The sequence below is a fragment of the Somniosus microcephalus genome, chromosome 3 (assembly GCF_052327205.1).
Source record: "Somniosus microcephalus isolate GS21.2 chromosome 3, FLI_Smic_1.0, whole genome shotgun sequence".
In the NCBI taxonomy this organism is placed as follows: domain Eukaryota; kingdom Metazoa; phylum Chordata; class Chondrichthyes; order Squaliformes; family Somniosidae; genus Somniosus; species Somniosus microcephalus.
In genome coordinates, this window is record NC_140989.1 from 369558836 (window position 1) to 369703014 (window position 144179).

Sequence of the window (144179 nt, forward strand, 5' to 3'; positions counted from 1 at the left end):
GCAGTACTGAGGGAGAGCTGTACTGTCGGAGGGGCAGTACTGAGGGAACGCTGCACTGTCGGAGGGGCAGTACTGAGGGAGCGCTGCACTGTCGGAGGGGCAGTACTGAGGGAGCGCTGCACAATCGGAGGGGCAGTACTGAGGGAGCGCTGCACAATCGGAGGGGCAGTACTGAGGCAGTGCTGCACTGTCGGAGGGGCAGTACTGAGGGAGCGCTGCACTGGCGGAGGGGCAGTACTGAGGGAGCGCTGCACAATCGGAGGGTCAGTACTGAGGGAGCGCTGCACTGTCGGAGGGGCGGTACTGAGGGAGTGCGGCACTGTCGGAGGTGCCGTCTTTCGGATGAGACGTTAAACCGAGGCCCCGTCTGCTCTCTCGGGGATGTAAAAGATCCCAGGACACTATTTGGAAGAAGAGCAAGGGAGTTCTCCCCGGAGTCCTGGACAATATTTATTCCTCCACCAACATCAGTAAAACAGATTGTCTGCTGATCCTCACATTGCTGTTTGCTGTAAAGTTCTTCATTGTCTGTGAAGCGCTTTGGGACGTCCTGAGGGGGTGAAAGGCTCTGTAGAAATCCAAGTCCTTTCTTTCTTTCTTTGTCCCAAAGCTGGACATGGGCCGAGCGGCTGGCGATTGCAGAATGAATATTAGCAGCTGCCTCGGGCCCGCGGGGAGTCAGAGAGTCCAGTCCCCACTGACTGCCCATTCCTTCCGGGCTCTCAGATCCAGTCGGGCTGGGTGGGTGGCTGGGCTCCGGCCTCGGCTCCAGTTTGCCTTTCCCGGGGGGTCGGGGGAGGGGAGCGTGTTCTAACGGCGACGCAGTAAAGGCTGGATTCTCCTGCGCTCTTCGCACCTTCCCGTGAGCGGCCATGGCGCTGGAAGCGGGTCAGAGCGGCGGGCGGCCGTTAGCGGAGGTTAGCAGCGCAGTCAGCGCCAGCAGCAGCCGGTGTAAGGTGGGCTTCCGCGGGCATTGGGAGACGCACCCTCCCGCTTCCTCCCCGCACTGGCCTTTCTCACACAGGAGCCCGGTGTAGGGAGCGAGGCACCGACACCTCCCATTGTCCTCACACACTCCTCCGTTCTGACACCGTGTCAGCAAGTTATCGCACACGCCCGCTGCAAGAGGCCAGAGAAAAGAAAGATCAGCTCATTGACCATCTCCCCACCTTACAGATTGGTTCAACTCTCGCCGCTCCCAGGCTCTCACTGTCACAACAACATTTTATTAGAGAAACATCTCGAAACCCAGAATATAATAAAGAATAGTCAGCCCGGATTGTAAAAGGGAACATGAAGAGGTGAGGAAAGAAGTGAAGAAACAATTAGGAAAGAGGAACTCCACATTTTCATGGAATATCAAAGAGTAAAGTATTCTCCAGACACATAAATAACAAAATGAAAATCAGGATTGGGATCGGGCCACTGAGGGATACACACGATAAACTGACAGGTAATGACAGCGAAATGGCCGCAATATTGAATAAAGACTTTGCCTCGGTGTTTCCCAGGGAGATTAACATGGTGGACATGACACTAGAGGAATAGAGCAAAAAAGATAGAAAGACATTGAAGATGGAAAGGGGGAGATTATTGATAAACTGATCAAACTCAGAGAGGATAAAACCCCTGGTCCGGGTGGATTGTATCCGTGAATATTAAAAGAGGTTAGGGAAGAGATAGCAGGGGCACTGTTACATATATATAAAGATTCATTAGAAAAGGGAATAGTGCCAGAGGACTGGCGGACAGCTGATGTGATTCCTAGATTTAAAGCGGGAGATAGAACAAGTCCAGGGAACTATAGACCAATTAGCTTATCGTCGGTGGTGGGAAAGATTCTTACTCAAAGATGTAATTGAAAAATATCTAGAATCTGAAAATATAATGAAGATTAGTCAGCAAGGATTCCAAAAGGGAAGGTCATGCTTGACCAGGCCTATTGAATTATTTGAAGAAGTAACAGAAAGGGTAGACAAGGGTAATGTAGTAGATGCAATATATTTGGATTTTCAAAAGGCCTTGGATAAAGTATCGTGTAGTAGAGTCTTGACTAAGGTCAGAGCATGCGGAGTCAGGGGAGAAGTAGCAGAATGGATAGCAAGCTGGCTACAAAACAAAAAACAGAATTAAAGGTAATTACTCAGACTGGCAAAAGCTGGGAAGTGGTGTTCCAGAAGGATCGGTGATGGGACCACCGTTGTTCACTATTTACAGAAACGATTTGGACTCGGGAATCGGAAGTATATTTTTAGAATTTGTGGATGACACCAGATTGTGGGGGTGTAGTTAATACAGAGAATGACTGCGACAAAATACAGGAACACATGAATAAACTCGTAGAATGGGCAAGTAAATGGCCAATGAATTTCAATATCGATAAGAGTGCTGTAGATTCTATTTAACAACAACTTGCATTTATATAGCGCCTTTAACATAGTAAAACGTCCCAAGGTGCTTCACAGGAGCGTAAATAAGAGAAAAGTTGGCGCAGAGCCACATAAGGAGCCAATGTAGCTCAGCGAGCACAGGGGGGATGTGTGAATGGGAATAAATTAATGATTAAATACCTAATGTGAGACTGAGGATTAAAGTCTGTGTCCAATTATTGTGGCCAATTCTGGGCACCGCACTTTAGGAAGGGTGTCAGGGCCTTGGAGAGGGTGCAGAGGAGATTTACTAGAATGGTGCCAGGGATGAGGGACTTCAGTTATGTGGAGAGACTGGAGAAACTGGGATTGTTCTCCTTAGAGCAGAGAAGATTAAGGAGAGGTTTGATAGAAGTGCTCAAAATTATGTTGAGTTTGATCGAGTAAATAAGGAGAAACTGTTTCCAGTGGCAGGAGGGTCGGTAACCAGAGGACACAGAGTGAAGGGAATTGGCAAAAGAACCAGAGGGGAGATGAGGAGAATGTTTTTACAGCGAGTTGTTGTGATCTGGAACGCGCTGCCTGAAAGAGCGGTGGGAGCAGATTCAATAGTAACTTTCAAAAGGGAATTGGAGAAATCCTTGAAAAGGGAAACAAGGAAAGGTTTACAGGGCTCTGGGGAAAGAGCAGGGAGTGGGACTAATTGGAGAGCTCTTTCAAAGAGCCGGCACAGGCACGATGGGCCGAATGGCCTCCTCCTGTGCTGTGTGATTCTATGAAACGCCCCTCACTGAACTCCAGACCTCCCTTTGCGAGGAGCTGTGCCACTAATTGTGTGGCGGGTGATGGGAGGGTCCAGGAGGGTTCACTCACTAAAAGCCTCTGTGATTCCCCCCACGGTATCTCTGCTATCGGATACTCTGCTGACCCTGACACACAGAAGCCGGGGCGGAGTGAGGGGAGGGGCTGGTGCTGGAACGGTTACTTACCTCGACAGCCCCTGTGCCAGTAATATCCGGGCAGGCACTTGTCACACTTGGGCCCTGTTGCCCCCTCCTTACAGTCACAATATCCCGTGTCATTACAGCGATGGTGGAGCGAGCCATCAGGGTGACACTTACAGTCTGCAGAAACAAGACAACACACACACTGCACACGGCTGTTCCCCATAAAACACATCGACACAACCTCAGCCACAGGAATGAGTGCGAGCCGGGACAAGGGAGGGTCAGACTCTGGGGGTGAAACAAGTCTCCAACACTTTACAAACAGCTTCAATCCCCCACACACTGACTGCACACGGCCCGTGCTCCACTCCCTGGGGCCACGGCACAGAATTAACACAGGTTAACAAGGCCCGAAAAAGCAAACCAAGCACTGGGTTCATCACTAGAGGGTCGAATTCACAAGCACAGAAGTGATGTTAAACTTGTATCGAACCTTGGTTAGACCGCACTTGGAGCACTCTGCACAGTTCTGGTCTCCATATTATAAAAAGGATATAGAGGCACTGGAGAAGGTGCAAAATAAGATTCACACGGATGATACCAGAACTGCGAGGTTATAACTATCAGGAAAGACTGAACAGGCTGGGGCTCTTTTCTCTAGAAAAGAGAAGATTGAGGGGGGACCTGATCGAGGCCTTTAAGATTATGAAGGAGTTTGATTGGGTAGACGTAGAGAAGGTGTTTCCATTTGTGGGGAGTCGAAAACTAGGGGCGATAAATATAAGATCGTCACTAATAAATCCCATCGGTAATTCAGGAGAACCTTCTTTACCCAGAGAGTGGTGAGAATGTGGAACTCGCTCCCACAGGGAGTGGTTGAGGAGAATAGCACAGATGTATTGAAGGGGAAGCTGGATAAACACATGAGGGAGAAGGGAATAGAAGGATATGGTGATAGGGTGAGATGAAGAAGGACGGGAGGAGGCTCGAGTGGAGCAGAAACACCGGCACGGACCAGTTGGGCTAAAAGCTCGAGGACAGGTACAAAAACTAATGAGAAAGGCTGATGGAATGTTGGGCTTTCTCTCAGGGGCTGGAACACAAAGGGGAGGAAGTTATGTTCCAGCTGCACAGAGCTCTGGATAGACTGCATCTGGACACTGCATTCAGTTCAGGGCCCCGACCCTCAGGAAGGATAGACTGGCCTTGGAGGGGGAGCGGCCCAGATTCACCAGACTGACACCGGGGCTAAAAGGGTTAAATTCTGAGGACAGGCTGCACAGACTGGGCTTGTATTCCCCTGAGTTAAAGGGTGATCTAATCGAGGTGTTTAAGATGATTAAAGGAGTTGATCGGGTCGATAGAGAGAAAATATTTCCTCTGGTGGGGGGAGTCCAGAACAAGGGGGCAGAACCTTAAAATTAGAGCCAGGCCGTTCAGGGGTGATGTCAGGAAGCACTTCTTCACACAAAGGGCAGTGGGAATCTGGAACTCTCTCCCTCAGAGAGCTGTTGAGGCTGGGCGTCAATTGAAAATTTCAGAACTGAGATTGATGGATTTTTGTTGGGTAAGGGCATTAAGGGTTACGGAACCAAGGCGGGTTGATTGAGTTACGATACAGATCAGCCCTGATCGAACTGGATGGCGGAACCAGCTCGCAGGGCTGAATGGCCTCCTCCTGTTTCTATGTTCCTATGAATGGCCTGTTTCTGTGCTGTACATTCTGTGTAATTCTGTGTGGAGAATGGGAGGAGATGAGGAAATGGAGAGAGGATTGTTGTTGGACACTGGGGGGAGGGGCAACATTGAGCAGAGGCGAGCGACACTGCTACGAGTCGGGATGGTCGTTTACTGAGATTACAAACAAAATACAAATTCCTGAAAAACAATGGAGACAGGGAGGCAACGATTATATCGGCAAAACACAGGGCTTTCGATTCACCTCAACAAAGCAAGGGCCAGGCCTCATCGCTAGGGAAAGGCTGGACCAGGCCTCATCACTAGGGAAAGGCTGGACCAGGCCTCATCGCTAGGGAAAGCCTGGACCAGGCCTCATCGCTAGGGAAAGGCTGGACCAGGCCTCGTTGCTAGGGAAAGGTTGGACCAGGCCTCATCGCTAGGGAAAGGCTGGACCAGGCCTCATCGCTAGGGAAAGGTTGGACGAGGCCTCATCGCTAGGGAAAGGCTGGACCAGGCCTCATCACTAGGGAAAGGCTGGACCAGGCCTCATCACTAGGGAAAGGTTGGACCAGGCCTCATCGCTAGGGAAAGGTTGGACCAGGCCTCATCGCTAGGGAAAGGTTGGACCAGGCCTCATCGCTAGGGAAAGGCTGGGTTGGGGCCTAGTCACTGGGGAAAGGGGAGCTGATTTCCGACACCCTTTTGCTCAGCCCTATCGAAGGTATTTTCTTTGTTTCTTTATCTTGTTTCGGGCTGAAAGCAGAAGGGTGAAGGAAGGAGGCGAGAGCGGAGATTGTAACAGGAACTGACCGAGGCAAACGTTGTGGTGGTCCAGCTGTGCTGAAGGGTTTCGGTGGAAGCCCAGCCGGCATAACTGGCAGTGTCGCCCTCTAGTGTTGTGCTTACAGCTCACGCAAATGGCGGTGGAGAGCAGCTCGAGGTAACTGCACCGGTTCGAGTGGCCAAAGCATTCGCAGTCTTGCAAGGAAAAGACAGAGTGTAGACGGCACGTAGACAGGACGTAGACGGGTTGCAGACTGCGAGAGGGTCACATGCTGCAGGAATGAGAGGTGGGGAGGAAATGGCTGGAATGGGAGGGAGGGAACACTGAGGCTTTTAGCAGTGAGGGGAGAACATCAGACTCCCGGCTAGTTACGGTTTGTATTGAATCAGACAGATGGCAATGGATGGTTCCAATCCCGGGTTTATAGAGTCCTGTGCCGGGTTTTATACAGTACTGCCAAGTTAGGGGCCTTTCAGCCGTGGCTCAGTGGGCAGCACTCTCGCCTCGGGGTCAGAAGGTCGTGGGTCCAAGTCCCACTCCAGAGACTCGAGCCCATAATCCAGACCAACACTAATGCAGTACTGAGGGAGTGCTGCACTGTCGGAGGGGCAGTACTGAGGGAGTGCTGCACTGTTGGAGGGGCAGTACTGAGGGAGCGCTGCACTGTCGGAGGGGCAGTACTGAGGGAGCGCTGCACTGTCGGAGGGGCAGTACTGGGGGAGTGCTGCACTGTCGGAGGGGCAGTACTGAGGGAGCGCTGCACTGTCGGAGGGGCAGTACTGAGGGAGCGCTGCACTGTCGGAGGGACAGTACTGAGGGAGTGCTGCACTGTCGGAGGTGCAGTACTGAGGGAGTGCTGCACTGTCGGAGGGGCAGTACTGAGGGAGCGCTGCACTGTCGGAGGGGCAGTACTGAGGGAGCGCTGCACTGTCGGAGGGGCAGTACTGAGGGAGCGCTGCACTGTCGGAGGGGCAGTACTGAGGGAGCGCTGCACTGTCAGAGGGGCAGTACTGAGGGAGCGCTGCACTGTCGGAGGGGCAGTACTGAGGGAATGCTGCACTGTCGGAGGGGCAGTACTGAGGGAGCGCTGCACTGTCAGAGGGGCAGTACTGAGGGAACGCTGCACTGTCAGAGGGGCAGTACTGAGGGAGTGCTGCACTGTCAGAGGGGCAGTACTGAGGGAGCGCTGCACTGTCGGAGGGGCAGTACTGAGGGAGTGCTGCACTGTCAGAGGGGCAGTACTGAGGGAGCGCTGCGCTGTCGGAGGGGCAGTACTGAGGGAGCGCTGCACTGTCAGAGGGGCAGTACTGAGGGAGCGCTGCACTGTCGGAGGGGCAGTACTGAGGGAGTGCTGCACTGTCAGAGGGGCAGTACTGAGGGAGTGCTGCGCTGTCAGAGGGGCAGTACTGAGGGAGTGCTGCGCTGTCGGAGGGGCAGTACTGAGGGAGTGCTGCGCTGTCGGAGGGGCAGTACTGAGGGAGTGCTGCGCTGTCGGAGGGGCAGTACTGAGGGAGTGCTGCGCTGTCGGAGGGGCAGTACTGAGGGAGTGCTGCGCTGTCGGAGGGGCAGTACTGAGGGAGCGCTGCACTGTCAGAGGGGCAGTACTGAGGGAGTGCTGCACTGTCGGAGGGGCAGTACTGAGGGAGCGCTGCACTGTCGGAGGGGCAGTACTGAGGGAGTGCTGCACTGTCAGAGGGGCAGTACTGAGGGAGTGCTGCGCTGTCGGAGGGGCAGTACTGAGGGAGCGCTGCACTGTCGGAGGGGCAGTACTGAGGGAGTGCTGCACTGTCGGAGGGGCAGTACTGAGGGAGTGCTGCACTGTCGGAGGGGCAGTACTGAGGGAGCGCTGCACTGTCGGAGGGGCAGTACTGAGGGAATGCTGCACTGTCGGAGGGGCAGTACTGAGGGAGCGCTGCACTGTCGGAGGGGCAGTACTGAGGGAACGCTGCACTGTCAGAGGGGCAGTACTGAGGGAGTGCTGCACTGTCGGAGGGGCAGTACTGAGGGGCAGTACTGAGGGAGTGCTGCACTGTCAGAGGGGCAGTACTGAGGGAGTGCTGCGCTCTCGGAGTGGCAGTACTGAGGGAGCGCTGCACTGTCAGAGGGGCAGTACTGAGGGAGTGCTGCACTGTCGGAGGGGCAGTACTGAGGGAACGCTGCACTGTCAGAGGGGCAGTACTGAGGGAGTGCTGCACTGTCGGAGGGGCAGTACTGAGGGAGCGCTGCACTGTCGGAGGGGCAGTACTGAGGGAGTGCTGCACTGTCAGAGGGGCAGTACTGAGGGAGTGCTGCGCTGTCGGAGGGGCAGTACTGAGGGAGCGCTGCACTGTTGGAGGGGCAGTACTGAGGGAGTGCTGCACTGTCGGAGGGGCAGTACTGAGGGAGTGCTGCACTGTCGGAGGGGCAGTACTGAGGGAGCGCTGCACTGTCGGAGGGGCAGTACTGAGGGAATGCTGCACTGTCGGAGGGGCAGTACTGAGGGAGCGCTGCACTGTCGGAGGGGCAGTACTGAGGGAACGCTGCACTGTCAGAGGGGCAGTACTGAGGGAGTGCTGCACTGTCGGAGGGGCAGTACTGAGGGGCAGTACTGAGGGAGTGCTGCACTGTCAGAGGGGCAGTACTGAGGGAGTGCTGCGCTCTCGGAGTGGCAGTACTGAGGGAGCGCTGCACTGTCAGGGGGCAGTACTGAGGGAGCGCTGCACTGTCGGAGGGGCAGTACTGAGGGAGCGCTGCACTGTCGGAGGGGCAGTACTGAGGGAGCGCTGCACTGTCGGAGGGGCAGTACTGAGGGAGTGCTGCACTGTCTGAGGGGCAGTACTGAGGGAGCGCTGCACTGTCGGAGGCGCAGTACTGAGGGAGTGCTGCACTGTCGGAGGGGCGTTACTGAGGGAGCGCTGCACTGTCGGAGGGGCAGTACTGAGGGAGTGCTGCACTGTCGGAGGGGCAGTACTGAGGGAGCGCTGCACTGTCGGAGAGGCAGTACTGAGGGAGTGCTGCACTGTTGGAGGGGCAGTACTGAGGGAGTGCTGCACTGTCGGAGGGGCAGTACAGAGCGAGTGCTGCACTGTCGGAGGGGCAGTACTGAGGGAGCGCTGCACTGTCGGAGGGGCAGTACTGAGGGAGTGCTGCACTGTCGGAGGGGCGTTACTGAGGGAGCGCTGCACTGTCGGAGGGGCAGTACTGAGGGAGTGCTGCACTGTCGGAGGGGCAGTACTGAGGGAGCGCTGCACTGTCGGAGGGGCAGTACTGAGGGAGCGCTGCACTGTCGGAGGGGCAGTACTGAGGGAGCGCTGCACTGTCGGAGGGGCGTTACTGAGGGAGCGCTGCACTGTCGGAGGGGCAGTACTGAGGGAGTGCTGCATTGTCAGAGGGGCAGTACTGAGGGAGCGCTGCACTGTCGGAGGGGCAGTACTGAGGGAGTGCTGCACTGTCGGAGGGGCAGTACTGAGGGAGCACTGCACTGTCGGAGGGGCAGTACTGAGGGAGCACTGCACTGTCGGAGGGGCAGTACTGAGGGAGCGCTGCACTGTCGGAGGGGCAGTACTGAGGGAGCGCTGCACTGTCGCAGGGGCTGTACTGAGGGAGCGCTGCACTGTCGGAGGGGCAGTACTGAGGGAGTGCTGCACTGTCAGAGGGGCAGTACTGAGGGAGTGCCGCACTGTCGGAGGGGCAGTACTGAGGGAGCGCTGCACTGTCAGAGGGGAAGTGCTGAGGGAGTGCTGCACTGTCGGACGGGCAATACTGAGGGAGCGCTGCACTGTCGGACGGGCAGTACTGAGGGAGCGCCGCACTGTCGGAGGGTCAGTACTGAGGGAGAGCTGCTCTGTCGGAGGGGCAGTACTGAGGGAGTGCTCCGCTGTCGGAGGAGCAGTACGGAGGTAGCGCGGCACTGTCGGAGGGGCAGTACTGAGGGAGAGCTGCTCTGTCGGAGGGGCAGTACTGAGGGAGCGCTGCACTGTCGGAGCGGCAGTACTGAGCGAACACAATATGAGAGCTCCTACCCTGCTCTGGGTTCACGACGTCTCGTGATGAGATTCTTGACCATTGGAAGGTCTTATGGCTGGAGGAGTGAAGAGATCTCGGAGGGTTTTATGGCTGGAGGAGGTTTCAGAGACAGGGAGGAGTGAGACCATGGAGGGATTTGAACGTGAGGATGAGAATTATAAATTGGAGGTGTTGCTGGACCGGGAGCCAATGTCGACTTAATCAATTGCTTCTCCGGGTCTACTCACTGCCTGTGTTGTAGCTCGAAGCGGATCGATCACTAATTAGTGGGAATCTGGTCCGCGGAGCCGATGATTTAATGGGGTGAGGCCGGTGACAGGCTGTTATTATGGGATTTCGGTACATTCGAGTAGGTTGAGGGTTTGAAAGGCAAACTGTGTAATGCAGGATGTGACTGTGTCTCCCTGTTATTATTCAGCGTGATTCAATCCAGCAACAACACGCTCAGTAATTCAGCACAAAATGGAGATTCATCGCCAGACATTAGAACTAGTTTATCTTTAGTTAACTTTGTGTCGGTGAGGAAGGTTTGAGTGTCTGTTTCTTCCTGTAGGTTCTGGCTGTCCCTGGGCAGGAAAGGGGCAGGTTTGGGGTCAAAGTATAAGGTTTCATAGATGCCCAAAGTGCCCCAGTCCCCCAGTCCCGGTCAGTGTGGGGAGTTATGGTCACTCCTGGTCAGTGTGGGGAGTTATGGTCACTCCCGGTCAGTATGGGGAGTTATGGTTACTCCCGGTCAGTATGGGAAGTTACGGTCACTCCCGGTCAGTATGGGGAGTTATGGTCACTCCCGGTCAGTATGAGGAGTTATGGTCACTCCCGGTCAGTGTGGGGAGTTATGGTCACTCCCAGTCAGTATGGTGAGTTATAGTCACTCCCGGTCAGTATGGGGTGTTATGGTCACTCCCGGTCAGTGTGGGGAGTTATGGTCACTCCCGGTCAGTGTAGGGAGTTATGGTCACTCCCAGTCAGTGTGGTGAGTTATGGTCACTCGCGGTCAGTATGGGGAGTTATGGTCACTCACGGTCAGTATGGGGAGTTACAGTCACTCCTGGTCGGGGTGGGGAGTTATGGTCACTCCCAGTCAGTATGGTGAGTTATGGTCACTCGCGGTCAGTATGGGGAGTTACAGTCACTCATGGTCAGTATGGGGAGTTATGGTCACTCCCGGTCAGTATGAGGAGTTATGGTCACTCCCGGTCAGTGTGGGGAGTTATGGTCACTCCCAGTCAGTATGGTGAGTTATGGTCACTCCCGGTCAGTATGGGGTGTTATGGTCACTCCCGGTCAGTATGGGGTGTTATGGTCACTCCCGGTCAGTATGGGGAGTTATGGTCACTCCCGGTCAGTATGGGGAGTTATGGTCACTCGCGGTCAGTATGGGGAGTTACAGTCACTCGCGGTCAGGGTGGGGAGTTATGGTCACTCCCGGTCAGCGTGGGGAGTTATGGTCATTCCTGGTCAGTATGGGGAGTTACGGTCACTCCCGATCAGTATGGGGAGTTACAGTCACTCCCGGTCAGTGTGGGGAGTTACGGTCACTCCCGGTCAGTATGGGGAGTTATGGTCACTCCCGGTCAATATGGGGAATTATGGTCACTCCTGGTCAGTGTGGGGAGTTATGGTCACTCCCGGTCAGTGTGGGGAGTTATGGTCACTCCTGGTCAGTGTGGGGAGTTATGGTCACTCCCGGTCAGTATGGGAAGTTATGGTCACTCCCGGTCAGTGTGGGGAGTTATGGTCACTCCCGGTCAGTGTGGGGAGTTATGGTGACTGCCGGTCAGTATGGGGAGTTATGGTCACTCCCGGTCAGTGTGGGGAGTTATGGTCACTCCCGGTCAGTGTAGGGAGTTATGGTTATTCCCGGTCCGTATGGGGAGTTATGGTCATTCCCGATCAGTATGGGGACTTATGGTCACTCCCGGTCAGTGTGGGGAGTTATGGTCACTCCCGGTCAGTATGGGGAGTTATGGTCACTCACGGTCAGTATGGGGAGTTATGGTCACTCCCAGTCAGTGTGGGGAGTTATGGTCACTCACGGTCAGTGCGGGGAGTTATGGTCACTCTGCTCCCGGTCAGTGTGGTGCTGGTTTGGGGGTTCAATGTGATGGATGGTTTGGAATGACATGGACAGCGTGCGAAGGGTTAAATAAACGGGAATGAGTTGATGCAAAATCCGGGAACAAAGGGGAACAGATTGAGGCCGAGACACTCACCCAGCTCCCATTTCTGTATCTGGGATAACGGGATTACAACAGGTCCCCATTGATCTTGGTCTCAGCAACCAAACGGCTTTCTACAAATATTCCCTCCATTTCCCACTGACTGTTCTCACTGAGACAGAGTTAAGAAGCACTTTCCTCTCAGCTAAGATGTGCATCGTAAATATTACAACTTCCCTGCTTCGTATCTGCTGCACCGCTCGAGGAGATTATACTTTACTCCATAGATACAGGAACAAGCAGACTCCTGATCCCAGCCCCCGCTCACACTCAGACCCTGCTCACACTCAGCCCCTGCTCACACTCAGACCCTGCTCACACCTACACCTACTCACACTCAGACCCTGCTCACACCTACACCCGCTCACACTCAGCCCCTGCTCACACTCAGACCCTGCTCACACCCAGCCCCTGCTCACACTCAGCCCCCGCTCACACTCAGACCCTGCTCACACTCAGCCCCCGCTCACACTCAGACCCTGCTCACACTCAGACCCTGCTCACACTCAGACCCTGCTCACACTCAGACCCTGCTCACACTCAAACCCTGCTCACACCCACAGATGTTTACACTCAGCCCCTGCTCACACTCAGACCCTGCTCACACTCAGACCCTGCTCACACTCAGACCCTGCTCACACTCAGACCCTGCTCACACCTACACCAGCTCACATCTACACCTGCTCACACCTACAACTGCTCACACCTACACATGTTCACACTCAGACCCTGCTCACACCTACACCTGCTCACACTCAGACCCTGCTCACACCTACACATGCTCACACTCAGAACTTGCTCACACCTACACCTGCTCACACCTACACCTGCTCACACTCAGGCCCTGCTCACACCTACACCTGCTCACACCTATATCTGCTCACACTCAGACCCTGCTCACACCTACACCTCTTCACACCTATACCTGCTCACACCTACGCCTGCTCCTGCTCAGACCCTGCTCACACCTACGCCTGCTCCCGCTCAGACCCTGCTCACACCTACACCTGCTCACACTCAGACCCTGCTCACACCTACACCTGCTCACACTCAGACCCTGCTCACACCTACACCTGTTCACACTCAGACCCTGCTCACACCTACACCTGCTCATACTCAGCCACTGTTCACACCTACACCTGTTCACACTCAGCCCGTTCACACCTACATCTGTTCACACTAAATCCCTGTTCATGCCTACACCTGTTCACACTCAGCCCCTGTTCACACTCCGCCCCTGTTCACACCTACACCTGTTCACGCTCAGGCCCTGTTCACAACTGCACCTGCTCACACTCAGCCCCTCTTCACACTCAGCCCCTCTTCACACTCAGCCCCTCTTCACACCTACACCTGTTCACACTCAGCCCCTGCTCACACCTACACCTGTTCCTCGGTCATAAGAACATAAGAAGTAGGAGCAGGAGTAGGCCATACGGCCCCTCGGGCCTGCTCCGCCATTCAATAGGATCATGGCTGATCCGAACCTAGACTCACGTCCACTTCCCTGCCCTCTCCCCGTAACCCCTAATTCCCTTATCAGCTAGGAAACTGCCTATCTCCGTTTTAAATTTATTTAATGTTGCAGCTTCCACAGCTCTCTGAGGTAGCAAATTCCATAGATTTACTACCCTCTGAGTGAAGAAGTTTCTCCTCATCTCAGTTTTGAAACGGCAGCCCCTTATTCTAAGATTATGCCCCCTAGTTCTAGTCTTACCCATCAGTGGAAACATCCTCCCCGCATCCACCCGATCAAGCCCCCTCACAATCTTATATGTTTCGATAAGATCGCCTCTCATTCTTCTGAATTCCAATGAGTAGAGGCCCAACCTACTCAACCTTTCCTCATAAGTCAACCCCCTCATCTCCGGAATCAACCGAGTGAACCTTCTCTGAACTCCCTCGAGAGCAAGTATATCTTTTCTTAAATATAGAAACCAAAACTGCACGCAATATTCCAGGTGTGGCCTCACCAGTACCCTGTATAACTGAAGCAAGACTTCCCTGTTTTTATACTCCATCCCCCTTGCAATAAAAGCCAAGATTCCATTGGCCTTCCTGATCACCTGCTGTACCTGCATACTAACCTTCTGTGTTTCATGCACCAGGACCCCCAGATCCCTTTGTACTGTAGCACTTTGCAGTTTCTCTCCATTTAGATAATAACTTGCTCTTTGATTTTTTCTGCCAAAGTGCATAACCTCACACTTTCCAACATTATATTGCATCTGCCAAATTTCTGCCCACTCACTCAGCCTGTCTATGTCCTTTTGCAGGTTTTTTATGTCCCCTCCCATCTTTGTATCGTCGGCAAACTTGGATAAGTTGCACTCGGTCCCCTCCTCCAAATCGTTAATATAGATTGTAAAGAGTTGGGGTCCCAGCACTGACCCCTGCGGAACACCACTAGTTACTGATTACCAACTCGAGAATGAACCATTTATCCCAACTCTCTGTTTTCTGTTAGATAGCCAATCTTCCACCCATGCCAGTATATTACCCCCAGTCCCGTGATTTTTTATCTTGTGCAGTAATCTTTTGTGTGGCACCTTGTCAAATGCCTTTTGGAAGTCCAAATACACCACATCCACTGGTTCCCCTTTATCCACCGTGTTTGTTACATCCTCAAAGAATTCGAGCAAATTTGTCAAACATGACTTCCCCTTCATAAAACCATGCTGACTCTGTCCGATTAAATTATGCTTATCCAAATGTCCTGTTACTGCTTCCTTAATAATGGACTCCAACATTTTACCAACCACAGATGTTAGGCTAACTGGTCTATAGTTTCCAGCCTTTTGTCTACCTCCCTTTTTAAATAAGGGTGTTACATTAGCAGTTTTCCAATCTGCTGGGACCGTTCCTGAATCCAGGGAGTTTTGGAAAATTACCACCAATGCATCTGCAATCCCTACCGCTACTTCTCTCAAGACTCTAGGATGTAAGCCATCAGGTCCAGGGGATTTATCCGCCTTAAGTCCCATTATCTTACCGAGTACCATCTCCTTAGTGATTTTAATCGTGTTTAGCTCCTCCCCCCCTATAGCCCCCTGTTTGTCCAGTGTTGGGATATTTTTAGTGTCCTCTACTGTAAAGACTGATACAAAATATTTGTTCAGCGTTTTTGCCATCTCTATGTTCCCCACTACTAATTTCCTGGTCTCGCCCTCTAAGGGACCAACATTCACTTTAGCCACTCTTTTTCTTTTTTATATAACTGTAGAAACTCTTGCTATCTGTTTTTATATTTTTTGCTAGTTTACTTTCATAATCTATCTTCCCTTTCTTAATTAATCTTTTAGTTATTCTTTGCTGGCTTTTAAATGCTTCCCAATCTTCTATCCTCCCATTAGATTTGGCTACTTTATATGCCCTTGTTTTCAGTCGGATACTATCCTTTATTACTTTACTTAGCCACGGATGGCTGTCTGTTCTTTTACGCCCCTTTTTCCTCAGTGGAATATATTTTTCTTGAAAGTTGTGAAACATCTCCTTGAATGTACACCACTGCTCATGTACCGTCTTACACCTTAATCTATTTTCCCAGTCCACTTTAGTCAACTCTGCTCTCATACCTTCATAGTCTCCTTTATTTAAGCATAGTACGCTGGTTTGAGATCCAACTCTCTCACCTTCCAACTGAATTTGGAATTCAACCATGTTATGGTCACTCATTCCAAGGGGATCCTTTACTAGGACATTTTTTATTAATCCTGTCTCATTACACAGGACCAGATCCAAGATTGCCTTCCCCCTGGTTGGTCCAGTAACATACTGCTCAAGGAACCCGTCCCTAATGCACACTATGAACTCTTCCTCAAGGCTGCCCTGCCCAATTTGATTTGTCCAGTCAATATGAAAGTTAAAATCCCCCATGATTATAGCTGTTCCCTTATTACAAGCCCCAACTATTTCCTGATTTATACTCCGACCAATAGAGTTGCAACTGTTAGGAGGCCTATAGACAACGCCCACTAGTGACTTTTTCCCCTTATTATTCCTTATCTCCACCCAAACTGTTTCACTATCCTGATCCTTTGACCCAATATCATTTCTCACTATTGCAGTGATTCCATCCTTTATTAACATAGCCACCCCACCTCCCTTTCCTTCCTGTCTGTCCTTCCTAATTGTCAAATACCCCTGGATGTTTAGTTCCCAGTCATGGTCACCTCGCAGCCATGTTTCTGTAATGGCCACCAGATCATACCCATGTGTAGTTATTTGTACCGTCAACTCGTCTATTTTGTTACGAATGCTGTGTGCATTCATATAAAGAACTTTTAAATATGTTTTGTGACAATTTATTCCTGCTTTTACCCCGTTTACTACTTTAACTTTATCTTTATACATTCTGTCCCTTCCTGACACGCTCTGGTTTTTAATTCCCCCACTGCTACCTTGCTCTATTGCCTTCTCCGCTGACATTTTTATTTTTCGCTCTCTTGAAACCTCCCCCCAACTAATTAGTTTAAAGCCCTCTCTACAGCCCTAGTTATTCGATTCGCCAGGATTCTAGTCCCAGCACTGGCCAAGTGAAGTCCGTCCCAACGGAACAGCTCTCTCCTGTCCCAGTACTGGTGCCAGTGTCCCAAGAAGCAAAACCCATTTCTCCCACACCAGTCTTTGAGCCACGCATTTAACTCTCTGATTTTATTTACCCTAGCCAAATTTGCTCGTGGCTCAGGTAGTAACCCAGAGATTATTACCCTTGTGGTTCTGTTTTTTAATTTGGCCCCTAGCTGCTCGTACTCCCTCAGCAGAACCTCTTTCCTTGTCCTATCTATGTCGTTGGTACCAACATGGACCATGACAACTGGATCCTCCCCCTCCCACTCTAAGTTTCTCTCCAGCCCAGAGGAGATGTCCTTAACCCTGGCACCGGGCAGGCAACACAGCCTTTGGGACTCTCGCTCTCAGCTGCATGTCATTGAGAGATGAGGGAGGTTTGAGGGGAAGGGTTTGTTCCAGATACTGAAATGGGCTCTGGGTCAGCAGGTCACAGGTCAGAGAGCGTAGGTCCTACTTACGGCCACTCGCGACGGTGTCAGGGAGGCCTGGAGAGGGAAACAGAAACAAAGAGAGTTAGAGAGACGTCTGATTAACAATCTGTCTCCATAAACACACTAATCCAACCCATCACATGGAGTGTTGATGAGATGGACCTCACTCAAACTCAGGAACAATGAAGTGATGGGGATTGGCGGGCTGCATCCTCTGAGCACTCACACCAGCCCTGGGTCACACCAGCTAGAGTTGCTAAAGAGCTGACGGAAGGTGAGCCTGAGGTTAGTCCGTGGCTCCGTTCCCACTCCGTGTGATTAGTGTGTAAGTCCGCAGGGTTAATAGGTAAGGGTGTCAGTCATCACACAGACCCCTCGCTCACTGCCCAGTCCTGTCATCTGGAATGTGCTGCCTGAAAGGGCGGTGGAAGCAGATTCAATAGGAACTTTCAAAAGGGAATTGGATAAATACTTGGAGGGGAAACATTTGCAGGGCTCTGGGGAAAGAGCAGGGAGTGGGACTAATTGGAGAGCTTGTCTCTCTCTCTCTTTATTTCCTTCTCTTAATTTCTGTCTCTTTCTTACTTACTTTCTCTCTCTCTCCTACCCTCTCTATCTCCGTTTTTTCTCACTTTCTGTTTCTTGACCTTCTCTTTCGCTCTTTCCTTATCTATTTCTCTTTTTCACTCTCCCCCTCACTTTCCCTCTCTCCTTCTGCCCTCACTCTCCTCCCTCTATCTCTCTCCCTCACTCTCTCTCCCTTGCTCTCTCTCCCTCGATCTCTCCCCCTCACTTTCCCTCTCTCCCTCTATCTCTCCCCCTCCCTCTCTCTCCCCTCCCTCTCTCTCTCTCTCCCTCTCTCTCCCCTCCCTCTCTCCCCCCTCTCTCCCCTTCTCTCTCCCTTTCCCTCTCTCTCTCCCCCTCACCCTCCCTCTCCCCCTCTCTCAGTGGGCTGTGGGCTCGGACTCTGTTCCTCTTCCCTGGGTCTGGACAATCTCCCGCTGGGATCGCTCTTTCCACATTAACACAATCACAACCATCCATTGGGTTGTATTTTGGAGTCGATGCGTTGCGGGGAGTTGGGCTGAGAATGAAATCTGAAGCAATCTTGCGCCGGCACTGGGCCGGGCCGGGAAGCTTGGGTTACTCACACACATTGACCGTCCCTTTGGGGATTGGGAGGTACGAGCCCGCTCTCCACGCTCCGCCTTGAAAGCCTTTCTTGCATCTCCCGCAGTCCGGCCCCGTTGTGTTGTGCTCGCACTCGCAACTCAGCTTCCCCTTCTCCAAGATACAGTTGTTGGCGTGAAGATTGCACTTACACCTGGCAAAAAACAAGGGCAGCTGCTTTCAAATGGGCTGAGCAGCTGGGTTAGACTCGGGACTCTCCGCTCCGGGACTCCGCTCTCCCTTTCCCAGCTCAGCTCTCCCGACACCAACACTTTTCTGACACTTATTGCATTTCAAACTGTTCCAGGCCCCTCAGAGCAAGAGCTTGCATTGATAGAGCGCCTCTCACCCTCAGCACATCCCACAAAAGCACCTCATTGGCTGTAAAGCGCTTTGGGATGTCCTGAGGGCGTGAGAGGTGCTATAGAAATACAAGTTCATTCTCCCTTAACAACAACACCTGCAACTACAACAACAACGTGCATTTATATAGTGCCTGTAACTAGTGAAACCTCTCAGGGTGCTTCACAGGAGTGTAAATCAGACAAACTGACCCCGAGCCCCATAAGGAGATATTAGGACAGGTGACCAAAGGCTGGGTCAAAGAGGGAGGTTTTAAGGAGCGTCTTAAAGGAGGAGAGGCGGAGAGGTTTAGGGAGGGAATTCCAGAGCTTAGGGCCCAGGCAGCTGAAGGCACGGCCGCCAATGGTGGAGTGAAGGGAGTGGGGGATGGACAAGAGGCCAGAATTGGAGGAGTGCAGAGGTCTCGGAGGGTTGTGGGGCTGGAGGAGGTTACAGAGATAGGGACTGGTGAGGACATGGAGGGATTTGAAAACAAGGATGAGAATTTTTAAATCGAGGCGTTGCTGGACCGGGAGCCAATGTAGGTCAGTGTCAACAACAACTTGCATTTCTATAGCGCCTTTAACGTAGTAAAATGTCCCAAGGTGCCTCACAGGAGCGTAGCTCGGACAGAATGTGACACCGGGACACAGGAGGAGGAGACACTCGGAGCGGAGACTGAAGATGAAGACTGAAAGACTGATAATCTCCACCTTCCCTCTTCTCCTGGGTCAGTCCCCACTTTCCCCAATTTCACCCAAATACCAAACGGGCCGGATTGTCCCAGGGTTTGCTCAGAAAGGGTTAAACCTGGGAATCTCTTCAAAGGTTTAAACTGAAATCATTCAATTCCCGCCGGGCGAGGAGCTGCCGGAAGTCCAGGAGGTGTAAATGACCAGTAATTGATGATTGAGGAATCATTAAATATTAACTCTGTTACAACTCAACACTAAGCTAATACCAGCCACATCTTTTGCTGCATGTTTATAAACTATCATTAATTCATTCATTTGAAGATTGAATTCCCTGTCGTGGTTACAGTGCTAGTTAACAGAAGAACATAAGAAATAGGAGCAGGAGTCGGCCATTTGGCCCCTCGAACCTATTCCGCCATTCATTAAGATCCGGCTGATCTTCTACCTCATCTCCACTTTCCTGCACTATCCCCATATCCCTCGATTCCCTTAATATTCAACAATCTATCGCTCTCTGTCTTGAATCTACTCAACGACTGAGCCTCCACAGCCCTCTGGGGCAGAGAATTCCAAAGATTCACCACCCTCTGAGTGAAGACATTTCTCCTCCTCTCAGCCCTAAATGGCTGACCCCTTATTCTGAGACTGTGACCCCTGGTTCTAGACTCCCCAGCCAGGGGAAACATCCTCCCTGCATCTATCCTGTCAAGCCCTGTAAGAATTCTCTATGTTTCAATGAAATCACCTCTCATTCTTGTAAACTCTAGAGAATATAGGCCCAGTCTACTCAACCTCTCCTCATAGGACAATCCCCCCATCCCAGGAACCAGTCTGGTGAACCTTCGTTGCACTCCCTCTATGGCAAGTAGATCCTTCCTTAGGTAAATGTAAGAAGTCACACAACACCAGGTTATAGTCCAACAGCTTTATTTGAAATCACAAGCTTTCGGAGCGCTGCTCCTTCGTCAGGTGAAGTGGAGAAATGCATAAAGACACAGCTTATATAGTCAGAGAATCATGTCAGATGTTTACAGGTAACCTTTCCAACTGCCATTAATCACACCTCGGCAGAGAGATAATCACAGCAGTCAAAGGTGTGAATGGTGTCCAAACAGGTCAGTCAGGGCTGACCTGTTTGGACACCATTCACACCTTTGACTGCTGTGATTATCTCTCTGCCGAGGTGTGATTAATGGCAGTTGGAAAGGTTACCTGTAAACATCTGACATGATTCTCTGACTATATAAGCTGTGTCTTTATGCATTTCTCCACTTCACCTGAAGAAGGAGCAGCGCTCCGAAAGCTTGTGATTTCAAATAAAGCTGTTGGACTATAACCTGGTGTTGTGTGACTTCTTACATTTGTCCACCCCAGTCCAACTCCGGCATCTCCACACCATGGCTTCCTTAGGTAAGGAGACCAAAACTGTCCACAATACTCCAGGTGTGGTCTCACCAGGACCCTATATAATTGCAGTAAGATGTCTTTACTCCTATACTCAAATCCTCTTGTAATAAAGACCAACATACCATTTGCTTTCCTAATTGCTTGCTGTACCTGCATGTTAACTTTCGTGTACAAGGGCACCCAGGTCCCTCTGAACACCAACACTTCCCAATCTATCATCATTTAAAAAATACTCTGCTTTTCTATTTTTCCTGCCAAAGTGGATAACTTTACATTTCTCCACTTTGCCATGTTCTTGCCCACTCACTCTAACAGATTTGTCAAACATCATTTCCCTTTCATAAATCCGTGCTGACTTTGCCCAATCCTTTTATTATTTTCTAACTGCCCTGTTGCCACGTCCTTAATAATAGATTCTAGCAATTTCCCTACTACTGATGTCAGGCTAACTGGTCTGTAGTTCCCCATTTTCTCTCTCCCTCCTTTCTTAAATAGTCCAAAGATGTGCGGGTTAGGATGATTGGCTATGATAAATTGACCCTTAGCGTTACGGGGATACAGTGGGATATGTGTTGGTGTAGGGGTTACGGGAATCGGGTGGGATATGTGTCGGTGCAGGCTCGATGGGCCGACATGGCCTCTATCTGCACTGTGGGGTTTCTGTGATTTCTGTGATACATTTGCTACCTTCCAATCCGCGGGAACCGTTCTAGAACCTGGAATTTGGAACATGACAACCAATGCATTCACTATCTCTATAGCCACCACCTTCAAAACCCCAGGATGTATGTAGGCCATCAGGTCCAGCGGATTTATCGGCATTCAGTCCCATTAATTTCTCCAGCACTATTTTTTTACTGATACTAATTTCTTTCAGTTCCTCATTCTCGCTGGACCCTTGGTTCTCCACTATTTCCGGGAAGTTTTTTGTGTCTCCTTCTGTGAAGACAGACACAAAGGGGTCGATTTTCCCAAAGCTGTCGGGAAGAAGGCGGGACTACAACTTTCGGGTTTTAGACCCGCCTACATCGACGTCCGGCCAATCCGCACGAATTTCCCTTGATTAACCTTGTTGAGCCCGCCCAGCCAATTAAGGGCCACCCGGCAACAGGTGACATCACAGACTTGACAGATGAAATATCAGTGTTTCACAGCTGTTTGAAGCTGCCAAACGCTGACAGTCTGAGTTCTAACATGAGTCCTTCTGCACAGACTCAGTTAGAACTCTCAGCAGCACTCAAAGCTGAAGGCTGTCACTTTTCACAGATCGCAGCCGTTCAGCTTTCAGTGCCGGCTGAGTGATGGGCTCCCGATGCCTACAGGAAGAAAGGCTGTTAATGTAAGTACAGGTAAGTAAAAGTTCTTTACACACTTTAGACACACCAAACACACTTACCTTTGCACTCATGCACCCATCACTCACCTGAGCACCGACATCTCGACCCCTCCAGCTCCTTCAACCCGACGGCCCGCCTGCTCTAACCTGGCATGGTTTGGAGCCGTCGGGAAACCCACACGACACCCCTCAAAATAGGGATTAGGCTAAAAAATGCCTGTTAACTACCTGTTAACAGGCAGTTAATTGGCACTAATCCTTTCCCGCCTGGGGTCGACGGGTCCCAGTGCGGGGCGGGTACCCGCTGCCTCTGAAACTTGCGTGGAGCGGGGTTTTGGGCAGGATGGTGTCGGGACCCCCGAATTCAGGATTTCCCCCCCCCCCCCATACGCCTGAAACCCCGCCTGACGGCTCCAGGAAAATCGACCCCAAAGTATTTGTTTAATTTCTCTTCCATTTCCTTATACCCCATTATAATTTCTCCTGTCTCAGCCTGTAAGGGACCCACATTTACTTTCACTAATCTTTTTCTTTTTACATACCTGTAGCTTTTACAGTCTGTTTTTATATCTCTCACTAGTTTACTCTCATATTCTATTTTCACTTTCTTTATCAATTTCTTGGTCCTTCTTTGCTGAATTCTAAAATCCTCCCAATCCTCACACTTACTACTCTTTTTGGCAACATGAAAAGCCTCTTCCTTTGATCTAATCCTAACTTTAACTTCTCTTGTTAGCCACGGTTGGACCACTTTTCCTGTGGGGTTTTTGTGCATTAAAGGAATGTATATTTGTTGTAAATTATGTATTAATTCTGTAAATACTAGCCATTGCTTGTCTACTGTCATGCCTTTTAATGTAGTTTCCCAATTGACCTTAGCCAACTCGCCCCTCATATCGACATACTTCACCGTGAGCTACAGGTTCCGATCAGGTGAATGAGCAACATTCAGTGAGAGAATGAGTGGTTTACACAACAAATTACTCTCCTTTCCCACACTAATCTCCAGGAAACGGGAGAGTAAAACTGACAGAAGCGGATATCAGTGATTCAGGATATAAAGAGGAAGCACAGGGTGAGATTTGGGATCAGTGGGATAGATTCGCTGATCTACTTTACTCCTGGACAATCCTACAATCCAAAAGATGAAAGGGTGGATTTTAACCCCACCCTACACAGCGGGAACTCTGTCCCGGGCTCCTCCACTCTCCCGATCACAAACTCCTCAACCTCGGACCCTGGGAGTGAATCCCACAGCCTCACCACTCTCTGTGTGAAGACGTTTCTCCTGCCCTCTCTCCTCAATCTCTCACATTTAATCTTTCTCTGGCCCCTCATTCTAAGGAAGAATGACCTTACATTTCTACAGAGCATTTCACCACCTCAGGACGTCCCAAAGCGCTTCACAGCCAATGAAGTACTTCTGAAGTGTGCTCACTGTTGTAATGTTGGAAACGCAGCAGCCAATTTGTGCACAGCAAGATCCCACAAACAGCAATGTTTCCGTCCCTAAACCTCTCTACCTCTCTCTCCCCCTTTGAGACGCTGCTAAAAACCTCCCTCTTTGACCCAGCTTTTGGTCACCTGTCCTAATATCTCCTTCTGTGTCTCGGGGTCAAAGTTCGCTCTGATTTACGCTCCTGTGAAGCACCATGGGATGTTTTACTATGTTAAAGGTGCTATATAAATGCAGGTTGCTGTTGTTCAGTAAATGCAGTTTGGAATGGCCCAAAGTGCTGTGACGGTCTCTGTGCCGTGAAGCGTGAGAACGCTGGTCTCGGTGACTCTGTGCTAACAGCATCGAGCCGCTGTTTAACTCACTGTGAAGGTGAAGCTTCACAATCTGCAGATTGTACCTTGCACAGTCAGCAAGTTGGCAGTTCTGGGCACTGTTTGCTAAACTAAGCAGAAACCCAGAGAGTTCCTTGGAGTCACATTAACAGCAGCGTAAACATTTCACTGCTCCTGTTCTCCAATTAGTGTCTGAAGATTCTCCGCGACTAAAAGCTGGAGCGAGTCTCCCAGAAGCTGAGTGTAGAATAATGAGGGAATGGCTCCGAGCCCCGGAGATTGTGTGATGGGTGAATGGGAACTCACTGACCCAGACTGAATATAGATTGAACACGAAGGGAGCGTTCAGTCAGAATAATTCATCAAATCATGAAGGGCTTTGATAGATTAAATAAGGAGAAACTGTTTCCAGTGGCAGGAGGGTCGGTAACCAGAGGACACAGAGTGAAGGGAATTGGCAAAAGAACCAGAGGGGAGATGAGGAGAATGTTTTTACAGCGAGTTGTTGTGATCTGGAATGTGCTGCCTGAAAGGGCGGTGGAAGCAGATTCAATAGGAACTTTCAAAAGGGAATTGGAGAAATACTTGAAAGGAAGAGATGAGCAGGGCTGTGGGGAAAGAGCAGGGAGTGGGACTAATTGGAGAGCTCTTTCAAAGAGCTGGCACAGGCACGATGGGCCGAATGGCCTCCTCCTGTGCTGTCTGATTCTCTGACTCTCTGAATCCTGATGAGACTGGAGGTCGGCAGTGTTGAGAGTAAAGGGACAGATTCTGCTCGCTCCGTGCTGCTCGATTGGCTGAACACTGAGCAGGAAATCGCTGCCTCATCACCAGCCAGCCAGCAGGACTCTGAAAGCTCGCTAACGAGCCCATCCCCAGGGGCAGGGGGAGCTGTCACAGTGCTGGTCTGTGCACACTGTCACTGAGCCATTCAGGGAAGCTTTCACACCCCACACAGGGGCAGCTGACGGTGCCGAGTGGGCCGGGGGAGGGATCCCGATCTATCGCTGGAAAACCTCCCCAGTTACCGAGCGCCCACATCAGCGACTCGGAGCAGAAGTGGTGAGGAGCTCTCACCCTCCGGGAATCTCCGATAGAGTGAGAGCCACTCCAAATGTTACACCGGATAGTGTGTCCCCCAGATCTTGGCCCTGATAGAGTGTCCCCCAGATGTTGGAGCAGATAGAGTGTCCCCCAGATGTTGCCCCTGATAGCATGTCCCCCAGATGTTGGCCCTGTGAGTGCCCCCAGATGTTAGCCCTGATAGAGTGAGAGCGACTCCAGATGTTAGACCCGATAGAGTGCCCTCCAGATGTTGGCCCTGATAGAATGCCCCCCAGATGTTGGCCCTGATAGTGTCCTCCAGATGTTGGCCCTGATAGAGTGGCCCCCAGATGTTGGCCCTGATAGAGTGCCCTCCAGATGTTGGCCCTGTGAGTGTCCCCAGATGTTGGACTGACACGGCGCCCCCTGGGTGTGAAATGTGGGGTCAGCGACTCTGGCCAGAAGGGGCGAGGAGCTCTCACCGCCCGCGAATGTCCAGGTTGGAGATGGCGTAGAAGTATTTGGAGAGGTTGTGCTGGTCAACACTGGTGGCCCCAGTGGCCGGCCGGAGCAGCCTGAGCCGCAGGTTGGTCAGGGTGAAGAAGTCCCTCAGGTCCTTGGTGGTGTCCAGCTGGCCGTACAGCGAGGCCATGTCGTGGAGACGGGGCCCCCCGAACAGGGCGAAACGCTCCTGGATCTCGAAGCGAACCATCTTGTCCATCTTCCACACGTAGCCCCTGGAGTACTCCTCTGTGCAGATGATGTCCAGCACCGAGGCCGGGCTCAGATCCCGGGCCGTTCTCGGCTCCATCCCGAAGGAGGTGAGGCAGTCAGCCGCGTAGAACTGGTAAGGCTGCCACGTCCGGCCGTGGTCCAGAGATTTCTCCAGGACCATCTGCTCCGGCCGACCCGACTCGAAGGTGATGACGATGTCCTCGGTCAGCTCGATGGTCTTGCCCCAGGACAGAGTGATGTTGATCAGGAGGGGCTCGGGGAAACTCCTCCAGGAGACACTTTGCCAAAAGGTGTTGGGAATCCGCCCCTCGTCATCCAGCATCAGCTCGGGCGGGTGTGCGAGCTCGGGCGTGTGAGCGTCACACTCGTTGTTGCACATGTACGGGTTCTCCTGGAAACGGAGACGGGAACAACACGGGTTAGATACAGAGTAAAGTTCCCTCTACACTGTCCCATCAAACAATCCCAGGGCAGGTACAGCACGGGTTAGATACAGAGTAAAGCTCCCTCTACACTGTCCCATCAAACACTCCCAGGGCAGGTACAGCACAGGTTAGATACAGAGTAAAGCTCCCTCTACACTGTCCCATCAAACACTCCCAGGGCAGGTACAGCACGGGTTAAATACAGAGTAAAGCTCCCTCTACACTGTCCCATCAAACACTCCCAGGACAGGTACAGCACGGGTTAAATACAGAGTAAAGCTCCCTCGACTGTCCCATCAAACACTCCCAGGACAGGTACAGCACGGGTTAAATACAGAGTTACGTTCCCTCTACAATATCTTAGAATCCAGGAATATCCACATACTCAGGGATTTCTTAATAAAACTGTATGTTCTCCATTGCACTACACTGTGTGCTCGACAGCTGGGTAATTATATCGTAGTAATGTTGAAGAATGATGTTAGCTGTCTAACTAAAAATAGCTTCACGCCACTGAAATATTTAGAGATCTGAATTATTAAACTGCACAGGATTTGGAAACAACTGCAAGAATCTCACCTCATCTTCCCCAGGAGTGATTCCCTGTCACTGGGAGAGATTCCCCGTGACTGGGAGCGATTCCCCGTGACTGGGAGCGATTCCCCGTCACTGGGAGAGATTCCCCGTCACTGGGAGCGATTCCCCGTCACTGGGAGCGATTCCCCGTCACTGGGAAAGGTTCCCTGTTACTGGGAGAGATTCCTCGTCACTGGGACAGATTCTCCATCACTGGGAGCGATTCCCCATCACTGGGAGAGATTCCCCATCACTGGGAGCGATTCCCCGTCACTGGGAGAGGTTCCCTGTTACTGGGAGAGATTCCTCGTCACTGGGACAGATTCTCCATCACTGGGAGCGATTCCCTATCACTGGGAATGATTTGCCAATCGTTTTAAATCAAGTCCTCTGGTTACCGACCCTCCTGTTCCTGGAAACAATTTTTCCTTATTTACTCAACACTGTTCATGACTTTGAACACCTCTATGAAGACTCCTCTTAACCTTCTCTGCTCAAAGGCAGTATTTGACCGAGTGTGGTATCAAGGAGCCCGAGTATAATTGAAGTCAATGGGAATCGGGGGGAAAATCCTCCACTGGCTGGAGTCATACCTAGCACAAAAGAATGTGGTTGTTGGTGGTCATTCATCTCAACCCCAGGACATTGCTGCAGGAGTTCCTCAGGGCAGTATCCGAGGTCCAACCCCAGGACATCGCTGCAGGAGTTCCTCAGGGCAGTGTCCGAGGTCCAACCCCAGGACATCGCTGCAGGAGTTCCTCGGGGCAGTGTCCGAGGTCCAACCCCAGGACATCGCTGCAGGAGTTCCTCGGGGCAGTGTCCGAGGTCCAACCCCAGGACATCGCTGCAGGAGTTCCTCGGGGCAGTGTCCGAGGTCCAACCCCAGGACATCGCTGCAGGAGTTCCTCAGGGCAGTGTCCGAGGTCCAACCCCAGGACATCACTGCAGGAGTTCCTCAGGGCAGTGTCCGAGGTCCAACCCCAGGACATCGCTGCAGGAGTTCCTCAGGGCAGTGTCCGAGGTCCAACCCCAGGACATCGCTGCAGGAGTTCCTCAGGGCAGTGTCCGAGGTCCAAACCCAGGACATCGCTGCAGGAGTTCCTCAGGACAGTGTCTGAGGTCCACTTCAGCTGCTTCATCCATGACCTTCCCTCCATCATAAGGTCAGAAGTGGGGATGTTCATTGATAATTGCACAGTGTTCAGTGCCATTCACAACTCCTCAGATAATGAAGCAGTCCGTGCCCGCATGCAGCAAGACCTGGACGACATTCAGACTTGGGCTGATAAGTGGCAAGTAACATTCGCTCATGATTTTGATCATCTCTATTAAATCTCCCCTTAACCTTCTCTGCTCTAAGGAGAACAATCTCAGCCTCTCCAGTCTCTCCACGTAACTGAAGTCCCTCATCCCTGGTTCCAGAAACGTGCCACAGCCTGTTCAGCCTTTCCCAATAGTTACAACCACTCTGTTCTGGAATCATCCTCGTGAATATTTTTAAATGAAATAAAATGGACTGTAAAGAGACAAGGGAGCTGACATTTGAAAGGATTTCTGACATGACAACATTTTGGACCTTTTGATTATTTTGATTTTCCAAAGTTCATGTTCAGTGTGTAAGAAGCACCGACCTCTGACCTCTGGAGACCATAGAATGGTTACAGCACAGAAGAAGGCCATTCGGCCCATCGAGCCCGTGCCGGCTCTCTGCAAGATCACCTCAGTTAGTCCCGCTCCCCCGCCCTTTCCCCGGAGCCCTGCAAATTATATTCTTTCCGGTCCTTACCCAATTCCCTTTTGAAAATGTTTCCTTGGGAAATTGAGTCTCACTTCAGCTGTCTGTTTGAGTTAAAGACAGAGCGAGAAAGGACGAGAGTTTTGTGGGTGGAATGATTGAGGGGAACTTGTCTTTTTATAGCCTGTTGTTGAAACAATCCCTTATTTGTGCTCAGGCCATAACCCTGGGCTCTGTGTGTCAGACCCTGGCCCAGCCTGGGGCCTAATGATGCTTCACCTCAGGCTGGTTTGTGAGGGAGCAGTCGGAGGTCACAGGGCTCCCTCGGGGTCACTTCAGGTCATTGACCTTCCGCGGTGAAGCAGCAACAGAGACAGCAGCAGCTCCACATGTTGTGATCGGGAATGTGCTGCCTGACAGGGCGGTGGAAGCAGATTCAATAGGAACTTTCAAAAGGGAATCGGAGAAATACTCCATCAAAACCCGGCATGATTCTCAACACCTCTATTAAATCTCCTCTTAACCTTCTCTGCTTTCAGGAGAACAACCCCAGCATCTCCAGTCTCTCCACGTAACTGAAGTCCATCCCTGGGACCATAAAAGAGCCCCAGGCTGTTCAGCCTCTCCTGATAGTTGGAACCTCTCAGATCTTGAACCATGGTTGTGAATCTTGTGTCAGACGCTGGCCCAGCCTGGGGGCCTGATGATGCTTCACCTCAGGGAGCAGTCGGAGGTGGTGGGTTTGGGAGGTGCTGCCGAAGAAGCCTTGGCGAGTTGCTGCAGTGCATCCTGTGGGTCGGACACACTGCGACTCGACCTGACATCGCAACACAGAATCAGCCCAACATCCTTTCCCAAATGATCAGACAGCTCGCCTGTTAGACCGGAATCTCCAGAAAGTGGCTGTTGCAGCAATCAATAAAACTAATGGGTGATAAAGATGGAGAGCGTGGCAATATACAGAGATAATAGAGATTAAAGAATCGACAATTGTCACAGCATCGACTAAAGGCAGTGACTAAAGCCACATATTGGAATAGGTTATTTTTAATTCTCTATGTAGATCGAATGGAGTGACCATTAGTAACAGAATCCTAAAGCTGTGTAAAGTATGAATGAATCATTGAACGGTACAGATGTTAAGTGCTCCTGAATCGCCGTGTCCCCGGTACATCATTAACAGCACCGTGCCCCAGCACTACAACTGACGGTTCTATGAAAGGACGCTGTGTAAACGGTGAGGAATCTCCAGGACAATCGCTGCTGGGAGTTCAGTGTGAACCCACAGCGGGAGTGAAGTGAGAGACGGAGAGAGTGTCTCACTCCACCATTCGCTCCAGCTCTCTCTGATTCTCAATCCCTAACCGCCACACATTTCTCTACAAGATTTCTGGTTTACTGTTCCACGGCCCCAATCCGTGCCTGTGTCCCCTCCAGACTCGACTATACCAAACTCTCCTGGCCGGCCACCCACCTTCCACCCTCCCTAAACCTCAACTCATCCAAAACTCTGCTGCCCCGTGTCCTAACTCACACCCAGTCCCGTTCACCCCTCACCCCTGTGCTCACTGCCCCGTGTCCTAACTCACACCCAGTCCCGTTCACCCCTCACCCCTGTGCTCACTGCCCCGTGTCCTAACTCACACCCAGTCCCGTTCACCCATCACCCCTGTGCTCACTGCCCCGTGTCCTAACTCACACCCAGTCCCGTTCACCCATCACCCCGTGCTCACTGCCCCGTGTCCTAACTCACACCCAGTCCCGTTCACCCCTCACCCCTGTGCTCACTGCCCCGTGTCCTAACTCACACCCAGTCCCGTTCACCCCTCACCCCCTGTGCTCACTGCCCCGTGTCCTAACTCACACCCAGTCCCGTTAACCCCTCACCCCCTGTGCTCACTGCCCCGTGTCCTAACTCACACCCAGTCCCGTTCACCCCTCACCCACTGTGCTCACTGCCCCGTGTCCTAACTCACACCCAGTCCCGTTCACCCATCACCCCCTGTGCTCACTGCCCCATGTCCTAACTCACACCAAGTCCCGTTCACCCATCACCCCCTGTGCTCACTGCTCCGTGTCCTAACTCACACCCAGTCCCGTTCACCCATCACCCCCTGTGCTCACTGCCCCATGTCCTAACTCACACCCAGTCCCATTCACCCATCACCCCCTGTGCTCACTGCCCCGTGTCCTAACTCACACCCAGTCCCGTTCACCCATCACCCCCTGTGCTCGCTGCCCCGTGTCCTAACTCACACCCAGTCCCGTTCACCCATCACCCCCTGTGCTCACTGCCCCGTGTCCTAACTCGCACCAAGTCCCGTTCACCCCTCACCCCTGTGCTCACTGCCCCATGTCCTAACTCACACCCAGTCCCGTTCACCCCTCACCCCCTGTGCTCACTGCCCCGTGTCCTAACTCACACCAAGTCCCGTTCACCCATCACCCCCTGTGCTCACTGCCCCGTGTCCTAACTCGCACCAAGTCCCGTTCACCCCTCACCCCTGTGCTCACTGCCCCGTGTCCTAACTCACACACAGTCCCGTTCACCCATCACCCCGTGCTCACTGCCCCGTGTCCTAACTCACACCCAGTCCCGTTCACCCCTCACCCCTGTGCTCACTGCCCCGTGTCCTAACTCACACCCAGTCCCGTTCACCCCTCACCCCTGTGCTCACTGCCCCGTGTCCTAACTCACACCCAGTCCCGTTCACCCATCACCCCCTGTGCTCACTGCCCCGTGTCCTAACTCACACCAAGTCCCGTTCACCCATCACCCCCTGTGCTCACTGCCCCGTGTCCTAACTCACACCCAGTCCCGTTCACCCATCACCCCCTGTGCTCACTGCCCCGTGTCCTAACTCACACCCAGTCCCGTTCACCCATCACCCCTGTGCTCACTTCCCCGTGTCCTAACTCACACCCAGTCCCGTTCACCCATCACCCCCTGTGCTCACTGCCCCGTGTCCTAACTCACACCCAGTCCCGTTCACCCATCACCCCCTGTGCTCACTGCCCCGTGTCCTAACTCACACCCAGTCCCGTTCACCCCTCACCCCTGTGCTCACTGCCCCGTGTCCTAACTCACACCCAGTCCAGTTCACCCCTCACCCCCTGTGCTCACTGCCCCGTGTCCTAACTCACACCCAGTCCCGTTCACCCATCACCCCCTGTGCTCACTGCCCCGTGTCCTAACTCACACCCAGTCCCGTTCACCCATCACCCCCTGTGCTCACTGCCCCGTGTCCTAACTCGCACCCAGTCCCGTTCACCCATCACCCCCTGTGCTCACTGCCCCGTGTCCTAACTCACACCCAGTCCCGTTCACCCATCACCCCTGTGCTCACTTCCCCGTGTCCTAACTCGCACCAAGTCCCGTTCACCCATCACCCCCTGTGCTCACTGCCCCGTGTCCTAACTCACACCAAGTCCCGTTCACCCCTCACCCCTGTGCTCACTGCCTCGTGTCCTAACTCGCACCAAGTCCCGTTCACCCCTCACCCCTGTGCTCACTGCCTCGTGTCCTAACTCACACCCGGTCCCGTTCAACCATCACCCCCTGTGCTCACTGCCCCGTGTCCTAACTCGCACCAAGTCCCGTTCACCCCTCACCCCCTGTGCTCACTGCCCCGTGTCCCAACTCACACCCAGTCCCGTTCACCCCTCACCCCCTGTGCTCACTGCCCCGTGTCCTAACTCACACCCAGTCCCGTTCACCCATCACCCCCTGTGCTCACTGCCTCGCGTCCTAACTCACACCGAGTCCTGTTCACCCATCACCCCCTGTGCTCACTGCCCCGTGTCCTAACTCACACCCAGTCCCGTTCACCCATCACCCCCTGTGCTCACTGCCCCGTGTCCTAACTCGCACCCAGTCCCGTTCACCCATCACCCCCTGTGCTCACTGCCCCGTGTCCTAACTCGCACCAAGTCCCGTTCACCCAACACCCCCTGTGCTCACTGCCCCGTGTCCTAACTCACACCCAGTCCCGTTCACCCATCACCCCCTGTGCTCACTGCCTCATGTCCTAACTCACACCCAGTCCCGTTCACCCCTCACCCCCTGTGCTCACTGCCCCGTGTCCTAACTCACACCCAGTCCCGTTCACCCCTCACCCCCTGTGCTCACTGCCCCGTGTCCTAACTCACACCCAGTCCCGTTCACCCCTGTGCTCACTTCCCCGTGTCCTAACTCGCACCAAGTCCCGTTCACCCATCACCCCGTGCTCACTGCCCCGTGTCCTAACTCGCACCAAGTCCCGTTCACCCCTCACCCCCTGTGCTCACTGCCCCGTGTCCCAACTCACACCCAGTCCCGTTCACCCATCACCCCCTGTGCTCACTGCCCCGTGTCCTAACTCACACCAAGTCCCGTTCACCCATCACCCCCTGTGCTCACTGCCCCGTGTCCTAACTCGCACCCAGTCCCGTTCACCCATCACCCCCTGTGCTCACTGCCCCGTGTCCTAACTCACACCAAGTCCCGTTCACCCCTCACCCCTGTGCTCACTGCCCCGTGTCCTAACTCACACCAAGTCCCGTTCACTCATCACCCCCTGTGCTCACTGCCCCGTGTCCTAACTCACACCAAATCCCATTCACCCCTCACCCCTGTGCTCACTGACCTGCATTGGCTGACAGTCCGATAACGCCTCGATTTTAAAATGCTCATCCTTGTGTTCAAATCCCTCCATGGTCTCGCCCCTCCCTCTCTCTGTAACCTCCTCTAGCCCCACAATCCTCCGAGATCTCTGCGCTCCTCCAATTCTGATTTCTTGTCCATCCCCGATTTTAATCGCTCCACCATTGGCGGCCGTGCCTTCAGCTGCCTGGGCCCTGAGCTCTGGAATTCCCTCCCTAAACCTCTCTGATTCTCCACCTCTCTCTCCTCCTTTAAGACGCTCCTTAAAACCTCCCTCTTTGACCAAGCTTTTGGTCACCTGTCCTAATATCTCCTTATGTGACCCGGTGTGTCTGATTCACGCTCCTGTGAAGCGCCTTGGGGGGATTTACTATGTTAAAGGTGCTATATAAATGCAAGTTGTTGTTGAAACAGGAATGAAACATCACCAGACAGCCCAGGGAGAGAGAGACACAACAGGCTCCTGCTGTGTGTGGCTGCATCAACGCGGGAAGGGAAGATATTTCAATAGAAGGATCATATATTACAGAAACTGCTCCTGAGACACTGGAGCATAAACGGAGCATCTTATGAATCATTGTTACTTCTACAAATCCACTCACCCCTTGACATTGATTTGCCGGCTTTAAGTGTTGCTATCTCGGGTTTACACTGTGTCGTGTGACTAAGAGCCTGTCGTTCTCACTAACTAAACCACTCGCTATCAGCACGGTTCAGTCCCCTGGTTAATGATGTTCATTAGTGTATTATTGAGCACAGAAGTTAGTGGCTCCAGAAAGTACAATCCCGCCGATTCCTGTCACTTCCCATCACCGAGTGATCAGGCCCGTTGTTAGAGTTAATTTTCCAGCAGAGTTGCTCAGTTAGGAGGTTAATGATTGGGCCAAGAATAAAATGAGCAGCATTTAGTGGGCCAGTGCTGAGCCGAAAGATTCTCCCGGAATCCCGACAGGACAGAGGCAGCGAGATGGTAAAACGGGTCAGAGATTCACCCCGATACTCGATACTGTCTGAGGGTTAAAGAGACAATAAATCAGCTCCAAACCCCGAGACTTTTACACCAACTCATTGACAAAACCCCAACAGCAAATGGAAATCCTGCTCAGAATTATGACGGATCTCTAACTTTTATCATAAACTCGACTATTTTGGGCGATGGTTTGTTTACATCATTAATACAGCTCGGAAAGTGAATAAAAAGGATAATTTAGAGGGTTTTTCAATCGTTTTTTTTGATCTTCTTTGCCTTATTTTAATGTCCTGCTGCAGTAAGACTATTGGCAATGAATCGTTCCCTCAGACACCAACACCAGGGGAACTGATCTCAATTCAACCTTCACTTATGAACTTATAGAAGGTCCATCTCCCCACGGCCCGCAGTGGGTCAGGGAGAAGGTCCATCTCCCCACGGCCCGCAGTGAGTCAGGGAGAAGGTCCATCTCCCCATGGCCCGCAGTGGATCAGGGAGAAGGTCCATCTCCCCACGGCCCACAGTGGGTCAGGGAGAAGGTCCATCTCCCCACGGCCCACAGTGGGTCAGGGAGAAGGTCCATCTCCCCACGGCCCACAGTGGGTCAGGGTGAAGGCCCATCTCCCCACGGCCCGCAGTGAGTCAGGGAGAAGGCCCACCCCCACCTTCTCAGGGTAACTCGGGATGGGCAATAAATGCCGGCCTTGCCAGCGACGCCCACATCCCCAGAATGAAGTTAATAAAGGAACAGCGGTTTTAAGTCAACATCTTGCCAGGGAGCTCGATGGGATTCTACACGTTGGAATTTAATTATAGAGAATGTGAGCTGGCAGGAATGAATGTTTGTTCGAGTTAATGAAACCCAGAACTCTGCACCTGGTGTTTGTGTGGAAACATTTCAGTAATGAGAAGACCAGAGGGAGGTTTCAGAGAACGGAAACCAGACTGGTGAAAGAATGAGAATCTCCAGCCCATCTTCAACAAGCAGTGGTGTCGGCCCACATTATTGACAGGGCCCTGTGTCGATCGGTCCTTATAGACCACAGTCATCTTTCATTAAACACTGAGCTTCCAATTTTAAACCGTCCGTCCCCAATGGGTGACCTCCTTCTAATGAAAGGTCTCCAATAAAGGGCCTTCGCCCCAAACTAACCTCCCCAGAGCCCCAGCCTCACTGAGACTCAGGGCTGTGAGCAGGTGTTCAGGGAACCCACGGACTGTCTGTGAAACCAGATTTAAACAATCACTTTAATCCCAGGCTCATTTCAGCTCCATCAGTGAGCAGGTTACGGGGGGTGGAAAATAAAATAGGAGCTCACAGCGAGAACTGAACTCCATCAACAAAAGACAAAGGGTGTTTCTGGTGAATGAGCCCAGGCAATGTGGGAGGAGGAGGAGGGAGGGAGAGGGAGAAAGAGAGAGGAGGGAGAGAGAGAGAGAGAGATGGAGGAGAAAGAGAGAGGAGGGAGAGAGAGAGAGAGAGACGGAGGAGAAAGAGAGAGGAGGGAGAGAGAGAGAGAGAGAGGAGGGAGAGAGAGAGAGAGAGAGGGAGGAGAAAGAGAGAGGAGGGAGAGAGAGAGAGAGAGAGGGAGGAGAAAGAGAGAGGAGGGAGAGAGAGAGAGAGGCGGAGGAGAAAGAGAGAGGAGGGAGAGAGGGAGAAAGAGAGAGGAGGGAGAGAGAGAGAGAGACGGAGGAGAAAGAGAGAGGAGGGAGAGAGAGACGGAGGAGAAAGAGAGAGGAGGGAGAGAGAGAGAGAGAGAGAGAGGAGAAAGAGAGAGGAGGGAGAAAGAGAGAGAGAGACTGATTTCTGCAGCACCTATCACCGTCTCAGGACGTCCTAAAGAGCTTCACAGCCAATGAAGTACTTTTTGAAGTGGAGTCACTGTTGTAATGTGGGAAACACGGCAACCAATTAGCGCACAGCAAGCTCCCACAATCAGCAATGTGATAATGAGCAGATCATCTGTTTAGTGATGTTGGTTGAGGAATAAATATTGGCCCCAGGACACCGGGGAGAACACACCTGCTCTTCTTCAAAATAGTGCCATGGGATCTCATACATCCAGCTTAAAGCACAGACAGGGCCTCGGTTTAATGTCTTATCCAAAAAGACAGCACCTCCAACAGTGCAGAATTCACTCAGTACTGCCCCTCCGACAGTGCAGCACTCCCTCAGTACTGCCCCTCCGACAGTGCAGCGCTCCCTCAGTACTGCCCCTCTGAGGGTGCAGCACTCCCTCAGTACTGCCCCTCTGACAGTGCAGCGTTCCCTCAGTACTGACCCTCCAACAGTGCAGCACTCCCTCAGTACTGATATTCTGACAGTGCGGCACTCCCTCAGTACTGCCCTTCCGACAGTACGGCACTCCCTCAGTACTGCCCCTCCGACAGTGCGGCACTCCCTCAGTACTGCCCCTCCGACAGTGCAGCATTACCTCAGTACTGCCCCTCCGACAGTGCAGCGCTCCCTCAGTACTGACCTTCGAACAGTGCAGCGGTCCCTCAGTACTGACCTTCTGACAGTGCAGTGCTCCCTCAGTACTGCCCCTCCGACAGTGCAGTGCTCCCTCAGTACTGCCCCTCCGACAGTGCAGCACTCCCTCAGTACTACCCCTCCGACAGTGCAGCGCTCCCTCAGTACTGCCGCTCTGACAGTGCAGCGCTCCCTCAGTACTGCCCCTCCGACAGTGCAGCGCTCCCTCAGTACTGCCCCTCCGACAGTGCAGCGCTCCCTCAGTACTGCCCCTCCGACAGTGCAGCGCTCCCTCAGTACTACCCCTCCGACAGTGCGGCACTCCCTCAGTACTGATCTTCTGACAGTGCAGCACACCCTCAGTACTGCCCCTCCGACAGTGCAGCACTCCCTCCGTACTGACCCTCCGACAGTGCAGTGCTCCCTCAGTACTGCACTAGGAGTGTCGGCCTGGATTTTGTGCTTGAGTCTCTGGAGTGGGGCTTGAACCCTCGACCTTGCCTGTCTGTCTCTATCTGTGTTTATAATGAAATCTGCGCCTGGGCAATACAGAGAATGGGAAACAGAGAATAACAGGAGGCGGAACCGAGACTCCTCATCATTCAAACTGCTCGATAGTAAAACCCATCCGCTGGTGACAGGGTCAGGGGTCAGTCAGTCATCGCCACAACAACAGTAAATCGTTCTTCAAACATTCTCCTCTCTGAGCTGCTAAAGTGAGCAGAACATTGTCAGAGGGAACAGCGCAGTGAGGGAGCTCTGATCCAGGAATAAAGAGACTGGTGAAGTTTAATGTGCAGCCGGTTTACTGGGGACAGTGGGCAGTGAGTGAGATATTGGTCAGGGAGAGGATTAATGGGGATAAAGTCTATGGCCTCAGGTTTAATCCACTTACTGTCGCCTCTCCCGGGCTCTGGGTTTTCATTCTGAGTATTAAAGGTTTAGTCCCAGACCCAATAGAACGGGCTGCGATATTACACAGCGAATGTTTGGCTCGTTCAGACTGAGATCCCGTCTGCTGTTCGAACCTGCTTAAACTAAACTCCCTTAAAACAGGGAAAAATGTACTTGAAAAGGATAAATTGCAGGGCTCTGGGGAAAGAGCAGGGAGTGGGACTAATTGGAGATCTTTCAAAGAGCCGGCACAGGCACGATGGGCCGAATGGCCTGTTGCTGTGCTGTGAGATTCTGTGAACAGCTGGCGGAGGAACAGATACAGATGTTTACAATCCCCAGAGTATCAGACACAATCCCCAGGCACCAGCTTAGAATCAGTTCAAACTCACAACATCTGTGAGGAGACCCAAGTATATCCTGGAGTCAGATACCTGGGAAATGCCTCAATGTTACTCTGTTACTGGCTATCTGAACAGCACAAGCAACACCTTGTGAAAAGATCAATTTGTAAATGATAACATAGAGACACAGAAGATAGGAGCAGGAGTAGGCCATTCGGCCCCTCGAGCCTGTTCCGCCATTCAATGAGATCATGGCTGATCATCCAAATTCAGTACCCTGTCCCAGCTTTCTCCCCATATCCCTTGATCCCTTTAGCCTTAAGAAATATATCTAACTCCTTCTTGAATATATTTAATGAATTGGCCTCAACTGCCTTGTGTGGTAGAGAATTCTACAGGTTCACCACTCTCTGGGTGAAGAAATTCCTCCTCATCTCAGTCCTAAATGGCCTACCCCTTATCCTTAGACTGTGACCACTGGTTCTGGACTCCCCCACCATCGGGAACATCCTTCCTGCATCTAGTCAGTCTAGTCCTGTTAGAATTTTATAAGTTTCAATGAGATCCCCCCTCAATCTTCTAAACTCTAGCGAATATAAGCCTAATCGGCCCAATCTCTCCTCATACGTCATTCCTGCCATCCCAGGTATCAGTCTGGTGAATCTTTGCTGCACTCTCTCCATGGCAAGAACATCCTTCCTCAGATAAGGTGAACAAAACTGCACACAATACTCAAGGTGTGGTCTCACCAAGGCCCTGTACAACTGCAGCAAGACATCCTTGCTCCTGTACTCGAACCCTCTTGCTACGAAGGCCAACATACCATTTGCCTTCTTAACCGCCTGCTGCACCTGCATGCTTACCTTCAGCGACTGGTGCACAAGGACACCCAGGTCTTGTTGCACGTTTGTAACATGAGAGAGAACATTCCGAAATTCCTGCTGGAAATCCCGGGTGTTGGAGGAACGAGCGAAACATGGTGTTCATCTCAATCCAACACTGCGGCAAAGTCTCAGCTCCATCTCCCAGTGTCCCTCTAATGGAAAACCTGCGACCTCACATCCTTCATCAGCTCTCTGTGTAGGACGGGTCAGCTCAGGAATTAATCCAAGGACACCATTAATGCAAGTCTGGCAGCTCACAGCAAACAACAGCACATCTACACTGTCCCATCAAACACTCCCAGGGCAGGTACAGCACGGGTTAGAAACAGAGTAAAGCTCCCTCTACACTGTTCCATCAAACACTCCGAGGGCAGGTACAGCACGGGTTAGATACAGAGTAAAGCTCCCTCTACACTGTCCCATTAAACGCTCCCAGGGCAGGTACAGCACGGGTTAGATACAGAGTAAAGCTCCCTCTACACTGGCCCATCAAACACTCCCAGAGCAGCTGCAGCATGGGTTAGATACAGAGTAAAGCTCTCTCTACACTGTCCCAGCAAACACTCCCAGGGCAGCTACAGCACGGGTTAGACACAGAGTAATGCTCACTCTACAATGTTTCATCAAACATTCCCAGGGTAGGTACAGCACGGGTTAGATACAGAGCAAAGCTCCCTCTACACTGTCCCATCAAACACTCCCAGGGTAGGTACAGCACGGGTTAGATACAGAGCAAAGCTCCCTCTACACTGTCCTATCAAACACTCCCAGTGCAGGTACAGCACGGGTTAGATACAGAGTAAAGCTCCCTCTACACTGTCCCATCAAACACTCCCAGGGCAGGTACAGCAGGGTTAGATACAGAGTAAAGCTCCCTCTACACGGTCCCATCAAACATTCCCAGGGCAGGTACAGCACAGGTTAGATACAGAGTAAAGCTCCCTCTACACTGTCCCATCAAACACTCCCAGGGCAGGTACAGCACAGGTTAGATACAGAGTAAAGCTCCCTCTACACTGTCCCATCAAACACTCCCAGGGCAGGTACAGCATGGGTTAGATACAGAGTAAAGCTCCCTCTACACTGTCCAATCAAACACTCCCAGGGCAGGTACAGCACGGTTTAGATACAGAACAAAGCTCCCCTCTACACTGTCCCATCAAACACTCCCAGGGCAGGCACAGCACGGATTAGATACAGAGTAAAGCTCCCTCTACACTGTCCCATCAAACACTCCCAGGGCAGGTACAGCACCGGTTAGATACAGAGTAAAGCTCCCTCTACACTGTCCCATCAAACACTCCCAGGGCAGGTACAGCACGGGTTAGATACAGAGTAAAGCTCCCTCTACACTGTCCCATCAAACACTCCCAGGGCAGGTACAGCACGGGTTAGATACAGAGTAAAGCTCCCTCGACACTGTCCCATCAAACACTCCCAGGGCAGGTACAGCATGGGTTAGATACAGAGTAAAGCACCCTCTACACTGCTCCATCAAACACTCCCAGGGCAGGTACAGCACAGGTTAGATACAGAGTAAAGCTCCCTCTACACTGCTCCATCAAACACTCCCAGGGCAGGCACAGCACAGGTTAGATACAGAGTAAAGCTCCCTCTACACTGTCCCATCAAACACTCCACGGGACATCGTGAGGTCATGAAAGGTGCTACAGAAATGCGAGTCTTTATTTTAAAGTTGAGAAGCAGAAACTCCACGTTAACATTCACCAGCTGTCACGACTCACTGGGATTTCATAATTGGTGCTCGGATTCAGAAATAATTGGCTGTCAGACTTTTAGCCGAGCGAGGCCAAGACTGTGTTTCTACAGAAGTAGTGATGATCCTCCCTTTAATTCCATAGTTCGAGCGAAGCTCACAACACATGTCGTGAATTCACTGAGACAAGGATTTCTGGTTAACCACATCCTCCTTCAAACTGATGGACAGTGACTGAATATAAAGGGAGTGAAATAGTGAGGTAATCCTGTCACTTTGTAAATCATTGGGGCAACCACACTCCGAATACGGTTTACGGTTCATAGAATACCGTGTACAGTTCTTCAATACTGTGTACAAAAGCAAGGAAGTGATGCTAAATGTTTATAAATCACTGGTGAGGCCTCAGCTGAAGTATTGTGTCCAATTCTGGTCACCGCACTTTAGGAAGGATGTAAGGCCTTGGAGAGGGTGCGGAGGAGATTTACTAGAATGGTGCCGGGGATGAGGGAGTTCAGTTATGTGGAGAGACTGTGGAAGCTGGGATTGTTCTCCTTAGAGCAGAGAAGATTAAGGGCAGATTTAATCGAGACGTTCAAAATAATGAGGGGTTTTGATAGTGTAAATGAGGAGACTGGTGCACAAGAACTCCTAGGTCTCGTTGCACTTCCCCTTCTCCCAATCTTTTGCCATTCAGATAATAATCTGCCTTCCTGTTTTTGCCACCAAAGTGGATAACCTCGCATTCATCCACATTATACTGCACCTGCTATTCATCTGCCCAATCACCCAACCTGTCCAAATCATACTGGAGTTTCTCTGCATCCTCCTCACAGCACACACGCCCACCCAGCTTTGTGTCATCTGCAAACTTGGAGATATTACAGCTAGTTCCCTCGCCTAGATCATTAATATATATTGCGAATAGCTGGGGTCCTAGGAACGATTCCTGCGGTACCCCACTAGTCACTGCCTGCCACTCGGAAAAAGACCCATTTATTCCAACTCTTTGCTTTCTGTCTGCCAACCAGTTCTCTATCCAAGTCAATAACTTGCCCCCAATCCCATGTGCCTTAACTTTGCACGCTAATCTCTTATGCGGGACCTTATCGAAAGCCTTCTGAAAGTCCAAATACACCACATCCACTGGTTCTCCCTTATCTATTCTTCCAGCTACATCCTCATAAAATTCCAGTAGATTAGTCAAGCATGATTTACCCTTTGTAAATTCATGTTGACTTTCTCCGATCCTGTCACTGTTTTCCAAATGCTCTGCTATTACATCTTTTATAATGGACTCTAGCATTTTCCCCACTACCGATGTCAGGCTTACCGGTCTGTAATTCCCCGTTTTTTCTCTACCACCTTTTTTGAATAGTGGGGTAACATTAGCTACCCTCCAATCCATGGGTACTGTTCCAGATTCCATCGAATGTTGGAAGATGATCAGCAATGCATCTACTATTTCTAGGGCCACTTCCTTACGTTCCCTAGGATGTAGATTATCAGGCCCTGGGGATTTATCGGCCTTCAATCCCATCAATTTCCTTAACACCATTGCCCTACAAATACTGATTTCTTTCAGTTCCTCCCTGTCATCAGACCCTATGTTCCCCGACATCTCTGGGGGGTTATTTGTGTCTTCCGTGAAGACAGAACCAAAATATATATTTAATTGGTCAGCCATTTCTTTGTTCCCCATTATAAATTCCCCTGATTCTGACTGCAAGGGACGTACGCTTGACTTCACCAATCTTTTTCTCTTCACATATCTATAAAAGCTTTTACAGAATTTACTAGAATGGTGCCAGGGATGAGGGACTTCAGTTATGTGGAGAGACTGGAGAAGCTGGGATTGTTCTCCTTAGAGTAGCGAAGATTAAGAGGAGATTTAATCGAGATGTTCAAAATAATGCAGAGTATTGATCGAGTAAATAAGGAGAAACTGTTTCCAGTGGCAGGAGGGTCGGTAACCAGAGGACACAGAGTGAAGGGAATTGGCAAAAGAACCAGAGGGGAGATGAGGAGAATGTTTTTACAGCCAGTTGTTGTGATCTGGAATGCGCTGCCTGAAAGGGCGGTGGAAGCAGATTCAATAGTAACTTTCAAAAGGGAATTGGAGAAATACTGGAATAGGTGAAATTATCAGGGCTGTGGGGAAAGAGCAGGGAGTGGGACTAATTGGAGAGCTGTTTCAAAGAGCCGGCACAGGCACGATGGGCCGAATGGCCTCCTCCTGTGCTGTCTGATTCTCTGATGCTTTGTTCTCTGGAATACAAACTTTACATCAATTATTCAAAGACTGTCCGGGCAGAGATTGCGAGCGATATAATTAGCAACCAAGGCCACGGCATCAGCTGGTCAATAGTCAGTGAGCCTCATGTCCTGGACACCCTGAAATATTGATCATGAGGCTGGGGGTCAATTGGAGTCTTTGGAGACTGAGATCGAGAGATTACATTGGGGAGACCAAATGCAGATTGGGTGACCGCTTTGCGGAACACCTCCGTTCAGTCCGTAAGGGTGACCCCGAGCTTCCGGTCGCCTGTCATTTTAATTCACCGCTCCATTCCCACTCGGACCTCACCGTCCTTGGCCTCTTGCATTGTTCCACGGAAACTCAGCGTAAACTCGAGGAACAGCACCTCATCTTCCGATTCGGCACTTTGCAGCCTTCCGGACTCAATATCGAGTTCAACAATTTCAGACCATAACCTCGGCCCCTATTACATTTTTACTTATATTTTTTTCCACCCCTTTGTTTTGGGTCTTCCCTTCCCCCCCACCTTTTCCTTTTTTTTCTCTCTCCCACATGGCAGCTGTCTCCCATCCTGCCAGTACACTTCACACCTAATCTCAGCCGTCTTTTGTCTCCACTGTCCTATCACCATCTCGTCTGGTTTTGAATACCTCTTAATGTCTCTTTTACTTCTTTTGTTCTATCGCAGCCCTGCCTTCGATCTATTTCATTTCCTTTCCAGTTTTGAAAAAGGGTTTCGACCCAAAACGTCGACTCTAATTTCTCTCCACGGATGTTGCCTGGCCTGCTGAGTTTTTCCAGCATTTTCTGTTGTTATTTAGAGATTATTGTTGGGTAAGGGTATCAATGGATACGGAGACAAGGCGGGTAAATAGAGTGGAGATACAGATCAACCATGATCTGATTAAATAGCAGAACAGGCTGGAGGGGCTGAATGGCCTCCTCCTGTCCCTGTGTCCCTATGAATGGTGGAACAGGCTGGAGGGGCTGAATGGCCTCCTCCTGTCCCTGTGTTCCTATGAATGGTGGAACAGGTTGGAGGGGCTGAATGGCCTCCTCCTGTCCCTGTGTCCCAATGAATGGTGGAACAGGTTGGAGGGGCTGAATGGCCTCCTCCTGTCCCTGTGTTCCTATGAATGGTGGGACAGGCTGGAGGGGCTGAATGGCCTCCTCCTGTCCCTGTGTGAGCTATAACCAGGCTGGTTTCATTCCCCGACATGCTGCTGCTGAGAGACTTTGGTAAAATGAGTGATATTGAGGGAAGTGGAGTAGAGAATCCGAGTCAGACTCTGTGAAGCCGCGGCCTTTTTATATAAATAGAGCGCATTGTCTGAACTCTAACCTCGCTCCCACACTTCAGAGAAACTCGCCCATCACTGGATCTTTGTTCAGTCTGATTTTACAGCTCACAGCTAAAGATAAAACAGCAGAGATTTAAAAACCTGAACCCGTATTAAAGGGCCCTGTCCTCACCGACTGGAGTCACATATCGGCCCAGCCCGGGTAAGGACGGCAGGTTTCCTTCCCTAAAGGACATTGTGAACCAGTTGGGTTTTTACAACAATCCGACAGATTCATGGTCTCTGATCCCAGATTTTATTTCAATTTTTCAAACTGCCCCACGGTGGGATTTGAACTCACGTTCTCAGGATTATTAGTCCGGGAACAGAATCCCTGCACCACCGTATCCCGGCACATCACATCGCCACAACAACAACCTGCATTTATACAGCGCCTTTAACACAGTAAAACCTCCCAAGGTGCTTCACAGGAGCGTAAATCAGACAAACTGACCCCGAGACACATGAGGAGATATTAGGACAGATGACCAAAGGCTGGGTCAAAGAGGGAGGTTTTAAGGAGCATCTTAAAGGAGGAGAGAGAGGCGGAGAGGTTTAGGGAGGGAATTCCAGAGCTTAGGGCCCAGGCAGCTGAAGGCACGGCCGCCAATGGTGAAGCGATTATAATCAGGGATGGACAGGAGGCCAGAATTGGAGGAGCGCAGAGATCTCGGAGGATTGTGGGGCTGGAGGAGGTAACAGGGATAGGGAGGGTTGTAGGGCTGGAGGAGGTTACAGAGAGAGGGAGGGTTGTAGGGCTGGAGGAGGTTACAGAGATAGGGAGGGTTGTAGGGCTGGAGGAGGTTACAGAGATAGGGAGGGTTGTAGGGCTGGAGGAGGTTACAGAGATAGGGAGGGTTGTGGGGCTGGAGCGGTTTGAACAAAGGATGAGAATTTTTAAATCTACAGATTTTGAGCAGGAATTAATGTCTTTGCACCAAGTTTACAGTCACAGTCTGAATATATTCTCACCCTGGAGTCTTTCCGTCTCACTCACCCACTCACAGTGAATACAGAATCAGAGAACAGAAGTTCAGGAGACGGAACAGATTGGGAAAGAAGGAGCGAGTACACGTGGAAAAAACTGTTCCATATTAAAACATGCAAACTACGGGATAAAGGCCGATAAATTCGATCGTGTTTTCCAGGCGCTAACCAGCCTACTAAGCCCCAATATGGCGACAGGCAGCCAATAATGATCCTCAACCAACATCACTAAAAGAGATGATCTGGTCCCGATCACATCGCTGTTTTCTACATTACAACAGTGACACATTTCAAAAGTACTGAATCCTTTGAAGAAAGAAAGAACTTGCATTTCTAGAGCACCCGTCACCACCTCAGGACGTCCCAAAGTGTTTACAGACAATGACGTGTGGTCACTGCTGAAATGTGGGAAATACGGCAGACAATTTGTGCACAGCAAGCTCCCACAAACAGCAATGAGATAATGACCAGATAATCTGTTTTATTGCTTTGGTTGAGAGTTAAATATTGGCCTCAGGACACTGGGGATAACTCCCCTGCTCTTCTTTGAAATAGTTCCATGAGATCTTTCTTATCCACCGTAGAGAGCAGATGGGGCCTCGCTTTAATGTCTCATCCAAGAGACGGCACCTCTGGCAGCGCTCCCTCAGTACTGCACCTCTGACAGTGCAGCACTCCCTCAGTACTGCCCCTCTGACAGTGCAGCACTCCCTCAGTACTGCCCCTCTGACAGTGCAGCACTCCCTCAGTACTGCCCCTCCGACAGTGCAGCACTCCCTCAGTACTGCCCCTCCGACAGTGCAGCTCTCCCTCAGTACTGCCCCTCCGACAGTGCGGCACTCCCTCAGTACTGCCCCTCCGACAGTGCAGCACTCCCTCAGTACTGCCCCTCCGACAGTGCGGCACTCCCTCAGTACTGCCCCTCCGACAGTGCAGCGCTATCTCAGTACTGCCCCTTCGACAGTGCAGCGCTCCCTCAGGACTGCTCCTCTGACAGTGCAGCTCTCCCTCAGTACTGCCCCTCCGACAGTGCAGTGCTCTCTCAGTACTGCCCTTCTGACAGTGCAGTGCTCTCTCAGTACTGCCCTGCTGACAGTGCAGCGCTCCCTCAGTACTGCCCCTCTGACAGTGCAGTGCTCTCTCAGGACTGCCCTGCTGACAGTGCGGCGCTCCCTCAGTACTGCCCCTCCAACAGTGCAGCGCTCCCTCAGTACTGCCCCGCCGACAGTGCAGCGCACCCTCAGTACTGCCCCTCCGACAGTGCAGCACTCCCTCAGTACTGCCCCTCTGACACTGTAGCACTCCCTCAGTACTGCCCCTCCAACAGTGCAGCACTCCCTCAGTACTGCCCTTCTGACAGTGCAGCACTCCCTCAGTACTGCCACTCCGACAATGCAGCACTCCCTCAGTACTGCCCCTCCGACAGTGCAGCGCTCCTTCAGTACTGCCCCTCTGATACTGTGGCACTCCCTCAGTACTGCCCCTCCAACAGTGCAGCACTCCCTCAGTACTGCCCCTCCGACAGTGCAGCACTCCCTCAGTACTGCCCCTCCGACAGTGCAGCGCTCCCTCAGTACTGCCCCTCCGACAGTGCAGCGCTCCCTCAGTACTGTCCGTCCGACGGTGCAGCGCTCCCTCAGTACTGCCCCTCCGACAGTGCGGCGCTCCCTCAGTACTGTCCGTCCGACGGTGCAGCACTCCCTCAGTACTGCCCCTCTGACAGTGCAGCGCTCCCTCAATACTGCACCAATGTGTCAGCCTAGGTTTAGTGCTCCAGTCTCTGGAGGGGAACTTGAACCCACAACATTCTGACTCAGAGGGGAGAGTGCTGCCCACTGAGCCACAGCCGGCGTCCTTAAGAGGTGAAGCTGACACAGTGACACCGAGTCTGGTCTCACTGGGTCCGGGCAGTGTTTCACACACAGCTCCCACAGTGCAATGTGGAACTGCTGCAAGATTCACCTCAAACACTCCTAGTATTTATATAACAGATTACTAATTGAGCTGGAGAATAATTCCCTCTGACAAACTGCATGTTCTGCGATAACACATTTTCAATTATTGGTGAAACATATAGCTGATGGTTAAATCAGGAGTTTTGCCTCCAGCAAGGATGCAGGAACCAGTTATCCTGAGGAGACGATTAACTCAACGAGAGGATAATTAATATTTAGAAACAGTCCTGAATTTACATCTCAATGACTTAATTGCAGGACAGTTTATATCGGACTGAAACTCGCTCAGATCAGATTGTCAGGGACAGTGAGATTACAGCAACACTAATTGGGATCCAGTCTGGTGTCTTTTGGGCGAAATCGGATCCTCAGGAAATGAAAAGTCTCCCAGCAGCCCCAGAGAGACTGAACATTATAAACATCAGTGACCAGAAACACAATTGGACATATTCCCCACTGGAGATATTGGACAGGGTTCAGAGACACAATTGGACATATTCCCCACTGGAGATATTGGACAGGGTTCAGACACAATTGGACATATTCCCCACTGGAGATATTGGACAGGGTTCAGAGACACAATTGGACATATTCCCCACTGGAGATATTGGACGGGTTCAGAGACACAATTGGACATATTCCCCACTGGAGATATTGGGCAGGGTTCAGACACAATTGGACATATTCCCCACTGGAGATATTGGACAGGGTTCAGACACAATTGGACATATTCCCCACTGGAGATATTGGCAGGGTTCAGACACACAATTGGACATATTCCCCACTGGAGATATTGGACAGGGTTCAGAGACACAATTGGGCATATTCCCCACTGGAGATATTGGACAGGGTTCAGAGACACAATTGGACATATTCCCCACTGGAGATATTGGACAGGGTTCAGAGACACAATTGGACATATTCCCCACTGGAGATATTGGACAGGGTTCAGAGACAATTGGACATATTCCCCACTGGAGATATTGGACAGGGTTCAGAGACACAATTGGACATATTCCCCACTGGAGATATTGGACAGGGTTCAGACACAATTGGACATATTCCCCACTGGAGATATTGGACAGGGTTCAGAGACACAATTGGACATATTCCCCACTGGAGATATTGGACAGGGTTCAGAGACACAATTGGACATATTCCCCACTGGAGATATTGGACAGGGTTCAGAGACACAATTGGACATATTCCCCACTGAAGATATTGGACGGGTTCAGAGACACAATTGGACATATTCCCCACTGGAGATATTGGGCAGGGTTCATAGACACAATTGGACATATTCCCCACTGGAGATATTGGACAGGGTTCAGACACAATTGGACATATTCCCCACTGGAGATATTGGACAGGGTTCAGAGACACAATGGGACATATTCCCCACTGGAGATATTGGACAGGGTTCAGACACAATTGGACATATTCCCCACTGGAGATATTGGACAGAGTTCAGAGACACAATTGGACATATTCCCCACTGGAGATATTGGACAGAGTTCAGAGACACAATTGGACATATTCCCCACTGGAGATATTGGACAGGGTTCAGACACAATTGGACATATTCCCCACTGGAGATATTGGACAGGGTTCAGAGACACAATGGGACATATTCCCCACTGGAGATATTGGACAGGGTTCAGACACAATTGGACATATTCCCCACTGGAGATATTGGACAGGGTTCAGACACAATTGGACATATTCCCCACTGGAGATATTGCACAGGGTTCAGAGACACAATTGGGCATATTCCCCACTGGAGATATTGGACAGGGTTCAGAGACACAATTGGACATATTCCCCACTGGAGATATTGGACAGGGTTCAGACACACAATTGGACATATTCCCCACTGGAGATATTGGACAGGGTTCAGACACAATTGGACATATTCCCCACTGGAGATATTGGACAGGGTTCAGACACAATTGGACATATTCCCCACTGGAGATATTGGACAGTGTTACATCTCCTCACAGTCTTACTGACCTCCATTGGCTCCCGGTCTGCAACACCTCGATGTTAAAATTCGCACAATCGTATTCAAATCCCTCCATGGCCTCGACCCTCCCTATCTCTGTAATCTTCTCCAGCCCTGCAACCCTCCGAGATCTCTGCGCTCCTCCAATTCTGGCCTCTTGTCCATCCCCCACTCCCTTCACCCCACCATTGGCGGCCGTGCCTTCAGCTCTGGAATTCCCTCCCTAAACCTCTCTCTTCCTCTAAGACCTTCCTTATACCTACCAGTTTGACTAAGCTTTTGGTCACTTGTCCTAATATCACCTTCGGTTCTCGAAGAAGGACCTCCTCCTCCTCAATGTATAACTAGGGATGGACAATAAATGCCGGCTTTGCCAACGATGCCCACACCCCGAGAATGAATTTTAAAAACTCCCCCAAGGTAATAATCCAGAACAGAGAATAGTCCGACTCCAAACTCTGCTCTGGTTGGGCCCAGATATTTGACGTTTGTTTAAAGATTTATTCAAAAACTTAAATAGAATCAGACAGCACAGGAGGAGGCCATTCGGCCCATCGTGCCTGTGCCGGCTCTTTGAAAGAGCTCTCCAATTAGTCCCACTCCCTGCTCTTTCCCCACAGCCCTGCAAATCTTTCCCTTCCGGTATTTCTCCAATTCCCTTTTGAAAGTTCCTATTGAATCTGCTTCCACCGCCCTTTCAGGCAGCGCATTCCAGATCACAACAACTCGCTGTAAAAACATTCTCCTCATCTCCCTCTGGTTCTTTTGCCAATTCCCTTCACTCTGTGTCCTCTGGTTACCGACCCTCCTGCCACTGGAAACAGTTTCTCCTTATTTACTCGATCAAAACCCTTCATGATTTTAAACACCTCCATTGAATCTCCCCTTAACCTTCTCTGCTCTAAGGTGAACAACCCCAGCTTCTCCAGCCACTAAAATATACGTAACACCCAGTACTGTTAATCCAACTGAAAAGCCCAATTCCCGGCTACTGCGGCTCAGCTGGGTATAAAGAGCTTGATTCACAGACAGGTCTCGGATCAAACCTCTACACATGAGCCTGGGGAGGCTTTTTGAGGATGTAACTGGTAGAATAGATAAGGGAGAACCAGTGGATGTGGTGTATTTGGATTTTCAGAAGGCCTTTGATAAAGTCCCAAATAAGAGGTTAGTGTGCAAAATTAAAGCACATGGGATTGGGGGTAATATACTGGCATGGATTGAAAATTGGTTCACAGGCAGGAAACAGAGAGTAGGAATAAATGGGTCTTTTTCGGGGTGGCAGGCTGTGACTAGTGGGGTACCGCAGGGATCAGTGCTTGGGCCCCAGCTATTCACAATATATATCAATGATTTGGATGAGGGAACCAAATGTAATATTTCCAAGTTTGCTGACGACACAAAACTAGGTGGGATTGTGAGTTGTGAGGAGGATGCAAAGAGGCTTCAAGGCGATTTAGACAAGTTGAGTGAGTGGACAAATACATGGCAGATGCAGTATAACGTGGATAAATGTGAAGTTATCCACTTCGGTAGGAAAAACAGAAAGGCAGAGTATTATTTAAATGGTGATAGATTGGGAAATGTTGATGTACAGAGGGACCTGGATGTCCTTGTACACCAGTCACTGAAAGCAAACATGCGGGTGCAGCAAGCAGTTAGGAAGGCAAATGGTATGTTGGCCTTCATTGCAAGAGGATTTGAGTACAGGAGCAAGGATGTCTTACTACAGTTATACAGGGCCTTGGTGAGACCACACCTGGAGTACTGTGTGCAGTTTTGGTCTCCTTCCCTAAGGAGGGGTATATTTGCCATAGAGGGAGTGCAGCGAAGGTTCACCAGACTGATTCCGGGATGGCAGGACTGTCGTATGAGGAGAGATTGGGTCGACTAGGCCTGTATTCACTAGAGTTTAGAAGAGTGAGAGGGGATCTCATTGAAATGTATAACATTCTGACAGGGCTAGACAGACTGGATGCAGGGAGGATGTTTCCCCTGGCTGGGGGGTCTAGAATGAGGGGTCACAGTCTCAGGATACAGGGTAGGACATTTAGGACTGAGATGTGGAGACATTTCTTCACTCGGGGGTGGTGAACCTGTGGAATTCTCTACCACAGAAGGCTGTGGAGGCCAAGTCACTGAATATATTTAAGAAAGAAATGGATAGATTTCTAGACACAAAAGGCATCAAGGGGTATGGGGAGAGGGCGGGAATATGGTATTGAGATAGAGGATCAGCCATGATCATATTGAATGGCGGAGCAGGCTCGAAGGGCCGAATGGCCTACTCCTGCTCCTGTTTATTTTCCTATTTTTTCTCCACATAACTGCAGTCCCTCATCCCCGGCACCATTCTAGTAAATCTCCTCTGCACCCTCTCCAAGGCCTTGACACCCTTCCTAAAGTGCGGTGCCCAGAATTGGCCACAGTACTCCAGCTGGGGCCTCCCCACTGATTTATAAAGGTTCACCATAACTCACTTGCTTTTGGACTCGATGCCTCTGTTAATAAAGCAAATGTAGGAGTTTGGATGGAATTCCCTCTGATAAAGGCCGTTCAGTGAGCGTCCATTCACAGCGCGACACACAACAGAGGCTGGCTCAGAAAGGCTTCTACTCACCAGCGTGCAGTACATCTCGGGGGTCTCTCCACACGTACTGTCAGAGGGATCCAACCTGACCTTCAGGAACCTGGTGAGCAGGGCGGCCTCGGGCTGGCAGGCCATGTAATCCCAACTCAGCCCCTGGTCCCAGTGAACCTGAGCCTTACACAGGTCGTAGTGACCCCAGGACGGGAAGTGCTGAGCGGTGAGAGACAGGGCCGCCCAAAGGGCCTGAAGGAGCAACAAACCGGACAGACGCATCGCTCCGACTGGACCCCGCACAGAGAGCGGTGATCTCGGACCGTCTGGGGGTGATTCAGGGGGTCTCTGCTCCGACTGGACCCCACACAGAGAGCGGTGATCTCGGTCCGTCTGGGGGTGATTCAGGGGGTCTCTGCTCCGACTGGACCCCACACAGAGAGCGGTGATCTCGGTCCGTCTGGGGGTGATTCAGGGGGTCTCTGCTCCGACTGGACCCCACACAGAGAGCGGTGATCTCGGTCCGTCTGGGGGTGATTCAGGGGGTCTCTGCTCCAACTGGACCCCGCACAGAGAGCGGTGATCTCCGTCCGTCTGGGGGTGATTCAGGGGGTCTCTGCTCCGACTGGACCCCACACAGAGAGCGGTGATCTCGGTCCGTCTGGGGGTGATTCAGGGGGTCTCTGCTCCGACTGGACCTCACACAGGGAGCAGTGATCTCGGTCCGTCTGGGGGTGATTCAGGGGGTCTCTGCTCCGACTGGACCCCACACAGAGAGCGGTGATCTCGGTCCGTCTGGGGGTGATTCAGGGGGTCTCTGCTCCGACTAGACCCCACACAGAGAGCGGCAATCTCAGTGCTTGCAGATGTGCCAGGTGTTAGGATTCCAGTTATTTATCCCTCTTCCTGTTGGTAGGATTCCAGATGTTCTTCCAGTAACATGGAGCAGTGTGCACAGATGTGCTGGGTGTTGGGATTCCAGCTGTTTATCCCAGTGTTGGTGCAGATGTGCCGGGTGTTGGGATTCCAGCTGTTTTCCCAGTGTTGGTGCAGATGTTCCAGGTGTTGGGATTCCAGCTGTTTTCCCAGTGTTGGTGCAGATGTTCCAGGTGTTGGGATTCCAGCTGTTTTCCCAGTGTTGGTACAGATGTGCCAGGTGTTGGGATTCCAGCTGTTTTCCCAGTGTTGGTGCAGATGTGCCGGGTGTTGGGATTCCAGCTGTTTTCCCAGTGTTGGTGCAGATGTGCTGGGTGTTGGGATTCCAGCTGTTTTCCCCCAGCTGTTCGCTGTCAGACAGATGTTCTGATTGGCTGATCAGTCAGTACTGGGACCCAATGTGATGACTGTCTACTGCCCAGAGTCTGTTTCCCATCGATCATCTCTTCCTTCTGGCATCAGTTCCCTGTTAGGAGAGAAATAAAATCAATGAATTTTGGAATAGGTGCTGCTCCTGACCTTTGACCATTGACCTTCGGCCTTTGACCCCACCCTCAGACTCCGCCTCCCATTAGCTGCAGTGTTACAGAAATAATCACCAGTTGTGAATCACAGCAGCCAATAGGAGGCGGCTCAATGTCTCTCGTTAAGATACCAAATCATAAGTGGCCAATTATCCTTTATTTAATGATGTTGGTTGAGGGATAAATATTGGGCAGGACTCCGGGGAGAACTCCCCTGCTCTTCTTCGAATATTGCCGTGGGATCTTTCACATCCACCTGAGAGGATAGATGGGGTTTCAGCTTAACGTCTCATCCAAAGGACAGCACCTCTGACAGCCCAGCGCTCCCTCAGTACTGCCCCTCCGACAGCCCAGCGCTCCCTCAGTACTGCCCCTCCGACAGTGCAGCGCTCCCTCAGTACTGCCCTTCTGACAGTGCAGCGAACTCCCTCAGCACTGCCCCTCCGACAGCCCAGCGCTCCCTCAGTACTGTCCCTCCGACAGTGCGGCGCTCCCTCAGTACTGCCCCTCCGAAAGTGCAGCGCTCCCTCAGTACTGCCTCTCCGACAGCGCAGCACTCCCTCAGCACTGCCCCTCCGACAGTGCAGAACTCCCTCAGTACTGCCTCTCCGACAGCGCAGCGCTCCCTCAGTACTGCCCCTCCGACAGTGCAGCGCTCCCTCAGTACCGCCCCTCCGACAGTGCAGCATTCCCTCCGGAATGCATTGGGAGTGTCAGTCTGGATTCTGGACTCGAGACTCTGGACTGGGATTGTGGCAGCTCCTTCAGGAGAGATGGGGAGGAACAGGAGAATCAAAATCTCTTCTCCTTCCTCCATCATCTCCCCTCAATCTCAGCCGCAGCTCACACTGGAAAAGCAAAATTATTCTGATTACTAGTATAAAATTTGCCCCTTTAAACACGGTCACACTCTGGGTTTGGTGACCCTCCCACGGCCTGTTTCACGACACAAGGTGTTACTCTGGGCTGTGACTGATACACAGACTAGTAACGGGGATATTTATAACCCATTTTCTATAATAAATACTCCAGGATTTTATAAACTGCTGCACTGCGAGCAGGAATAGTCTCTGAATGTCTCACTTCCTCCCACGTAATGCTGTTCCCCTCCAGCTCGAGCAGCACAATCCACCGTCACCTTCTGGGCCCAACGTCACTCCTCCTGCTCAAACCCCAACACACGCTCACCATCTCCAGTCACACCCCCAACACACACTCACCATCTCCAGTCACACCCCCAACACACGCTCACCATCTCCAGTCACACCCCCAACACACACTCACCATCTCCAGTCACACCCCCAACACACACTCACCATCTCCAGTCACACCCCCAACACACACTCACCATCTCCAGTCACACCCCCAACACACACTCACCATCTCCAGTCACCCCAACACATGCTCACCATCTCCAGTCACACCCCCAACACACGCTCACCATCTCCAGTCACACCCCCAACACACACTCACCATCTCCAGTCACACCCCCAACACACACTCACCATCTCCAGTCACACCAATAATAACAACTTGCGGTTATATAGCGCCTTTAACGCAGTAGAATGCCCCAAGGTGCTTCACAGCAGCGTAATCTGACAAAACTTGACATTGAGGAAATATTCAGACAGGTGACCAAAATCTTGGTCAAAGAAGTAGGTTTTAAGGAGGGTCTTAAAGCCGGAGAGAGTTAGAGAGGTGGAGATGTTTAGGGAGGGAATTCCAGAAATTGGGCCCCAGGCAGCTGAAGGCACGGCCGCCAATGGTGGGGCGAAGGGACTAGAGGCCAGAGTTGGAGGAGTGCCGAGATCTCGGAGGGTTGTGGGGCTGGATGTTCTCACAGTCAGACATCACTAGAATTTGATGAGGTTGTGATATTTTCTGCCTAGTTGAAGGGAGATTATTTTCAGTGATCACATTATCTTCACAAGCTGCAGATCAATATAAATCATTACACCTTGAGAACAGGCGAGTTGGGTTTGAATTTATAGAGAGCTCAGAGCTGAGGGGAGTTTGAATCTTGCCCAGTGTGTGGTTCTGGGATGTGGGCTGGTTTGATGCCCTCGCTCTGGAAACTCTATGATTTAGACATTAAATGAAATGTCGGGGAATGTTAATCTGATGCCAGACAGGAGCATTAAACACACGGCGGGGAAACAGAACAAGTTCAGGATCAGGCTGTTCATCAAAATCTCATTTCCACCAACGCTGATTTAAGGCTCATCCAATCCCAGTGTTGTGTGTTCAGGATTATTTCTTCATTAACCATTAAATAAAGAAAGCTCCTTCTGCATCTCTAATGGTTTCTAAAGTCAGACAATGTGGGAATGAGTGAGTGGGGAGATGCTCAGTGAAAGCCAATTGTCCCCAACACTGGGAGTGGTCCAGGGTGTGAGACTGGGCCGGAGCGGCAGGGGGCGCTGTTCAGTGTTCCAGCCGCTCCATCCCAGGGTGAATGGGAATGTGACTCTGGGAGTGTTGGAGATTGACAGATTGCAGGAAGCGGAGTAACTCACCCTGCACTGCACACATCCCCTATACAATGCACACAGCCCCCTATACAATGCACACAGCCCCCTGTACAATGCACACAGCCCTTATACAATGCACACAGCCCCCTATACAATGCACACAGCCCCATACAATGCACACATCCCCTATACAATGCACACAGCCCCCTATACAATGCACACAGCCCCTATACAGTGCACACATCCTCTTATACAATGCACACAGCCCCTATACAATGCACACAGCCCCCTATACAATGCACACCTCTGTACAATGCCTGCTATCCTCAGATACAATGTACAGAAGCCTCTTCTCCAATGGCCCATTGCTGCTGTAGAATGCACACAGAATCTTCCTCTCCAATTCTCCAGCCCTCCTGTACAATCCACACAGGAACCTGTCTGATCCCTGGGCCAAGCCGCCAATCGCTGCTGGAAACAGCAAGGCGATCCCGGGAGATCCCGGGACAGAGTCTGACTCACTCTGGGGGAGATCAGCGAGCTCCGGACCGGGCGAGATCCCGGAGCCAGCTCCGCATTGCTCAGCAACAAGTCCAGGAGCCTCTTCAATGGCATCGGAGGAGTTTAGCCCAGAATCCGCACTCAGGGGAGAGAGAGAGAGAGGGGGAGAGAGAGAGAGGGAGGGAGAGGGAGAGAGAGAGAGAGAGGGAGAGGGAGAGAGAGGGAGAGAGAAAGCTCAGCCTTACAACCCCAGATTTCAAAGAATTGGATGACCTGTCAAAATTAAGAATAGTCCTGGGGGAGGGAGACAGACCATATCTTGGTGCCCAATATGTAACAACATGTCACAACCTGAGGAACATTGAGTGACTAACGAGCACACCCATAGCATATATACGCTAAAAATGTTTAAATCAATACCGAATGTACCCAATGACTGTTTTAAATTAATACTGAATGCACCCAACGAGGGTCAACGACTGTTTAAATTAATACTGTCTGTACCCAACGAGGGTCAAAAACGTTTGACACCTACAGAATGTTGGAAACCTGTACTTTTTGTTATGTAAGCTTTGGCAACATGGTTCCCTGTAAACATTCATGCCAATAAAGCATTTGAATTGAATTGAATTGAATTGAATTGAATTGACAAAGACACAGAGAGAGAGAGAGAGCACACCCATAGCATATATAAACATTAAGAATGTTTAAATCAATACCGAATGTACCCAACGACTGTTTAAAAATTAATACTGAATGTACCCAACGAGGGTCAACGACTGTTTAAATTAATATTGTCTGTACCCAACGAAGGTCAAAATTGTTTGACACCTACAGAATGTTGGAAAACTGTACTTTTTGTTATGTAAGCTTTGGCAATATGGTTCCATGTAAACTTTCATGCCAATAAAGCATTTGAATTGAATTGAATTGAGAGAGGGAGAGAGAGAGAGAGAGGGGGAGAGAGGGAGTGAGAGAGGGAGGGAGAGGGACAGAGAGAGAGGGAGGGAGAGAGAGAGAGGGAGAGAGGGAGAGGGAGGGAGAGAGGGAGAGGGAGGGAGAGAGGGAGAGGGAGGGAGGGAGGGAGGGAGGGAGGGAGAGGGGGAGAGGGGGAGAGAGGGAGGGAGAGGGGGAGAGAGGGGGAGGGAGAGGGGGAGAGAGGGAGGGGGAGAGAGGGAGGGAGGGGGAGAGAGAGGGAGGGAGAGAGAGAGGGAGGGAGAGGGAGAGAGGGAGGGAGAGAGAGAGAGAGAGAGAGGGGGAGGGAGGGAGAGGGGGAGAGGGAGAGAGGGGGAGAGGGGGAGAGAGGGAGGGAGAGGGGGAGAGGGAGGGAGAGAGGGAGGGAGAGGGGGAGAGAGAGAGAGAGAGGGAGAGGGGGAGGGAGGGAAGAGAGAAAATGGGAAAGGAGAAAGAGACAGAAGTGAGGAAAGGGAATGAGAAACAGAAAGAGAAAATTGATTGGGAGAGGAATAGAGAGAGAGAGAGCGGGCGGGAGGCGGCCCGGAGCCGGAGACTCTCAGAGAGAAAAATGAAATCTGGATCCAGGAGCTCAGACTGGGAACCTGGCCCCAGCTCAGCATTCCGCGCGGTCCTAAAGCCCGCCCAGTTACACTCTCCAATTCCTTCAACACTCGTCTGCCCCAATCAACATCAATCGGATATTCAGCACGGTTTTGGGTTGTGAAAAGTGTTCTGCTGTTATTTATATATAAAACCCACATGAAATACGGTAATTACAGTGTTAATAATATGGGGAGGGGAGGGGAGAGTCCAGGGCGGGGGTCAGATGTCTGTACTGCTTCAGGGATCTGTCCTGTTATTGTTCCCAATCTCCCGGGACAGCGGACTAATGTCCCATCTGTACAGGGCTCTGGGGAAAGAGCAGGGAGTGGGACTGATTGGACAGCTCTTTCCAAGAGCCGGCACGGGCACAATGGGCCGAATGGCCTCCTCCTGTGCTGTGAGATTCTATGGAAGGGTTAAACACATAAACCTTGGGGTGAGGGCTTCTTGGACCCCTCGTGCCTGCAGCATTTAACTCGAGAAATGAAGGCAAGTCCGGCAGCTTTAAGAGAGACGCAGAGGGAGGCCGTTCAGCCCATCCAGCCCCACCTTTCCAAGAAATCCTACAAATCCCCCAGCCCCGCCCATGACAGCCTCCCACTGACCCTTGTGAATGGCCCAGAGGTTTCAATCCCACTCCCCTGCCCCGGGCCCATTTCACATTGTGGTCACTCTCGGAGTGAAGTGTCTCCTGACACGAGCCCTGAACCTGCCTTTTCCCAGTCTGGACCTGTGTCTCCTTGTCCTGTAATCATGTATGGGGTGCAGTAACATAGTGGTTATGTTCCTGGACTAGTAATCCACAGGCCTGGACTAATGAGCTGATGCAATGAATTCAAATCCCACCATGGCAGCTGGGGAATTTAAATCAGGAATAAAAAGTTAGTATCAGTATTAGTGACCATGAAACTAGTGGATTGTCTCTAAAGCAAATCTACTGTCCGCACCCAGTCTGGCCTTTTCGTCACTCCAGACCCACAGCAATGTGGTTGACTCTGAACTGGCAGCTCACCACCACCTTCTCAGGGCAAACAGGGAGGAGCAATAAATGCTGGCCCAGCCAGCGACACTCACACCCCGTGAAATGAATAAACAGTCTCTGTTTAACTTCAAATAGTGACGGGGGATTAACCTTAGTATCAAATCATTCACACCCAGAGCGAGAAAACAGACAGAGAGAGATACAGAGAAACAGAGAGACAGGGATAGAGAAACAGAGACCCATTTTTTCAAGTCTTTCTCCATATTTGTTTTCCCTCAAACCAGGCAGCATCCGAGTGAATCTGTGCTGTTGCCTCTCTGGAGCCTCAATATCCTCCCTATAGTGTGGAGCCCAATACTGCACACAGTGCTCCAACTGAGAGATTATTGAGGTTTGACATAAACTCATCATTACCTCAGGGCTTTTATATTCTATAACTTGAGATAAAACCTCGAATTCCAGTAACTTATTTCACAGCCTTATCACCCTGAGATACTGCCTTTAATGACCTGTGACCCTGCCCCCAAATCCCTCTGCTCCCCCCAGCCCCGAGCCCACTTCCATTCACAGTATAATCACTGCTGGTGTTAATTTAATCAAAATATATCACCTCACACTGACTGACATTGAATTCCCTCTGTCCACTGTCCAGCCCATTGCCCATCCCATAATATCCCTCTGCCCCTGTCCAGCCCATTGCCCATCCCATAATATCCCTCTGCCCCGTCCAGCCCATTGCCCATCCCATAATATCCTTCTGCCCCTGTCCAGCTCATTGCCTATCCTATAATACCCCTCTGCCCCTGTCCAGCCCATTGCCCATCCCATAATATCCCTCTGCCCCTGTCCAGCCCATTGCCCATCCCATAATATCCCTCTGCCCCTGTCCAGCCCATTGCCCATCCCATAATATCCCTCTGCCCCTGTCCAGCCCATTGCCCATCCCATAATATCCCTCTGCCCCTGTCCAGCCCATTGCCCATCCCATAATATCTCTCTGCCCCTGTCCAGCCCATTGCCCATCCCATAATATCCCTCTGCCCCTGTCCAGCCCATTGGCCATCCCATAATATCCCTGTGCCCCTGTCCAGCCCATTGCCCATCCCATAATATCCCTCTGTCCCTGTCCAGCCCATTGGCCATCCCATAATATCGCTGTGCCGGGTCCTTGAACCTTCTGAATCTCCCCCCACCTCCTAATCTGGGCCCTCCGCAGATTTGGCGGTCCGGAGCCTCAGTAACCAACACGCCCAGAGCCCCGATCGCAGAGACTCGTGGAATAAACTTCTGTCCTTCAGGCATCTCAATTGTTGCAGCAGCAAATCCTCAGCCCGTTAATCCGGATCAGCGCGTCGCCACACACCCAGATCGAGCTGCTTCGGATCGCTGGCTGGACCATCGACTCCATCAAACCCTCGGCCGTGCGGTGAGAAACGGGGAAAGGAATTCTCTCCCAAACTCTGCTCCACACTGTTCTCCCCAGAAACAATCGACAACAATTAACGTGTCCGTTTGATAAACCCCAGAACAACACAAGCAATGACTGGGGATTTATTGGTATTTAGAAAGAGTTCTGTAAACTGACCCTGAGATTAGATTTAAAAGATATCTGAGGACAAAGAAATCGATCCAAATATAAACAGAGCTTCGAAATTCCACACTCTGCTCTCACTGAAATAAAACCAGGATCTCTGCAACGCCTCGATTTTAAAATTCTCATCCTTGTGTTCAAATCCCTCCAGGGCCTCGCCCCTCCCTATCTCTGTAACCTCCTCCAGCCCCACAACCAATGTTCCCTCTCATTTTCTCTCGGGCAGCGCGGCCCATTCAAAATACAGCGTATGCGGTTCATCTATTGAAAAGACCACTGCGCGGGACCCTGGAGCACTGCGCGGGACCCCTGGAGCGCTGCGCGGGACCCCTGGAGCGCTGCGTGGGACCCTTGGAGCGCTGCACGGGACCCCTGGAGCACTGCGCGGGACCCCTGGAGCGCTGCGCGGGACCCCTGGATTACTGCGCGGGACCCCTGGAGCGCTGCGTGGGACCCTTGGAGCACTGCACGGGACCCCTGGAGCACTGCACTGGACCCCTGGAGCGCTGCGCGGGACCCCTGGAGCACTGCACGGGACCCCTGGAGCACTGCACGGGACCCTGGAGCACAGCACGGGACCCCTGGAGCACTGCACGGGACCCCTGGAGCACTGCGTGGGACCCTGGAGCACTGCACGGGACCCCTGGAGCATTGAGTGGGACCCCCTGGAGCACTGCACGGGACCCCTAGAGCGCTGCACGGGACCCCTGGAGCATTGAGTGGGACCCCTGGAGCGCTGCACGGGACCCCTGGAGCGCTGCACGGGACCCCTGGAGCACTGCAATGGACCCCTGGAGCACTGCACGGGACCCCTGGAGCACTGCGCGGGACCCCTGGAGCACTGCACGGGCCCCCTGGAGCACTGCACGGGACCCCTGGAGCACTTCGTGGGACCCCTGGAGCACTGCGCGGGACCCCTGGAGCACTGCGCGGGACCCCTGGAGCACTGCACTGGACCCCTGGAGCGCTGCGCGGGACCCCTGTAGCTCTGCACGGGACCCATGGAGCACTGCGCGGGACCCATGGAGCACTGCGCGGGACCCCTGGAGCACTGCGCTGGACCCCTGCGCGGGACCCCTGGAGCACTGCGCTGGACCCCTGGAGCACTGCGCGGGACCCCTGGAGCACTGCACGGGCCCCCTGGAGCACTGCGCGGGACCCCTGGAGCACTGCGCTGGACCCATGGAGCACTGCGCGGGACCCCTGGAGCACTGCGCTGGACCCCTGGAGCACTGCGCGGGACCCCTGGAGCACTGCACGGGCCCCCTGGAGCACTGCACGGGACCCCTGGAGCTTACGTGAACATTGCCCACAACCCTCCGAGATCTCTGCGCTCCTCCAATTCTGGCCTCTTGTCCATCCCCCACTCCCTTCGCCCCACCATGGGTGGCCGTGCCTTCAGCTGCCTGGGCCCTAAGCTCTGGAATTCCCTCCCTAAACCTCTCCGCCTCTCTCTCCTCCTTTAAGATGCTCCTTAAAACCTCCCTCTTTGACCCAGTCTTTGATCACCTGTCCTAATATCTCCTCATGTGTCTCGGGGTCAGTTTGTCTGATTTCTGCTCCTGTGAAGCACCTTGGGAGGTTTCACTGTTTACAGGCGCTATATAAATGCAGGTTGTTGTTGTTGTTGATGTGGGCTGTACCCTGGCCACACTCTGTAATAAATTGATGATCTTGGGCTGCAATAGTCTAGATCCACCTGCCCGGAGCCCCGATTTCTCTCTCACTCACCGGCTCTTTCTGAAGGTTATTTCCTGCCCGGATTATTTCAGGGACTGATTGCACCGACCCAGCTCCACTTTAAAGCTCCCAGTTTGAGTCGGGTTGGTTTCTGAGAGTCGTGTGTTCACTGGAGACGGGCGAAGGTTCCCTTCTCTCGATAGCTCGACACGTCCAGCCCCCGGATCCACAGCAGCATCCGCACTGAATGAACCAACAGGGGAAGCTCATCACTCGGCAGATTGGAGCCGTGCAGCCCTTTAATTCAGGCTCAACGCTGGCTTGTGAAAGCTTTGCACACACTGCCTGTGGGCAGGTGGCTGGGAGACAGACAGTGATCTCTAACTGGAGCCTGGAATCAATGAGCAGCCCCTCACTCACCGCCACTGCTCGCAGTCTCCGTGCAAATCACCTTCCTCAGGCTGGATCCCCTCAGTGTTCCGGGGGGAATGGGTGAGGGGCAGTGAAAGAGTTAAAAGGGCTAAAATAAGGGAATTGAGGAACCGAGCATATATCAAAGCATATAAGGAGTTGTTATGTACAAGTCCCATAGGGAAGTATAGTGAAATGTGGTCAAATGGTCAAACCGTCAGTTACTAATTGAATAAAATGCACAAACCGTAATTGAGGAATGTGGTAAAGATGACATATGGGGGTCACAGGACTATGTAAACAGTCAAAATATGCACACAGACCTCAAGAATTTGCACCCGAAACAAGCTGTATGATGTAAGCCACGACTTAGAACAAAAAACTGTATAAAAGGTAGGGGATCTTAGCGATCGGGGAGCATTCATCCCCGGATGAGTGTCTCCCCTGTCGACTTGTTAAGTAAAGTTGATTTACTGAATGAACCTCCAGACTCCGAGTGATTGATTGGGAATAAGGCGGATGTCGACACTTTATATCAGAGGGCCCGTCTCGGGGAGAAGAAGCTCTCCCGGTCTACCCTTACAGGCAGAGTCCTGTGGGCACAAGGGTGGCAGCATTGGACCGAGATCCACACACACGGGTGTGAGAGTGTGAGTGAGAGTGAGTGTGAGTGTGTGTGTGTGTGAGTGTGTGTGAGCATGAGTGTGTGTGAGTGTGTGTGTGTGTGTGAGCATGAGTGTGAGTGTGTGTGTGAGTGTGAGTGTGTGTGTGAGTGTGAGTGTGTGTGTGTGTGAGCATGAGTGTGAGTGTGTGTGTGAGTGTGTGTGTGTGTGAGTGTGTGTGAGCGTGAGTGTGTGTGAGTGTGTGTGTGTGAGTGTGTGTGTGAGTGTGTGTGTGTGAGCATGAGTGTGAGTGTGAGTGTGTGTGTGAGTGTGTGAGTGTGTGTGAGCGTGAGTGTGTGTGAGTGTGTGTGTGAGTGTGTGTGTGAGTGTGAGTGTGTGTGTGAGTGTGTGTGAGCGTGTGTGTGTGTGTGAGTGTGTGAGTGTGTGTGTGTGTGAGCATGAGTGTGAGTGTGTGGGTGAGTGTGAGTATGAGTGTGAGTGCTTGAGTGTGTGTGAGCGTGAGTGTGTGTGAGTGTGTGTGTATGTGTGTGTGTGAGAGTGAGGGAGAGTGTGAGTGTGTGAGTGTGTGTTTGTGTGTCTGTGTGTGTGTGTGTGTCTGTGAATGTGAGTTTGTGTGTGAGAGTGTGGGTGTGTGAGAGTGAGTGAGAGTGTGAGTGTGTTAGTGTGAGTGAGAGTGTGAGAGTGTGTGTGTATGAGTGTGTGTGTGTGAGTGTGTGTGTGAGTGTGTGTGTGTGAGAGTGTTTGTGAGTGTGTTTGTGTGTGAGTGTGAGAGTGTTTGTGAGTGTGTTAGTGTGTGAGTGAATGAGTATGATTGAGTGTGAGTGAGTGTGAGTGTGTATGTGAGAGTGTGTGTCCATAGGGGAATGGGGACTGCGCTGGGATACTGGGCTTTGTCCCACTGCATTTAACACTCACTCATACACCCTGTAATAAACACAGACACCCAGTAATAAGTGTGAGCGACAGTAACCAGGTTACCGTCAATCTGCAGAGTCAGTGATCGAGAGTAACCAGGTTACCATCAATCTGCAGAGTCAGTGATCGAGAGTAACCAGGTTAACGTCAATCCGCAGAGTCAGTGATCGAGAGTAACCAGGTTACCGTCAATCTGCAGAGTCAGTGATCGAGAGTAACCAGGTTACCATCAATCGGTAGAGTCAGTGATCGACAGTAACCAGGTTACCGTCAATCTGCAGAGTCGGTGATCGAGAGTAACCAGGTTACCGTCAATCTGCAGAGTCGGTGATCGAGAGTAACCAGGTTACCGTCAATCTGCAGAGTCAGTGATCGAGAGTAACCAGGTTACCGTCAATCTGCAGAGTCAGTGATCGAGAGTAACCAGGTTACCGTCAATCTGTAGAGTCAGTGATCGAGAATAACCAGGTTACCGTCAATCTGCAGAGTCAGTGATCGAGAGTAACCAGGTTACCGTCAATCCGCAGAGTCAGTGATCGAGAGTAACCAGGTTACCGTCAATCTGCAGAGTCAGTGATCGAGAGTAACCAGGTTACCGTCAATCTACAGAGTCAGTGATCGAGAGTAACCAGGTTACCATCAATCTGCAGAGTCAGTGATCGAGAGTAACCAGGTTACCATCAATCTGCAGAGTCAGTGATCGAGAGTAACCAGGTTACCGTCAATCTACAGAGTCAGTGATCGAGAGTAACCAGGTTACCGTCAATCTGCAGAGTCAGTGATCGAGAGTAACCAGGTTACCATCAACCTGCAGATTCAGTGATCGAGAGTAACCAGGTTACCGTCAATCTGCAGAGGCAGTGATCGAGAGTAACCAGGTTACCCTCAATCTGCAGAGTCAGTGATCGAGAGTAACCAGGTTCCGTCAATCTGCAGAGGCAGTAATCGAGAGTAACCAGGTTACCGTCAATCGGCACAGTCAGTGATCGAGAGTAACCAGGTTACCGTCAATCTGCAGAGTCAGTGATCGTGAGTAACCAGGTTACCATCAATCTGCAGAGTCAGTGATCGAGAGTAACCAGGTTACCGTCAATCTGCAGAGTCAGTGATCGAGAGTAACCAGGTTACCGTCAATCTGCAGAGTCAGTGATCGAGAGTAACCAGGTTACCGTCAATCTGCAGAGTCAGTGATCGAGAGTAACCAGGTTACCATCAATCTACAGAGTCAGTGATCGAGAGTAACCAGGTTACCATCAATCTGCAGAGTCAGTGATCGAGAGTAACCAGGTTACCATCAATCTGCAGAGTCAGTGATCGAGAGTAACCAGGTTACCGTCAATCTACAGAGTCAGTGATCGAGAGTAACCAGGTTACCGTCAATCTGCAGAGTCAGTGATCGAGAGTAACCAGGTTACCGTCAATCCGCAGAGTCAGTGATCGAGAGTAACCAGGTTACCCTCCATCTGCAGAGTCAGTGATCGAGAGTAACCAGGTTACCGTCAATCCGCAGAGTCAGTGATCGAGAGTAACCAGGTTACCGTCAATCTGCAGAGTCAGTGATCGAGAGTAACCAGGTTACCGTCAATCTACAGAGTCAGTGATCGAGAGTAACCAGGTTACCATCAATCTGCAGAGTCAGTGATCGAGAGTAACCAGGTTACCATCAATCTGCAGAGTCAGTGATCGAGAGTAACCAGGTTACCGTCAATCTACAGAGTCAGTGATCGAGAGTAACCAGGTTACCGTCAATCTGCAGAGTCAGTGATCGAGAGTAACCAGGTTACCGTCAATCCGCAGAGTCAGTGATCGAGAGTAACCAGGTTACCCTCCATCTGCAGAGTCAGTGATCGAGAGTAACCAGGTTACCGTCAATCCGCAGAGTCAGTGATCGAGAGTAACCAGGTTACCGTCAATCTGCAGAGTCAGTGATCGAGAGTAACCAGGTTACCGTCAATCCGCAGAGTCAGTGATCGAGAGTAACCAGGTTACCCTCCATCTGCAGAGTCAGTGATCGAGAGTAACCAGGTTACCGTCAATCTGCAGAGTCAGTGATCGAGAGTAACCAGGTTAACGTCAATCCGCAGAGTCAGTGATCGAGAGTAACCAGGTTACCGTCAATCTGTAGAGTCAGTGATCGAGAGTAACCAGGTTACCATCAATCTGCAGAGTCAGTGATCGAGAGTAACCAGGTTACCGTCAATCCGCAGAGTCAGTGATCGAGAGTAACCAGGTTACCGTCAATCCGCAGAGTCAGTGATCGAGAGTAACCAGGTTACCGTCAATCTGCAGAGTCAGTGATCGAGAGTAACCAGGTTACCGTCAATCTGCAGAGTCAGTGATCGAGAGTAACCAGGTTACCGTCAATCTGCAGAGTCAGTGTTCGAGAGTAACCAGGTTACCGTCAATCTGCAGTCAGTGATCGAGAGTAACCAGTTTACCGTCAATCTGCAGAGTCAGTGATCGAGAGTAACCAGGTTACCGTCAATCTGCAGTCAGTGATCGAGAGTAGCCAGTTTACCGTCAATCTGCAGTCAGTGATCGAGAGTAACCAGGTTACCGTCAATCTGCAGAGTCAGAGATCGAGAGTAACCAGGTTACCGTCAATCTGCAGAGTCAGTGATCGAGAGTAACCAGGTTACCATCAATCTGCAGATTCAGTGATCGAGAGTAACCAGGTTACCGTCAATCTGCAGAGGCAGTGATCGAGAGTAACCAGGTTACCATCAATCTGCAGAGTCAGTGATCGAGAGTAACCAGGTTACCGTCAATCTACAGAGTCAGTGATCGAGAGTAACCAGGTTACCGTCAATCTGCAGAGTCAGTGATCGAGAGTAACCAGGTTACCCTCAATCTGCAGAGTCAGTGATCGAGAGTAACCAGGTTACCGTCAATCTGCAGTCAGTGATCGAGAGTAACCAGGTTACCCTCAATCTGCAGAGTCAGTGATCGAGAGTAACCAGGTTACCGTCAATCTGCAGTCAGTGATCGAGAGTAACCAGGTTACCCTCAATCTGCAGAGTCAGTGATCGAGAGTAACCAGGTTACCGTCAATCTGCAGAGGCAGTGATCGAGAGTAACCAGGTTACTGTCAATCGGCACAGTCAGTGATCGAGAGTAACCAGGTTACCCTCAATCTGCAGAGTCAGTGATCGAGAGTAACCAGGTTACCATCAATCTGCAGAGTCAGTGATCGAGAGTAACCAGGTTACCGTCAATCTGCAGAGTCAGTGATCGAGAGTAACCAGGCTACCGTCAATCTGCAGAGTCAGTGATCGAGAGTAACCAGGTTACCGTCAATCCGCAGAGTCAGTGATCGAGAGTAACCAGGTTACCCTCAATCTGCAGAGTCAGTGATAGAGAGTAACCAGGTTACCGTCAATCCGCAGAGTCAGTGATCGAGAGTAACCAGGTTACCGTCAATCTGCAGAGTCAGTGATCGAGAGTAACCAGGTTACCATCAATCTGCAGAGTCAGTGATCGAGAGTAACCAGGTTACCCTCAATCTGCAGAGTCAGTGATCGAGAGTAACCAGGTTACCATCAATCTGCAGAGTCAGTGATCGAGAGTAACCAGGTTAACGTCAATCTGCAGAGTCAGTGATCGAGAGTAACCAGGTTACCGTCAATCTGCAGAGTCAGTGATCGAGAGTAACCAGGTTACCATCAATCTGCAGAGTCAGTGATCGAGAGTAACCAGGTTACCGTCAATCCGCAGAGTCAGTGATCGAGAGTAACCAGGTTACCGTCAATCCGCAGAGTCAGTGATCGAGAGTAACCAGGTTACCGTCAATCTGCAGAGTCAGTGATCGAGAGTAACCAGGTTACCATCAATCTGCAGAGTCAGTGATCGAGAGTAACCAGGTTACCATCAATCTGCAGAGTCAGTGATCGAGAGTAACCAGGTTACCGTCAATCTGCAGAGTCAGTGATCGAGAGTAACCAGGTTACCGTCAATCTGCAGAGTCAGTGTTCGAGAGTAACCAGGTTACCGTCAATCTGCAGTCAGTGATCGAGAGTAACCAGTTTACCGTCAATCTGCAGAGTCAGTGATCGAGAGTAACCAGGTTACCGTCAATCTGCAGTCAGTGATCGAGAGTAACCAGGTTACCGTCAATCTGCAGTCAGTGATCGAGCGTAACCAGTTTACCGTCAATCTGCAGTCAGTGATCGAGAGTAACCAGGTTACCGTCAATCTGCAGAGTCAGAGATCGAGAGTAACCAGGTTACCGTCAATCTGCAGAGTCAGTGATCGAGAGTAACCAGGTTACCATCAACCTGCAGATTCAGTGATCGAGAGTAACCAGGTTACCGTCAATCTGCAGAGTCAGTGATCGAGAGTAACCAGGTTACCCTCAATCTGCAGATTCAGTGATCGAGAGTAACCAGGTTACCGTCAATCGGCACAGTCAGTGATCGTGAGTAACCAGGTTACCGTCAATCTGCAGAGTCAGTGATCGAGAGTAACCAGGTTACCGTCAATCTGCAGAGTCAGTGATCGTGAGTAACCAGGTTACCGTCAATCTGCAGAGTCAGTGATCGAGAGTAACCAGGTTACCGTCAATCTGCAGAGGCAGTGATCGAGAGTAACCAGGTTACTGTCAATCGGCACAGTCAGTGATCGAGAGTAACCAGGTTACCCTCAATCTGCAGAGTCAGTGATCGAGAGTAACCAGGTTACCATCAATCTGCAGAGTCAGTGATCGAGAGTAACCAGGTTACCGTCAATCTGCAGAGTCAGTGATCGAGAGTAACCAGGCTACCGTCAATCTGCAGAGTCAGTGATCGAGAGTAACCAGGTTACCGTCAATCCGCAGAGTCAGTGATCGAGAGTAACCAGGTTACCCTCAATCTGCAGAGTCAGTGATAGAGAGTAACCAGGTTACCGTCAATCCGCAGAGTCAGTGATCGAGAGTAACCAGGTTACCGTCAATCTGCAGAGTCAGTGATCGAGAGTAACCAGGTTACCATCAATCTGCAGAGTCAGTGATCGAGAGTAACCAGGTTACCCTCAATCTGCAGAGTCAGTGATCGAGAGTAACCAGGTTACCATCAATCTGCAGAGTCAGTGATCGAGAGTAACCAGGTTAACGTCAATCTGCAGAGTCAGTGATCGAGAGTAACCAGGTTACCGTCAATCTGCAGAGTCAGTGATCGAGAGTAACCAGGTTACCATCAATCTGCAGAGTCAGTGATCGAGAGTAACCAGGTTACCGTCAATCCGCAGAGTCAGTGATCGAGAGTAACCAGGTTACCGTCAATCCGCAGAGTCAGTGATCGAGAGTAACCAGGTTACCGTCAATCCGCAGAGTCAGTGATCGAGAGTAACCAGGTTACCATCAATCTGCAGAGTCAGTGATCGAGAGTAACCAGGTTACCATCAATCTGCAGAGTCAGTGATCGAGAGTAACCAGGTTACCGTCAATCTGCAGAGTCAGTGATCGAGAGTAACCAGGTTACCGTCAATCTGCAGAGTCAGTGTTCGAGAGTAACCAGGTTACCGTCAATCTGCAGTCAGTGATCGAGAGTAACCAGTTTACCGTCAATCTGCAGAGTCAGTGATCGAGAGTAACCAGGTTACCGTCAATCTGCAGTCAGTGATCGAGAGTAACCAGGTTACCGTCAATCTGCAGTCAGTGATCGAGCGTAACCAGTTTACCGTCAATCTGCAGTCAGTGATCGAGAGTAACCAGGTTACCGTCAATCTGCAGAGTCAGAGATCGAGAGTAACCAGGTTACCGTCAATCTGCAGAGTCAGTGATCGAGAGTAACCAGGTTACCATCAACCTGCAGATTCAGTGATCGAGAGTAACCAGGTTACCGTCAATCTGCAGAGTCAGTGATCGAGAGTAACCAGGTTACCCTCAATCTGCAGATTCAGTGATCGAGAGTAACCAGGTTACCGTCAATCGGCACAGTCAGTGATCGTGAGTAACCAGGTTACCGTCAATCTGCAGAGTCAGTGATCGAGAGTAACCAGGTTACCGTCAATCTGCAGAGTCAGTGATCGTGAGTAACCAGGTTACCGTCAATCTGCAGAGTCAGTGATCGAGAGTAACCAGGTTACCGTCAATCGTCAGAGTCAGTGATCGAGAGTAACCAGGTTACCGTCAATCTGCAGAGTCAGTGATCGAGAGTAACCAGGTTACCGTCAATCTGCAGAACTCCAGTCACAGCCCGAGCTCTCACACAATGAATGTTTGCTGCTACAGGAATGAATTATTTATGGTCGGGGACTCTGAATAAAGTCACATTGCATTTTTATCACACGAGTATCTGGAGCATTTTTCATTTCTTTTTTGCTCCTGAAGGTGAAGGATGTTGGTGCTGGGACAGGAACACTTCCGCATTTCATCACCCAGTATCAGCATCACACACTCCCAGGGCAGGTACAGCACGGGTTAGATACAGAGTAAAGCTCCCTCTGCACTGTCCCATCAAACACTCCCAGGGCTGGTACAGCACGGGTTAGATACAGAGTAAAGCTCCCTCTACACTGTCCCATCAAACACTCCCAGGGCAGGTACAGCACGGGTTAGATACAGAGTAAAGCTCCCTCTGCACTGTCCCATCAAACACTCCCAGGGCAGGTACAGCATGGGTTAGATACAGAGTAAAGCTCCCTCTACACTGTCCCATCAAACACTCCCAGGGCAGGTACAGCACGGGTTAGATACAGAGTAAAGCTCCCTCTACACTGTCCCATCAAACACTCCCAGGACAGGTACAGCACGGGTTAGATACAGAGTAAAGCTCCCTCTACACTGTCCCATCAAACACTCCCAGGGCAGGCACAGCACGGGTTAGATACAGAGTAAAGCTCCCTCTACACTGTCCCATCAAACACTCCCAGGACAGGTACAGCACGGGTTAGATACAGAGTAAAGCTCCCTCTACACTGTCCCATCAAACACTCCCAGGGCAGGTACAGCACGGGTTAGATACAGAGTAAAGCTCACTCTACACTGTCCCATCAAACACTCCCAGGGCAGGTACAGCACGGGTTAGATACAGAGTAAAGCTCACTCTACACTGTCCCATCAAACACTCCCAGGGCAGGTACAGCACGGGTTAGATACAGAGTAAAGCTCCCTCTACACTGTCCCATCAAACATTCCCAGGGCAGGTACAGCACGGGTTAGATACAGAGTAAAGCTCCCTCTACACTGTCCCATCAAACACTCCCAGGGCAGGTACCATACCATTCTATTAAATCTCCTCTGCTCCCTCTCCAAGTCCTTGATATCTTTCCTAAATTGCGGTGCCCAGCTTTGAACACAAAACTCCATCTAGAGTCTAACCAAAGATTTATTAAGGTTTAGCTTAACTTCCTTGCTTTTGTACTCGATGCCTCTGTTTATAAACCCAGGATCGCGTGAGCTTTTTACCAGTTTTATCAGCCACTGGTTGAAGACAGGATCGGTTTCGGCTGTGAACCCCCCAAGGTCGAATAGCCAGCTGATATCGGGGCTCACAGATGAATAATGGCCAGGTTGGGGTGAGGTACCATGGGGGGAGCGGGGACCAGAGCTGGTGAATCACAGGCCAACACGAAGCCGCTGGGAGGGAGAGGGAAGGGGATTGAAACAAATAGAAACAGCAACAAGAAAGTGGTTTAAGGCAGAGTGAATGCTGAGAGCTGGAGTGAGAGGAATAGCTGGGATATCGAAGCACTGGGGCTGGAATCACACCGTGTGATATTAGTCACAATCCCCCAACTCCCAGCTCTGCTCAATTCACAGGATTTACAGCGCTACAATCTGTAAACAGGCGGAGATAAATGAGCAAAGCTCGATGGAATTAGATCCTCGACAGCCCAATCTATCAAAATAAAAACTGGGAGAATTGAGAAACACGACGGGAAACATCAGCTGAGGCCGAGACTCGGGGGCAGAGCGGAATCTGAAATCTGCCCTCATTTACTGTCCGTCTCCAGGGAACAAACACAGTCGTTTCACTCTGAGCGAGAACCAGGTCTGAACCCAGCCCAGCTCTGGGCCGCAGACAGTAAGGATAGAAAGGCCTTGCATTTCTATAGCGCCTTTCACCACCCGGAGATATTTAGTGATGTTAGTTGAGGGTTATACATTGGCTCAGACACGGGAAGAACTGCCCTGCTCTTCTTCGAAATAGTGCCATGGGATCGTTTACATCCTCTGACAGTGCAGCGCTCCCTCAGTACTGCCCCTCCGACAGTGCAGCACTCTCTCAGTACTGCCCCTCCGACAGTGCAGCGCTCCCTCAGTACTGCCCCTCCGACAGTGCAGCGCTCCCTCAGTACTGCCCCTCCAACAGTGCAGCGCTCCCTCAGTACTGCCCCTCCGACAGTGCAGCGCTCCCTCAGTACTGCCCCTCCGACAGTGCAGCACTCCCTCAGTACTGCCCCTCCAACAGTGCAGCACTCCCTCAGTACTGTCCCTCCGACAGTGCAGCGCTCCCTCAGTACTGCCCCTCCAACAGTGCAGCACTCCCTCAGTACTGCCCCTCCAACAGTGCAGCACTCCCTCAGTACTGCCCCTCCGACAGTGCAGCACTCCCTCAGTACTGCCCCTCCGACAGTGCGACACTCCCTCAGTACTGCCCCTCCGACAGTGCAGCACTCCCTCAGTACTGCCCCTCCGACAGTGCAGCACTCCCTCAGTACTGCCCCTCCGACAGTGCGGCACTCCCTCAGTACTGCCCCTCCGACAGTGCGACACTCCCTCAGTACTGCCCCTCCGACAGTGCAGCGCTCCCTCAGTACTGCCCCTCCGACAGTGCAGCACTCCCTCAGTACTGCCCCTCCGACAGTGCGGCGCTCCCTCAGTACTGCCCCTCCGACAGTGCAGCACTCCCTCAGTACTGCCCCTCCGACAGTGCGACACTCCCTCAGTACTGCCCCTCCGACAGTGCAGCACTCCCTCAGTATTGTACTTGGAGTGTCAGCCTCGATTACAGGCTCATGTCTCTGCAGTGGGACTTGAACCCACAGTCTTCTGACTCAGAGGTGAGAGTTGCTGCCCACTGAGCCACGACTGACACCTAATTACTGCCAAACCCACTCCCCTCCTCCCCCGGCGCACCGTGTCTGCAGTGTGGACCATCCACAGGAGGCCCTGGAGTAACTCGCCAAGGATTCTTCCCCAGCCCCTCCCAAACCCACTCCCTCCTCCCCCAGAAGGACAAGGGCAGCAGGCGCATGGGAACACCACCACCTCCAATTCCCCTCCGAGACTCACATGTCCTGACTTGGAAATATATCGGCCGTTCCTTCATCGTCACTGGGTCAAAATCCTGGCACTCCCTCCCTAACAGCACTGTGGGAGCACCTTCACCACACGGACTGCAGCGGTTCAAGAAGGCGGCTCACCACCACCTTCTCAAGGACAACTAGGGATGGGCAATAAATGCCGGCCTTGCCAGGGACGCCCAGATGCGGAGAATGAATGAAGCGATTCTCCCTCCTGCCGGCCTCTGTCTGTCCTGCTGTGGGTGTCGGCAACAAACCATCGATTTTCTCCACAATCGCAGTGAATGTAAATGAATGAAATGACTGCCCTGATCTCGACATCCCATCACCATCAGTCACTGCTCCTACAGCGCAGTTTACATGGAATGAAAACGCTGCCGTTTAATTATAAATATCTCAGTAACACCCACCCGAAAGGTGAGCAGCTGTTCCTGTGGATCCGACCAATCGCTGCTCTTTCCCTCGGTGACCCCGACGATGGCGACACTGACCCCTCGTCAGGAGAGGGGGAGGGGAGGGAAGGGGGAGGGGGAGGGGGAGGGGAGAGGGAGGGGGTGGGGAGAGGGAGGGGGAGGGGGAGGGGAGGGGGGGAGGGGAGAGGAGGGGGAGAGGGGAGGGGGGGAGGAGGGCAGGGGGAGGGGAGAGGGAGGGGGAGGGGGAGGGAGAGGGAGGGGGCAGGGAGAGGGAGGGGGGAGTGGGAGGGGGAGGGGGAGGGGTGGGGTGTTGGGGAGAGGAGGGGGTGGGGAGGGGGAGAGGTGGGGGGGCGGGGAGAGTGAGGGGGGAGTGGGAGGGGGAGGGGGAGGGGGGGAGGGGAGGGGTGGGGTGTTGGGGAGGGGAGGGGGAGGGGAGGGTGTGGGGAGGGGAGGGGGAAGGGGGTTTGGGGAGGGGGAGAGGAGGGGGGTGGGGAGGGGAGGGTGAAGGGGGTTTGGGGAGGGGGAGGGGAGGGGTCGGATTTGGGGAGGGGGAGGGGAGGGGTCGTGTCGAGCTCAGAGAGACTGAGGCTTCTGATATTTACTGAGATTAATTTGCGGAATCTGCAATAAACAGGAGGAGGTGAAACAGGCAGAGATTCGGGAGTAGCATTGAGATAAAGTCAGAACCAACCTTCAGCCCAGACACTGCTCCTGATCAGAGAGGAGCCTGAATCCATCGAGCTCCTACCCTGACAATTGATAGAATCCTAGAATAGTCCAGCCCAGGAGGAGGCCATTCGGCCCATCGAGTCTGCGCCGGCTCTATCGAAGAGCGACCCAGTCAGTCCCACTCCCCCGCTCTTCCCAGATCCCTGCAATTTGTTCTCCTTCAATATTTATCCAATTCTCTTTTGAAGCTACTATTGAATCTGTGCTGTACTATTCCATGATTCTCTGACACTTCCCACCGAGAGGGGTTAATTCCCGAATGGGCTGTGGGTCGGGGACTGGGAGAGGGGAATGGTTTTCCAGGGATGGTGAGATGCAGCAATCCCAGGTGTCTAAGGAAGGGTGAGCTGGAGAACTCCCTGATCTTCACTGATTTATTGATGATGAAATTTGCCGGGAAGGTCCTTCATCACTGGGTGGTTGCACGGATGGAAACATTCTCCTTTGTGCCTTAAAGTTGACCGTGCAGCCCCAGTCCCGCACCGTTGCACAGGGCGAGGATACTCCAACACTTCAACTCATTCTTACAACCTGCACAACATCCTTTGTTCCCCACCGTCTGTTAAAGTGAACATTGAGCTTTGTGTGGTAAATATTGATGTCTTGCAGAGCTAATAACGATTCTCACACACTGCATTAATTCACAAAACACTGGAATGGCGAGGCAGTTTATACGGTGACATTAGCATCAGGTTTAAATATTCAACATGCCACTGGTGATCAGAATCAATTATTGCACACCAACATTTGGGATATAATTATTTTCCTGGAATTTTGAGCTGTTGGCATTTTTAAAAATTCACTCTGGGGATGTGGGCGTCGCTGGCAAGGCCGGCATTTATTGCCCATCCCGAGTTGCTGTGAGATTGTTCCCACTTTCAAGACATGTCAAGTTAACCCTTCATTGCCCTGAGCAGGTGGTGGTGGGACTTCCCAAAGCTCTTCACACCCAATGCATGTATTTTGAAGTGTAGTCACTGTTGTAATGTGGGAAACATGCAGGATCTGCAATAGCCCTGCAATTTTCTCCTCTTCCAGTATTTCTCCAATTCCCTTTTGAAAGTTCCGATTGAATCTGCTTCCACCGCCCTTTCAGGCAGCGCATTCTGGATCATAACAACTCGCTGTAAAAACATTCTCCTCATCTCCTCTGGTTCTTTTGCCAATTCCCTTCACTTTGTGTCCTCTGGTTACTGAGCCTCCTGCCACTGGAACCAGTTTCTCCGTATTTACTCGATCCAAAAACTACATAATATTGACATCTCTATCAACTGCCCCAGCTTGATATTCTTGCTCTAAGGAGAACAATCCCAGCTTCAGTCTCTCCAGATTACTAGAATGTCCCTACTAGAATGGTGCCGGGGATGAGGGACTTCAGTTATGTGGAGAGACTGGGGAAGCTGGGATTGTTCTCCTTAGAGCAGAGAAGGTTAAGCGGATTTTGATAGAGATGTTCAAAATTATGAAGTGTTTTGATCGAGTAAATACGGAGAAACTGTTTCCAGTGTCAGGGGGGTCGGTAACCAGGGGACACAGAGTGAAGGTGAATGGTCTCCTTCTGTGCTGTATCATTCGATCATTCGATGATTCTATTACATTACAATTATATTCCATTACAATTATATTTCGAGACTTTTTACCAACTTGCGAATCTAAAGGCCACAAAGGAGATAAAAGTCGATGTTGATGATGCGGAGATTCTCAAATAAAAGATTCTCCTTTCCCGCGAGTGACTGAATCCGACCATTAGAAGGAAATCCGAGATCTTACTGGCTCGCAGAGAATGAGTCTGGCCGTGTAATTCCATATTTCTCAATGTTGTGGACATTTCAGTGAATTAAATCTCAGTGCGGCCGCCTTTATCTGTGGGCCTGGTCTCCAGCTCGCTCCAACCAGCTTCTATTGAGGCTCATTTGTTGTTTAGCACAGGCCCAAAGCCTGGGATTGAGGCCCATCGATTTAACACAAAGATTCTGGACAGAAAACGGAGCAGGAAATGATGGGCCTCCCCCAGCCTTTGGGCCTGGACTACGGGTGAACTGAGATCAGGGACACGAGCCTCCTATTGGCCCAGTCACTGTGGCTCTGAGTCCCCTTACTGAGCGAGTCGGGGGAGCGCAGTTTCAAACACTGTTATTATCCATTAAAATGAAGCGTGTAATAAAGTAATAACACTGACAGGATAATGTTACCGCGCTGAGCACTGATTATGGGCTGTTGAGCGTGTCTGGAGTTTGTAATGAACACACTTAGTGCAATCTCTCTTTCACCAGCTGACCATTATTCCATATTCCCCTGTGAATATATTTCCATGTTCAGTCGCTGTTTGTGTGAACTGATCACATTCTCCAGTCTGCTTTGTGAATAAATCCACTTCCAATCGTCACTCCGCCGCTGATCGGAGGCACCTTAGGGAATGAGTCGTGTGTTGGAATCATTCAAATACACGGAGAATGTCCAGCCCAGAAACAGGCCATTCAGACCAACTGGTCCACACCAGCCTCCTCCCACCCCTCTTCATCTCACCCCATCAGCATATCCTTCTATTCCTTTCTCCCTCATGTGTTTATCCAGCTTCCCCTTCAATACATCTGTGCTATTCACCTCAACCACTCCCTGTGGGAGCGAGTTCCACATTCTCACCACTCTCTGGGTCAAGAAGTTTCTCCTGAATTTGCTACTGGATTTATTAGTGACTATCTTATATTGATGGCCTCCTCCTGTTCCTGCGAATGGTGGAACAGTCTCGAGGGGCTGAATGGCCTCCTCCTGTTCCTGCGAATGGTGGACCAGGCTCGAGGGGCTGAATGGCCTCCTCCTGTTCCTACGAATGGTGGAACAGGCTTGAGGGGCTGAATGGCCTCCTCCTGTTCCAACGAATGGTGGAACAGGCTCGAGGGGCTGAATGGCCTCCTCCTGTTCCTGCGAATGGTGGAACAGGCTCGAGGGGCTGAATGGCCTCCTCCTGTTCCTGCGAATGGTGGAACAGCCTCGAGGGGCTGAATGGCCTCCTCCTGTTCCTGCAAATGGTGGAACAGGCTCGAGGGGCGGAATGGCCTCCTCCTGTTCCTGCAAATGGTGGACCAGGCTTGAGGGGCTGAATGGCCTCCTCCTGTTCCTGCGAATGGTGGAACAGGCTGGAGAGGCTGAATGGCCTCCTCCTGTTCCTGTGTGGGAAGGAGCTGGAAGCTGGAGGTTGGATGTTGCTGAAAGTGTCAGTGCGAGTCTGTCGCTGGGTCCCAATAAAGCAGCAATTAACGGGACTGAGTGGATTGTTGATGAAACTTGTCGTAAGCAGCTTCGGTCTGAGACAGACTCACGGGCTCGCACAAACACTGAGATGGATGTTGCTCGAGTTCTACATCCCTTTGAGTGTGTCGGTGCCCTGTGTGATTATATAATGGTTCTCAGGCTCCGAATGGACCTGCAAAAGGCAATGTTTGTTCAGACAATGTCTGATCTATGAGCCATTAATGACCATTTCTCAGTAATCTGTGTGTTGTGTGATTGCACTGCTCTAGTTAGGGTTAATATCGGGGTTAATATCTAGGGGTTAATACCCAAGGGTTAATATCCAGGGGTTAATATCATGGGTGAATATCCAGGGGTGAATATCCAGGGGTTAATATCCAGGGGTTAATATCCAGAGGTTAATATCCACTCTCTTTCTGTTACTCGCCCTTCATCCCTGGTGAGGCCCCAGCTGGTGTATTGTGGCCAATTCTGGGCACCGCACTTTAGGAAGGATGTCAGGGCCTTGGAGAGGGTGCAGAGGAGATTTACTAGAATGGTGCCAGGGATGAGGGACTTCAGTTATGTGGAGAGACTGGAGAAGCTGGGATTGTTCTCCTTAGAGCAGAGAAGGTTAGGGGATTTAATAGGGGTGTTCAAAATTATGAACGGTTTCGAAGAGTAAATGAGGAGAAACTGTATCCAGTGTCAGGAGGGTCTGGATCCAGAGGACACAGAGTGAAGGGAATTGGCAAAAGAACCAGAGGGGAGATGAGGAGAATGTTTTTACAGCGAGTTGTTGTGATCTGGAATGCGCTGCCTGAAAGGGCGGTGGAAGCAGATTCAATAATAACTTTCAAAAAGGAATTGGATAAAAGCTTGAAAAGGTAGAATTCACAGGGCTGTGGGGAAAGAGCAGGGAGTGGGACTAATTGGAGAGCTCTTTCAAAGAGCCGGCACAGGCACGATGGGCCGAATGGCCTCCTCCTGCGCTGTGAGATTCTGTGATTCTATGAAGACCACGACACCAGAATAGAGACATTCCACACTTCCTGCTCCTTCCGTGTTCCCCGATCATCTTCCTGTGGTATTGGGGCTTTCGGACCAGCGGAGGGACACGGGAACATCTAAAGGGGGCAATCTTTACCCGGGACATCTCAAACTCACCACAACCCAACATCAGCAAAATCAAAGCAGCAGCAATATTGAAACCAACAGATTGATCGGAGTGACATTTAAATCTGCACATCGCAGAAGGAAACTTGTTTAAAGAGGATATTGGAAGTGAGAATCTCTCCTGCCTGATGTGGACTTTCTGGAGCCCCAACCTGATCCTCATGAATATTTCCTGGGATGGATGAGCTGCTTCGGAGAGTTCACACAAGGTTCAGAGAGCGACAAATCATCTTTATTCATGAAATAATAAGCCTATGTCTCTGGTATAACAACAGAAAATGCTGGAAAAACTCAGCAGGTCAGGCAACATCCGTGGAGAGAAATTTGAGTTGACGTTTCGGGTTGGACCCTTCTTCAAAACTTGTCTCTGGTAGTTTATTGTGTCTGTGAGCGTGTCTGAGATTCTGTGAGTGTGTCTGTGTGAGTGTGCATGTGAGTGTGAGTGTGTGCGTGTGTGAGTGAGTGCGAGTGTGTGAGTGAGTGTGTGAGTGAGTGAGTGTGTGTGAGTGTGTGTGAGTGCGTGTGTGTGAGTGGGAGTGAGTGTGTGTGGGAGTGAGTGTGTGTGTGGGAGTGAGTGTGTGTGGGAGTGAGTGTGTGTATGGGAGTGAGTGGGAGTGTGGGAGTGAGTGTGTGTATGGGAGTGAGTGGGAGTGTGGGAGTGAGTGGGAGTGTGAGTGTGAATGTGTGAGTGTTTGAGTGAGTGTGTGTTTGAGGGTGTGTGCGTGAGTGTGCGTGTGTGTGAATGTGAGTGTGAGTGTGTGTGTGAGTGTGAGCGTGTGTGTGTGTGTGTTTTGGGTAGGTTTTCACTTTTTCCAATAGTGTGAATTGGGTGATGGCGAATCACAGCCGGTTTTACATTTCTCCCCATTAACTTCAATGAAAATTAAAATGGCGAGAGATGTAAAAGGGGCCGCGACTCGCTGTCACCTGATTTAAACTATCGGCAAAGTCAGAATCTACCCCTTTGTGTGATACCGTGTTTCTCCACCTGAGAGAGCAGAGGGGCTTCTGTTTATTATCTCATCCAAATGATGGCACCTCCGACAGTGCAGTGCCCCCTCAGTACTGACCCTCCGACAGTACAGCAGTCCCTCAGTACTGCCCCTCTGACAGTGCAGCGCTCCCTCAGTACTGCCCCTCCGACAGTGCAGCACTCCCTCAGTACTGCCCCTCCGACACTGCAGTACTCCCTCAGTACTGCCCCTCCGACAGTGCAGCACTCCCTCAGTACTGCCCCTCCGACAGTGCAGCACTCCCTCAGTACTGCCCCTCAAACAGTGCAGCGCTCGCTCAGTATTGACCATCCGACAGTGCAGCGCTCCCTCAGTACTGACCCTCCGACAGTGCAGCGCTCCCTCAGTACTGCTCCTCCGACAGTGCGGCGCTCCCTCAGTACTGCCCCTCCGACAGTGCAGCACTCTCTCAGTACAGCCCCTCCAACACTGCAGCATTCCCTCAGTACTGCCCCTCCGACAGTGCAGAGCTCCCTCAGTACTGCCCCTCCGACAGTGCAGCACTCCCTCAGTACTGCCCCTCCGACAGTGCAGCGCTCCCTCAGTACTGCCCCTCCGACAGTGCAGCGCTCCCTCAGTACTGCCCCTCCGACAGTGCAGAGCTCCCTCAGTACTGCCCCTCCGACAGTGCAGCACTCCCTCAGTACTGCCCCTCCGACAGTGCAGCACTCCCTCAGTACTGCCCCTCTGACAGTGCAGCACTCCCTCAGTACTGCCCCTCCGACAGTGCAGAGCTCCCTCAGTACTGCCCCTCCGACAGTGCAGAGCTCCCTCAGTACTGCCCCTCCGACAGTGTGGCTCTCCCTCAGTACTGCACTGGGAGTGTTGGCCTGTGGGAAAGGATTTGTTAAACAACTACAGTATTAGAGTAGAGAGTTTCTTTATAGTGAGCGGCGAGATCTGTCCAGGGACCTGAATCCCTGAGATCACAGAACCATGTAATGCCGTGGGATGGGAGATGATTGTGGAAACAATCTTGTCTTCTAACAAGGTTCACTTTCTGTCAGGAAGCTTTCAACCAGAATAAGCTGGGAGTGATCAGCAGCACTTCCCCAATCCCAGGAGCCTCTGGCAATGGGCCTCCGTTCCCTGCCATTGATTCTCAGCCCTTTGGTTCCAGTGAGGAGAATTAGAGCAGAGAATGCGAGGTTAGGAAGGAGCATTAAACACTCCGAGGCACTCAGCACAATCCTTCACCAAGAAAGCTATTTCTAGTCAACAAATATCTCCTTAGAGCAGAGAAGGTTCAGGGGAGATTTAATAGAGGTCTTCAAAATGATCAGTGGCTTTGATCGAGTAAATAAGGAGAAACTGTTTCCAGTGGCAGGAGGGTCGGTAACCAGAGGACACAGAGTGAAGGGAATTGGCAAAAGAACCAGAGGGGAGATGAGGAGAATGTTTTTACAGCGAGTTGTTGTGATCTGGAATGCGCTGCCTGAAAGGGCGGTGGAAGCAGATTCAATAGGAACTTTCAAAAGGGAATTGGGGAAATACTTGGAGGGAAAGATTAGCAGGGCTGTGGGGAAAGAGCAGGGAGTGGGACTAATTGGAGAGCTCTTTCAAAGAGCCGGCACAGGCACGATGGGCCGAATGGTCTCCTCCTGTGCTGTCTGATTCTCTGATTCTATTAAACTCCGACAGACTCTGACAGCAGCTCTGTGCAGATTGTGAGGCGACTCACAGATGATTGACTTTCTCCTGCGATCGGCCTTTTACTTTTCTCACTCAGTGAGCTCAGGATCTTTCATTTTATTGCCACGATTGTCCCTTTAATAATTGGGGGAAATTATTGCTGCTTTTTGCCTTATTTTCCACAGTTCCTGATGAGCCTTTCCATGATTTAACAGGCAGCGTGAGGTGAAGGTTTATTTCCGGGAGACTGTGATCACAGACTGGTATTATGGTCTGTGTGACCATTACCTGCTCAGAGACTGTGTCAGCACAGGTTTAATAGCTTCACACATTCCACTCAGTCCCTTAGGTTTCACAACACAAGAGTCGCTGCCCAGAAATACCCCAATAAATATCACAAAGAGCAAGATGGCATTTTCACCACAGACACATTTCAATTCACAGAAGTGTTAGAAAGTGAAGGGTTTGAGCTGAAATGGCAGACTGGGGAATTCGGTGAGGTTTGTGGATTTAAGGCAAACCTCTCTCATTATAAAAAGGAACTGGTAATTTCTCCAGCACCTTTCACCACCTCAGGACGTCCCAAAGCGCTTCACAGACAATGAAGAACTTTCTGAAGTGTAGTCACTGTTGTAATGTAGGAAACACGGCAGACAATTTGGGCACAGCAAGATCCCACAAACCACACAGGAACATAGGGACAGGAGGAGGGCATTCAGCCCCTTGAGCTAGTTCCACCATTCAATTAGCTCATTGCTGACCTGTATCTTAACTCCATCTACCCGTCTTAGTCCTGTAACCCTTAATACCCTCACCCAACAATAATCTGTCGTTCTCAGTATTGACTCAACAGCTCTCTGGGGGAGAGAGTTCCAGATTCCCACTGCCCTTTGTGTGAAGAAGTGCTTCCTGACATCACCCCTGAACGGCCTGGCTCTAATTTTAAGGTTCTGCCCCCTTGTTCTGGACTCCCCCCACCAGAGGAAATAGTTTCTCTCTATCGACCCGATCAACTCCTTTAATCATCTTAAACACCTCGATTAGATCACCCTTTAACTCAGGGGAATACAAGCCCAGTCTGTGCAGCCTGGCCTCGGAATTTAACCCCTTTAGCCCCGGTGTCAGTCTGGATTCTGTCCTTGTCCCCTCAAGATTATCCTCCCTTTCCAAGACTACAATGTCTTCCTTAATCAGCACTGCCCAAAAGAGGAAAAAGAGGGGTAGAGCTATAGTAATAGGGGATTCTATTGTAAGGGGAATAGATAGGCGTTTCTGCGGCCACAAACGAGACTCCAGGATGGTGTGTTGCCTCCCTAGTGCAAGGGTCAAGGATGTCTCAGAGCGGCTGCAGAAAATCTTGGAAGGGGAGGGTGAACAGCCAGTTGTCGTGGTGCATATAGATACCAACAATATAGGTAAAAAGCGGGATGAGGTCCTAAAAGTTGAATATAGCGAGTTAGGAGGTAAATTAAAAAATAGGACCTCAAAGGTTGTAATCTCAGGATTGCTACCAGTGCAACGTGCTAGTCAGAGTAGAAATAGAAGGATATTTCAGATGAATACGTGGCTAGAGGAATGGTGCAAGGGGGAGGGATTCAAATTCCTGGAACATCGGAACCGGTTCTAGGGGAGGTGGGACCAGTTCAAACCGGACGGTTTGCACCTGGGCAGGGCCGGGACTGATGTCCTAGGGGGAGTGTTTGCTCGTGCTCTGGGGGAGGGTTTAAACTAAAATGGCAGGGGGTTGGGAACCTGAGCAGGGGGACAGAGGAAAGGGAAACAAGGATAAAAGCAAAAGATAGGAAGGAGAAAAACAAAAGTGGCAGTCAGAGAAATCAACGGTTTAAATCAAACATGGCCACAGTAAATAATAATTCTAATAGGTCTAAGAGCATTTAAAAAACAAGCCTGAAGGCTTTGTGTCATAATGCGAGGAGCGTTTGTAATAAGGTGGATGAATAAGCTGCGCAAATAGAGGTAAACAAACATGATTTGATTGGGATTACGGAAACATAGCTCCAGGGTTGCCAAGGCTGGGAACTCAACATCCTGGGGTATTCAATATTCAGGAAAGATAGGCTAAAAGGAAAGGGAGGTGGGGTAGCATTGCTGGTTAAAGAAGGGATTAACACAACTGTAAGGAAGGATATTAGCTCTGATGATGTGGAATCTGTATGGGTAGAACTGAGAAATACCAAGGGGCAGAAAATGTTAGTGGGAGTGGTATATAGACCTCCAAACAGTAATACGAAGGTTGGGGATGGCATTAAAAGGGAAATTAGAGAAGCGTGCAATAAGGGCACAGCAGTCATCATGGGTGACTTTAATCTACATATAGATTGGGCTAATCAAATTAGTAACAATACTGTGGAGGAGGAATTCCTGGAGTGTTTACGGGATGGTTTCCTGGACCAATATGTCGAGGAACCAACCAGAGATCAGGCCATCTTAGACTGGGTATTATGTAACGAGAAAGGATTCATTAGCAATCTTGTTGTATGAGGCCCCTTGGGTCGGAGCGATCATAATATGATAGAATTCTTCATGAAGATGGAGAATGAAGTAGTCGACTCAGAGTCTGGGGTCCTAAATTTAAATAAAGGAAACTACGATGGTCTGAGGCGCGAATTGGGTAGGATTGATTGGGGAATGTCACTCAAAGGGTTGACGGTGGATAGGCAATGGTAAACATTCAAAGACCTCATGGATGAACTACAGAATTTGTTCATCCCAGTTTGGCATAAAAATAAAACAAAAAAGGTGACTCAACCATGGTTAACAAGGGAAATTAGGGATAGCATAAGATCTAAGGAGAGGACATATAAATTGGCCAGAAAAAGCAGTAAACCTGAGGATTGGGAGCAGTTGAGGAGTGAACAAAGGAGGACAAAAGGATTAATTAAGAAAGGGAAAATAGAATATGAGAGTAAGCTCGCAGGGGACATAAAAACTGACTGTAAAAGCTTTTATAGATATGTGAAGAGAAAAAGATTGGTGAAGACAAGCGTAGGTCCCTTGCAGTCAGAATCAGGGGAATTTATAATGGGGAACAAAGAAATGGTAGACCAATTAAATACATATTTTGGTTCTGTGTTCACAAAGGAGGACACAAATAACCTCCCAGAGATGTCAGGGAACATAGGGTCTGATGAAAGGGAGGAACTGATAGAAATCAGTATTTGTAGGGAAATGGTGTTAGGGAAATTGATGGGATTGAAGGCCGATAAATCCCTAGGGCCTGATAATCTACATCCTAGGGTACTTAAGGAAGTGGCCCTAGAAATAGTAGATGCATTGCTGATCATCTTCCAACATTCGATGAAATCTGGACCAGTACCCATGGATTGGAGGGTAGCTAATGTTACCCCACTATTCAAAAAAGGTGGTAGAGAGAAAACGGGGAATTACAGACCGGTAAGGCTGACATCGGTAGTGGGGAAAATGCTAGAGTCCATTATAAAAGACTAGCTGGGGGGGCCCGGCATTGCCTAGGCTTTTTTGTAAAACGGCAGTTTACAGGGCCGCGCGGTTGATGGCCGGCCGCTGCCGCAGCCCCGCTCTGTGTCTCGGGCTGAGCGGTTGTCAGGCCCGGCCCGGCCCGAGTGAGCCGAACTCCCCTCCCGCTCCGGCGGGCCGCCGCAGCTGCCCTGCTCGCTGTTGAGTAAAAGCAGTGAAAAAAATGGCGGCTACGTTTCGGGAGGCTGCAGGATTAGGTCCCGCCCACACACGGAATGAAACGGCCCCCGTGACGAAGCGATTGATCAACCATCAGGTCACTGAACTGTAGGATTGGTCAACAATCACGTCACTCAACGCTAATGAGCGGTAGGATTGGTCAACCGCTAATGAGCGGATTTTTGAAAGTTTTTTGTATACTGTCCGATCAATTTTTGTCTGACCAAAAAGTAAATACGCCTATGGGACTCCCCTAATCATAAGCTTTCTTCTGATATAACATATGTGCAGGTACGCTCTATAAATTTTGAGTGTATAGAGGACAGACAGACATACAGACAGACATACAGACAGACAGACATACAGACGGACGGATCCTTTTATTTATATATATATAGATGTAATTGCAGAGCACTTGGAAAACAGTGACAGGATCGGACAAAGTCAACATGGATTTACAAAAGGTAAATCGTGCTTGAATAATCTACTGGAATTTTTTGAGGATGTAACTGGTAAAATAGATAAGGGAGAACCAGTGGATGTGGTGTATTTGGACTTTCAGAAGGCTTTCGATAAGGTCCCGCAGAAGAGATTAGCGTGTAAAGTTAAGGCACATGGGATTGGGGGCAAGGTATTGACTTGGATAGAGAACTGGTTGGCAGACAGAAAGCAAAGAGTTGGAATAAACAGGTCTTTTTCTGAGTGGCAGGCAGTGACTTGTGGGGTACCGCAGGGATCGGTCCTTGGACCCCAGCTATTCACAATATATATTAATGATCTAGACAAGGGAACCAGATGTAATATCTCCAAATTTGCAGACGACACAAAGCTGGGTGGGCGTGTGTGCTGTGAGGAGGATGCCGAGAAACCCCAGGATGATTTGGACAGGTTGCGTGATTGGGCTAAAGCATGGCAGATGCAATATAACGTGGATAAATGTGAGGTTATCCACTTTGGTGGCAAAAACAGGAAGGCAGATTATTATCTGAATGGCAATAGATTGGGAGAAGGGGAAGTGCAACGAGACCTGGGTGTCCTTGTGCACCAGTCGCTGAAGGTAAGCATGCAGGTGCAGCAGGCGGTTAAGAAGGCAAATGGTATGTTGGCCTTCGTAGCGAGAGGGTTTGAGTACAGGAACAAGGATGTCTTGCTGCAGTTATACAGGGCCTTGGTGAGACCACATCTTGAGTATTGTGTGTAGTTTTGGTCGCCTTATCTGAGGAAGGATGGTCTTGCCATGGAAGGAGTGCAGCGAAGATTCACCAGGCTGATACCTGGGATGGCAGGAATGACGTATGAGGAGAGATTAAAAAAAATTTTTTTTTAATTCATTGATGGGATGTGTGCGTCGCTGGCTAGGCCTGCATTTAGTGCCCATCCCTAATTGCCCTTGAGAAGATGGTGGTGAGCCGCCTTCTTGAACCGCTGCAGTCCATATGGTGTAGGTACACCCACAATGCTGTTAGGAAGGGAGTTCCAGGATTTTGGCCCAGCGACAGTGAAGGAACGGCGATACAGGTCCAAGTCAGGATGGTGCGTGGCTTGGAGGGTAACTTGTAGGTGGTGATCTTCCCATGCGTCTGCTGCCCTTGTCCTTCTAAGTGGTAGAGGTCACGGGTTTGGAAGGTGCTGTTGAAGGAACTTTGGCGAGTTGCTGCAGTGCACCTTGTAGATGGTACACACTGCAGCCACAGTGCGCCGGTGGTGGAGGGAGTGAATGTTGAAGGTGGTGGATGGAGTGCCAATCAAGCGGGCTGCTTTATCCTGAATGGTGTCGAGCTTCTTGAGTGTTGTTGGAACTGCACTCATCCAGGCAAGTGGAGAGTATTCCATCACACTCCTTGTAGCGTCCGTGTGTAGATAAAGACACTGAAGACAGGAGTTGGTTCATAGGTATTTACTAAGCAAGTCTGGGGGGGGTTTCTAAAGGATATACACAATACACAGGCTTATATAGCCCAAGTGGCAATTACCGGCATTACGCACACCTGGGGCTCTTAAAGGCACATACACCATAATTGCTCTTAAAGGCACATACACCACAATTCCTCCCCTCCTAGCTAACTAGTACATCATATTTTAAGTAATTATTAATTACATGTTATATGCAAAATAATATACATTGCTGTATTAATTAATTATAAGTTAGTCTCTCAGGAGGCTTCCTGACTCGGTCCGGATAACGCCTCGGGGGTGTAGTAGTTTCTGGTGGTGTAGTAGGTTTTTCTGGCAAGGCTGATTCGGCTTGAAGGCCAGTGTCGGGTTCATCGGGCTCCAGTATCACCGGATCGGAGGTAGATATGGGTATCTCTACTTCATCGTTAGATGTATAGAGTGGTGGTGTAGGTTGTCCCTTTTCGGATGACTTGATGATTTGGTCAGCATGGCGCCTTATTATGCTGTCTCCGATGTCCACGGTATACATCAGTGGTCCTAATCGTGTGCAGATAGTTCCAGGCTGCCATTTCTCGGTACGGTAGTCCCGGGCCAAAACTGGTTGGCCTATCTGGAAGGCCCTAGTTGGCCTTTCATTCATGCCCTGAAACTGCCAGTTCTCCACGTCCCTTCGGATGTTGGGCTTGACCAAATCCAGCCGGCATCTTAGGTTTCTATTGTAGAACATCATGGCGGGAGTTTGGTTAGTAACCATATGCGTTGCATTCCTATATGCAAATAAGAAGTTATCCACCTTGTGCTGAAGTTTTATGTCTTCATTACCCATGGCCTTGATGGCCTTCTTGAAGGTCTGGACAAACCTTTCAGCCAATCCATTGGTGGCGGGATGGTATGGGGCGGACGTGTAGTGCTTTACCCCATTGTTCTTTAAGAACTTTCGTAATTCTTCGGACACAAATTGCGGTCCATTATCAGAACATATCTGCTCCGGCAGCCCATTCCTGGCAAATATGGTCCTTAATACTGTGATGGTTTTTTCCGTGGTGGTGGAGGACATCTTTATTACCTCCGGCCACTTGGAGTGTGCATCAACTGCGATTAAGAACATTGAGTCCATAAATGGACCAGCAAAGTCGATGTGCACCCTTTGCCAGGGAGATGAGGGCCACTCCCATAGATGTAGAGGGGCCTGTGGCGGAGCATTTTGGACCTTCTGGCATCCTAGGCAGCTCTTGGTCATGTCTTCGATGTCTCCATCGATACCTGGCCACCATACAAACGCCCTAGCTAGGTTCTTCATTTTCACTCCACCCAGATGCCCCTCGTGAAGCTCCTTTAGCACTTTATCCTGGAGTTTGGGTGGAATCACCACTCTGGATCCACACATCAAGGTTCCTCGGCACACTGACAGCTGTTCTCTTCTTTGCGAGAATGCTGGCAACAGTGGTTCGCCATGTGCTGGCCATCCCTTCACTGTTAAATCGTAGACCCGTGAGAGAGTAGGGTCATTTCTTGTCTCACTTTCAATGGCAGAATTTGTCACCGGTAGACATTCCACTATGGTAGAGTGGAATATCTCTACTGGGTCTACTGTAGGTGCCTCTTCTATCGTTGGCAACGTTAGGCGTGATAAACCGTCAGCATTCCCATGCTGTTTTGACCCTTTGTATTCAATGTTGTATTGGTGTGCCCCTAGAAAAAGGGACCACCTCTGTAGTCTTTGTGCCGTCATAATGGGGACACCTTTTTTAGGGTTGAATATGGAGATGAGGGGTTGATGGTCAGTCAGCAAGGTAAATTTTTGTCCGTGTAGGTAATGGTTGAATTTTTTCACTCCCCATACCAGGCTGAGTGCTTCCCTGTCTATCTGGGCATAGTTACGCTCAGCTGAGTTCAATGAGCGTGACGCAAAAGCTATCGGCCATTCCGAGCCATCAGGGAATCTATGGGACAATACCGCTCCTATGCCATAAGGGGATGCATCGCACGCCAGTCTGATTGGTAGTGATGGGTTGTAATGAGCCAAAATTTTCTCGGATGTGATTAAGTCTTTACATTTATGGAGGGCACGTTTACAGTCTTCGTTCCATTTCCAAATCACTCCTGTCTGTAGAAGATCATTAAGAGGGTGTAGAATAGTTGATAAGTTCGGTAAAAATTAATGATAGTAATTTATTAATCCCAGGAATGACCTTAATTGTGAAACATTTTCAGGTGCTGGGGCTTTTATAACTGCTTCAATTTTTTTCAGGTGACTTATGCAACCCTTCCTTATTAATTATGTGGCCACAATATGATACCTGATTTTGGAAAAATTCGCACTTGGGGCGATTTGCTCATAGGCCCCGTTCTTTCAGCCTAGTGAGCACCTGCTCCAAATTGGCAAGGTGCTTGTTGTCGTTTTCTCCTGTTATAAGGATGTCGTCTAGGTAACACTGAGTCCCCGGAATCCCTTGCAGGACTTGCTCCATAGCTCTTTGCCAGATAGCTGGAGCTGATGCTATTCCAAAAACCAGTCGATTGTACTGGTGCAGGCCTTTGTGTGTGTTTATTGTGAGATACTTTTTAGAGGTCTCCTCAACCTCCATCTGTAGATATGCCTGTGCCAAGTCAATTTTTGTGAAACGTTTCCCTCCGGATAGTGAGGCGAAAATATCTTCTATCCTCGGAAGAGGATACTGTACCGTGTGAAGGACCGGGTTTACAGTCACCTTAAAGTCCCCACAGATGTGAATTTTTTTCTGTTCCTCAGAGTTATTTTTCAATGTTTTTTTCATGACTGGAACGATGGGTGTTGCCCATTCGCTCCAATCTATTTTGGATAATACGCCTGCCTTTTCCAAATTCTTCAGCTCTGCCTCGACTGCCGGACGTATTGCGTATGGCACCGGTCTTGCCTTAAAACATTTTGGAATTGCTGTATCTTCCACTTTTATTGAGGCGGTGATGCCTTTCAAGGTTCCTAGTTTCTCTTGAAACACTTCTTTGGTGTTGGCCAAGATGTCTTTTAATCGTTCAGGTATGATGTCATCCTTGTTTTTTTCCTTACTGGTCACCGTCAGTGCCTGAATGGAGTGCCAGTCTAAACGTATCTTCCTTATCCATTCACGTCCCAACAACGGTGGACCACCATCTTGTAGAATGTATAAATACAACTTTTGTATTTCTTTGCCGTTGTATACCACAGGCACCCTTATTTTTCCTTTGGGGTAGACTTTCTGCCCCGTATATGTTTTTAAGATAATGGATGTGTCTTTTAGAGGTATATGCGAAAATAGCCTCTCGTAATCTCGTCGATTTATTACGGTTAGAGCTGATCCTGTATCTAGCTCCATTTTAACTGGGGACCCTGCTATTGTGAGGGTAACCCAAATGGTTTGGTAATCCTCTTTGGCAAGTACATTATGTAATTTGAGACAGCTTAGTCTCTTGTTTCCGGAGTCGCTATCGCTATTCTGGTCTTCGGAGCTATTGTCCGTCATCATTTGTACCTTCCTGTACTTTTCTTTATTGATTTTTTGTTTTCTGTCAGTGGATTTATTTTGTCCAGATTGGCATACCCGTGCAATATGTCCAATCTTACCACATTGCCTGCATGCTTTGCCCTTGAACCAGCAGTCCCTCTGGTTATGGGTGGATCTGCCGCAGCGATAACATCTTCCGAACTCCTGTGTCATTTTATTGGTGCCGAAGTCCTGTGTCTCTTGTTGTATCTCTGCAGCTCCTTTTGCTGCTGCTTCGTATGATACAGCCATACTGAAAGCTTTGTCCAATGTTAAATCTTTTTCAGAAAGCAGTCTTTTTTGTGTTCCTTCACTTAAGAGACCGCAAACAAATTTGTCTCGAAGATAATCCGATAGTCCTGCTCCGAATTGGCAGTACTTTGATAGCTTTCTTAATTCGGTTAGGTAATCAGCGTTACTTTCATTCTTGTGTTGATTTCTCTTGAAGAACTTGAATCGTTCCGCTATCAGCAGCGGTGTTGGGTTTAAATGCTCCTGCAGGGTATCAACAATTTCTTTAAAAGTCTTGTCCTTTGGTTTGGCTGGAGTGATTAAATTTCGTAACAGCCCGTGTGTCTTCGCGCCCATTAAGTTCAGAAGTACTGAAGCTTTTTTTTCATCTGTTATTCCATTTGCAGTGCAATAAACCTCTACTCTTTCGCCATCAAAAGCCTCAATATTACCAGATTTAGGCATTTCAGAAAAGATATGGCGCTTCCCGCGCTTTTTTTTTCCTCTCTCTGTAGCAACAATATGGCGCTTCCCGCGCTTTCCCGCCGCTGCTACCGATAACAACGCTGTTTTACTGTGGTTTCCGTTTATTCACTGTTGGAGACTCGTTCCCGACGGAGGTCTAAACGCTGACCTGCTTGCCGCGCCAGCCGTCTCTCGAGTGCACCCTCCCAGTCCGTTATTGCTTGCCTCCGATTTCGCTGCCTGTCTCAGCTGTAGAGCCCGCCGCTGGAGCTCCAGCCTGATGCCCAGGAAGGATTAGCGCAGTACCTGTCACCAGCTTGGCCAGCTGGTGAAACCACAGTTTCTATTACTTCCTTGAGTCTTCTGGACGCTGGAGGAATCGATGTCCTTGAGGTGCTGCCGAATTGCAGGTAAGTCCGTTTCCACTTCGTCGCCACTGTAGTGTCCGTGTGTAGATAAAGACACTGAAGACAGGAGTTGGTTCATAGGTATTTACTAAGCAAGTCGGGGGGGGGGTTTCTAAAGGATATACACAATACACAGGCTTATATAGCCCAAGTGGCAATTACCGGCATTACACACACCTGGGGCTCTTAAAGGCACATACACCATAATTGCTCTTAAAGGCACATACACCACAATTCTGACTTGTGCCTTGTAGATGGTGGAAAGGCTTTGGGGAGTCAGGAAGTGAGACACTCGCCGCAGAATTCCCAGCCTCTGGCCTGCTCTTGTAGCCACAATATTTATATGGCTAGTCCAGTTCAGTTTCTGATCAATGGTAACCCCCAGGATGTTGATAGTGGGGGATTCAGCGATGGTAGTGCCATTGAATGTCAAGGGGAGATGGTTAGAGTCTCGCTTGTTGGAGATGGTCATTGCTTGGCACTTGTGTGGTGCGAATGTTACTTGCCACTTGTCAGCCCAAGTCTGAATGTTGTCCAGGTCTTGCTGCATATGGACACGGACTGCGTCAGTATCTGACGAGTCTCGAATGGTGCTGAACAGTGTGCAATCATCAGCGAACATCCCCACTTCTAACCTTATGATGGAGGGAAGGTCATTGATGAAACAGCTGAAGATGGTTGGGCCTAGGACACTGCCCTGAGGAACTCCTGCAGTGATGTCATGTGATTGAGATGAATGACCTCCAACAACCACAGCCAGCTTCCTTTGTGCTAGGTATGATTCCAACCAATGGAGAGTTTTCCCCTTGATTCCCATTGACTTCAGTTTTGCTAGGGCTCCTTGATGCCACACTCAATCAAATGCTGCCTTGATGTCAAGGGCAGTCACTCTCACCTCACCTCTTGAGTTCAGCTCTTTTGGCCATGTTTGGACCAAGGCTGTAATGAGGTCAGGAGCTGAGTGGCCCTGGTGGAACCCAAACTGGGCGTCAGTTAGCAGATTATTGCTGAGTAAGTGCCCCTTGATAGCACTGTCGACGACACCTTCCATCACTTTGCTGATGATTGAGAGTAGACTGATGGGACGGTAATTGGCCGGGTTGGATTTGTCCTGCTTTTTGTAGACAGGACATACTTGGGCAATTTTCCACATTGCCGGGTAGATGCCAGTGTTGTAGCTGTACTGGAACAGCTTGGCTAGGGGCGCAGCTAGTTCTGGAGCACAAGTCTTCAGTACTATTGCCGGAATGTTGTCAGGGCCCATAGCCTTTGCAGTATCCCGTGTCTTCAGCCGTTTCTTGACATCACGTGGAGTGAATTGAATGGGCTGAAGACTGGCATCTGTGATGCTGGGGACCTCAGGAGGAGGCCGAGATGGATCATCCACTCGGCACTTCTGGCTGAAGATAGTTGCAAATGCTTCAGCCTTGTCTTTTGCACTCACGTGCTGGGCTCCACCATCATTGAGGATGGGGATATTTTTGGAGCCTCCTCCTCCTGTTAACTGTTTAATTGTCCACCACCACTCACGACTGGATGTGGCAGGACTGCAGAGCTTTGACTTGATCCGATGGTTGTGAGATCGCTTAGCTCTGTCTATCGCATGTTGCTTCCATTGTTTGGCATGCAAGTAGTCCTGTGTTGTAGCCTCACCATGTTGACACCTCATTTTTCGGTATGCCTGGTGCTGTTCCCGGCATGCTCTCCTGCACTCTTCATTAAACCAGGGTTGATCTCCCGGCTTGATGGTAATGGTAGAGTGAGGGATATGCCGGGCCATGAGGTTACAGATTGTGGTTGAATGCAATTCTGCTGCTGATTGGCCACAGCGCCTCATGGATGCCCAGTTTTGAGTTGCCAGATCTGTTCGAAATCTGTTCCATTTAGCACGGTGGTAGTGCCACACAACACGGTGGAGGGTATCCTCAACATGAAGACAGGACTTCGTCTCCACAAGGACTGTGCGGTGGTCACTTCCACCAATGCTGTCATGGACAGATGCATCTGCAACAGGTAGATTGGTGAGGACGAGATCAAGTAGGTTTTTCCCTCTTGTTGGTTCCCTCACCACCTGTCGCAGACCCAGTCTGGCAGATATGTCCTTTAGGACTCGGCCAGCTCGGTCAGTTGTGGTGCTACCGAGCCACTCTTGGTGATGGACATTGAAGTCCCCCACCCAGAGGACATTTTGTGCCCTTGCTACTCTCAGTGCTTCTTCCAATTGGTGTTCAACATGAAGGAGTACTGATTCATCAGCTGAGGGAGGGCGGTAGGTGGTAATTAGCAGGAGGTTTCCTTGCCCATGTTTGACTTGATGCCATGAGACCTCATATGGTCCTGAGTCAATGTTGAGGACTCCCAGGGCTACTCCCTCCCGACTGTATACCACAGTGCCACCACCTCTGCTGGGTCTGTCCTGCCGGTGGGACAGGACATACCCAGGGATGGTGATGGTGGTGTCAATTGGGTCGATTGGGCTTGTACTCGCTGGAGTTTAGAAGAAGAAGAGGGGATCTCATTGAAACTTATAAAATTCTGACAGGACTGGACAGACTAGATGCAGGAAGGATGTTCCCGATGGTCGGGGAATCCAGAACCAGGGGTCACAGTCTAAGGATAAGGGGTAGGCCATTTAGGGCAGAAATGAGGAGGAATTTCTTCACCCAGATAGTGGTGAACCTGTGGAATTCTCTACCACAGAAGGCAGTAGAGGCCAATACATTAAATAAATTCAAGAAGGAGTTGGATATATTTCTTAAGGCTAAAGGGATCAAGGGGTATGGGGAGAAAGCAGGGACCGGGTACTGAATTTGGATGATCAGCCATGATCGCATTGAATGGCGGAGCAGGCTCGAGGGGCCGAATGGCCTACTCCTGCTCCTATTTCTATGTTTCTATGTTTCTATGTTTCTGCCACTCCACCTCCCATTTTTCCTTCCCTATCTTTTCTGAACACCTTGAAAATTAAGTGCCCAGTCCTCACCATTTTAAAGCCACGTTTTTGTTGAAAGATAGATTGAAAGACTTGCATTTCTATAACGCCTTTCACAAACTCAGGACGTCCCAAAGCGCTTCACAGACAATGAAGTAGTTTTGAAGTGTAGTCACTGTTGGAATGTAGGAAATGCGATCGCAATTCTGCGCACAGCAAGCTCCCAAAACTTCAACGTGACAATGACCATATAATCGGTTTTAATGATGTTGGTTGAGGGATAAATATTGGCCTTGAGACCAGGAGAACTCCCCTGCTCTTCTTCGAATAGTGCCGTGGGATCTTTAACGACTAACTGAGAGGGCAGATGTAACCTCGGTTTAACCCTCAGACATTGCAGCACTCCCTCAGTACAGCTCCTCTGACAGTGCAGCATTCCCTCTGTACTGCCCCTCCGATAGTGCAGTGCTCCCTCAGTACTGCCCCTCCGACAGTGCAGCATTCCCTCTGTACTGCCCCTCTGACAGTGCAGCGCTCCCTCAGTACTGCCCCTCCGACAGTGCAGCACTCCCTCAGTACTGCCCCTCCGACAGTGCAGCATTCCCTCTGTACTGCCCCTCTGACAGTGCAGCGCTCCCTCAATACTGCCCCTCCGACAGTGCAGCACTCCCTCAGTACTGACCCTCCGACAGTGTGGCAATCCCTCAGTACTGCCCCTCCGACAGTGCAGCGCTCCCTCAGTACTGCCCCTCCGACAGTGCAGCGCTCCCTCAGTACTGACCCTCCGACAGTGTGGCAATCCCTCAGTACTGCCCCTCCGACAGTGCAGCGCTCCCTCAGTACTGCCCCTCCGACAGTGCAGTGCTCCCTCAGTACTGCCCCTCCGACAGTGCAGCGCTCCCTCAGTACTGCCCCTCCGACAGTGCAGCACACCCTCAGTATGGCCCCTCCGACAGTGCAGCACTCCCTCATGGATTGGAGGGTAGCTAACATTACCCCACTATTCAAAAAAGGTGGTAGAGAAAAAGCGGGGAATTATAGACCGGTAAGCCTGACATCGGTAGTGGGGAAAATGCTAGAATCTATTATAAAAGATGTAATAGCAGAGCACTTGGAAAGCAGTGACAGGATCGGACAAAGTCAACATGGATTTACAAAAGGTAAATCGTGCTTGACTAATCTACTGGAATTTTTTGAGGATGTAACTGGTAAAATAGATAAGGGAGAACCAGTGGATGTGGTGTATTTGGACTTTCAGAAGGCTTTTGATAAGGTCCCACATAAGAGATTAGCACGGGCCTAGAAATTCGGTTGGTAGTGCCAGCGATTAGCGCCTAAAGAGCCCGAGAATTGGGGCGTTACCCAATTTTCGGGCGGCGCAGTGAATATAGTGCCACCTCCCATATTGAGTATGATTTTAGCGCCGGCGCTAACTCTTTGCGCGTGCCCGCAGGCGCAGGCAGATTATGACGTCATTTCAGTGTGCAATGCCATTTTTGCGCCCTGGACCGGATATTCGGTTGCGCCCGCAACCTTTCCGCCTGACGCTATTAGTGACAGTTGGATGGAGCGTTCCCAGGCCCTTCTCGGACTCGGGGGGCGCTATTTAAAGGGGACAGCACTAATATAAAAGCTGCAGCCATTTGGGCTGGCCATCCTGATCATTGCTGGATAAAGTTGCTGACCTTCTGTTGGACAGTAATTTTCTCATTGAGCCTTCAGAGGCACTGGCACTGGCAGATTGAGGGCCCGGCTCCCGAGCTGGTGATGCAGCATCTGAAAGCAGGGAGGTGGAAGAGTGGCTTTAGCAAAAGGACAGCTTGGCAGCAAGGGATGCCAGATTGCGGCAAGGCTATGACATGGGTCCACAGTGAGAAAGCATGCTGGCGGGGGGAACAAGTAGAAGGAGACAGTTGTAAGAGGTGAGAACCTTACCATCGTTGTCGACAATGGGGTCGGTAGCTGCAGTGGTTACAGGACCACTCAGACGTCATCCAAGAATCTGGTGGACTCTCTCCTCGAGATCCGTGAGAGTGACCACTTGTGGAGGTCCTCCACCGGTGCGAAGCTGGTCTTTGCCAATCCTCGCCAGCATGGACTGCAGGGGAAAGGAGGGGAAGTTATGTTACCTGATGCCCTGAGTGATCATCTCATGCCCCCCATGGTGCAAGAGCCCTTACGTGACGCCCTGAGTCAAATGTGCATGTGTGTGCCCAGAAAGGGCCATGGGTGCTTGCTGGCAGATGGCCAATGGGGCACAGTACAACCTGTAGCCATAAAGTCAGGTGCAAATGAAGGGATGCAGAAGTTTGCAGAAACAACACTCACCCTCACGACCCGAGTGAGGTCGTTGAATTTCTTTCTGCATTGGACAGGGCTCCTGGTCACCATGCTGCTGGAGTTGACCCTCTGGCATACATCCCTCCAAGCTCGTCGGTAGTCCTTATGATTCGGCCTCCTGCCATTGTCTGGTTAGAGAACATCTCGCCGGCGCCCCACTGCGGCCACCAATTGCTCCAGAGCCTCATTGATAAAGCGCTCTGCTCTCTGTCTCACCTTCTCCATCTGGTCCAAGTTTTTATCGCCAGAGAAGGGCCTGCGCCGATTCTGAGGCCTGCAAGGCGCAGAGTGTGGATGCTGAAGCTGACTGACCCACCCCTTTAAGAGCTAGCCGGCGCCTGGAAGTCTCGTGGTCATCGGTAATTGAGAGCACCTGCGCTGAGCCCGTCCGCTCCAATATTGGGTTGCGCCAGAAGTTTAGTGCCTTAGGAGCCCCGTGTAATGCCTGAATTCGCGCCTCAATCACCTTTAGGGGCGATGCAACCCAATATCGCGCCAGGCGGCGATAAGTCTCGTCTGGCTATAAACTTTGCGCAGCGCCAGTTCTAACGCCTCAAGCCGGGCTATACCCAATTTCTAGGCCACAGTATTGACTTGGATAGAGAACTGGTTGGCGGACAGAAAGCAAAGAGTTGGAATAAACGGGTCGTTTTCCGAGTGGCAGGCAGTGACTAGTGGGGTACCGCAAGGATCGGTCCTAGGACCCCAGCTGTTTACAATATATATTAATGATCTGGACGAGGGAATTGGACGTAATATCTCCAAATTTGCAGACAACACAAAGCTGGGTGGGAGGGTAAGCTGTGAGGAGGATGTCGTGAAACTCCAGTACGATTTGGACAGGTTGGGTGATTGGGCAGAAACATGGCAAATGCACTATAATGTGGATAAATGTGAGATTATCCACTTTGGTGGCTAAAACAGGAAGGCAGATTATTATTTGAATGGTAATAGATTGGGAGAAGGGAAAGTGCAAAGAGACCTGGGTGTTCTTGTACACCAGTCGCTGAAGGTAAGCATGCAGGTGCAGCAGGCGGTTAAGAAGGCAAATGGTATGTTGGCCTTCGTAGCAAGAGGGTTCGAGGACAAGAACAAGGATGTCTTGCTGCAGTTGTACAGGGCCTTGGTGAGACCACACCTTGAGTATTGTGTGCAGTTTTGGTCGCCTTACCTGAGGAAGGACGTACTTGCCATGGAAGGAGTGCAGCGAAGATTCACCAGGCTGATACCTGGGATGGCAGAAATGACGTATGAGGAGAGATTGTGTCGATTGGGCTTATACTCACTGGAGTTTAGAAGATTGAGAGGGGATCTCATCGAAACCTATAAAATTCTGTCAGGCCTGGACAGACTAGATGCAGAAAGGATGTTTCTGATGGCCGGGGAGTCCAGAACGAGGGGTCATAGTCTAAGGATAAGGGGTAAGCCATTTAGGACTGAAATGAGGAGGAATTTCTTCACCCAGAGAGTGGTGAACCTGTGGAATTCTCTGCCACAGAGGGCAGTGGAGGCCAGTTCATTAAATATATTCAAGAAAGAGTTGGATATATTTGTTAAGGCTAAAGGGATCAAGGGATATGGGGAGAAGGCAGGGACAGGGTACTGAATTTGGATGATCAGCCATGATCTCATTGAATGGCGGAGCAGGCTCGAAGGGCTGAATGACCTACTCCTGCTCCTATCTTCTATGTTTCTATGTAAATCATTGCTCAAACATCAGGAGTGGGGAATGTTCTCCATGGGTGAAGATAATGTTCCCGGAAGGAAAACTGTGCGTCTGTCGCTCAATCAGACCCTTATTTCCATTTACAAGCACACTCTGCTCAACTCTGGGTCTCGTTCTGTCTTCCTATTGATTTGTGTTTCAGTGGGAATTGATTTTCAGCTTTTAATCTTCAAATGAACCTTCCCTCTCACACATGCTGAGGAGGCAATAATGTTCTGTGAGCTAATTGAGAAATGGATTGCCTTCTTTCTCGTTCCCCATTGCCCAGGATTTATATTGTGGAACAGCTGCCAATCGTTCTGGTGTTAAGGAACCTGGCTGAGGTTTGGATCTGGTTATCGTGCAGTGTTCGACCCAGACTTCAATAGTCTTTTGTGTGTCAGCCGTGGCTCAGTGGTTGCACACGAGCCCCTTTCACCACCTCAGGACGTCCCAAAGAGCTTTACAGACAATGAAGTACTTCTGAAGTAACGAGGAAATAATTGCAGGGCTGTGGGGAAAGAGCAGGGAGTGGGACTAATTGGAGAGCTCTTTCAAAGAGCCGGCACAGGCACGATGGGCCGAATGGCCTCCTCCTGTGCTGTCTGATTCTATGATGTTTATCCAGACCTTTAAAGACTTGTATCAGATCATCTCTCAGTCTGCTTCTCTCCAGTGAAAGTAAATTCTACCTAATTTAAAATATCTCCTCTCAGTATTTTTCATTGATGAATTAATTTTATGATAAATAAGAATAAAAGTGTCAGCAACTGAAAGGAGGTGGGGTGGCAGTATTGGTTGTGGAAAATTTTACCGTGCTGGAGAGAGAGGATGTCCCGGAGGGGTCAAGGACACAATCTATTTGGTTAGAGTGAAGAAATAATAAAGGTGCCATTTCACTACTTGGTGTATTCTATAGGCTGCCAACTAGTGGGAGGGATATAGAGGAGCAAATTTACTGGGAAATTACAGAGAGGTTCAAGAATATAGAGTAGTGATAATGGGGGACTTTGTTTTTACTAGTTCATGGGATGTGGGTGTCACTGGCAAGGCCGGCATTTATTGCCCATCCCTAATTGCCCTTGAGAAGGTGGTGGTGAGACACCTTCTTGAACCGCTGCAGTCTGTGTGGTGAAGATATTCCCACAGTGCTGTTAGGGAGGGAGTTCCAGGATTTTGACCCAGTGATGATGAAGGAACGGCCGATATATTTCCAAGTCAGGATGGTGTATGACTTGGAGGGGAACTTGGAGGTGGTGGTGTCCCCATGCGCCTGCTGCCCTTGACCTTGGGAGGTACTGCTGAGGAAGCCTTGGCGAGTTGCTGCAGTGCATCTTGTAGATGGTACACATTGCAGGATCGGGTGTATTTGTATGATTTAGTAAAACATTTTTGTATAACTATAATATGTGAAATTGTATGTTAAAAGCCTAAAAGCCTGTATAAAATGGTCTCCTCTACATTGGGGAGACCAAACACAGATTGGGTGACCGCTTTGCGGAACACCTCCGTTCAGTCCGTAAGGGTGACCCGAGCTTCCGGTCGCCTGTCATTTTAATTCACCGCCCCATTCCCACTCAGACCTCACCGTCCTCGGGCTTTTGCATTGTTCCCCGGAATCCCAGCGTAAGCTCGAGGAACAGCACCTCATTGTCCGATTAGGCACTTTACAGCCTTCCGGACTCAATATCGAGTTCAACAATTTCAGATCATAACCTCGGCCCCCATCACATTTTTATATATTTTTAATCCACACCTTTGTTTTGTTTCACCCTTCCCCCCTTTTTTCTCTCCCACACGGCAGCTGTCTCCCATTCTCCCAGCGCATTTCACACCTAATCTAGAGCCGTCTTTTGTCTCCACCAGTCCTATCACCATCTCGTCTTGTCTTGAATACCTCTTAATGTCTCTTCACTTCTCTCTTGTTCTTTCAGCCCCATTTCCCAGCCCCCAAACTGGCCTTTTAATCGGTTTAATTTCCTGTGTTTTCTCAGTCCTGATGAAGGGTTTCGACCCGAAACGTTGACTCTATTTCTCTCTCCACGGAGGTTGCCTGGCCTGCTGAGTTTTTCCAGCATTTTCTGTTGTTATTTCATTAATTAAATGATGTGTTTCTTATTGCTGGCTGAAGTCAGCTGGAATATAAATCTCAGCCCCGGGCACCCAGGACAGGGAGAGTCTGTGGACAGTACTAGGTGTCAGATAGCTGATTGCAGTCACGTAGGCAAAAGAAGGAAAAGTGTATAAAGATACGGATATTGAACACTGAAGGCAGCACGAACCAGAGGTGAGGGAGATTCAGTCAACAGAACACAGCAAGATCCCAGAGAAGAGAGCTTCAGTCCGGAGAACACAGCAAGATCCCAGAGAAGCGAGCTTCAGTCAACAGAACACAGCAAGGTCCCAGAGAAGCGAGCTTCAGTCAACAGAACACAGCAAGATCCCAGAGAAGCGAGCTTCAGTCAGGAGAAAACAGCAAGAGAAGGAAGAGACCGCGCCACAGTCGCTCGGAAGGAACGTGGAGGCTCAAATCAACAAGACTGTGACTATCTCCTTGTTCAGTTTTACTTCTTTGTACTGGATGTTTATTGTTAATAAACCTGTTTTACTGATACACAATATACCTGAACCCAGGGTGGTTTGTGTAGTCACGGACTGTTTTACTGATACACAATATACCTGTACCCAGGGTTGTTTGTGCAGTCACGGACAAATTATTATAAGATATTTTGGAAGCTACAACACTGCAGCCAGGGTGCGCTGGTGGTGGAGGGACTGAACGTTTAAGGTGGTGGATGGGGAGCCAATCAAGCGGGCTGCTTTGTCTTGGATGGTGTCGAGCTTCTTGAGTGTTGTTGGAGCTGCACTCACCCAGGCAAGTGAAGAGTATTCCATCACACTCCTGACTTGTGCCTTGTAGATGGTGGAAAGGCTTTGGGGAATCAGGAGGTGAGACACTCGCCGCAGAATACCCAGCCTCTGACCTGCTCTTGTTGCCACAGTATTTATGTGGCTGGTCCAGTTCAGTTTCTGGTCAATGGTGACCCCCCAGGATACTGATGGTGGGGGATTCGGCAATGGTAATGCCGTTGAATGTCAAGGGGCGGTGGTTAGATGCTCACTTGTTGGAGCTAGTCATTGCCTGGCACTTGTGTGGCGTGAATGTTACCTGTTACTTATCAGCTCAAGCCTGAATGTCGTCCAGGTCTTGCTACATGCGGGCATGGACTGCTTCATTATCTGAGGAGTTGCGAATGGCACTGAACACTCTGTAGTCATCAGCGAACATCCCCACTTCTGACATTATGATGGAGGGAAGTTCATTGATGAAGCAGCTGAAGATGGTTGGGCCTAGGACACTGCCCTGAGGAACTCCTGCAATGATGTCCTGGGGCTGTGATGATTGACCTCCAACCACCACTGAAGGGATATTTGCTAGTCCGAGCCCCTTTATGGCTAACCCAGATCAGGCGTATTTCTCAGAAGTTCACTTTCAACTAACGATTGAGGTAGCCGAATCCTAAAGATGCTTAATTGGGTCTAAAGGTCGGGGTTATCTCTCCCTAAAGGAAAGGAACAACCCGGGAATGAGACCATCCTCCAGATTGCGTGAGACTGTAACGTCCCGGATAGTAAGAGGGTCCGGAACCCTCCCTCAGAGTTCTGTAACTCTTCACCAAAGTGTGTACAGAGATTGAGTTTGTGAGTTATTGATCCCCGGGGTACAAAGAGTTGGAGACTACAGAGCGCCTCTGTAGCCGAGAATCACTTTGCCCAATTAAAGCGAGTCTGATTTCCCATTTGAGAGTTCAATATTTATACCCTTTTTCAGTGGTATTTCCTTTAATGTTTCTGCTGACCCAAGTTAATTATCCCTATTCACCTTTCTGCCGACCTCTGCAATTCTTACTGCCTCATCAGCTTGTAATATTACAGAATCTTGTCTCATTTCCATGTGTTCTGAGTTTCCCATACAAAACGGTGCGAAAGGCAGTGTTCCTTATTTTATGTCATCTTTACGAGGGCAGATGTTCCTTATCTTACGTGCCATCTTTACGAAGTTTAAATTAGAACATCTTATCCACGGTGAACCATTGTTTTTCTCATTGAAACTTATAAAATTCTAACAGGACTAGACAGACTAGATGCAGGAAGGCTGTTCCCGATGGTCGGGGAGTCCAGAACCAGGGGTCACAGTCTAAGGATAAGGGGTAAGCCATTTAGGACAGAAATGAGGAGGAATTTCTTCAACCAGAGAGTGGTGAACCTGTGGAATTCTCTACCACAGAAGGCAGTAGAGGCCAATACATTAAATATATTCAAGAAGGAGTTGGATATATTTCTTAAGGCTAAAGGGATCAAGGGGTATGGGGAGAAGGCAGGGACAGGGTACTGAATTTGGATGATCAGCCATGATCGCATTGAATGGCGGAGCAGGCTCGAGGGGCCGAATGGCCTACTCCTGCTCCTATCTTCTATGTTTCTATGTTTTGTTCCCAACGGTCAGCCTGTCGGAGCCATGCACCTTCTGTTTCAATACGGTTATTTATTCGGCGTCAACAACTGTCTTATCTCAATAGCCAGAATTCTTTCATCGTTAGGTTTCTAAATTTCCAAACCCAGTTTGTCATGTTTTAAAAAGGCCAGAATTCTTTCATAAGATGGTGTATTTTTCTGAATAGGTTACACGGCTCATTCTTTCACACCACACCCAGCTCCCTTTGTGCTCGGTATGACTCCAACCAGTGGAGAGTTCCCCCCCGATTCCCATTGTCTTCAGTTTTACTGGGGCTCCTTGATGACACACTCGGTCAAATGCTGCCTTGATGTCAAGGGCATTCACTCTCACCTCACCTCTGGAATTCAGTTCTTATGTCCATGTTTGGACCAAGGCTGTAATGAGGTCTGGAGCTGAGTGGTCCTGGTGGAACCCAAACTGGGCATCAGTGAGCAGGTTATTGGTGAGTAAGGGCCGCTTGATAGCACTGTCGACGACACCTTCCATCACTTTGCTGATGATTGAGAGTAGACTGATGGGGCGGTAATCGGCCGGGTTGGATTTGTCCTGCTTATTGTGGACAGGACATACCTGGGCAGTTTTCCACATTGTTGGATAGATGCCAGTGTTGTATCTGTACTGGAACAGCTTGGCTAGAGGCGCGGCTAGTTCTGGAGCACAAGTCTTCAGCACGACAGCCGGGATGTTGTCGGGTCCCACAGCCTTTGCTGTATCCAGTGCGCTCAGCCGTTGCTTGATAGTATGTGGAGTGAATGGAATTGGCTGAACACTGGCTTCTGTGATGGTGGGGACCTCAGAAATAGGCTAATATGGATCATCCACTTGGCACTTCTGGCTGAAGATGGTTGCAAACGCTTCAGCCTTGTCTTTTACACTCATGTGCTGGACTCCACCATCATTGAGGATGGGGATATTTTTGGAGCCTCCTCCTCCCGTTAGTTGTTTAATGGTCCACCACCATTCACGACTGGATGTGGCAGGTCTACAGAGCTTTGATGTGGGATACATATTTACTGGGAGCAGGGAATAGGTTGGAGACAATCGTAGGGAGACCAGGGTCAAAGTCAGAGGTCCCGTGGAGGGACAAAGCCGATGTAAGCAGGATGGAGGCGGCACGGAGCATTGATGAACCGTTATCCAAATTCAGAGACCGGTGTAGCAGGCGAGTGAAGTCTCGAAGCTGTTTGAAGGGTCGAGAGTTGGAGGATGGAGGTTGTTGCCGTAGGAATGAGAGTCGGTAACGGTGCAGAAAGATGATGGTGAAATTGACACAAGTTGGAGTTCACCGTAGATCAAAAGCAGCTAATTGAGAAATGGATTGCCTTCTTTCTCGTTCCCCATTGCCCAGGATTTATATTGTTGAACAGTTGCCAATCGCTCTGGTGTTAAGGAACCTGGCTGAGGTTTGGATCTGGTTATCGTGCAGTGTTCGACCCAGACTTCAATAGTCTTTTGTGTGTCAGCCATGGCTCAGTGGTTGCACACGAGCCCCTTTCACCACCTCAGGACGTCCCAAAGAGCTTTACAGACAATGAAGTACTTCTGAAGTAACGAGGAAATAATTGCAGGGCTGTGGGGAAAGAGCAGGGAGTGGGACTAATTGGAGAGCTCTTTCAAAGAGCCGGCACAGGCACGATGGGCCGAATGGCCTCCTCCTGTGCTGTCTGATTCTATGATGTTTATCCAGACCTTTAAAGACTTGTATCAGATCATCTCTCAGTCAGCTTCTCTCCAGTGAAAGTAAATTCTTCTTAATTTAAAATATCTCCTCTCAGTATTTTCCATTCATGAATCAATTTTATGATAAATATAAGAATAAAATGTGGAGAAATCTCACCGGGTGTCACCTTTAAAGAGCAGGAATGGAGATAAATGATACTGGGGGTGAGGAGCTGCTCATTGTCTGTCTCTGTCTCTCACTGGGGGTGAGGAGCTGCTCATTGTCTGTCTCTCACTGGGGGTGAGGAGCTGCTCATTGTCTGTCTCTCACTGGGGGTGAGGAGCTGCTCATTGTCTGTCTCTGTCTCTCACTGGGGGTGAGGAGCTGCTCATTGTCTCTCTGTCTCTCACTGGGGGTGAGGAGCTGCTCATTGTCTGTCTCTGTCTCTCACTGGGGGCGAGGAGCTGCTCATTGTCTGTCTCTGTCTCTCACTGGGGGTGAGGAGCTGCTCATTGTCTGTCTCTCTCTCTCACTGGGGGTGAGGAGCTGCTCATTGTCTGTCTCTGTCTCTCACTGGGGGTGAGGAGCTGCTCATTGTCTGTCTCTCTCTCTCACTGGGGGTGAGGAGCTGCTCATTGTCTGTCTCTGTCTCTCACTGGGGGTGAGGAGCTGCTCATTGTCTCTCTGTCTCTCACTGGGGGTGAGGAGCTGCTCATTGTCTGTCTCTGTCTCTCACTGGGGGTGAGGAGCTGCTCATTGTCTGTCTCTGTCTCTCACTGGGGGTGAGGAGCTGCTCATTGTCTGTCTCTGTCTCTCACTGGGGGTGAGGAGCTGCTCATTGTCTGTCTCTGTCTCTCACTGGGGGTGAGGAGCTGCTCATTGTCTCTCTCTGTCTCTCACTGGGGGTGAGGAGCTGCTCATTGTCTGTCTCTGTCTCTCACTGGGGGTGAGGAGCTGCTCATTGTCTGTCTCTGTCTCTCACTGGGGGTGAGGAGCTGCTCATTGTCTGTCTCTGTCTCTCACTGGGGGTGAGGAGCTGCTCATTGTCTGTCTCTGTCTCTCACTGGGGGTGAGGAGCTGCTCATTGTCTGTCTCTGTCTCTCACTGGGGGTGAGGAGCTGCTCATTGTCTGTCTCTGTCTCTCACTGGGGTGAGGAGCTGCTCATTGTCTCTCTCTGTCTCTCACTGGGGGTGAGGAGCTGCTCATTGTCTGTCTCTGTTTCTCACTGGGGGTGAGGAGCTGCTCATTGTCTGTCTCTGTCTCTCACTGGGGGTGAGGAGCTGCTCATTGTCTGTCTCTGTCTCTCACTGGGGGTGAGGAGCTGCTCATTGTCTCTCTGTCTCTCACTGGGGGTGAGGAGCTGCTCATTGTCTGTCTCTGTCTCTCACTGGGGGTGAGGAGCTGCTCATTGTCTGTCTCTGTCTCTCACTGGGGGTGAGGAGCTGCTCATTGTCTGTCTCTGTCTCTCACTGGGGGTGAGGAGCTGCTCATTGTCTCTCTCTGTCTCTCACTGGGGGTGAGGAGCTGCTCATTGTCTGTCTCGGTCTCTCACTGGGGGTGAGGAGCTGCTCATTGTCTGTCTCTGTCTCTCACTGGGGGTGAGGAGCTGCTCATTGTCTGTCTCTGTCTCTCACTGGGGGTGAGGAGCTGCTCATTGTCTCTCTCTGTCTCTCACTGGGGGTGAGGAGCTGCTCATTGTCTGTCTCTGTCTCTCACTGGGGGTGAGGAGCTGCTCATTGTCTGTCTCTGTCTCTCACTGGGGGTGAGGAGCTGCTCATTGTCTGTCTCTGTCTCTCACTGGGGGTGAGGAGCTGCTCATTGTCTGTCTCTGTCTCTCACTGGGGGTGAGGAGCTGCTCATTGTCTGTCTCTGACTCTCACTGGGGGTGAGGAGCTGCTCATTGTCTGTCTCTGTCTCTCACTGGGGGTGAGGAGCTGCTCATTGTCTGTCTCTGTCTCTCACTGGGGGTGAGGAGCTGCTCATTGTCTGTCTCTGTCTCTCACTGGGGGTGAGGAGCTGCTCATTGTCTGTCTCTGTCTCTCACTGGGGGTGAGGAGCTGCTCATTGTCTGTCTCTGTCTCTCACTGGGGGTGAGGAGCTGCTCATTGTCTGTCTCTGTCTCTCACTGGGGGTGAGGAGCTGCTCATTGTCTGTCTCTGTCTCTCACTGGGGGTGAGGAGCTGCTCATTGTCTGTCTCTCTCTCTCACTGGGGGTGAGGAGCTGCTCATTGTCTGTCTCTGTCTCTCACTGGGGTGAGGAGCTGCATTATTCATTGGATGCCTGGGTCATGCTGAGAGTCACATTGAAACTGATTCTGATCTTTTACAAAGGATTGATAATACTAGGCAATGGAATGCTTCATTAAATATCATTTAAATAATGAATAATCGGCCTGATATTGAGCCCCAGGACTAAACAAAGAGGAAAGAATTCATCAGAACGGAAATGCAACTCAGCAACCAGGTTAGAATCAGACAGCACAGGAGGAGGCCATTCGGCCCATCGTGCCTGTGCCGGCTCTTTGAAAGAGCTCTCCAATTAGTCCCACTCCCTGCTCTTTCCCCAGAGTCTGACAATTTCCCTTTTCAAGTATTTCTCCAATTCCCTTTTGAAAGTTCCTATTGAATCTGCTTCCACCGCCCTTTCAGGCAGCGCATTCCAGATCACAACAACTTGCTGTAAAAACATTCTCCTCATCTCCCCTCTGGTTCTTTTGCCAATTCCCTTCACTCTGTGTCCTCTGGTTACCGACCCTCCTGCCACTGGAAACAGTTTCTCCTTATTTACTCGATCAAAGCCCTTCATGATTTTGAACACCTCTATTAAATCTCCCCCTAACCTTCTCTGCTCTAAGGAGAACAATCCCAGCTTCTCCAGTCTCTCCACATCACTGAAGTCCCTCATCCCTGGCACCATTCTAGTAAATCTCCTCTGCACCCTCTCCAAAGCCTTGACATCCTTCCTAAAGTGTGGAGCCCAGAATTGGCTACAATACTCCAGCTGGGGCCTCACCAGGTTCCCCTGTTCCAGGCCTGTGATTGGAGAGTTTGAAACCAGAAGGGAATTTTTAAAATATTGTCATTTTCTGAAGTGAGGCTTAAAGATCAAAATCCTTGGAAATTAAAAAGTTAATTCAAATAATAAGAAAGAGCTTGAATTTATACAGCGCCTTTCACAGCCTCAGGATGGTTTGTGACTCGGGGGGAACTTGGAGGTGGTGGTGTTCCCATGCACCTGCTGCCCTGGTCCTTCTAGGTGGTGGAGGGAGTGGGTTTGGGAGGGGCTGGGGAAGAATCCTTGCCGACTTGCTCCAGGGCCTCCTGTGGATGGTCCACACTGCAGACACGGTGCGCTGGGGGAGGAGGGAGTGGGTTTGGGAGGGGCTGGGGAAGAAGCCTTGGCGAGTTACTCCTGGACTTTCTGTGGATGGTCCACACTGCAGACACGGTGCGCCGGGGGAGGAGGGAGTGGGTTTGGGAGGGGCTGGGGGAGAATCCTTGGCGAGTTACTCCAGGGTCTCCTGTGGATGGTCCACACTGCAGACACGGTGCGCCGGGGGAGGAGGGAGTGGGCCTGGGAGGGGCTGGGGAAGAAGCCTTGGCGAGTTACTCCTGGACTTTCTGTGGATGGTCCACACTGCAGACACGGTGCGCCGGGGGAGGAGGGAGTGGGTTTGGGAGGGGCTGGGGAAGAATCCTTGGCGAGTTACTCCTGGACTTTCTGTGGATGGTCCACACTGCAGACACGGTGCGCCGGGGGAGGAGGGAGTGGGTTTGGGAGGGGCTGGGGGAGAATCCTTGGCGAGTTACTCCAGGACTTTCTGTGGATGGTCCACACTGCAGGCACGGTGCGCCGGGGGAGGAGGGAGTGGGTTTGGGAGGGGCTGGGGAAGAATCCTTGGCGAGTTGCTCCAGGGCCTCCTGTGGATGGTCCACACTGCAGACACGGTGCGCCGGGGGTGGAGGGAGTGGGCCTGGGAGGGGCTGGGGAAGAATCCTTGGCGAGTTACTCCAGGACTTTCTGTGGATGGTCCACACTGCAGACACGGTGCGCCGGGGGTGGAGGGAGTGGGCCTGGGAGGGGCTGGGGAAGAATCCTTGGCGAGTTACTCCTGGACTTTCTGTGGATGGTCCACACTGCAGACACGGTGCGCCGGGGGAGGAGGGAGTGGGTTTGGGAGGGGCTGGGGGAGAATCCTTGGCGAGTTACTCCAGGACTTTCTGTGGATGGTCCACACTGCAGACATGGTGCGCCGGGGGAGGAGGGAGTGGGTTTGGGAGGGGCTGGGGAAGAATCCTTGGCGAGTTGGTGCAGGGCCTCCTGTGGATGGTCCACACTGCAGACATGGTGCGCCGGGGGAGGAGGGAGTGGGTTTGGGAGGGGCTGGGGAAGAATCCTTGGCGAGTTGCTCCAGGGCCTCCTGTGGATGGTCCACACTGCAGACATGGTGCGCCGGGGGAGGAGGGAGTGGGTTTGGGAGAGGCTGGGGAAGAAGCCTTGGCGAGTTGCTCCAGGGCCTCCTGTGGATGGTCCACACTGCAGACACGGTGCGCCGGGGGAGGAGGGAGTGGGCCTGGGAGGGGCTGGGGAAGAATCCTTGGCGAGTTACTCCAGGGCCTCCTGTGGATGGTCCACACTGCAGACACGGTGCGCCGGGGGAGGAGGGAGTGTGTTTGGGAGGGGCTGGGGAAGAATCCTTGGCGAGTTGCTCCAGGGCCTCCTGTGGATGGTCCACACTGCAGACACGGTGCGCCGGGGAGGAGGGAGTGGGTGTTTAAGGTGGTGGATGGGGTGTCGATCACACGGACTACTTTGTCCTGGGGAAGAGATGGAATCATCTTGTGAACACGAGTAAACTCACTCCTTTAGAGCTGGATCCACCTTTTGGGCTTTGACTGATGACTGAGTCCCGTGAAACATTCCCGAACCTCACTCAACATTCTCCACAGTCAGGAATGGGACTTCCTCGGGAATCACATTCCCATCCTCCTGTGGGACTGTTTGTCCTCCAGCTCAGTTTTGACAGAGAGAATCCATTCCCGGAGATAAAGGGTGAAGGTTGAAAGCCCAGCCTCCGTTGTGCGGTGATTTGCTGAATCTTATACTGGAGCTGATTGCGAGCTGATCTCTCTCGGTGAGGCAGGGCAGTGGTTCTTGATCGAAAATACGGACAGCTTGTGATCACAACACAAATATGTCAGAGCGCACTCTGTCAACTCATCACTGGGAAGCCTTTTAAATGGAAGGGAAGATGGGCCTTCTCACTGTTTGAGACACGGACCATATAGACGGCAAGTGTTTGTTGGGGCAGCTCAGAAACTCCCAGACTTGTTGTACAAAACTGTGTTACCCGGGCAGGAATCTCACTGCAGAAACTCCCTGTCAAACTGTGTGGGATTTGTCGAGAGATCTCAGCCTCACTTCACTTGTCCAAACTGTCGTTCCATCGGAATCGCTCCTGATTTAGAAAAACACAGGGAGCGCTGCACTGTCGGAGGGTCAGTATTGAGGGAGAGCTGCACTGTCGGAGGGGCAGTACTGAGGGAGAGCTGCACTGTCGGAGGGGCAGTACTGAGGGAGCACTGTACTGTCGGGGGGCAGTACTGAGGGAGTGCTGCACTGTCGGAGGGACAGCACTGAGGGAGCGCTGCACTGTCGGAGGGGCAGTGCTGAGGGAGTGCTGCACTGTCGGAGGGGCAGTACTGAGGGAGCGCTGCACTGTCGGAGGGGCAGTACTGAGGGAGTGCTGCACTGTCGGAGGGGCAGGACTGAGGGAGCGCTGCACTGTCGGAGGGGCAGTACTGAGGGAGCGCTGCACTGTCGAAGGGTCAGTACTGAGGGAGTGCTGCACTGTCGGAGGGGCAGTACTGAGGGAGCGCTGCACTGTCGGAGGGGCTGTACTGAGGGAGTGCTGCACTGTCAGCGGGGCAGTACTTGGAGGTCCCGTCTACCCTCTCAGGTGGACATAAAAGATCCCATGGAACTATTTTGAGGTAGAGCAGCGAGTTCTCCCTGTTGTCCTGGACATTCTTTACCCTTCAGCCAGAACCACTAAAGCAGATTATCTGCTCATTATCTCATTAATGTTTATGGGACCTTGCTTTATGCAAATTAACTGCTGTGTTTCCTAAATTAAACAGTGACTCCACTTCCTAAATACGCCATTGGCTGTAATGAGCATTGTGACGTGCTGAGGATGTGAAAGGCGCTATAGAAATGCAAGACATTCATTCTAGTTTGAGGGCAATTAATTGCTCATTACAGTGAGGAGAATATATAATTACCAGACTCATTAAAGCAGCACTGAGCTCGCCAGATTGGAGCTGGGCCAACACACACTGTGCCCGGCAGACAAACTCCCCTTAACCCATTCTCTGTGAAGCACAGAAACCAGTGAAATGCACAACAATCGAAAATCAAATCAAGTCTTCACTTCAGGGCAATGTCTGGAAATCAGACATCTTACTGGAGAAAATCTCTGCTGGTCCAACAAAGGCGACGGGTCTAATTATACATCGAGCGGATAATCAGAGTGTTGGCAGATTGTGAGCTCCTTCTATTCCTCTGGATATTGAGGAATAATTAGTGGGACAGGCTCCAATCAGGAAGATTATAAGGATGTCACTGGCATCAGAATCTGAGCTAAACAGTGTGAGCTCAACAAGAAATTACTGGAGAATCAACATCTGTATCAAACTGGACTGGACCCAGACTGTTCACACCCAGTGCATGGGCATCCCATAATACACAGGTAGAGCATCACCATATTCCCCAGGTATAACATCACCATATTCCCCAGGAATAACATCACGATATTTCCCAGGTATAACATCACCATATTCCCCAGGTATAACATCACCATATTCCCCAGGAATAACATCACCATATTCCCCAGGTATAACATCACCATATTCCCCAGGAATAACATCACGATATTTCCCAGGTATAACATCACCATATTCCCCAGGTATAACATCACCATATTCCCCAGGAATAACATCACCATATTCTCCAGGTAGAGCATCACCATATTCCCCAGGAATAACATCACCATATTCCCCAGGAATAACATCACCATATTCCCCAGGAATAACATCACAATATTCCCCAGGTATAACATCACCATATTCCCCAGGAATAACATCACCATATTCCCCAGGAATAACATCACCATATTCCCCAGGTATAACATCAGCATATTCCCCAGGTATAACATCACCATATTCCCCAGGTATAACATCAGCATATTCCCCAGGAATAACATCACCATATTCCCCAGGAATAACATCACCATATTCCCCAGGAATAACATTACCATATTCCCATGGTAGAACATTACCATATTCCCAGGTATAACATCACCATATTCCCCAGGTAGAACATCACCATATTCCCCAGGTATAACATCATCATATTCCCCCAGTATAACATCACCATAATCCCCAGGAATAACATCACCATATTCCCCAGGTAGAACATCACCATATTCCCCAGGAATAACATCACCATATTCCCCAGGTAGAACATCACCATGTTCCCCAGGTATATCATCACCATATTCCCCAGGTATAACATCACCATATTCCACAGGTAAAACTTCACCATATTCCCCAGGAATAACATCACCATATTCCCCAGGAATAACATCACCATATTCCCCGGGTATAACATCACCATATTCCCCAGGTATAACATCACCATATTCCCCAGGAATAACATCACCATAATCCCCATGTATAACATCACCATATTCCCCAGGAATACAATGCATGTTTTGTGCTACCTTTTAATACACAGGTTACTTTAACTCACACAGTTATTAAATAATTTGACAAGTTAAGTTCAATATAAATAAAGGTGTGCTGTTACATTTTACCAGAAGGAATAAGGATGCCGCATATTTCTTGGAGGGGCAGCACTGAGGGAAGGCTGCACTGTCGGAAGGGCAGCACTGGGGGAGTGCTGTACTGTCGGAAGGGCAGTACTGAAGGAGTGCTACACTGTCAGAGGGGGCAGTACTGAGGGAGCGCTGCACTGTCGGTGGGTCAAGACTGTGGGAGTGCTGCACTGTCAGAGGGGCGGTACAGAGGGAACACTGCTCTGTCAGATGGGCAGTACTGGGGCAGCGCTGCACTGTCAGAGGGGGCAGTACTGAGGGAGCGCTGCACTGTCGGAGGGTCAGTACTGAGGGAGTCTTCTTAGGCAGTCCCTCGGAACCGAGGATGACTTGCTTCCACCTTAAAAATGAGTTCGCAGGTGACTAATGAGTCGAATGCGGGACCTATAGTCTCTGTCACAGGTGGGGCAGATGGTGGTTGAAGGGGCGGTTGGGTGGGGTGCTTGGGTTGACATGCGCTCCTTGCGCTGCCTGCGCTTGGAAGTGCGCTGAGGGAGTGCTGCACTGTCGGAGGGGCAGTACTGAGGGAGTGTTGCACTGTCGGAGGGGCAGTACAGAGGGAGTGCTGCACTGTCGGAGGGGCAGCACTGAGGGAGTGCTGCACTGTCGGAGGGGCAGTACTGAGGGAGTGTTGCACTGTCGGAGGGGCAGTACAGAGGGAGTGCTGCACTGTCGGAGGGGCAGTACAGAGGGAGTGCTGCACTGTCGGAGGGGCAGTACAGAGGGAGTGCTGCACTGTCGGAGGGGCAGTACTGAGGGAGTGTTGCACTGTCGGAGGGGCAGTACTGAGGGAGCGCTGCACTGTCAGGGGGGGGGGCAGTTGCTTAATGACTGGAATTGAGAAGGTGCAATTTCACTAATATTCCGTGTCTGCACCTTCTCCCAATGAGGAGCAGGAATCAGCTCCGGGACATTTGCTCTAATTTATGGGGAGACAAACTCGGGGACTGGGCTGGTTTTTGCTTCAATTCCATCGACACAAAGCTCTTCCCAACTTGCTGGGAGCTGCTGTTTCCAGATGTGTTCCTGCGCTGTGCTGGGATGGTTTGTTTGTGGAGTGTGACGGGAAGATGTCCCTCCTTGTCTGCTGTGTAACCAGGAAGGAAAGGTTCAGGAGCTTCCCCGGGGGCAGTCGGGGGATTTCAGGGGCCTTTTACTGAAATATTGAAGGGGAAGCAAACTTGGAACCTGCCCCGTGAGGGGATGGAGCGAGGGAGCGAGAGAAAGAGATGGGGAAGAGCTGAGGAGGGCAGGAGGGGGAGAGTGGGCAAAGGAAGATGTGAAGCGGAGTTTGTGAATTGCTTGCTGACCGAGGCAGGCGAGCGAGAGGAGTGAAGAAAATCTTGTTGAGGTGTGTGTGTTGTTGGGAGTAAAGTGCAAACCCATCAGTAACAGCAGGTTAGTCAGCAGGGAGCTGCTGTCAGAGGGAGATTGGAACACTGATGACCTTAGATTGATGTTTCTGTCTGCTGGGCAGGAGGTGAAGGAAGGGAAATGTTCCTCCTGCTCTTTTCACTCTCCCATAGTCCGCGGCCCACTAATTACTGGGAGGCTCGACACCCCAATGTGACGGGAATTGTATTTTGGAAATGTGGAGCCTGTCATCCTGCCCGTGCCCTTTGATCTACGGACTCTTGGGACAGTTTCTGAGCTGCCCTGATTGCAGCTGGATATGGAAAGAATGTCGAACCATTTACTGTCTCCATACTGATCACTGGAGCCTCCCTGTATCTCCTAGAGTCACAGAATCAGACAGCACAGGAGGAGGCCATTCGGCCCATCGTGCCTGTGCCGGCTCTTTGAAAGAGCTCTCCAATTAGTCCCACTCCCTGCTCTTTCCCCACAGCCCTGCTAATCTTTCCCTCCAAGTATTTCTCCAATTCCCTTTTGAAAGTTCCTATTGAATCTGCTTCCACCGCCCTTTCAGGCAGCACATTCCAGATCACAACAACTCGCTGTAAAAACATTCTCCTCATCTCCCCTCTGGTTCTTTTGCCAATTCCCTTCACTCTGTGTCCTCTGGTTGCCGACCCTCCTGCCACTGGAAACAGTTTCTCCTTATTTACTCATGATTTTGAACACCTCTATTAAATCTCCGCTTAACCTTCTCTGCTCTAAGGAGAACAATCCCAGCTTCTCCAGTCTCTCCACATAACTGAAGTCCCGCATCCCCGGAACCATTCCAGTAAATCTCCTCTGCACCCTCTCCAAGCCTTGACATCCTTCCTAAAGTGTGGTGCCCAGAATGTTATCTTCAGGATTGTAAGATGATAGTTTTTAATTCACTTTCAGGATGTGGGCATTACTGGCAAGGATGTCATTGGCTGTAAAACTTTTAAGGACATCCTGAAGTCATGAAAGGTACTATAGAAATGCAAGTTCTTTCTTTTCTTTAGAATTGTCGGGAAATAAAACAGGATTTATTTTAACATTCAAGACGCGAGTTGATTTGTGAGATGTGATCAGTGTTTGACACTGTGTGTAATGTTTCAGTCTGTCTTGTCTTTAAGCTCACTGAACCGTTATAACTCTGGGCAGATCCCAACTCTATCTGGAACCTCCATCAGCTGTAGTGCCAGCACATTCCCAGACTGGGCAGGATTAATGTGATCCTCAATCAATCGATGTGATGCTGCTTCACGCTGTGAGGTTCCCCCAGTGACTGACGGGGGAGCTGGAAGGTCAGTATCGATGTGTCCTTGTTGTCGCAGGACACCTGATCCATCTTCACCATCTGGACAATCTTCAGTTGATTGTCCCAGGACACCTGATCCATCTTCACCATCTGGACAATCTTCAGTTCACTGTCCCAGGGCACCTGATCCATCTTCACCATCTGGACAATCTTTAGTTCACTGTCCCAGGGCACCTGATCCATCTTCACCATCTGGACAATCTTTAGTTCATTGTCCCAGGGCACCTGATCCATCTTCACCATCTGGACAATCTTCAGTTCATTGTCCCAGGGCACCTGATCCATCTTCACCATCTGGACAATCTTCAGTTCATTTTCCCAGGACACCTGATCCATCTTCACCATCTGGACAATCTTCAGTTCAGTGTCCCAGGGCACCTGATCCATCTTCACCGTCTGGACAATCTTCAGTTCCCTGTCCCAGGGCACCTGATCCATTTTCACCATCTGGACAATCTTCGGTTCACTGTCCCAGTGCACCTGATCCTTCTTCACCATCTGGACAATCTTCAGTTCATTGTCCCAGGACACCTGATCCATCTTCACCACCTGGACAATCTTCAGTTCATTGTCTCAGGACACCTGATCCATCTTCACCATCTGGACAATCTTCAGTTCACTGTCCCAGGACACCTGATCCATCTTCACCGTCTGGACAATCTTCAGTTCCCTGTCCCAGGACACCTGATCCATCTTCACCATCTGGACAATCTTCAGTTCAGTGTCCCAGGGCACCTGATCCATCTTCACCATCTGGACAATCTTCAGTTCATTGCCACAGCTCCTTCAGTTTGGAAATACAGCTTTTGCAATCTTCAGTCTTCCTCCTCACGAAATTAATCCATGTTTATTCCGGAGTTAATCCATGTTTGATCCGGAGTTAATCTGCGTTTGCTCATTTATTTTGTTTTTGTTTGTGGGATCTTGCTGTGCTCAAATTGACTGCTGCATTTCCTACATGACAACAGTGAATACTCTTCCAGAAATTACTTGATTGGCTGTGATGCTTTGGGACGTCCTGAGGGGGTGAAAGGCGCTATCGTTCTTTCTTTCCTTTCGGTTTGTTGACCAATCACAGTGATCGATCTTGAGTAATGAGTCTACAACAGAACCAGACATGAGGTGAGCTAAACCCCAGTGCGGGAGAGCTTTGGGAACCAGAGGTCCAAACTCACCTGTTCCTTCCAAGCTCGCTACACTCACCACACCTCATGTCTCCAATTCTTCTTCTTCTCTTAGGCAGTCCCTCGGAACCGAGGATGACTTGCTTCCACATTAAAAATGAGCTCTCAGGTGACTGATGAGTCCAATGCGGGACCTACAGTCTCTGTCACAGGTGGGGCAGATGGTGGTTGAAGGGGCGGGTGGGTGGGGTGCTTGGGTTGACGTGCGCTCCTTGCGCTGCCTGCGCTTGGCGTCCGCTTGCTCCCGGCGAAGAGACGCGAGGTGTTCGGCGCCTTCCCAGATGCTTCTACTCCACTTTGTGCGGTCTTGGGCCAGAGATTCCCAGGTGACGGTGGGGATGTTACACTTTTTCAAGGAGGCTTTGAGGGTGTCCTTGAAATGTTTCCTCTGCTTACCTGGGGCTCTTTGCCATGCCGGAGCTCCGAGTAGAGCGCTTGTTTTGGGAGTCTAGTATCGTGCATGCGGACAATGTGACCCGTCCATCGGAGCTGATCGAGCGTGGTCAGAGCTTCGATGCTGGGGATGTTGGCCTGAGCAAGAACACTGACATTGGTGCACCTATCCTGCCAATGGATTTGCAGGATCTTGCGGAGGCAGCGTTGGTGGTACCTCTCCAGTGCTTTGAGGTGCCTGCTGTACATGGTCCATGTCTCTGAGGCATGCAGCAGGGCGGGTATCACGGCTGCCCTGTAGACCATGAGCTTAGTGCCGGGTTTGAGGTCCTGGTCTTCAAACACTCTCTTCCTCAGGCGACCGAAGGCTGCACTGGCACACTGAAGGCGGTGTTGGACTTCGTCGTCGACGTCTGCCCTTGTTGGCAGTAGGCTCCCGAGGTATGGAAAGTGGTCCACGTTGTCCAAGGCCTTGCCGTGGATTTTGATAATCGGGGGGGGCAGCACTGTGTGGCGAGGGCAGGTTGGTAGAGGACCTTTGTCTTACGGATGTTTAGTGTAAGGCCCATGCTCTCGTATGCTTCGGTGAAGGTGTTTATGATGGTTTGGAGTACGACCTCCGAGTGAGTGTAGACGCAAGCATTGTCTGCATACTGTAATTCGATGACAGAGGATGGGACGAACTTGGATCTGGACTGGAGGCGACGTTTGTTCTGTAAATTAGCTCCACTGCAGTGGGGAGCTTACTGAGGGTGAGATGGAGCATTGCAGCAAGGAAGATTGAGAAGAGCGTTGGTGCGATGACACAGCCTTGCTTGACCCCGGTTCGTACGTGAATTGGGTCTGTGGTGGAACCGTTGGTCAGGATCACGGCTTGCATGTCGTCGTGAAGCAGGCGGATGATAGTGACAAACTTTTGAGGGCAGCCGAATTTGAGGAGGACACTCCATAATCCCTCATGGTTGACAGTGTCGAAGGCTTTTGTGAGATCAAAGAAGGCCATGTACAGTGGTTGGTGCAGTTCCCTGTATTTCTCTTGTAATTGACATGCGGTGAAGATCATGTCCATTGTGCCCCTTAATAGGCGGAATCCACATTGTGACTCTGGGAGGAGCTCTTCGGCCATTGGGAGAAGGCGATTGAGGAGGATTCCTGCGATGACTTTCCCTGTGGCAGATAGCAGGGAAACTCCTCTTTAATTACCGCAATCGGACTTGTCACCATTCTTGAAGATGGTCACAATTACGGCATCTCTGAGATCTCCTGGCATGCTCTCCTCCTTCCAGATAAGAGAAATGAGTTCATGAATTTGCGCCAGTAGTGCTTCTCCAATTACTCAGATACTGAAGCACAAAATGTTATTTTCTGAGGGAAATCGATCCTAAATCGAGAGTTTGGGAGAAATGATCAACACATCAGCTCAGAAACAAAGACCTTGGGAGAAATTGGGTGGAGCCGCAAACGGGGCGCCAAGCTCACCTGGGCGCCAGATTTTGCGCTGCGATCGGAGCAGCAGCTCACGCCGGAAATTCAGCTTGAGCGCCCCAAGAGGGACACGGGGCGAGGCTCGAGGCGCTCCGCATCCCTCTTATGGCGCTGAAACTGAATATCGCAGCGCAACGTGCGACAGCGCCACACGCTGTGGCACGGCGCGCTGCGGTACTGCAGGCCTTCCTCCCATTCTTAAGGGGGAGGGGCCTGCACCAGCGCGATGAGCGATCGTGAGTGCCGGCAAAAGAGCCCGGCACCGAGGAGAAGTGCCAGGCTCTCGGAAAACAGCCGGCAATGCCACGGGGGGAGAACAAAAGGCTGGGGACGGAGGTGCTGGCAGGCGTCCGCCGGAAAAAACGGCCGCCCCGCACCTCCACCTTAATTTACGCCACTGCCGCCACAGGTAGGCCCCGTGAACCGGGCGCCATTAGCGAGCGGTGCTACAGAGGCGGTCACTGCCAAATATCGCGATCGGGGCGGTAGCGGGGCGCTGCGCACACCAATGACATCATCGGTGGCGGCGCAGCGCAACAGGCTAACGCCGCCATTAGCGCCCCAGCTAAATATCACGGGAGGCGTGGCCAGTGGTGCTAAAGCCACTGAGTGCCCTCTTTAGGCGCTAACTGGTGGCGCAGCCCAGCGAATTTCTCCCCCCTTGTATTTCTATAGCGCCTTTCACCACCTCAGGACAGCCCAAAGTGCTTCACAGACAATGAAATGTAGTCACTGTTGGAATGTAGGAAAAGCGAAAACCCTTTTGTGCACAGCAAGCTCCCACAAACAGCAATGTGATATTGACCAGGTAATCTGTGTTTTAGAAATATTGGTTGAGGGATAAATATTAGCCCAGGACACCGGAGAACTCCCTGTTCATCTTCCAAATAGTGCCCTGGGATCTTTTACATTCACCTGAGAGGGCAGACGGGGTCTTGTTTTAATGTCTCATCTGAAAGACGGCATCTCCGACAGTGCAGCACTCCCTCATAGGAAGATAGGAACAGGAGGAGGCCATTCAGCCCCTCGAGTCTGCTCTGCCTTTCAATGAGATTATGGCTGATCTGTATCCTAACTCCATTTACCCGCCTTGGCTCCATATCCCTTAATACCCTTGGCTCGCAAACATCTATCGATCTCAGAGTTAACACCATTAATTGAGCTAGAATCTACTGCTTTTAGTGGGAGAGAGTTCCACACTTCTACCACCCTTTGTGTGAAGAAGTGATTCCTAACTTCTCTCCTGAATGGCCTGGCTCTGACTCAGTATTGCACTGGGAGTGTCAGCCTGGAATATGGGCTCAATAAAAATCTGGGATCAGTCAAAGTGACCATGAAGCTGTCGGATTGTCTAAAAACCCAACTGGTTCACTGATGTCCTTTAGGGAAGGAAACCTGCCGTCCTTACCCGGTCTGGGCCTATATGTACATCCAGTCCCTCACCAACCTGGTTGACTCTGAACTTCCCTCTGAAGTGGCCGAGCGAGACCCTCAGTTTGTATCAAACCCACTCCCCGCGGTTCAAGAAGAAGGCCCACCCCCACCTTCTCAGGGCAACTGGGGATGGGCAATAAATGCCGGCCGTGCCAGCGAGGCCCACATCCCCAGAGTGAATGAAAGAAATGGAACCCACTCCCAGGAGCTCTTTGTCTCTGTCTGATGGGCCCATTGATCAGTAAACCTGCTCCCGCCCACCTGCCATTGGGAAATGCGGCAATTCGGGATTACGGAGAATAGCGACTGTTATTAGCAAAAGTAAAAGTGTATTTACGTTTAATGAGCATCAAAAATTGTCACAAATGGAATAGAATAACATTTAAACCCTGTTAGATAAAATCCCAGGGCTGAAACTGAACAGATTCATTAATTCAAGTAACGATCTTAATTCTGATTCACTGAGGTATAAGTTGACTAATTTATACAATAATGTCTTCAGGGGCAGAATCTGATAACGTGAGTTTTTTACAGATCGCACTGAAATCTATAAACTACATTATCCCCTCAACGAATTCCTGTAATTATTTCAACCTGATCATTATTCTTGGTAGAAGCGATTTAATTATTAATGACGGTGATCTATTCATGGGTCGTCACACTCCTGAATCAACAGGTGGAACCAAACTCCTTCCAAGGCTGATTTACAGTTCACTCGACTGATTGATGGGTACTGAGGGAGCGCTGCACTGTCGGAGGGGCAGTACTGAGGGAGCGCTGCACTGTCGGAGGGGCAGTACTGAGGGAGTGCTGCACTGTCGGAGGGGCAGTACTGAGGGACTGCTGCACTGTCGGCGGGGCAGTACTGAGGGAGCGCTGCACTGTCGTAGGGTCACTACTGAGGGAGCGCTGCACTGTCGGAGGGGCAGGACTGAGGGAGCGCTGCACTGTCGGAGGGGCAGTACTGAGGGAGTGCTGCACTGTTGGAGGGTCAGTACTGAGGGAGCGCTGCACTGTCGGAGGGTCAGTGTGAAACATTGGGCGATTGTAAGAGTGTGAAAGATTGGGTGAGTGTGGGAGTGTGAAACATTGGATGAGTGTGGGAGTGTGAAACATTGGGTGAGAGTGAGAGTGTGAAACATTGGGTGAGTGTGGGAATGTGAACCATCGGGTGAGTGTGGGAGTGTGAAACATCGGGTGAGTGTGGGAGTGTGAGACTTTGGGTGAGTGTGGGAGTGTGAAACATTGGGTGAGTCTGGGAGTGTGAAACATTGGGTGAGTCTGGGAGTGTGAAACATTGGGTGAGTGTGAGAGTGTGAAACATTGGGTGAGTGTGGGAATGTGAACCATCGGGTGAGTGTGGGAGTGTGAGACTTTGGGTGAGTGATGGGAGTGTGAAACATTGGATGAGTCTGGGAGTGTGAAACATTGGGCGAGTCTGGGAGTGTGAAACATTGGGCGAGTCTGGGAGTGTGAAACATTGGGCGAGTGTGGGAGTGTGAAACATTGGGCGAGTGTGGGAGTGTGAAACTTTGGGCGAGTGTGGGAGTGTGAAACATTGGGCGAGTGTGGGAGTGTGAAACATTGGGCGAGTGTGGGAGTGTGAAACATTGGGTGAGTGTGGGAGTGTGAAACATTGGGCGAGTGTGGGAGTGTGAAACATTGGGCGAGTGTGGGAGTGTGAAACATTGGCTGAGTGTGGGAGTGTGAAACATTGGGTGAGTGTGGGAGTGTGAAACATTGGGTGAGTGTGAGTTTGTGAAACATTGGGTGAGTGTGGGAGTGTGAAACATTGGGTGAGTGTGGGAGTGTGAAACATTGGGTGAGTGTGGGAGTGTGAAACATTGGGTGAGTGTGGGAGTGTGAAACATTGGGTGAGTGTGGGGGTGTGAAACATTGGGTGAGTGTGGGAGTGTGAAACATTGGGCGAGTGTGGGAGTGTGAAACATTGGGTGAGTGTGGGAGTGTGAAACATTGGGTGAGTGTGGGAATGTGAGCCATTGGGTGAGTGTGGGAGTGTGAAACATTGGGTGAGTGTGGGAGTGTGAAACATTGGGCGAGTGTGGGAGTGTGAAACATTGGGTGAGTGTGGGAGTGTGAAACATTGGGTGAGTGTGGGAGTGTGAAACATTGGGTGAGTGTGGGAGTGTGAAACATTGGGTGAGTGTGAGTTTGTGAAACATTGGGTGAGTGTGGGAGTGTGAAACATTGGGTGAGTGTGGGAGTGTGAAACATTGGGTGAGTGTGGGAGTGTGAAACATTGGGTGAGTGTGGGAGTGTGAAACATTGGGTGAGTGTGGGAGTGTGAACCATTGGGTGAGTGTGGGAGTGTGAAACATTGGGTGAGTGTGGGAGTGTGAAACATTGGGTGAGTGTGGGAGTGTGAAACATTGGGTGAGTGTGGGAGTGTGAAACATTGGGTGAGTGTGGGAATGTGAGCCATTGGGTGAGTGTGGGAGTGTGAAACATTGGGTGAGTGTGGGAGTGTGAAACATTGGGTGAGTGTGGGAGTGTGAAACATTGGGTGAGTGTGGGAGTGTGAAACATTGGGTGAGTGTGGGAGTGTGAAACATTGGGTGAGTGTGGGAATGTGAACCATTGGGTGAGTGTGGGAGTGTGAAACATTGGGCGAGTGTGGGAGTGTGAAACATTGGGTCAGTGTGGGAGTGTGAAACATTGGGTGAGTGTGGGAATGTGAACCATTGGGTGAGTGTGGGAGTGTGAAACATTGGGCGAGTGTGGGAGTGTGAAACATTGGGCGAGTGTGGGAGTGTGAAACATTGGGTGAGTGTGGGAGTGTGAAACATTGGGTGAGTGTGGGAGTGTGAAACATTGGGCGAGTGTGGGAGTGTGAAACATTGGGTCAGTGTGGGAGTGTGAAACATTGGGTGAGTGTGGGAATGTGAACCATTGGGTGAGTGTGGGAGTGTGAAACATTGGGTGAGTGTGGGAGTGTGAAACATTGGGTGAGTGTGGGAGTGTGAAACATTGGGTCAGTGTGGGAGTGTGAAACATTGGGTGAGTGTGGGAATGTGAACCATTGGGTGAGTGTGGGAGTGTGAAACATTGGGTGAGTGTGGGAGTGTGAAACATTGGGTCAGTGTGGGAGTGTGAAACATTGGGTGAGTGTGGGAATGTGAACCATTGGGTGAGTGTGGGAGTGTGAAACATTGGGTGAGTGTGGGAGTGTGAAACATTGGGTGAGTGTTGGAGTGTGAATCATTGGGTGAGTGCGGGAGTGTGAAACATTGGGTGAGTGTGGGAGTGTGAAACATTGGGTGAGTGTGGGAGTGTGAAACATTGGGAGAGTGTGGGAGTGTGAAACATTGTGTGAGTGTGGGAGTGTGAAACATTGGGTGAGTGAGGGAGTGTGAAATATTGGGTAAGTGATGCGCTATCAATAACTCAAAAGACTGAGATTAAGCGAGTAATTAACAGGCTTTTATTATCAAGAGAATGAAGGTGTGCCTCGAGTGGTCGACCGGTCCAGAATACAAAGGGGCTGTGGAGCAGTCACCTTTATACCTTGGTTCGTGGGTGGAGTCAGCTGAGGCATGTACAGGCATGTACACAGTGGAATACAAACAATGGTTTACCACATTCACCCCTTGTTTAAAATTGAGTCCGGCAGGGTGAAGTGTATTAAAGTTAGTGTATTGGTGTCTCTCCGGAGGTCTTGTCTGCCGCTGTGATCGACGTGGCGACGGCAGGGGTAGTGAAGCTTCCGGCGCCGAGTCCCGCGTAGGCTGGGGCACTGGTGTGTAGTCCTCGTAGATGTCGAGCGGGTCGCGGGGCCCAGGCCTGCCATCTGCTGGGGCTGGATATTGGATCGTGGGGCGGGGGAGTGGTAGTGGGTGGTGGGTTACTGTGGCCCCTGAGGGTGCGAGGTCTCTTATGGAGACTGTGTCCTCCCGCCCGTCCGGGTACACAATGTAAGCATACTGGGGGTTGGCGTGGAGGAGGTCGACCCTCTCGACCAGGGGGTCCGTTTTATGGGTCCTCACGTGTCTTCTCAGTAGGACCGGCCCTGGGGACGTCAGCCATGGCGGTAGCGATGTCCCCGATGTGGACTTCCTTGGGAAGACAAACATTTTCTCATGAGGGGTGGCGTTAGTGGCAGTGCAGAGCAGTGACCGAATAGAGTGGAGCGCATCGGGGAGCACATCCTGCCAGCGGGAGGTCGGAAGGCCCCTAGACTTTAAGGCTAGCAGGGCGGCCTTCCAAACTGTCGCATTCTCTCTTTCCACCTGTCCGTTCCCCCGGGGGTTGTAACTGGTGGTCCTGCTTGTAGCAATACCCCTAGCTAGCAGGTACTGACGGAGTTCGTCGCTCATAAACGATGAGCCCCGGTCGCTATGGATATAGCTGGGGAAACCGAACAGGGTGAAGAGGTCGTTCAAACATTTAATGACCGTGGCACTGTTCATGTCTGGGCAGGGGATGGCGAACGGGAAACGGGAGTACTCATCAATAATATTGAGGAAGTACACATTGCGGTCGGAGGAGGGGAGAGGTCCTTTAAAATCAACGCTCAGGCGCTCAAAGGGGCGAGTGGCTTTTATCAGGTGAGCCCTGTTTGGTCTGTAAAAATGCGGTTTGCACTCAGCGCAGACTTGGCAGTTCCTGGTCATGGTCCTGACCTCCTCAATGGAGTAAGGCAGGTTGCGGGCCTTGATGAAGTGGAAGAACCTGGTGACCCCCGGGTGGCAGAGGTCATTGTGGAGGGCCCGCAGTCTATCGATCTGCGCGCTGGCGCAGGTGCCACGCGATAGAGCATCCGGGGGTTCATTGAGCTTCCCGGGCCGGTACAAGATCTCGTAATTGTAGGTGGAAAGTTCGATTCTCCACCTCAAGATCTTGTCGTTTTTGATTTTGCCCCTCTGCTTGTTGTTAAACATAAAAGCAACTGAACGCTGGTCAGTGAGCAGGGTAAATCGTTTTCCGGCCAGGTAGTGCCTCCAATGACGCACAGCCTCCACAATAGCCTGGGCCTCCTTCTCAACAGCGGAGTGTCTGGTCTCCGGGCCCTGGAGGGTTCGTGAAAAGAAGGCCACGGGTCTCCCCGCCTGATTGAGTGTAGCGGCCAGGGCAAAGTCAGACGCGTCGCTTTCCACCTGGAAGGGGATGGATTCGTCCACTGCGTGCATGGTGGCTTTGGCAATGTCTTCCTTGATACGGTGGAAGGCTAAGCGGGCCTCTGCCGTCACGGGAAAAGAGGTGGACTTGATCAGCGGACGGGCCTTGTCCGCATAGTAGGGGACCCACTGGGCGTAATAAGAGAAAAACCCTAGGCACCTCTTCAGGGCCTTGAGGCAGTGGGACATGGGAGTTCCATAAGGGGATGCATCCGGTCGGGGTCGGGGCCGATGACTCCGTGTTCCACAACACAGCCAAGGATGGCGAGGCGGGTTGTGCGGAATATGCACTTCTCCTTGTTATACGTCAGGTTGAGGAGTTTGGCGGTGCAGAGGAATTTTTCGAGGTTTGCGTCATGGTCCTGCAAATCATGGCCGCAGGTGGTCACATTGTCCAGATATGGGAAAGTGGCCTGCAACGCATTTTGATCGACCATCCGGTCCATCTCCCTTTGGAAGACGGAGACCCCGTTGGTGACGCCAAAGGGAACCCTAAGGAAGTGATAGAGGCGGCCGTTTGCCTCAAAGGCAGTATACTGGCGGTCCTCAGGGCGGATAGGGAGCTGGTGGTACGCTGATTTCAGGTCAATGGTCGAGAAGACGCGGTACTGCGCGATCTGGTTGACCATATCAGCTATGCGGGGGAGTGGGTAAGCGTCCAGCAGGGTGTAGCGATTTATTGTCTGGCTGTAGTCGATGACCAGGCGCTGCTTCTTGCCGGTCTTAACGACCACAACCTGGGCTCGCCAGGGGCTGGTGCTGCCCTCAATAATCCCTTCCTTCAGGAGCCGCTCCACTTCGGTTTTAATGAAAACCCTGTCCCCGGCACTGTATCGCCTGCTCTTTGTGGCGATGGGCTTACAGTCGGGGGTGAGGTTAGCAAACAGTGGGGGGGGGGGAGGGTGACTCTGAGTGTGGAGAGGTTGCACCTGGTGCGCGGCGGGCAATTTGGAAGCTGCTGGCTGCGGACTGTGAGTGGGGGGAGGGGTCCACCGTACGCCATCGTAACACTTTTAAGGTGGCACTGAAAATCTAACCCCAGTAGAACGGCAGCGCAGAGGTCGGGCAGGACCAGAAGTTTAAAATTATCGTACACAGTCCCGTCTACTACGAGTGTCACCACGCAGTAGCCGCCAATGTCCGCCGACTGGGACTCGGAGGCCATAGAAATCCGCTGGTGTGCAGGCAGGACTGGGAGAGAGCAACGCCGCACCGTGTCGGGGTGGATGAAGCTCTCCGTGCTCCCAGAGTCAAAAAGACAGATTGTTTCGTGACCATTTACCTTAATGTCCATTGTGGAACTGGCCAGCTGGTGCGGTCTCGCTTGGTCCAGTGTAACGGAGGCCAGCGTAGGGGTCGGTGTGTCGCTGCGGGTATCAGATGAGGCGGTGTTGGGGGCCTGTTGTGTCCCGGCTGTCGTCCAAGATGGCGGCGTCCATGATCCCCATGTGGCTGTAGGCGTCCAAAATGGCTGCTGTTCCGGTGGTTCGCACATGGCTGAGGAGGCCCAAGATGGCGGCCCGCACGGCCCACACGCGGCGCTGCTGGGGTTCGGGGTGGCTTTGGCTCTGCAGACGCTGGCGTAGTGTCCCTTCTTCCCGCAGCCCGAGCAGATCGCATTTTTCGCCGGGCAGCGCGCTCTGGGGTGTTTGGCCTGGCCACAGAAGTAGCATTTCTGGCCTTGGGGCACTGCTGTCTGGCCTTGGGACACTGCTGCGGTAGTTGGGCCATTGCTGGGATGTGGCTGGGGTGGCACGGCGCTATGAGGCGGTCCTACCGTGTCCCAGGCTGTCGTTCCTCGTGGCGTCCACGGTGCAGAGGAGTAGGCATCCATGCCCTGGTAGGCTGCGTCTAATGATAGTGCGAGTTCAGAGGCCTTGTTGAGATCGAGGTCACTCTGCTCCAGCAGTCGCTGTCGGGTGTAATTGGACCTGTGGCCCGCTACAAAAGCGTCCCGGATAAGTTCCTCTGTGTACACGGCGGCCTTTACGTCCTTACAACCACAGGCCCGGCCAAGCACAGACGGTGCCTGAAGGTATTCCACGGTCTACTCCCCAGGTTGTTGTTTACGACTCCCCAGGAGGTGCCTGGCGTACACCTCGTTCACTGGGCGCGTGTACTGGTCCTTGAGGAGCTTGAGAGCAACCATGTACGAGGTCGCGTCCTGGATGACCGAGTACACTCGGTGGTTCACTTTGGAGGTCAGGACATCCAGTTTGTCCTCGTCCGATTTGATTGCAGCGGAGGCGGTCAGGAATTTTTCGAAAAACCTAAGCCAGTGAGTAAACTTGATGGATGAGTCCGCCTCCCGATGATCTATGTCCAGGCATGCTGGTGTGAGGATCTTCTGCATTATAAAAATCTTGTTAATAAAATTGATGCGCTATCAATAACTCAAAAGACTGAGATTAAGCGAGTAATTAACAGGATTTTATTAACAAGAGAATGAAGGTGTGCCTCGAGTGGTCGACCAGTCCAGAATACAAAGGGGCTGTGGAGCAGTCACCTTTATACCTGGATTCGTGGGATGAGTCAGCCGAGGCATGTACAGGCATGTACCCAGTGGAATACAAACAGTGGTTTACCACAGTAAGTGTGGGAGTGTGACACATTGGGTGAGTGTGGGAGTGTGAAACATTGGGTGAGTGTGGGAGTGTGAAACATTGGGTGAGTGTGGGAGTGTGAAACATTGGGTGAGTGTGGGAGTGTGAAACATTGGGTGATTGAGTGTGAAACATTGGGAGAGTGTGGGAGTGTGAAACATTGGGTGAGTGTGGGAGTGTGAAACATTGGGTGAGTGTGGGAGTGTGAAACATTGGGTGAGTGTGGGAGTGTGAAACACTGGGTGAGTGTGGGAGTGTGAAACATTGGGTGAGTGGGGGATTGTGAAACATTGGGTGAGTGTGGGATTGTGAAACATTGGGTGAGTGTGGGAGTGTGAAACATTGGGTGAGTGTGGGAGTCTGAAACATTGGGTGAGTGTGGGAGTGTGAAACGATGGGCGAGTGTGGGAGTGTGAAACATTGGGTGAGTGTGAGAGTGTGAAACATTGGGTGAGTGTGGGAGTGTGAAACATTGGGTGAGTGTGAGAGTGTGAAACATTGGGTGAGTGTGGGAGTGTGAAACATTGGGTGAGTGTGGGAGTGTGAAACATTGGGTGAGTGTGGGAGTGTGAAACATTGGGTGAGTGTGGGAGTGTGAAACATTGGGTGAGTGTGGGAGTGTGAAACATTGGGTGAGTGTGGGAGTGTGAAACGATGGGCGAGTGTGGGAGTGTGAAACATTGGGTGAGTGTGAGAGTGTGAAACATTGGGTGAGTGTGGGAGTGTGAAACATTGGGTGAGTGTGAGAGTGTGAAACATTGGGTGAGTGTGGGAGTGTGAAACATTGGGTGAGTGTGAGAGTGTGAAACGATGGGCGAGTGTGGGAGTGTGAAACATTGGGTGAGTGTGGGAGTGTGAAACATTGGGTGAGTGTGGGAGTGTGAAACATTGGGTGAGTGTGTGAGTGTGAAACATTGGGTGAGTGTGGGAGTGTGAAACATTGGGTGAGTGTGGGAGTGTGAAACATTGGGTGAGTGTGAGAGTGTGAAACATTGGGTGAGTGTGGGAGTGTGAAACATTGGGTGAGTGTGGGAGTGTGAAACGATGGGCGAGTGTGGGAGTGTGAAACATTGGGTGAGTGTGAGAGTGTGAAACATTGGGTGAGTGTGGGAGTGTGAAACATTGGGTGAGTGTGAGAGTGTGAAACATTGGGTGAGTGTGGGAGTGTGAAACATTGGGTGAGTGTGGGATTGTGAAACATTGGGTGAGTGTGGGAGTGTGAAACGATGGGCGAGTGTGGGAGTGTGAAACATTGGGTGAGTGTGGGAGTGTGAAACATTGGGTGAGTGTGGGAGTGTGAAACATTGGGAGAGTGTGAGAGTGTGAAACATTGGGCGAGTGTGGGAGTGTGAAACATTGGGTGAGTGCGGGAGTGTGAAACATTGGGTGAGTGTGAGAGTGTGAAACATTGGGTGAGTGTGGGAGTGTGAAACATTGGGTGAGTGTGAGAGTGTGAAACATTGGGTGAGTGTGGGAGTGTGAAACATTGGGTGAGTGTGGGAGTGTGAAACATTGGGTGAGTGTGGGAGTGTGAAACATTGGGTGAGTGTGGGAGTGTGAAACATTGGGTGAGTGTGGGAGTGTGAAACATTGGGCGAGTGTCGGAGTGTGAAACATTGGGCGAGTGTGGGAGTGTGAAACATTGGGTGAGTGTGGGAGTGTGAAACATTGGGTGAGTGTGGGAGTGTGAAACATTGGGTGAGTGTGAGAGTGTGAAACATTGGGTGAGTGTGGGAGTGTGAAACATTGGGTGAGTGTGGGAGTGTGAAACATTGGGCGAGTGTGAGAGTGTGAAACATTGGGTTAGTGTGAGAGTGTGAAACATTGGGTGAGTGTGGGAGTGTGAAACATTGGGTGAGTGTGGGAGTGTGAAACATTGGGTGAGTGTGGGAGTGTGAAACATTGGTTGAGTGTGGGAGTGTCAATCATTGGGTGAGTGTGGGAGTGTGAAACTGAACCCAGCACCGACGCACTCCATGTTCAGCCTCGGCCAGTGTTCCTGCAGATTGATTTCCAAAGCTGATATTTTGTTTGTGTTTTTCTGCAGTGATCAATAACAGAAACCCAGCGGCAGCAATAAAGATCTCCCCACACTGAGGGTTCTGACAGCTGCTCCATCACTGCCAGCTAAACGCACTCTGTTTCAAGCATTTATATTCCTCTCACCCAAACTCAGCGCCCTGAAATGGAAATTGTAATGTATGTGCCTTTAAGAGCCCCAGGTGTGCTGTAATGCCGGTAATTGCCACTCGGGCTATATAAGCCTGTATATTGTGTATATCCGTTAGAACGCCCCCCCAGACTTTGCTTAGTAAACACCTATGAACCAACTCCTGTCTTCAGTGTCTTTATCAACACACGGACACTACAGTGGCGACGAAGTGGAAACGGACTTACCTGCAATTCGGCAGCACCTCAAGGACATTGATTCCTCGGGCATCCAGAAGACTCAAGGAAGTGAGAGAAGCTGTGGTTTCACCAGCTGGCCAAGCTGGTGGCAGGTACTGCACTAATCCTTCCTGGGCGTCAGGCTGGGGCTCCAGCGACTGGCTCTACAGCTGAGACAGGCAGCGAAATCGGAGGCAAGCAATAACGGACTGGGAGGGAGCACTCGGGAGACGGCCGGCGCGGCAAGCAGGTCAGCGTTCAGACCTGGAGAGAAACTCTGGCGGGAACGAGTCTCCAACAGTAAATTTTAAAAAAAAGAACGGAAACCGCAGTAACAGCGTTGTCATCGGCATGCAGCGGTGGGAAAGCGCGGGAAGCGCCATATCTTTGCTGCAGAAAAGAAAAAAAAGCGTGGAAACGCTATATCTTTTCTGAAATGCCTAAGTCTGGCAATATTGATGCTTTTGATAGTGAAATAGAGGATTGGACCATATACGTGGAAAGAGTAGAGGTATATTGCACTGAAAATGGAATAGAAGATGAAAAAAAAGCTTCAGTACTTCTGAACTTAATGGGCGCAAATGCATACGGGCTGTTACGAAATTTAATCACTCCAGCCAAACCAAAGGACAAGAATTTTAAAGGAATTGTTGATACCCTGCAGGAGCACTTAAACCCAACACCGCTGCTGATAGCGGAACGATTCAAGTTCTTCAAGAGAAATCAACACAAGAATGAATGTAACGCTGATTACCTAACCGAATTAAGAAAGCTATCAAAGTACTGCCAATTTGGGGCAGGACTATCAGATTATCTTCGAGACAAATTAGTTTGCGGTCTCTTAAGTGAAGGAACACAAAAAAGGCTGCTTTCTGAAAAAGATTTAACATTGGACAAAGCTTTCAGTATGGCTGTATCATACGAAGCAGCAGCAAGAGGGGCTGCAGAGATACAACAAAAGACACAGGACTTCGGCACCCATGAAATGACACAGGGTTTCGAAAGATGTTATCGCTGCGGCAGATCCACCCATAACCAGAGCGACTGCTGGTTCAAGGACAAAGCATGCAGGCATGCGGAAAGATTGGACACATTGCACGGGTATGCCGATCTGGACAAAATAAATCCACAGACAGAAAAAAAAATCAATATAGAAAAGTACAGGAAGGTACAAATGATGACGGACAATAGCTCCAAAGACCAGAAGAGCGATAGCGACTTCGAAAACAAGAGACTAAGCTGTCTCAAATTACATAATGTAATTGCCAAAGATGATTACCAAACCATTTGGGTTACCCTCACGATAGCAGGGTCCCCAGTTAAAATGGAGCTAGATACAGGATCAGCTCTAACCGTAATAAATTGACGGGATTACGAGAGGCTATTTTCGCATATACCTCTAAAAGACACATGCATTATCTTAAAAACATATACGGGGCAGAAAGTATACCCCAAAGGAAAAATAAGGGTGCCTGTTGTATACAACGGCAAGGAAATACAAAAGTTGTATTTATACATTCTACAAGATGGTGGTCCACCGTTGTTGGGACGTGAATGGATCAGAAAGATACGTTTAGACTGGCACTCCATTCAGGCACTGACGGTGACCAGTAAGAAAAAAAACAATGATGACATCCTACCTGAACGATTAAAAGACATCTTGGCCAACGCCAAAGAAGTGTTTCAAGAGAAACTAGGAACCTTGAAAGGCATCACCGCCTCAATAAAAGTGGAAGATGCAGCAATTCCCAAATTTTTTAAGGCAAGACCGGTGCCATACGCAATACGTCCAGCAGTCGAGGCAGAGCTGGAGAATTTGGAAAAAGCAGGCGTATTATCCAAAATAGATTGGAGCGAGTGGGCAACACCCATCGTTCCAGTCATGAAAAAAGCATTGAATAATGATAAATCTGAAGAACAGAGAAAAATTCGCATCTGTGGAGACTTCAAGGTGACTGTAAACCCGGTCCTTCACACAGTACTGTATCCTCTTCTGAGGATAGAAGATATTTTCGCCTCACTATCCGGAGGGAAATGTTTCACCAAAATTGACTTGGCACAGGCATATCTACAGATGGAGGTTGAGGAGGCCTCTAAAAAGTATCTCACGATAAACACACACAAAGGCCTGTACCAGTACAATCGACTGGTTTTTGGAGTAGCATCAGCTCCAGCTATCTGGCAAAGAGCTATGGAGCAAGTCCTGCAAAGGATTCCGGGGACTCAATGCTACATAGACGACATCCTTGTAACAGGAGAAAACGACAACGAGCACCGTGCCAATTTGGAGCAGGTGCTCACTAGGCTGAATGAACGGGGCCTACGAGCAAATCGCCCCAAGTGTGAATTTTTCCAAAATCAGATATCATATTGTGGCCACATAATTAATAATGAAGGGTTGCATAAGTCACCTGAAAAAATTGAAGCGGTCATAAAAGCCCCAGCACCTGAAAATGTTTCAGAATTAAGGTCGTTCCTGGGATTAATAAATTACTATCATAAATTTTTACCGAACTTATCAACTCTTCTACACCCTCTTAATGAACTTCTACAAACAGGATTGATTTGGAAATGGAACGAAGACTGTAAACGTGCCTTCCATAAATGCAAAGACTTAATCACATCCGAAGAAGTTTTGGCTCATTACAACCCATCACTGCCAATCAGACTGGCGTGCGATGCATCCCCTTACGGCATAGGAGCAGTATTATCCCATAAATTCCCTGATGGCTCGGAACGGCCGATAGCTTTTGCGTCATGCTCATTAAACTCAGCTGAGCATAACTATGCCCAAATCGACAGGGAAGCACTCAGCCTGGTATGGGGAGTGAAGAAATTCAACCATTACCTACACGGACAAAAATTTACCTTGTTGACTGACCATCAACCCCTCATCTCCATATTCAACCCTAAAAAAGGTGTTCCCATTATGACAGCGCAAAGGCTACAGAGGTGGTCCCTTTTTCTAGGGGCACACCAATACAACATAGAATACAAAGGATCAAAACAGCATGGGAATGCTGACGGTTTATCGCGCCTACCGTTGCCAACGGTAGAAGAGGCACCTACAGTAGACCCAGTAGAGATGTTCCACTCTACCATAGTGGAATGTCTACCAGTAACAAATTCTGCCATTGAAAGGGAGACGAGAAATGACCCGACTCTCTCACGGTTCTACGATTTAACAGTGAAGGGATGGCCAGCACATGGTGAACCACTGTTGCCAGCATTCTCGCAAAGAAGAGAACAGCTGTCAGTGTGCCGAGGAACCTTGATGTGTGGATCCAGAGTGGTGATTCCACCCAAACTCCAGGATAAAGTGCTAAAGGAGCTTCACGAGGGGCATCTGGGTGGAGTGAAAATGAAGAACCTAGCTAGGGCGTTTGTATGGTGGCCAGGTATCGATGGAGACATCGAAGAAATGACCAAGAGCTGCCTAGGATGCCAGAAGGTCCAAAACGCTCCACCACAAGCCTCTCTACATCCATGGGAGTGGCCCTCATCTCCATGGCAAAGGGTGCACATCGACTTTGCTGGTCCATTTATGGACTCAATGTTCTTAATCGCGGTTGATGCACACTCCAAGTGGCCGGAGGTAATAAAGATGTCCTCCACCACCACGGAAAAAACCATCACAGTATTAAGGACCATATTTGCCAGGAATGGGCTGCTGGAACAGATCTGTTCTGATAATGGACCGCAATTTGTGTCTGAAGAATTCAGGAAGTTCTTAAAAAACAATGGGGTTAAGCACTACACGTCCGCCCCATACCATCCCGCCACCAATGGATTGGCTGAAAGGTTTGTCCAGACCTTCAAGAAGGCCATAAAGGCCATGGGTAATGAAGACATAAAACTTCAGCAGAAGGTGGATAACTTCTTATTCGCATACAGGAATGCAATACATATGGTTACCAACCAAACTCCCGCCATGATGTTCTTCAATAGAAACCTAAGATGCCGGCTGGATTTGGTCAAACCCAACATCCGAAGGGACGTGGAGAACCGGCAGTTTCAAGGCATGAATGAAAGGCCAACTAGAACCTTCCAGATAGGTCAACAAGTTTTGGCCCGGGACTACCGTACCGAGAAATGGCAGCCTGGAACTATCTGCACACGACTAGGACCACTGATGTATACCGTGGACATCGGAGAAAGCATAATAAGGCGCCATGCTGACCAAATCATAAAGTCATCCGAAAAGGGACAACCTACACCACAACTCTATACATCTAACGATGAAGTAGAGATACCCATATCTACCTCCGATCCGGTGATACTGGAACCCGATGAACCCGACACTGGCATTCAAGCCGAATCAGCCTTGCCAGAAGAACCTACTACACCACCAGAAACTACTACACCCCCGAGGCGTTATCCAAACCAAGTCAGGAAGCCTCCTGAGAGACTGACTTATAATTAATTAACTACAGCAATGTGTATATTATTTTGCTTATAACATGTAATTAGTAATTACTTAAAATATGATGTACTGGTTAGCTAAAAGGGGAGGAATTGTAGTGTATGTGCCTTTAAGAGCCCCAGGTGTGCTGTAATGCCGGTAATTGCCACTCGGGCTATATAAGCCTGTATATTGTGTATATCCGTTAGAACCCCCCCCCAGACTTTGCTTAGTAAACACCTATGAACCAACTCCTGTCTTCAGTGTCTTTATCAACACACGGACACTACAGAAATGACCCAAAGAATGATGAGCGGGAGAGTGAGTGAAAATAACTGGTTCATCTCAACGATTGGATGGCAGCAGTCAGTGAATCACAGAATCTCACAGCACAGGAGGAGGCCATTCGGCCCATCGTGCCTGTGCCGGCTCTTTGAAAGAGCTCTCCCATTAGTCCCACTCCCCGCTCTTTCCCCACAGCCCTGCAAATTGTTCCTTTTCAAGTATTTCTCCATTTCCCTTTTCAAAATTCCTATTGAATCTGCTCCCACCGCCCTTTCAGGCAGCGCATTCCAGATCACAACAACTCGCTGTAAAAACATTCTCCTCATCTCCCCTCTGGTTCTTTTGCCAATTCCCTTCACTCTGTGTCCTCTGGTTACCGACCGTCCTGCCACTGGAAACAGTTTCTCCTTATTTACTCGATCAAAACCCTTCATGATTTTGAACACCTCTATTAAATCTCCCCTTAACCTTCTCTGCTACAAGGAGAACAATCCCAGCTTCTCCAGTCTCTCCACATAACTGCAGTCCCTCATGCCTGGCACCATTCTAGTAAATCTCCTCTGCACCCTCTCCAAAGCCTTGACACCCTTCCTAAAGTGCGGAGCCCAGAATTGGCCACAATAATCCAGCTGGGGCCTCACCAGTGATTTATAAACGTTTAACATAACTTCCTATGCATTTGAAAAGAGAAAGATCTTCGAGCTAAAGTGAAGTCTCTGCTTTGCAATAAACGAGGACCTACGCTCCCGATATAAATCACTGCCAGAATCGGCAATTACCCAGATTGGGCCACAACCACTCACTGATCTTCATTGATTTCTGCTTCCTCCGAGTCCAGGATCATTTCCCTCATATTGATCCAAAGATAAACCACATCCTGCGACATGTAACTCCGACACACTAATTAACCCAAATTAAAGTTTCATCGTTCGATCTGCCCGTGGATTCAATGTTGCAAAACCCAGTTAGCCTCAAATGATGATAAAAGCAGATTATCTTTCACTGTCCTCCCCACATTCTCTGACACTGGCCATGTGTGAGGGGATCGATCCTGCTCGCAATGTCTCAACAACATCTCACTTAATGGGCCCTTCCTGCAACCTGCTGCTGCATTGAGAAGGAGAGCAGATCTCCCGTTAAACACCCAAACCGCTTTAGTTACAGAAAGTCACGCAGATTGTTTATTTCAGAGAGATGCCATTTAACGGAGTCACCTGATCAACTATTGGATCAGAGTCAGCTTGGCTCAGTGGGCAGCACTCTCGCCTCTGAGTCAGAAGGTCGTGGGTTCAATCCCACTCCAGGGAATTGAACACATATTGCAGGTTAACATTCCCAGTGCAGTAATGAGGGAGTGCCAATCTGTCGGAGGGGCAGTACTGAGGGAGTGCTGCACTGTCGGAGGGTCAGTACTGAGGGAGCGTTGCACAGTCGGAGGGGCGGTACTGAGGAAGTGCCACTCTGTCGGAGGGGCAGTACTGAGGGAGTGCTGCACTGTCGGCGGTGCAGTACTGAGGGTGTGCTGCATTGTCGGAGAGGCAGTACTGTGGGAGCGCTGCACTGTCGGAGGGGCAGTACTGAGGGAGTGCTGCACTGTCGGAGGGGCAGTACTGAGGGAGCGCTGCACTGTCGGAGGGGCAGTACTGAGGGACTGCAGTACTGTCGGAGGAGCAGTACTGAGGGAGCGCTGCACTGTCGGAGGGGCAGTACTGAGGGAGCGCTGCATTGTCGGAGGAGCAGTATTCAGGGAGCGCTGTACTGTTGGAGGGGCAGTACTGAGGGAGCGCCACACTGTCGGAGGAGCAGTACTGAGGGAGCGCTGCACTGTCGGAGGGGCAGTACTGAGGGAGTGCAGTACTGTCGGAGGGGCAGCACTGAGGGAGCGCTGCACTGTCGGAGGGGCAGCACTGAGGGAGTGCTGCACTGTCGGAGGGGCAGTACTGAGGGAGTGCTGCACTGTCGGAGGGGCAGTACTGAGGGAGTGCAGTACTGTCGGAGGGGCAGCACTGAGGGAGCGCTGCACTGTCGGAGGGGCAGCACTGAGGGAGCGCTGCACTGTCGGAGGGGCAGCACTGAGGGAGTGGTGCACTGTCGCTGGGTCAGTACTGAGGGAGCGCTGCACTGTCGGAGGGGCAGTACTGATGGAGTGCAGTACTGTCGGAGGGGCAGTACTGAGGGAGAGCTGCACTGTCGGAGGGGCAGTACTGCGGGAGCGCTGCACTGTCGGAGGGGCAGTACTGAGGGAGCGCTGCATTGTCGGAGGGGCAGTACTGAGGGAGCGCTGCACTGTCGGAGGAGCAGTACTGAGGGAGCGCTGCACTGTCGGAGGGGCTGTACTGAGAGAGTGCAGTACTGTCGGAGGGGCAGCACTAAGGGAGCACTGCACTGTCAGAGGGGTAGTACTGAGGGAGTGGTGCACCGTCGTTGGGTCAGTACTGAGGGAGCGCTGCACTGTCGGAGGGGCAGTACTGAGGGAATGCAGTACTGTCGCAGGGGCAGAACTGAGGGAGCGCTACACTGTCGGAGGGGCAGAACTGAGGGGGTGCTACACTGTCGGGTGGGCAGTACTGAGAGAGTTCCATACTTTCGGAGGGGCAGTACTGAGGGAGTGCTATACTTTCAGATGGGCAGTACTGAGGGAGTGCTGCACTGTCCCAACACTGGACAAAGAGGGGGCTAAAGGGGGGGAGGAGCTAAACACGTTCAAAATCACTAAGGAAGTGGTACTCGGTAAAATAATGGGACTCAAGGCGGATAAATCACCTGGACCTGATGGCTTACATCCTAGGGTCTTGAGGGAAGTGACGGTAGGGATTGTGGATGCATTGGTAATAATTTTCCAAAACTCCCTGGACTCGGCAATGGCCCCGGCAGACTGGAAAACTGCTAATGTAACACCCTTATTTAAAAAGGGCAGTAGACAGAAGGCTGGAAACTATAGACCGGTTAGCCTAACATCTGTGGTAGGTAAAATTTTGGAGTCCATTATTAAGGAGACAGTAACAGGACATTTGGATAATCATAATTTAATAGGACAAAGTCAGCATGGTTTTATGAAGGGGAAGTCATGTTTGACAAATTTGCTGGAGTTCTTTGAGGAAGTAACGTATAGGGTGGATAAAGGGGAACCAGTGGACGTAGTGTATTTAGACTTCCAAAAGGCATTTGGCAAGGTGCCACACAAAAGATTATTGCTTAAGATAAAAAATCACAGGATTGGGGGTAATATTCTGGCATGGATAGAGGATTGGCTATCTAACAGAAGGCAGAGAGTTGGGATAAATGGTTCATTCTCAGACTGGCAATCAGTAACTAGTGGTGTTCCGCAGGGGTCAGTGCTGGGTCCCCAACTCTTTACAATCTATATTAATGATTTGGAGGAGGGGACCGAGTGTAACATATCAAAGTTTGCAGATGATACTAAGATGGGAGGGAAAGTAGTGAGTGAGGAGGACATAAAAAACCTTCAAGGGGACATAGACAGGCTAAGTAAGTGGGCAGAGATTTGGCAGACGGAATACAATACTGGAAAGTGTGAGGTTATGCACTTTGGCAGGAAAAATCGTAGAGCAAGTTATTATCTTAATGGCAAGAAACTGGAAAGTACTGAAGTACAAAGGGATCTGGGGGTCCTGGTGCACGAAACTCAAAAGGTTAGTATGCAGGTGCAGCAAGTGATTAAGAAGGCCAATGGAATGTTGGCTTTCATTGCTAGGGGGATAGAATATCAAAATAGCGAGGTATTGCTTCAGTTGTACAAGGTATTGGTGAGACCGCACCTGGAATACTGCGTACAGTTTTGGTGTCCATACTTAAGAAAGGACATAGTTGCTCTCGAGTCAGTACAAAGAAGGTTCACTCGGTTAATCCCGGGGATGAGGGGATGGACATATGAGGAGAGGTTGAGTAGATTGGGACTCTACTCATTGGAGTTCAGAAGAATGAGAGGTGATCTTATTGAAACATATAAGATTGTGAAGGGGTTGGATCGGGTGGATGCGGGGAGGATGTTCCCGATGATGGGTGAAACTAGAACTAGGGGGCATAGTCTTAGAATAAGGGGCTGCTCTTTCAAAACTGAGATGAGGAGGAACTACTTCACTCAGAGGGTGGTAGGTCCATGGAATATGCGGCCCCAAAAAGCTGTAGAAGCTACATCATTACATAAATTTAAAACAGAAATAGACAGTTTCCTAGAAGTAAAGGGAATTAAGGGTTACGGGGAGCGGGCAGGAATTTGGACATGAGTCTAGGTTCGGATCGGTCATGGCCCTGTGGGTAGCGGAGCGGGCCCAGGGGCCGTGTAGCCTGATCCTGCTCCTATTTCATGTGTCTAATTCTGTTAGATTCAGGAGATGGTTCTGTGATAGTGGATTGGCGGTTAGGATCAGATCAGCCATGATCTTATTGAATGGCGGAGCAGGCTCGAGGGGCCGATTGGCCTACTCCTGCTCCTATTTCTTATGTTCTTAAGTTCTTATGTCAGAGGGGCAGTACTGAGGGAGAGCTGCATTGTTGGAGTGGCAGTATTGAGGGAGCGCTGCACTGTCGGAGGGGCGGTACTGAGGGAGTGCTGCACTGTCGGAGGGGCGGTACTGAGGGAGTGCTGCATTGTTGGAGTGGCAGTGCTGAGGGAGTGCTGCACTGTCGGAGAGTCAGTACTGAGGGAGTGCTGCACTGTCGGAGGGGCGGTACTGAGGGAGTGCTGCATTGTTGGAGTGGCAGTACTGAGGGAGTGCTGCACTGTCGGATGGTCAGTACTGAGGGAGTACTGCACTGGCGGAGGGAGTTTAAACTGAGTTTAATCTGCTCTCTCAGGCGAAAGATAACATTCCCACGGCTCTACTTCGAAGAAGTGTTGTACAGTTCTCCCTGGAGTCCGGCCAACAATTATTCCTCGACGAACATCACTAACAACAGGTTATCTGGTCTGCATCACATTGCTGTTTGTGGGATCTTGCTGTGCTGCTGTGTTTCCAACATTACAACAGTGACTACAGTTCATTGTCTGGGTGTCCTGAGGTGTGAAAGGCGCTGTAGGAATGCAAGTGGTTTCTCTGTAGAACGATTCCTGTGGAAACAGTGTCTCAATCAGAATGAGCTCTCTTCACAAAGTGTGATTCAGGGAAGGGTGCAGACAGTCATTAATATCCCTGTGACTCGCTCACTGCTTCCTGTTCATCTCTCAGACCCTCTCCCCACAGCACTGAAGGGCGGGGCTTCACTATAAGGAGAGGCCACTTTCATGATTACACAGTGCGATCCCATCCCGGTACAACGTCAGTCAGTGGGGCCTCTGGGAGTTCACTCCCGCGCTGCTCCTTGTATTAAAATAATCTTCATTCTAATAACTGGAACTGAACGGCCCATCTGGTTAATTGTCTGGGGTCTGTCTGAAAGGCCGGGTGTAATTAAGAGGCTGACAGGTTTAATCAGAGCCGTAATAACACTTTATGAAAGGATTTGTTATTGAAACAGATTTGAATTGAGAGGAGTGTTGAGTTCCTGAGCTCGCTGGGCCGCTGGTTTTGTTTGTTGAAAGGAAGTGGATTGTTGGGAACTAATTCCCTTCACACAGCCCTATTAATGAGACCGAGGGTTGGGAGCGAGAGATTGAGGAACAGGCCATAATTAACAGGGGATTGTGGGGAGTTACTGGTGTCACTGACACTATTCCCAATAGGACAGAAGGTCATGGGGTCAAACCCCACCCCAGGCCCTGAGTATTATGGGATGTCCTGTCCTTGGACCGGACGGTCAGTTGATGCAGTGTCTACCTGCCCAGGTGAGCGTTAACCATCCAATGGGACTGTCTCACCCGGAGCAGGGATTTCTCCCGGTGCCCTGGACAACATTCCTCCCTCAATATACACCAGAAGCAAACAATTCGCCCGCCCATTGCTGCGGGATCTTCCTGTGCTCAAAACCGTCTGTGTTGGAAAAGGAAGAATATAAAAGGATTTGGAGAAAGGGCCGGGAATGGGCAGACAGCTCTAGATGAAGGGCTAGCACCCGCACAGGTCTAATGGGCCGAATGGCCTCTTTCTGTGCTGTAAATGCCGGGACCAGGGAACGTTGGGAGTTCCCGAACTCCAGGTTCTCGGGGTCCCAGCACAGGTCCATCTAACACAAGCCGGCATCGATTGTCCACCGGGGGTGGTGGGATCTCTAGGGTCCAGGTCAGGATAGGTCACACCTATGAAGTTAATTACTGCAGATGTAGTCCGTGGTCAGGGACAGGACGGTGTGACTATGAGTGAGGAAGGTACAGGGATCCAGGATGTAGTGTTGAAGGAGACGCAGCCCTTGTTCTTGTCCAGCAGGATCGAGGTTCTTACTCCCTGTGAGGGCGGGAGCGGGGACTGCAGGGAGGATGAGCAACCTGGCCACAGCACCGTGGTACAGGGGGCCATTCAAGTGGAGGGAGTAAAAAGAAATGTTGTAGTGGTAGGGGATAGTATCATTAGGGGGATAGATAGGGTTCTCTGCAGTCAAGAGCGGGAGTCCCGAAGGCTGTGTTGCCTGCCTGGTGCCAGGGTTAAGGACATCTCTTCTGGGCTGGAAAGAAACTTGCAGTGGGAGGGGGAGGATCCAGTTGTCGTGGTCCATGTTGGTACAAACGACGTAGATAGGACAAGGAAGATGGTTCTGTTAAAGGAGTATGAGCAGCTAGGGGTCAAATTAAAAAACAGAACCTTAAGGGTAATAATCTCTGGGTTATTACCTGAGCCACGAGCGAATTTGGCTAGGATAAATAAAATTAAAGAGTTAAATGCGTGGCTCAAAGACTGGTGTGGGAGAAATGGGTTTTGCTTCTTGGGACACTGGCACCAGTACTGGGACAGGAGGGAGCTGTTCTGTTGGGACGGACTCCACTTGGCCAGTGCTGGGACTAGAGTCCTGGCGAATCATATAACTAGGGCTGTAGAGAGGGCTTTAAACTAATTAGTGGGGGGGAGGTTTCTAGAGAGCAAATAATAGAAATGACAACAGAGAAGGTCATAGACTTAGGTAGCAGTGGGGGAATTAAAAAACAGAATGTGTCAGGAAGGGACAGAAGGTATGGAGTAAAAAGCAAAGTAATAAAAAGGGAAAAAACAGGAACTAAGTGTTACAAAACATATTTGAAAGTTCTTTATCTGAATGCACGTAGCATTCGTAACAAAATGAATGAGTTAACGGCACAAATAATGACATATGGGTATGATCTTGTGGCCATTACAGAAACATGGCTGCAGGGTGACCATGACTGGGAATTAAACATACCAGGTTATTTAACAATCAGGAAGGACAGGCAGGAAGGGAGAGGAGGTGGGGTGGCTATGTTAATAAAGGAAGGAATCACTATAATACAGAGAAATGATATTGGGTCAAAGGAGCAGGATAGTGAAACAGTTTGGGTGGAGGTAAGGAATAATAAGGGGAAAAAAACACTAGTGGGTGTAGTCTATAGGCCTCCGAACAGTTGCAACTCTGTTGGACGGAGTATTAATCAGGAAATAGTTGAGGCTTGTAATAAGGGAACAGCTATAATTATGGGGGATTTTAATTATCATATTAACTGGACAAATCAAATTGGGCAGAGCAGCCTTGAGGAAGAGTTCATTGAGTGTATTAGGGATGGGTTTCTTGAGCAGTATGTAACTGAACCGACCAGGGGGCAAGCAACCTTAGATCTGGTCCTGTGTAATGAGACGGGATTAATTAAAAATGTCCTAGTAAAGGATCCCCTTGGAATGAGTGACCATAACATGGTTCAATTCCATATTCAATTAGAGGGTGAGAAGGTTGGATCTCAAACAAGCGTGCTGAGCTTGAATAAAGGAGACTATGAAGGTATGAGAGCGGAATTAATTAGAGTGGACTGGGAAAATAGATTAAAGGGTAAGACGGTACATGACCAGTGGTGTACATTTAAGGAGTTATTTTACAACTTCCAAAAAAAATATATTCCACTGAGGAAAAAAGGGTGTAAAAGAAAAGATAGCCATCCGTGGCTAAGTAAAGTAATTAAGGATAGTATCCGACTAAAAACAAGGGCATATAAGGTAGCCAAATCTAGTGGGAGGATGGAAGATTGGGAAGTCTTTAAAAGACAGCAAAAAATAACAAAAAGATTGATTAAGAAAGGGAAGATAGATTATGAAAGTAAATTAGCAAAAAATATAAAAACAGACAGTAAAAGTTTCTCTAGTTATATAAAAAGAAAAAGGGTGGCTAAAGTAAATGTTGGTCCCTTAGAGGATGAGACCGGGAAATTAATGGTGGGAAACATGGAGATGGCAAAAACACTGAACAATTATTTTGTATCAGTCTTTACAGTAGAGGACACAAAGAATATCCCAACACTGGACAAACAGGGGGCTCTAGGGGGGGAGGAACTAAATACAATTAAAATCACTAAGGAAGTGGTACTTGGTAAAATAATGGGACTCAAGGCGGATAAATCCCCTGGACCTGATGGCTTGCATCCTAGGGTCTTGAGGGAAGTAGCGGTAGGGATTGTGGATGCATTGGTAATAATTTTCCAAAACTCACTGGACTCAGCAAAGGTCCCGGCAGATTGGAAAACTGCTAATGTAACACCCTTATTTAAAAAGGGTAGTAGGCAGAAGGCTGGAAACTATAGACCTGTTAGCCTAACATCTGTGGTTGGTAAAATGTTAGAGTCCATTATTAAGGAGACAGTAACGGGACATTTGGATAAACATAATTTAATAGGGCAAACTCAGCATGGTTTCATGAAGGGGAAGTCATGTTTAACAAATTTGCTTGAGTTTTTTGAGGAAGTAACATACAGGGTGGATAAAGGGGAACCAGTGGACATAGTGTATTTAGACTTCCAAAAGGCATTTGACAAGGTGCCACACAAAAGATTATTGCTCAAGATAAAAAATCACGGGATTGGGGGTAATATTCTGGCGTGGGTGGAGGATTGGCTCTCTAACAGAAAGCAGAGAGTTGGGATAAATGGTTCGTTCTCAGATTGGCAACCAGTAACTAGTGGTGTTCTGCAGGGGTCAGTGCTGGGTCCCCAACTCTTTACAATCTATATTAATGATTTGGAGGAGGGGACCGAGTGTAACATATCAAAGTTTGCAGATGATACAAAGATGGGACGGAAAGTAGTGAGTGAGGAGGACATAAAAAACCTGCAAAGGGACATAGACAGGCTAAGTAAGTGGGCAGAGATTTGGCAGATGGAATACAATACTGGAAAGTGTGAGGTTATGCGCTTTGGCAGGAAAAATCATAGAGCAAGTTATTATCTTAATGGCAAGAAACTGGAAAGTACTGTAGTACAAAGGGATCTGGGGGTCCTGGTGCACGAAACTCAAAAAGTTAGTATGCAGGTGCAGCAAGTGATTAAGAAGGCCAATGGAATGTTGGCTTTTATTGCTAGGGGGTTGGAATATAAAAACAGGGAGGTATTGCTGCAGTTGTACAAGGTATTGGTGAGGCCGCACCTGGAATACTGCATACAGTTTTGGTGTCCATACTTAAGAAAAGACATACTTGCTCTCGAGTCAGTACAAAGAAGGTTCACTCGGTTAATCCCGGGGATGAGGGGGTGGTCATATGAGGAGAGGTTGAGTAGATTGGGACTCTACTCATTGGAGTTCAGAAGAATGAGAGGCGATCTTATTGAAACATATAAGATTGTGAAGGGGCTTGATCGGGTGGATGCGGTGAGGATGTTCCCAATGATGGGTGAAACTAGAACTAGGGGGCATAATCTTAAAATAAGGGGCTGCTCATTCAAAACTGAGATGAGGAGAAACTTCTTCACTCAGAGGGTGGTAGGTTTGTGGAATTTGCTGCCCCAGAAAGCTGTGGAAGCTACATCATTAAATAAATTTAAAACAGAAATAGATAGTTTCCTAGAAGTAAAGGGAATTAAGGGTTACGGGGAGCGGGCAGGAAATTGGACATGAGTTTGGGTTCGGAATGGTCATGGCCCTGTGGGTAGTGGAGTGGGCCCAGGGGCCGTGTAGCCTTGTTCTGCTCCTACTGTGTT

General features: G+C 50.5%; 1 protein-coding gene across 3 annotated transcripts; it reads right to left on the reverse strand.

Moving 5' to 3' along the window:
- Positions 1-437: 437 nt before the first annotated feature.
- Positions 438-61934, reverse strand: LOC147122431 (netrin-G1-like). 3 transcript variants are annotated; one of them, XM_085983588.1, is made up of 8 exons: positions 61609-61934; positions 51352-52714; positions 25275-25918; positions 18159-18331; positions 17035-17061; positions 5807-5974; positions 3359-3493; positions 438-1119 (listed from the first exon to the last, which is right to left on the reverse strand). In XM_085983588.1, the coding sequence occupies exons 2-8, from the start codon at positions 51592-51594 to the stop codon at positions 890-892; spliced, it is 1620 nt and encodes a 539-aa protein (XP_085839714.1). In that variant the 5' UTR covers positions 51595-52714; positions 61609-61934; the 3' UTR covers positions 438-889. The 3 variants fall into 3 exon arrangements, with proteins under 3 accessions (XP_085839714.1, XP_085839712.1, XP_085839713.1); XM_085983586.1 differs by lacking the exon at positions 5807-5974; XM_085983587.1 differs by lacking the exons at positions 5807-5974; positions 61609-61934 and adding an exon at positions 55766-56340.
- Positions 61935-144179: the final 82245 nt, after the last annotated feature.

Bases quoted from the DNA above. Each gene is read 5' to 3' on its own strand.
- LOC147122431 (XM_085983588.1), bottom strand. From the start codon at position 51,594: ATGCGTCTGTCCGGTTTGTTGCTCCTTCAGGCCCTTTGGGCGGCCCTG. The intron at 5,975-17,034 runs GTAAGTAGGACC...TTTCCTTGCAAG, and splicing joins TGACACCGTCGCGAGTGGCC to ACTGCGAATGCTTTGGCCAC. The intron at 3,494-5,806 runs GTCAGTTCCTGT...TTGTTTCTGCAG, and splicing joins CCACCACAACGTTTGCCTCG to ACTGTAAGTGTCACCCTGAT.